The 144179-nt window shown below is 41.5% G+C and overlaps 1 protein-coding gene and 1 pseudogene across 3 annotated transcripts; one reads left to right on the plus strand and one right to left on the minus strand.

The window, feature by feature from the left end:
• Positions 1–16149: 16149 nt before the first annotated feature.
• LOC147883464 (uncharacterized) lies at positions 16150–91745 on the minus strand (annotated as a pseudogene). Its single transcript, XR_015543820.1, has 7 exons — positions 91431–91745; positions 17979–18094; positions 17492–17610; positions 17250–17403; positions 16961–17072; positions 16643–16767; positions 16150–16416 (listed from the first exon to the last, which is right to left on the minus strand). The product of XR_015543820.1 is annotated as an uncharacterized LOC147883464 (transcript).
• An 8838-nt stretch (positions 91746–100583) lies between these two features.
• LOC147883465 (putative ADP-ribosylation factor GTPase-activating protein AGD11) lies at positions 100584–133713 on the plus strand. Of its 2 annotated transcripts, none has more exons than XM_087399897.1 (4): positions 100584–100664; positions 100819–100952; positions 114149–114244; positions 133376–133713. In XM_087399897.1, the coding sequence occupies exons 1-4, from the start codon at positions 100589–100591 to the stop codon at positions 133658–133660; spliced, it is 591 nt and encodes a 196-aa protein (XP_087256023.1). In that variant the 5' UTR covers positions 100584–100588; the 3' UTR covers positions 133661–133713. The 2 variants fall into 2 exon arrangements, with proteins under 2 accessions (XP_087256023.1, XP_087256024.1); XM_087399898.1 differs by having other exon boundaries at positions 100615–100700.
• Positions 133714–144179: the final 10466 nt, after the last annotated feature.

Genomic DNA, 144179 nt, shown 5'->3' on the forward strand with positions numbered 1-144179 from the left:
TGGGTGGTGATCAGGCTGCTAATTTATGTCACCAGTCTGACATAAATTGATCACCAATGTGACATAAATTAGATAGAATGTGTCAATCATGTAGCAGTTGGCCACGGAGTGGGCGTCCTTCATGGACCAGGGACTCAAACCTTTTACATCACTGTTCGAGCTCGTCCCTTCTATTGGGCCAACTAGGACGGCACCCTTTCACACCCCCTTTGGAGGATCGCCAGCAAGTGGTGTGAACCCAACCTATGGGTTGTCATTAAGCTCGCCAAAGCTTCCGATTGTTGTAGCTGAGGGTGACTAGCTGTTGGACAAGGGACAAGGGGAGGAGGTTGGCCGGACAACCCTCCCTTCCTGTGCCCAATTCACCAACCAATGGCTTCTTCCCACCTTTATCAGACGCCCCTGTTGCAAGTCAGGCGTCCTAGTAGTGTGTACCCAACCTAAGGGTGTTTACAGACTATCAACAATCTTGCTTGCCCATGGTTCATTGAATGCATCTGGCTATGGACTGGATGTGGGTAGGAATCTTGCCTATCCATGATCCGTTGGCATGCCCACGGAGGCACGGGTTTGTAAACACATAAGCAAGATACTTAAGACAAAGGTTGTGCCAGGGAGGAGAAGACCTTAGGGTGTGCTACATTGTATGCATCTGTGTCATGGGCTAGACGATCTTACTAATTTATCCAGTCTATAAACACCCTTAGCCCAACCAACTCTCACTTGAGACGTTCATGGCCTCATAGTATCTCCTACTGTTACTATGCTATCCTTATCTATCCTTTACTTCACAAATGTGCTAGGCCTTCCATGAGGCAACCTACAAATTGCAACCTTGTGTTGTCTTACCCACAACTCTAAACCACCAATGTAGAAATTAGGTCTACATTAGTGCTTAACAACTACATCCACACCAGGTGGTAAATCCTCACAACCAATGTATTATCTAATATTGGAAAGCTCCAAGAGGCCCTTTTGGAAGATTTTTGAGTGTATGCGAGGAAAGAAAAGCCTCGCAAACTAGTAGGTTAAATATGTTGGTTATTGGGTATGCGGAGAGTCGTCTGTGATGTTGTCAAGTATTTAGGGAGGTGTAATGAAAAAGAAGGTTGAAGATTGAGCTAGAATGTGAACTTAAACTCGAATCAATGTCGATACACATGTGACCCTTCACATTGTGAGGAATGATGGCTCACTAAGGGAGTTACAATGGAGAGTAAATACTAGGGTGAAGCCATGCGGGGTTGTTGAGAAGGCTAAAAGCAAAAGAAACTTAAAGAGATTGTGAGATAACAACAAAACCTTGCTCTATATGAGCAAATATGTGAGCTAAGTAATTTAAAAAACCCAAAATCTGTATAAGGTGTCTCTACATAGAACCTATCTTATGTAAATACTATTTTCTTTGAATGAGTCCAAAACTAACCATAAACATTGCATAACATAGTAAAAGCCCATCTCAAGCAAGTCACACATAAAGCATGTGTATTTTATAGACGCAGGCTAGCCACCAATTGAAATGAACATATCTTCCACAACCAAGACAAACTTGCAACACAAATAAGAAATTGTTTCCATGTCAAGCATTTTGTCATTTTCAATTATGCATTGTGCACAATTGTCAAGAAATTGTTAATCCACATGCTTATACCATACATGTATGTATGGTATGATCATGAAACTCTAAAAAGACCTTGAAATGAGTAAGTCCCTTAAATGGTATGGTATGGTCATGAAACTCTAAAATGACCTTTAAATGAGTAAGTCTCTCATACTCCCAAAGTTTTATAAGGACCTTACGTCATTTTTTTGATGGGACATGCACATTTTCTTATTTTGGACCATGGATGATATAGTACTACCAAAAAACTATGCATCGGTGTGTTTATATCATACCTCTACATATGTAATGGTCACAAAACTTTGTAAAGACCTTTATATACTCACAAGTATTCAGATATCATTTGTATGGTTATCACCCGATGAGTCTCCCATTAATGCCCTACATGACCAAGGAAGGCAAGAACTTGGTCATGTAGACTATATAAATAGTTGACATGACCAAGCAAAGAAAGAAGTTGATTAGCAATCTTGTGACTTTTAGCATGGCCTTGTAATTTGCAAGTAGATTCAATCGTATGTTTTCAATGGCTTGCCAGAGTTGGATATAAACTCATGGGAGTGAGATTGAAGATTCAAGTCGCCAAATGAATTCAATGAGTTCCATCTATCCTACTATTACCATGGAATCAACCAAAAGAAAGACATAGAGGGTTTTCTATAGAGCCACACCCAGACGTAGGAGTAACAGGTTTTACACCACTAGCCGTGGAGATTTTGATCCCAGCAGCCACACCATTTCTATTAGCTGGAAAAGAAATCAAGACAAGTGGCTAGATACTAAGCATGGTGACGCTCAAGGGCCATAGAGGAAAGGAGAATGAGAGGGTGAAACGTTATCATGGGAGGGGAAAAGGGATTAGAATGGGAGGGAATGAAGAGGGAGACTATGGCACAAGGGGAAAGGGAGAGGGGGAAGAGACGCATGTACATGATGGGAGGAAGAATGTAAAGATGGAGACATCAAGGGAAGAGGGCCATGCTTTATTTCAAAGGAAGGGAAGGGGAAATCAAAGTACTAGATAGGTGGCTTTACAAGAATGAGCGTGTCCCATCAAGGAATAGCCCCCTCCTTTTATAGCCAAGAGAGGGGGTTTCTCCCAATAAATGCATCCTCCCACATGCATGGTGTGTGTGGAAAAGTCTCCCATGTGGGCTAGGCGGTTAGCACTCTCAATTGTGTGCGACTACCCTTTGCCTCATTTTTCCACATAAATCAAGCCCCATATCTCAAGTCTATGATACTCCCTTGGTCTCTCCCCAATTTTATAATACGTTCAAACCTCTAGGAGGACAAGTGGAGGGTTGGCACAAGGAATCTTGCCACCTCATCCTACTTTTCCCATTATTTAACTTGCATTCTTGGACCTTCTATACCTCCCCCACATGGGCCTATCCTACATGGAGGGGATAATCCAATATAATATCCATCTCCACCTATTTTATATTACTTCTCCCATGGACTTTGGGCCATATCTCACTAAATGCAACCTAGGTGGAGGGGTGGCACATGGAGGAGTAATTATAGCACTAAAATTCCTTGCATGAGTTTTCTATCAGTGTGTAATTATAGTACTAAAATTCCTCTTAAAATATGATATTTTTCATAGGAAGCCATCACCAAGAGAAATATATCCTCACTATGATGGAAGCAAAAAGCATGATGTGGCAAAGCCATTGATCATATACAAAACATAATCTATAAAATTTAAAAATAAACACTTGTATACATAATAAAAGTCAACAATGCAAAAAGTAACACTCGCACAGAGAATAAAAATTAACACTTGTGTATAGAATAAACGTCAACACTGCAAATAGACCATATTATGGAATTGGGAATATTTCATCATACATTAGACAACCAACCAAAAAGGTTAGTGCACCAAAAATTTCATGAGAACTTTGATACAAAGTAGAAAGTTCACTACTCGTGTGATTCAGAGTATTTTAGGCTTTATTGTTAGAGTTAGCAAACACGTTTGAACCCACATTGTAGAGAGATGGAGGTGGAGATGGAGATTGTGATGGGAATCACTCGCGAAACTTGGAAATCCTTGAAAACAAATACTATACGCAAAATATGCACAAACTTTTAAAACTCAAAACGGAAGAGATTCGACAAGTATGCTAGATGCAATCTCCCCCTATAGGAGTGGTGCTCTCCTTCCACCTCCTATGTATTTGATTTTTTGATTGATTAAATAGCTTCGAGCAAAAATTCCTATATACATCTCCTCTATGCTCGAATTAGGCAAAAGCCCCATAAGCCACTTCTAAAATAGCTTGCTTTTTCTAAAAATAAAACTTGCTTTTCCCACTATAGTTAATATGCTTAGGCTAAGCCTCTAATGGTCAAAAATTTAAATATGTACATGAGAATTTGTAGCGTCAAAAATTAGGCTTAGCCTTGTCCATCCCCGCATCACTAGAGTTGTGCCACGTGCCAAAAATATGGCAAATCATACTCACCAAATGCCATCACCCGGTCAACTATTCTTCCCCTGAATTCACAAAATCAATAATAACCTTGGAATAAACTTGGAATTAATCATTACAATTAATCAACCTTTTAGTATTTCAGCAACATAAAATCAATAAATCATTTTGGATGGTGCACACTTGCCATCAGATGGTGCACCTCATGCCATACATGTGAAGATAGTGGGAGAGAAGGAAGGAGTCTCACTCTCGGCTTTCTCACATACACAATGGGGAAATACACACAAAGGTGCAGGCTGAAAACAGTTTTCCTCTTCTTAGTTGTGAAAGCCAAAAGAACTCTAATACAAAAGAATAGGTGAACCCTATATGTGGGTCTCAAACCAAACTCAGCTAACTAAGGTGGCATACTAACTGAGCCACGAACTACAGTACACAAGGATAGCTGTCATGCAGCTATTATTCATGGGCAGTGTACCAACCGCATCTGCAGCTACTAACAAGTCGGTGACATAAATGCACAACGGTCACCCTGGCATATCACGAGTGGTGCTCAATATCTCAACACTCCCCTTGAGCTCAATCCCAATTCTTGCACAAACCAAGCAGGTCTCTGAACTTGCGCAGCTTCTCTGCGCCCAATGCGTTCGTGAATATGTCAACTACCTGATTCTCTGTGTTAACATAAACTAGATCAATAAGACCTAGTAAAACCTTCTCCTGCACATAGTGATAATGCACCTCAATGTGCTTTGTTCTAGCATGATAGACTGGGTTATTTGCCAAGTGTATACTGCTCATGTTGTCACAATAAATGACAACTGGCCCATCTATAGATTGATGCATATCATAAAGTAGCTTATGCAACCAAGCTACCTCACATGCAGCCATTGCTGCACCCCTGTACTTAGCCTTTGTGCTCGACAAGGCAATTGTAGGCTGTTTCTTGCTGCTCCAAGTGACTGCACCACTCCCAAAATAGAACACGTATCCACTGGTAGATTAGAAATACTACCAGCCCAATCAGCATCAGCGTATCCATGCAACTGTATCTGAACCCCAGCCTCATAAAATAGTCCATACTGCAATGTGGACTTCACACACCTGAGTATGCGTCTAGCTGCATCCAAATGCGGTTTCCTTGGAGCCTGCATAAACTGACTTACCAACCCAACAGCATAGCTCAAATCTGGCTTGGTAATAGTCATATAAATCAAACTTTCTACTATGCGTCTGTACATAGTAGGGTCTTCCAAAAGCTCACCTGCATCTGCGCTCAGCTTCACATTTTGCTCCAAAGGAACTGAAATAGGCTTACAGCCTGTCATCCCATATTTGGATAGCATGTCCAATCCGTACTGCCTCTGTAAGAGCTGTATCCCACTTGGTGATCTAATCACCTCAATGCCCAAAAATAACGCAGCTTTCCCACATCCTTCATCTCAAACTTCTGCTTCAATAGCATTTTCACATGAAGGATATCTTCATCACTATCACTTGTGATGATCAAGTCATCAACATAATTGACAAGCAGCATAATACCTTTCTCTGTTTTTCTCACATAAAGTGAGAAATCTGCCTTGGAAATCTAAAAGCCAATAGTGACAAGATATTGTCCTTCTTGTCAGACCATGCTCTAGGTGCTTGCTTCAAGCCATACAAGGCTTTCTTCAACCTGCAAACAAACTCAGGATGAGCAGCATGAACATAACCTGGTGGCTGCTCCATAAAGACCTCTTCTTGCAAATCACCATGCAAGAAGGCATTCTTTACATCCATCTGATGTAAAGACCATCCCTTTGATGCAGCCATAGCAATGACTGCTCTTACGGTTGCCATCCTTGCAACCGGACTGAATGTTTCTTCATAATCAATGCCATATGTCTGTGCATACCCCTTGATAACTAATCTTGCCTTGTATCTGTTCACAGAACCATCTGCATTGTGCTTCACCTTATAAACCCACTTACAGCCAATTGCATTCTTGTCTTTAGGCAAAGGCACCAATTCCCATGTAGCATTTGCTTCCAAGGCATCCATTTCTTCATCCATGGCTTTCTCCCATTTTTCTTTTCCCATGGCTTGCTCAAAAGAAGTGGGTACTGGTTCCTGTATCACTTTGACCATATAGGCATAGTGAGTGGTTCCTGTATCACTTTGACCACAGGATACCTAGCTCTGGTAGACCTGCGCAAAATAGGCTCACTTCCAGGTGCTCTCAAAACATCCCTGGTCTTCCTTACTCCAGGTGTAACAACAGAAGGAATACCCAACTCATCATCAATGCTCTGTTCTGAGCCACTGGATTCACCATCCACATAAGAGTGACCTGCGTTCACATCAAACATGGGCTGATCTACCTTCTCTTTTCCTTTTCGTGATACCTGCATACCACTATCTGCATTGCTTTGAGGAGATTCTCCTGACCTCAATCTACCTGTCCATGGCGAAGTATGTGAACCACTGCTAGAGGACATTGTAGGTCATTTATATTTTGTGATTGCTGCTATAAATTCTGTGCATGCAGCATTACCATTTTGTGCATCTACATCATCAATTACATTTACTAGTTTATACCAGTTACTCATCTCATCAAAAAGGACATCTCTGCTCACTGTAAACTTACGTGTAGAAGGGTTATAGCATCTATACCCTTTCTGCTGCAGAGAATAACCAATAAAGATGCACTTCTCAGCTTTTGGATCCAACTGGTTGTGAATTCTCACCTATGATTAGATAAGATAAAAGGTTATGTCAAGAAAAATTAAACCATAAGCTCTAAATAAAACATATGCTTCCCAATATACTAAGAAAGAAATTCCCACAATCATTTGTGAACTCTTGTTCTTTATTTTCTCTCTTTCTCAACACACACATGTGCACAAGGATGGATGCATAGCCTACGAAACACCTTTAGCTAGGGCATCCCGTATGGGAATTTGAACTCTTACACTTACTTAGCTAGCAAATGCCCTATTCATCTGTGTTGCAACTCACCTATGGACCTATGGATAACCTCAAGGACCCTTTCAAGGGGGCAAGGGTAAGCCCACAAGAGATGTATGCTTGCCCTCTCTCAAGGGGCCTACACTCACAATTAAATGTGGGTGGGTTGGATTCAAACAAACCATGTGAATAAGTTAAGAGGAGAGAAAAATTTTATTTGTTATTTTCTACTTTGCTCCTAGCAAGCACGGTTTAGGGGATGATCATGCATGACCCAATTAATCAACTTTGCTAGAGCAAAGGTAGTAGTGAGGTACTCACAAAAAATTTGTATGCCTACAATTATCATTAGCTTTCAAATTCATATCCCAAAAAAGTATTTCCATCAAGGGACATAGGGGAAAAAAATCTCATGGACCTCAACTCATCTGGCACATGAACATAGGCAATGCAATTTTTCAAATGAGAAATATCTGGTTTCCTACCAGTATACATCTCCTCTAGCGTCATGCCATGTATTGCTGCAATGGGAGTCCTGTTCATTATGTAAACTGCTGTAGCAACTGCTTCAGCCCAATAATAATCTAGTAGGTCTTTTTCATTTAGCATGGCTCGAGATACCTCTCCAATATGCCTGTTTTTCCTTCCTGCAAGTCCATTTTGCTGTGGGGTATGACTGCATGAATATTGTTGCTTTATGCCATGCTCCTGCAGGAACCTTGCAAACTCATTTGAGAGGTACTCTCCCCCTCCATCTGACCTTAGGCATTTTATTAGCAGGCCTGTTTCTTTTTCAACCATAGCTTTAAAAGCTTTGAAATTCCCAAACACTTCACTTTTCTTTTTCATAAAATGCACCCAAACTTTTCTGCTGTAGTCATCAATAAAAGTGACAAAGTAATTACATCCTCCAATAGATGCAGCTTTAGTAGTCCACACATCAGAGTGGATTAATTCCAATGGCTTCTTTCTCTCTTGAACATGTCTAGGAAATGGTTTCCTTGCCTGTTTTCCAAATTGACAGGCTTCACATACCTTATGCATTTCTGCAACCTTGAATTTAGGCAATCCTGCAACAATGTTTTGGGCCTGCATTGATTTAAGTCGCTGTACATTAACATGACCAATGCATTTATGCCAGATATCAATATCTGCAACTACACCGGTCCCATGTGCAAACATTGCTGCACTCAATTCAGGCATGTCCGCATCCAACATAAACATCCTGCCCTTCTTCTTTCCTTTTGCTTTCAAGCGATCTTTATCTTTCATATCCTCAACAAAGTATCCATGAGGATTAAATCTGACCTGCAAGCCCTGCTCAACCATTTGACCAACAGAAACCAGGTTCTTGGTGATATTCGGGACATGAAATACATCAGACAAGTATTTCTTTTACACATCCTGCATAGACAAAGGAATTTTACCAATATGCACAATAGGATGTGCAGTATCATCATAGTCTCCACAAATCCTGGTCTTTCCATTTTCCTTGCATCCTTCATCCATTCTGCATGACCTGTCATGTGGTTTGACGCACCTGAGTCAACATACCACACATCATTACTTTCTTCTGCACTTGTCACAGAATTGGTCATGTGCTGCACCATAAACAAATGCTCATTTTTGTCATCACCCTGTCTACTAGAGGATGCATAATTGCCTTGCTGCAATTTTCCATTCATAATGTCATTCTGCTTTTTGTAGTAGTCTTTAGCCATATGACCCATTTTACCACAATAGTAGCATTCAACATTGCTGTTTGCATTTTGGCCTCTCTGCCATCCACCATGACCTCTTTGGCTCCCCCTGCCTCTAGAGTTACCATATCCTCCTCCAAAGGACTGGTTTTCTTGAGTTTGCTGCATATCATGATTTCTACCACAGCCTCCAGATCGGCCTGCTCTACCTCTGCCTCTACCTCTTCCAGCATTTGAGTAGAAGACGGTTTCTTTTGAACATCCTCCTGAAGAAGATGCACCACTATTTCTCTGCTCTTTAGAAATTAGAAGAGCAAACAACTCCTCAAAATCAGGAAATTTTTCACGGATGGCAATGGATGTCCGGAATTGTGCATAATCCTTTCCTATACCATTCAAGGTCACAGAAACTAGATCATCATCTTCCACTGGTGACCCAATGGAAGCAAGTGCATCTGCAATTTTCTTCACCTTCATGTGGTAGTCATTGATGCTCATATTTTCTCTCTGCACATTGTGCAACTCCTGCTTGAGCTACATTTTCTTGGCTTGCGCATTTGTGCTGTACATTTTTGCCAAAGTATCCCATGCCTTCTTTGGCGTACTTGCTTCCTGAATATGCACAATCATAGAATCTGAAATACTGATAGACAGCCAGTACATAACTTTTCTGGCTCTCTCATGCCATCCTTTAAATGCCTGCATTTCCTGTTGATTGGGAACATTAGGAAGAACTGGTTCTTCTTCATTTCCTGTAATGAACTCCCAATAGCCTATTCCCATAACGAAATTCGTCATTCTAAACTTCCATGCTTGGAAGTTGTTCTTGTCAAGCCTTTCAGTGATAATCTATGAAAGAGAATCAGATGCCATTACAAAACACTGTAAAATATTTTGTCACTGCAAAAAACACAGCTTCTGCCTCACACGGGCAAATCTGCAAAACTGACGAAAGTGGTATTTGACCACACAATCACTTCCTAGTGACGATTTTGCATCAACAGGCAATAAGGATGATTCTGTAACTCCCAGTATCTCTGCGCACAGGCATACGATGCAATTTCTGCGGCAACTTTTCATCGACGTGCAGAGCAGTGGTCGCACAGCAAAAATAGGGTCTTTTTCTCAGTGCTTGCGGAGAACTTCCGCCTCCAAAACGGGCCCCAAAATGGCCTCGAATCAAAAAAATAAAGTCACCAAGGGCTTTGCCCTTGCCCGCTGCATATATTGCCCTCTTGCCACACCGGGAAGGGCGTCTCAATCTGAGACAATGCACTCTTGTACTTTCCGGCTGTGCTACCTGCAGAGATTTGCTCCCAAACTCGAAAAAGGAAAGGAACACTGGTCCTCTTACCAGGACACCGCGAACTTGGTTTGCTTTCTTGAGCTCCTTACCATGAACCAGGCTCTGATACCATGTGAAGATAGTAGGAGAGAAGGAAGGAGTCTCACTCTCGGCTTTCTCACATACACAATGGGGGAATACACACAAAGGTGGAGGCTGAAAACAGTTTTCCTCTTCTTAGTTGTGAAAGCCAAAAGAACTCTAGTACAAAGAAATAGAAGAACCCTATATGTGGGTCTCAAACCAAACTCAGCTAACTAAGGTGGCATACTAACTGAGCCACGAACTAGAGTACATAAGGATAGCTGTCATCCATCTATTATTCATGGGTGGTGTACCAACCGCATCTGCAGCTAACAAGTTGGTGACATAAATGCACAACGGTCACGCTGGCATATCACAAGTGGAGCTTGATATCTCAACAGATACGTGCATAAAATGTAATAAGGTAAATGGGATAGAAATTTCCACATCTCATCTAAGTGATTTGTACATCAATGATACGTTCTGGCTCTAATAGCTGGCTCTCCTTGGAGCAAAGGTGCATCCTCTACAACATGTCAAGTCGGTGGATCGCCATGGAAAGGTCTCAAGCAAGGCACATGAAAAGAATTGTGGATGGTCCAATGTGGGGATAATTCTTGCCGGTAGGCATTGTCATTAATACGCTTCAAAATCTCAAAGGGACCATAGGATTTAGGGGAAAGATTAATAACAAGATGGGTCTCAATACTCTTAGGTCGGTGCTACTCAATATGTAGCATGACTAGGTTACCTTCAGAGAATAAAAGCTCGCTTTCTACCCTTGTTTGCTCGTGCAGTGTAGACAGCTTGAGCGTGCTCGATGTTCTTATAGATAGTAATCAAAATGCTAGAGATATCCTCAATGAGTAAGTCAGTGGCCTCTACTCATTGCCTAATGCGGGTCAATGGATGGTCTTGCCATAGACAATTTGAAATGGAGATTTGCCTACGAAGTCCTTAGTATTGTTGTAGGCAAATTGTAAAATGTGTAAATATTTGTCCCATTTGCTCGGCGGACCAGACACGTAAGCATGTAATATGTCACAAATAGTATTTTGTGTGACCTTCGTTTGACCATTGGACTTGAGATGAAAAGCGGTGGAGAATTCTTAACTTTGTACCAAGATTGTTAAAGAGTGCAATGCAGAACTTGCTACTATCCTAGTCTAACATGACTACTTTCAAATGGCCATGGTGTACAAAGATGTGCTTGATGAACAAAATGAGAAGCCTAAATCTATCAATGATAGTCCAAATCATATCAAAACTTGAGCTAGTCGTAGGAAATCCAGTAATGAATATATACACATATACCTTTGTAAGACTAGAATAAGTCCAATAATACAAGTTTAGATTTTGTAATGAAGTCCATAGCACTAGTTTGGTAACAGGACATTAAAGCGTCCTAAGACATAAAAATGTCCTTCTAAGTGGCCATGTTCGAAGGAATTTTCACAAGCTACATGCAATGATTTTTCATATCCTATCTTCATCATGTCCTTTCTTATGATCCAAATTTTATTTAAAAAACATTTTAAGTTATAATTACATGTCCTAGGATTAAATTTTATAGAATTTTCTCCAACCTAAATTCTTGGTGGTCAAAACAGCACCCAAAAATAACAGCTTCAGGTTTTGTGAAAAGTGGCTCTTACAAGGTCCTAATGCATAATCTCTTGGATCTATAAAATTATATTCATTGCTATATTGTCAAAATCATCTTCTTTGAATTAAAAAGTTCAAAATTTATGGATGTATCTAGGATTTGATTGCTATTTTCTCTTATTTTTTATGTCAAACAGGCTAAAATGGCTCGAAAATCAATTTTTTTTCTCAAGATAGGTGTTTATGTTTTGATGTTTCTATATATGGATGGAAAATTCTTTGTATGTTAAAGGTAATGTTACATTTTTCAAGTCCTTAAATTGGTTGAATGTGAGGGCTTTATTATCTCTGTTTTCGGTCTATGCAAATGACGAATTATCTCACAAGTGCACCTAGAGAGTAATATAGTGTAAAATTAAAGGTAATATATTCCTTAAGAAAAGTTTGATGTCATGCATGGTTATACATAGTAATATGGGTTATATAAGAAAATATTCACACACTTTTATAATAATTTAAGGCATAGAAGATTTCAATGGTGCATAAGCTCCATTGTATCGGACTATGAGCTTTTGAAACCTAAGTGAATGGTCAAAAAATGATTACTCATGAATTGATGTTATATTATATCATGTAAAACAAAACTTCAAGGTTTAAACTTTGTTAATGTGTATAAGATGTCGGTTTCATATGTATATAACTTCGAGTACATTCTAGCAAACGTTGACATACACATATTTATTCAAATTTAAAGACCATAATATAGATTTTAGTATTCAAACTTACACCCAGATTTATTCTCTAAATGAAAACTATGTTTTAAAAAAATAATGCCACTAAAAGTAGGTTTCTTTTATGAGCTATATGCTTGAAATTTGTTCATCCAATAGTTTGTACGAGTCAAAATAGCAACCACGCAAGTTTTGCAAAGAAAATGGAGGCTTTGTCATTTCTCTATGGATGTATTTTTACTGTGTTATTGAAAAAGTAAAAAATATATGCCTTGAAGGGTACTTACATTGGATAGAGATTCAAACAACTTTATAACCCTAAAAAGGACACTTTTATGTCCTATTGAGCTACCAAACTAGTGATAGAGATCTGTTCCCATGGACCATCAAGGATCAATAAAGGCATAAGCAAACCTTGATATTTTATCATGTAGCTCTTGACTTTCTATCCTTCGAGCTGAACGAGCTACTTAAGCTCCTCCTCCCTTGCTACCCCTTTTTGCCCCTCCGACCTTAATTCGCCCCTCCTTCTTTGCCTTCTCCTCCTTGCCTCCTGGTTGTGATCCGTCTCCGTTTGTTGTGCAGCTCTAGGGTTGCACCTAGATCCCGCACTTTAGCTTGCATGATGAGGTGCGCTTAGCATGTGAGGCTATGGGCCAGGTGCCAAAAGGGCACCTTGGCCTCTTCTTTTTTGCCGTGCCTCCCTAACCATCCCATATCGGTAGGGTTTTTTTCAAGCAAAGGGTGCCCAGCGGTGGAGGCTACCCCTTAGGTTGCAATTTAGCCCCTAGGCTACTTGTTACCCCTAGAGGTTCCTTGGTCCTCCGCTCTCGGTGCTCCAAGGTGGCCTCTAGCTTTCCAGCTTTCTAGCCCTTTTGGCCTTCTCTCTTCCATCACTCCTTCCTCCTTTCCCTCTCATACCCTTCCACGTCATAGCGGTGGTTCTTGCTTTTTCTTGGAGAAAAGCTTTTTAGTGGAGACTCTGATCTAGCCAAAGGGGCTCTCATGACAGCACCCTCGAATCCCGCTACCATCATGGTCCTTTTCTCTCCGGAAGATAAGCAGTCGGTCAAACAACCAATTCAATCACTGCAAGAGAGTAGTGGTAGGCAAGATCCTGGACCTTAATCCCACAAGGCGATAGGTGCGTGAGTGGATCCTTGTGAGCTTAGCATTGGAAGGTGACCATATTCAGGATGTCACCATCTATGGTAGGGGAGTCTTTCTCCTTCAGCTGCGCTCATCGGAGACCACCCTAACCCTTGTGAAGCTTTCTCGGCCCACATTTGTATATCTTTTCCCTTGGTACCAATGATTTACAGTAGATGACATGGACATGACACACCATGTACCCCCCTTTTTTGGTGATGCTCCTCTTCTCGAGGATCCCGAGAGAGTATACATCCATTCTTCCATCATTGGTCCATCTTTTGGCACGGTGCTGGAGTCCCCATTGGGCACAATAGCTTTGGTTGTAGGGATGGTAGCGCTCCCAAAGTGGAGTGCCTAGAGGCTCTCCCTGACTAGATCTACCTCGAGGCACTAGATGGGGGGTAGTTACGCTAAAGGCTAGAGATCTCAGGCCCCTTGGGCCAATGCCTTCGATGCTGATTGTTGAGGCACATGGCACGGGACTCTACCCTAGAGGTTAGAGACGTGCCCCCCTTCCCCCTTACACTAGTAGATGCACTAGGACCACAAAGTGCTCCATCGGTAGTGAGACCTCAGCGGGCCTATAGCTAGCAACATTAGCACCAATAGCGTTCAACAAAGTCCTAGACGACCCCTTGGGTGGAGCCATCCGAAGGGAAGTGGGCCAAAATTGGGAAGAAAAAGAAAAGCAAAGAAAGTAAGGTGAACAAAACTGTAGAAGAAAGGCAAACGCGAAGGAGAAGTTGTGAGCAGAGAGTGAGGCTTCTTCCCGAGCATAGGATTTGCACCCAGGGAGCGCCCCCTCTTCACACCCTTAAAGACCAAAGGATGAGACTTTCTTTGACCTTTCACAGGACCGGGGCCCAAGGCACATGTACATAGGTACAATAGCAGGATGCGGGATCCTCTAAGGTTTCGATGTCAGCTGTCCCATCTACCTACCATGGCCCCCCTCACTGGTTGAGGTAGAGATCCTGGGACCACAGTTGCTAGAGTTGCAGTAGGTTCAGTGTACAGCCGCTTCTTTAGAGCGCATTCCCGCGCCAACGGGAATGCTAGAAAATGCTATGAAAGGCCAGGGCAAGGTCTGTTCCCACTCGCCGCCCCGTAAGTGTCGGGGGAGACGTAGAAAAGACCTCTCCAAATGAACAGGTACTCTGTCACCGTTGTCAGGGAAGCCCCAAGAGCGCAAACTCCTACGACCCGTTACCCCCACACTGCCAACTTCCGCTCACCTCACAGGATTTACGCTCACCTAGCGTTCAGCGGGAACGCTCTCTTAGCAAGCCATCCTCCCCCTCCTGTTCTTTCCCCTCTGCCCACCCCCCCCCCCCCCCCCCTCCCTCACACCCCTCATCCCCTCTGCCCCCACCTCTCGCTGTAGCATTTGTCATCCCCTCTGCCCCCACCTTCACAAAAAAGGGATAGCTTTTAAAATGTAATGGGAAGCTGGAGAAAGGATGACCTACAAGATCCATTTCTGAGGTTTCCACAATTTGTCGAAGGAGATGATGATAGACGTACTTCAGCAATAAGTACAGAAAGTTTGAACTGTGACTGCAGCATAAGGCCCTTTAAACTCAGCTGCAGCATTAAGGCCCTTTAAACATGTGTCAACTACCAAACAAGATAAATTAAGAGGAATAGCAACGAGATCAAAAGAATTCTCTTGAACAATGATTGAAAACGTATGAACAGTACAGCATGAATTCACTCACTAATTTGTATATAAATATCTACATAAGCTACACACACACGTTACAGAACGTATGTATGCACTGAAGCAAATGATCTATAAGAAAAAGGAAAACATATAGTCAATATATGAAGACTGTACAGCACGGAATTGATGATGTTCTTCACTAGTAGCTCACGATCGTACTCACTCAAAACTGGACCAGCAAATTGGTGAATTGATACAAGGATGATAAAGGTTATTACAGAAGTATAGTTGAGGTGTGACAAGACGATTTGATGCAATCCAAGAACAAGGAATCAATCTCCAAAACAGATGTCATTAACCTATTATAACAAGATGAACATCGATGTGACAAGGAGTCCTGTTGTGGAAAACCCTTCGAGGTTCAATCTTGCTTCCTTTAGTGCTCACGATCGTACTCACTTAAAACTGGACCAGCAAATTGGTGAATTGATACAAGGATGATAAAGGTTATTACAACAGTATATTTGAGGTGTGACAAGACGATTTGATGCAATCCAAGAACAAGGAATCAATCTCCAAAACAGATGTCATTAACCTATTATAACAAGATGAACATTGATGTGACAAGGAGTCATGTTGTGGAAAACCCTTTGAGGTTCAATCTTGCTTCCTTTGGTTTACATTTTCAATTGAATAAGTGAAGTTATGGAGCTCAAAATGTCCAGAGACCATGAGGACCACGGTCAGGATAACAAAAATGCTTTTGAAGCTCCTGATCATTGGAAGAGACAACATCCTGCTTGTGCTTCCGTACTCATTTCATAAATAGTTAGAATCCAAGCAGGAGCAATCAAATTGATGGTCATTTACCTGTTAACTAGCAAAGTTGAACATAAGGAATTTATGGTTCAAATGAATATTCTATGGGGCACTCTAGGTGACCATGATTAACGTGATTATAAAAGATGCTTATGAAGGTCCTGAGCATCTGAAAAGACATCATTCTGCTTGTGCTTCACCACAATGAGTGGACAAGGACTCTGATGGGCAAGGTAATCACTTACACTTCCTAGAAAAGTCCTGACATTGAAAACAAGAAAGTCTTGTAAATAAAGCTTTTAGGCGGGAGAGTCCCTCACCAACTTTGGTTTCCGTTTGACCAGTCACAACCATGCCCTCACAGGAAATCTGGCAGGGTGACAACACATACAAAATTTAAAATGAAGATGCAGCAAAGTGTGGATTAGATTTAGGGAAATGCATGATAGGATTGTATTACTGATATTAGAGACTGAATGCGTCATGAGATGTACTTCAGAAGTTCCTCAAGGGGATGGTAGTTCATAAAGGAGTAGCACAATATAGGGCTATTTTTGTCAAACAGGTCATAGTCACTATAAAGCTTGTAGCACACCTTGGTCTCTCGGGAAACATATGCCATATATCTCTCAACAAGTTTCTCACTATCCACTAGCGCTTGGACCTCTATCCCATCAGTTTTGTCAGGGGGCAAGTAGACCTCCTCCATTCCAAATGCACCTACAAAAAATTTGAAAATTAAATACGATGAAGCAACAGCCATCAGAACATTTATCATGGGCACCTTCCAAACAATAAAACAGAAGATAGCTTGGGATTACTTGACAGAACTGACATGAATATATGTGCGCTCAGGGGCATTGTATAACTCTCCACCTACCCACCCACTAATCTGAAATAAAAAATAATGTACCTGTTCCCACTGATGTAACTGAGGGTGCAGTGGCATGGTGAATGTGGTAGATTATCACTTTGTCGGCCTCAGTGCAGAAATTTTGCAGGCACCACACAAAAGCATGGATAGCCTGTTTACAAGAAGATTTTACTCAATACAACCAAGTGAGGGTTCCTAGGAATGAATGACCTCCTCAACATGAAACGAAATAAAAGCAAACATACCAAACAAGATGCCTCACAAACGTATTTACGACTTGTCCCAACCATGAAGAAAAAATCAAAGTGAGACAACTTGGAAATGCTACCTCCTTAGAGTCGTCAACTGCTATCACAATCGTCCTGGACACGCCAAATGATTTAGATAGTAGATCTGCGTGAAGTGCTTCAGGTTGCCTCACAATGACAACGAGACAATGCACATTGTGCAACACATAGTCACTCACGCTTCCCAATAGTACTCTGCAGTAACCTCACGTATTAGATCTAACGAAAGTCTAATTCGCAATGAGAAACAGCATGATCATTATTGTGTCGAGAAAGCAAAAACCTTTTGAGCACTCCAGAGTCGCTGCTACCTACAGCCACCACATCAGCACACTAACGGTTGGCCTCATCCACAATCCAGCTGCCTGGTTCACCTTTCAAAACTTCACCTTCGCAAGAAATCTACAGATGACAGTACGGCGGCGTCAAAAATGACAACTTGGAAACACGATATGTTTGCGGTGCTAGTTACGAGAGGAAAAGAACAGCGAAATGCGTGTTGTATTCGTGACAAGTTTCATCAAGACAAACGAAAGGACCTTTTCATTACAGATTGCCTCACCACCGCTTCTTTACCTTTACATTCTGCCATATAATAGCTGTTAACTTAGTCTAGAGCCTCGCATTGTTTTGTGACAGTTTTCTCAGCATTTTGTGCAGATTCCAGGTGGTGCTAGATACGAGAGGAAAAGAAGAGCGAAAGGCGTGTGTACTCGTGATAAGTTTTATACAGACGAACGAAAAGACCTTTTCATTATAGATTGCCTCACCCCGGCTTCTTTACATTCTGTCATATAGTTGTTAACTAGAGCCTCGCATTGTTCTGTGACAGCTTTTTCGGTATTTTCTGCAGATTCCACAGATGTAACAGGAGCTGCGATGTATTCTGCGTCCAGGAAGACAAACTCATACAAGTTAAGTATTATAGCACATTACGAAATCAGACACAAAAGCTTTTTGTGGAACCAAAAAAGAACAAGTTAGAACTCCCCCTAGAGATGACATATATTCACGGAAGAGAACGACCTAAACTAGCACAAACAGATTGCTCTGAGAGGCGTCCAAACTTTGCCTTATAATGATGCCAAGCATCTATGCAATGCTTGCCTACGAATTTCTACCATGATGAGCGAACCTGGAAATATTTTCCGCTGGTAATGGCTTCTTCACAAAATTCAAAACCAGAAACGAAACTTCTACGCGAGATCAGACTCAACGGAATATGTTCACTCAAGCTGCATAACGGTTGCAAGGTCGGGGTTGGGAAACTCGAAGCCGACGTAGGGAGCGCAGTTGAGGACGACAACGTGGTCAGATGGTGTGGCAAGGTTGCGCAAGGTCCAACGGAAAGAGATGTGGGAAGGTTGGGATTGGTCGACAGCCACGATGATTTTGCGAGGGGAATCCATAGCGAGGAGATGAGGAGGGAGCAGGAGATCAATGAAGAGAGTGTGACTCTTGGTGGATTAGTTATTGGCCAAAGCCTCTCCTAGCAAGACAAGTGTATCATCCACGTGGCTCCCTCACATTCCTCTCTCTCTCTCTCTCCTCAAACACACACACACACACACACACACTTTTTTGTGTGTGGAATTTACACACACACACATACACAGTTCACATGACAAGGCCTAGACGCTCCTCTCTTGGTGCTAGATCCCATTTGTGCTTGACAAAAATTGCTCACCCATCCGCTCGATTTCTTCTCGCCACCCAACGTTATACAACGCTTCCCCAGGTGCGGACAAGGAGCGAATTCTGTGAAACGGTTAGAGTCCCATCTCGGTTTCATCCATCCCAAAACTTCACATTCTCATATTCATCATCTGATGGCCGAACCACAACAAAACAATCGACCTCTATATCTACTTGTGGCGTAAAGTCTCTCTTCTTCGGTCCACAATATGGACGTGGGAGTAATGATACAAATTCATTTTCAAAGACTGGAGCTGGGCGCAAATCGTTATGAACATTTGGCCAAAACATATTGCATTCTTCCTTGACATCCTTTGAGCCTCGCATTCTCTCAAGGTCCTCTATTAAATTTCGTGTCTTGTTAATTACAGTGTGTTCTCTCCAAGTAGGCTTCGAATTAGGATATCTCTGGAGCATTTCCTCTTTGTATGTAATAAATGCTTTTAATCCTTCTATTTCACAGTTAGACCTCTCATTGAATTCTTGTATAGGAGCCCATATTGGATACCTTTCCTTGCTGGGAATTGAAGTTAAGAGACTGTAAGGTTCTTCAGGTTCCCATTTTGTATCATGAGAATACTGTTGCCATTGCATTATGGGTTTTTCATCTTTAAAAAAAAAACGAAAGTAGTATGGATTGGTATGACCTGTCAATGCATCACCACCCGTTTGTATGAAAGGTAGAATGAAGCTCTTCCAATCATACATTCTTTCGAGCCTCTCACATATTGTACTTTCCTTACGACCACCAACTTGCCTGCCACATCTTCTTACGAAGTCATCTATTGTCTCCATATCCTTGCATTTAACCTCCCTTGAGACTGTGCTAAAAACCTGATCGATATCCTCATGTGTATGCCCAACATACAAAAATCCACATTTGACCTCATTGAAGATTCGATGAGCAACTAGCATGGAGCAGAATGCAAACATGAGTACATTCTTATTTTCTCGCTAGCAATTATCAGCTTGTATTCTCAAAGTCGGTGGTAGGCGACCTTTTTCTGCATGTACATTGCGAATTGCCTTCATAATAGATGTTACAACTTGATTGCTATCATGTAGATGCAAGGAATCAATCCATATATATGCAAAGAACTTAATTCCATGCACTAACACTCCACATAGATGTGTCTTTGAAAAGTGCTTTCCTTGTAATTTAGGTGGAGTGGCAACAAAATGAGGCAATGTTGTTGTATTCTGATCCATGCCATCTACAATAAGGCACATGTAGTCATCGGGATGCGAAATAACTTGCTCCTTCCAAAATGCATATTTTTGTCTGGAATGTCGAATAAGGTCATGATGAGATTTTCGATTTTTTTAAATAATTCCCTTTTATTTGGACATGTTGCACTCTCAATCGCTCGCTTTAAATCATCACAGACATTGTACTTTGACATTTTTTGCCTCCTTGGGATTTTAACATATCCAAAGTTCTTCTTCCAAAGAGTATACAAAGTATGAGAAGAAGCTATGGCATCCCCTCTTTGCCTTTGCTTTTCTGCAATAGAGTCAAATACTTCGAGCTTTGTCAAGCCCATTGGAAGGTGCATTTCAGTGATCACGTCACCATTAGGGAGTATGGTGGATATATGGGGTTGAGGTAAAGCATTTTCATGTATGAAGTCTTGCAAAATTGCTACTGCCCTAACAGTTGAGATTCTTGATTTGGACCTTCCTCTATTACCATGAATGCTAAATTTGTTACCGCCCTTTGCCTTGGTGACTAAATCCCAATATGTACCATGGGATAATCCAGTAATATTGCGATATGCCTTATTGCAAATCTTTTTTCCATTTACGAGAGGTTTTACCTTTTGTCTTGAACTTAGCCTTTTATTGCCATTCTGAAGGAAGCAAGAGAGACTTGTGAGAAGGTATTCATTTCTTTCGCTTCCTCTTCTTTGCCACACGTGTCCTCTACATTCCCTGATGTCTGCAAGATCAATGAAGCGCATACATCTTCACTTGCAACATAGATATCCCAATGCATTTAACATGTTCTCCTCCTTCATTACTCTCTTCCTCTTTGGTTGTTTTGTGGATCTGCCTGGATTCGCTTTCTCTTCATGCATATGTATGGCTGTTTTCGTTCCTCGTGCACGTTGTTATCTGTATTTATGCACTTCTTCTCCTCACATTTGTTTTTAACCAAGCATCCATGATTGGTCGTTGCATCCTTGGCCATATCACAATCAAAGTTAAATATTGAATAATCCTCTGTTGATCTCATCCTCGTTTTTAACATACTCTTAGGACCATTCAATGAATTCAATATTCTACGAGAGTATCGAGAACCTTGAAACTCTTCCACTCCTGAGAGAACATCACTCATTGGGACATCTTGCATGGCTTTCACAAATCCACAAGCTTGATTGACACCAGGTTTGTTAATATGCATGAACTCATCCACACTTGACAAGACATTGCTATTGAAACCTTTGCCCTTCTCACTATGCAAGAATTCATCCACCCCAGATAAGGCTTCGCTTCTAAAATCATTTTGTTTCTCGGAACCAATAAACTCATCCACTCCAGATAAGATGTCACTTCTATAATTGAGTACATTGAAATCATCCACATTTGAAGTGATAGAGCTTGGCACATGGGCATGCTTTTTAGGTCCTTTGATATTGTAGTATACCTTGTCTTTATCATTGAAAACCACGTGCCTCTTTCTCATGTTTAAAAATTGCATGCTCCATCTCATATTCTTGCCTAACTCATAGTAGGGATCACATAAGGATGTTATGTTATCAACCATACCATCATCAGTGACTTTTAGAATCCTCATCTGTGCAAATGACCATTGCTCCACTTGTTCAAATCCCAATACTTCACCTTCTGCTACAGTCTTATTTGCAAATGATCTCATTTGTAAAATGTCCCCTATAGTAAAATCCAAGGTGGTGCACTTTGTATTCTTGATAATGTCTGTTGCGTAAGTCTCATCTTTGTCCCATGCTATAAATGATTTGTTGGATGTATTGTAGGGCATAACATCTCCAAGTGTTTCCATATCTCCACATTTATACTTTAGCTCAATATGTGCGCTAAGAATCTTTGATACAGTAACTGCCACCTTATCTTCGCCAAGTCTTCGAAAGTGGCAAACTGAACTGGGATCACTATCATGGATTGTAGCAAATGCAACTACTTCTCTTTTGCTACATAAAATCACATCCATCCCTGGAACAAAATCTATAGCCATCTCCTTTGTGAGAGTCCTTCGCAAGCATTCGCAAGCAAGCTGCAGTAGCAACAATTACATAAATATTAGTCTCTTTTTAATAACCTACTCATTATTATAATTTTTAATTAGTACTTAATTTATTGGTGGGAGAAGTTATCCGATCAAGTACTCATCAGATGGACACGCCAAGTTATCCTTTGCATGGTTGATCGAGCATTAAATACTATTTTTGCTCTAGTGTCATGCACATCCATAAAAAAACACGATGCTAGGTATGTTATCCAATCAAGTACTTATGGGATGGGCATGCCACTTTGCATGTAAGTCAATTCCACCTAGTTGAAGGTGCTTTGCATGGTCGATCGAGCATTAAATACCATTTTTGCCTTAGTGTCATGCACATCTGTAAAAAAACATGCTGCTAGGTGTGTTATCCGATCAAGTACTTATGCGATGGGAATGCCACTTTGCATATAAGTCAATTCCACCTAGTTGAAGGTGTGTGCAAAGTATTATGCCCATCGGATATGCTTTTCATTGTCGATCAAGCATAAAACACCATTTTTGCCTTAGTGTCATGCACAATCATAAAAGAACACAGTCCTAGGGGTGTTATTCAAACAAGTACTTATCGGATGGGGGCTCCACTTTCCACGCAAGTCCGTTTTAACTAGGTTTAGATTCATGCAAAGTATTATCACCATCAGATATGCTTTGCAAGGTCAATCACGCATTATACAACGTTTTCTCGGTAGTGATATGCACATCCGTAAAAAAACACGCCTTTAGGTATGTTATCTGACCAAGTACTTATCGGATGGGTATGCCTTTTTGAGAACATTTCAATACCACCTAGGTTGAGGTGTAGGAAAAGTCTTGTGCCCATCGGATATCCGTTGCATGGTCGATCGAGCATTAAATACTATTTTTGCTCTAGTGTCATGCACATCCGTAAAAAAACACGCTGCTAGGTATGTTATCCGATCAAGCACTTATGGGATGGGTGTGCCACTTTGCATATAAGTCAATTCCACCTAGTTGAAGGTGTGTGCAAAGTATTGTGCCCATCAGATATGATTTGCATTGTCGATCAAGCATAAAACACCATTTTTGCCTTAGTGTCATGCACAACCATGAAAAAACACGGTCCTAGGTGTGTTAATCAAACAAGTACTGATCCGATGGGGGCTCCAGTTTGCATGCGAGTATGTTTCAACTAGGTTGAGATGCGTGCAAAGTATTGTCACCATTGGATATGCTTTGCATGGTCGATTACGCATTATACAACGTTTTTCCGGTAGTGATATGCACATTGGCAAAAAAACACGCCCTTAGGTATGTTATCTGACCAAGTACTTATCGGATGGGTGTGCCTCTTTGAAAACATTTCAATACCACCTAGGTTAAGGTGTAGGAAAAGTATTGTGCCCATCGGATATGCTTTGCATGGTCGATGGAGCATTAAATACCATTTTTGCCTTAGTGTCATGCACATCCGTAAAAAAAACACGCTGCTAGGTGTGTTATCCGATCAAGTACTTATGTGATGGGAATGAAACTTTGCATGTAAGTCAATTCCACCTAGTTGAAGGTGTGTGCAAAGTATTGTGCCCATCGGATATGCTTTGCATTGTCGATCAAGCATAAAACATTGTTTTTGCCTTAGTGTCATGCACAACCATAAAAAAACACGGTCCTAGGTGTGTTATTCAAACAAGTACTTATCGGATGGGGGCTCCACTTTGCACGCAAGTCTGTTTCAACTAGGTTGAGATGCGTGCAAAGTATTTTCACTATCAGATATGCTTTACATGGTCGATCATGCATTATACAACGTTTTTTCGGTAGTGATATGCACATCCACAAAAAAACACAACCTTACATATGTTATCTAACCAAGTACTTATTGGATGGGTGTGCCTCTTTGAGAACATTTCAATACCACCTAGGTTAAGGTGTAGGTAAAGTATTGTGCCCATCGGATATGTTTTGCATGGTCGATCGAGCGTTAAATACCATTTTTGCTTTAGTGTCATGCACATCCATAAAAAAACACGCCGCTAGGTGTGTTATCCAATCAAGTATTTATGCGATGGGAATGCCACTTTTCATATAAGTCAATTCCACTTAGTTGAAGGTGTGTGCAAAGTATTGTGCCCATCAGATATTCTTGCATTGTCAATCAAGCATAAAACACCGTTTTTGCCTTTGTGTCATGCACAACCATAAAAAAACACGGTCCTAGGTGTGTTATTCAAACAAGTACTTATCGGATGGGGGTTCCACTTTGTATGTAAGTCCTTTTCAGCTAGGTTGGAGTGTGCGCAAAGTATTGTCACCATCGAATATGATTTGCATCGTCGATCACACATTATACAACGTTTTTCCTGTAGTGATATGCACATCCGCAAAAAAACATGATGCTAGGTTTGTTATTTGACCAAGTACTTATCCGATGGGTGTGCCCCTTTGAGAACATTTCAATACCACCTAGGTTAAGGTGTAGGAAAAGTATTGTGCCCATAGGATATGCTTTGCATGGTCGATCAAGCATTAAATACCATTTTTACCTTAATGTCATGCACATCCATAAAAAAACACACTGCTAGGTGTGTTATCTGAACAAGTACTTATGGGATGGGCGTGCCACTTTGCATGTAATTCAATTCCACCTAGTTGAAGGTGTGTGCAAAGTATTGTGCCCATCGGATATGCTTTGCATTGTCAATCAAGCATAAAACACCGTTTTTGCCTTACTGTCATGCACAACCATAAAAAAACATGGTCCTAGGTGTGTTATTCAAACAAGTACTTATCGGATGCGGGCTTCACTTTGTACACAAGTCTCATTCAACTAGGTTGAGATGCATGCAAAGTATTGTCACCATCGGATATGCTTTGCATGGCCGATCACGCATTATACAACGTTTTTCCCGTAGTGATATGCACATCCGCAAAAAAACACACCCTTAGGTATGTTATCTGACCAAGTACTTATCGGATGGGTGTGCCTCTTTGAGAACATTTCAATACCACCTAGGTTAAGGCATAGGGAAAGTATTGTGCCCATCAGATATGCTTTGCATGGTCGATCGAGCATTAAATACCATTTTTGCCTTAGTGTCATGCACATCCGAAAAAAACACACTGCTAGGTGTGTGATCCGATCAAGTACTTATGCGATGGGAATGCCACTTTGCATGTAAGTAAATTCCACCTATTTGAAGGTGTGTGCAAAGTATTGTGCCCATCGGATATGCTTTGCATTGTGGATCAAGCATAAAACACCGTTTTTGCCTTAGTGTAATGCACAACCATAAAAAAACACGGTCCTAGGTGTGTTATTCAAACAAGTACTTATCAGATGGGGGCTCCACTTTGCACGCAAGTATCTTTCAAGTAGGTTGAGGTGCATGCAAAGTATTGTGACCATCGGATATGCTTTGCATGGCCGATCACGCATTATACATCATTCTTCCCCTAGTGATATGTACATCCGCAAAAAAACATGCCCTTAGGAGTGTTATCTGACCAAGTACTTATCGGATGGCTGTGCGTCTTTGAGAACATCTCAATACCAGCTAGTTTGAGGCATAGGAAAAGTGTTGTGCCCATCGGATATCCTTTGCATGGTCGATCGAGCATTAACTTCTATTTTTACTCTAGTGTCATGCACATCCGTAAAAAAACACGCTGCTAGGTATGTTATCCGATCAAGCACTTATGGGATGGGCGTGCCACTTTGCATGTAAGTCAATTCCACCTAGTTAAAGGTGTGTGAAAAGTATTGTGCCCATCGGATATTCTTTGCATTGTCGATCAAGCATAAAACACCGTTTTTGCCTTAGTGTCATGCACAACCATGAAGAAACACGGTCCTAGGTGTGTTAATCAAACAAGTACTTATCGGATGGGGGTTCTAGATTGCACGTGAGTATGTTTCAACTAGGTTGAGATGCATGCAAAGTATTTTCACCATCGGATATGCTCTGCATGGTTGATTATGGATTATACAACGTTTTTCCGGTAGTGATATGCACATTGGCAAAAAAACACGCCCTTAGGTATGTTATCTGACCAAGTACTTATCGGATGTGTGTGCCTCTTTGAGAACATTTCAATACCACCTAGGTTAAGGTGTAGGAAAAGTATTGTGCCCATCGGATATGCTTTGCATGGTCGATCGAGCATTAAATACCATTTTTGCCTTAGTGTCATGCACATCCGTAAAAAAACACGCTGCTAGGTGTGTTATCCGATCAAGTACTTATGCGATGGGAATGCCACTGTGCATGTAAGTCAATTACACATAGTTGAAGGTGTGTGCAAAGTATTGTGCCCATCGGATATGCTTTGCATTGTCGATCAAGCATAAAACGCCGTTTTTGCCTTAGTGTCATGCACAACCATATAAAAACATGGTCTTAGGTGTGTTATTCAAACAAGTACTTATCGGATGGGGGGCTCCACTTTGCACGTAAGTCCTTTTCAACTACTTTGAGGTGCATGCAAAGTATTGTCACCATCGGATATGCTTTGCATGGTCGATCACGCATTATACACCGTTTTTTCCCTAGTGATATGCACATCCGCATAAAAACACGCCCTTAGGAGTGTTATTTGACCAAGTACTTATTGGATGGGTGTGCCTCTTTGAGAACATTTCAATACCACCTAGGTTGAGGCGTAGGAAAAGTGTTGTACCCATCGGATATCCTTTGCATGGTCGATCGAGCATTAAATACTATTTTTGCTCTAGTGTCATGCACATCCGTAAAAAACACGCTACTAGGTATGTTATCCAATCAAGCACTTATGGGATGGGCGTGCCACTTTGCATGTAAGTCAATTCCACCTAGTTGAAGGTGTGTGCAAAGTATTGTGCCCATCGGATATGCTTTGCATTGTCGATCAAGCATAAAACACCGTTTTTGCCTTAGTATCAAGCACATTTGTAAAAAAAACATGGTCCTAGGTGTGTTATGGGATCAAGTACTTATCTAACCGACATGCCACTTTTCATGCAACTCAATAACACCCAGGTTGAGGTGGGTGCAAAGTATTGTGCACATTGGATGTACTTTTCATGGTATATCACGTATTAAACTCCGTTTGTGCCTCAATGTTATGCACAACCATAAAAAAACACGCTTTTAGGTGTGTTATCCGACCAATTGCTTATCAGATGGGTGTACCACTTTGCATGCAATGCAATACCTTAATTTTTGAGACTCAATCAAAGTATGGTGCCCATCGGATATGCTTTGCATTGTCGAATAAGCATTAAACACTGTTTTGGCCTTAGTGTCATGCACAACTGTCAAAAAACGCGGTCCTAGATGTGTTATTTGACTAAGTACTTATGGGATGGGCACGCCACTTTGCATGTAAGTCAATAATACCTAAGTTGAGATGTGTGCAAAGTATTATGATGATCGGATATGCGTTGCATTGTTGATTAGGTATAAAACAACGTTTTTGCCTTAGTGTCATGGACAACAACCAATAAAAAACATGGTCCTAGGTGTGATATTCTAAAAAGTACTTGTCAGATGGGGGAGCCACTTTGCAAGAAAGTCAATTAAACTAGGTTGATGTGCATGCACAGTATTATGTCTATCGGTTATGCTTTGCATGGGGGATCACACATTATACACCGTTTTCCCCCTAGTGTTATGCACATCCGTCAAAGAACACGCTCTTAGGTGTATTATCATACCAAGTACTTATTGAATGGGCGTTCCACTTTGCATGGAACACCATACCATCGCTTTTGAGGCACGTGCAAAGTATTGTGCCCATCGGATATGCTTTACATGGTAGATTGAGTATTAAATACCGGTTTTGCCTTGGTGTCATGTAGAACCGTCAAAAAACACGATCCTAGGTGTATTTTTCAAACAAGTACTTATCAGATGGGGATGCCACTTTGCACACAAGTCGATACTGCCTAGGTTGAGGAACTGCAAAGTCTTGTGTCCATTGGATATGCTTTTCATAGTCGATCGCACATTATACACCATTTTGTTCCTAGTGTTATGCACAATCGTCGTAAAATACGTTTGCAGGTGTGTTATCCGAACAAGTACTTATGGGATGGGTGCACCACTTTGTATGCAAGTCAATACGACCTAGGTTGAGGCGTGTACAAAGTTTTGTGCCCATCAGAGAAATGTAGATGTGATAATATTTGAAAATTCTCGGTATGTGTATATGTGTGTGTGTGTGGCAAACAATTTTGATACAACAAAGTAAACACCTAGTGCACAAATTATGCACTTCATACCTTGAGTATTGTGTCAAAATAAAAGCTGAAATAAGCTTGTTGATGAGGATAAATACGCCCTTGAATAAAAGCACAGTTGTTGTATGATCACAATAGGATCACTTTGACACTTGTGATTTTGCCCACATGTAAGTTTGCAAATACTATAAAAAATCATATAATAATATATTAATAGTTTGCAAATGTGTATAGCAAGTGAGTAATGGGAAGTGGAAGTGGGAGTGAGGAGGGAGGAGTGGAATGGGAGAGGGGAAGTAATAGGGGTGTATGATAATAAGTATAAAAAATAGTATAATAATATATTAATAGTTTTCAAATGGCAAGTGAGTAATGGGAAGTGGAAGTGAGAGTGGGGAGGGAAGAATGGAATGGGAGAGGGAGAGGTAATAGGGGAGTAGGATAATAAGGGAGTGAAATGAGTGAGAGGAGTTAATAGGGGATGAAAAAGAGGAGGGTGAGATGGGGAAATATGGGATTTTGGGAAATGGGAGGAGTATAGGACCTGGTGGAAATGTGGGATGGGAGTGGTGGCAATGGGGGAGGAAGAAGAAATGGATGGGGGGAGGGCCAATGGAAGATTGGGATGAGGGATGGGGGTCCAATGGGAGAGGGGGAGTAATGGGAGCCAATGGGAGAGGGGAGAAATGAAAAGCCAATAGGAGAGAGGGGAGGAATGGAAAGCCAATAGGAGAGGAAGAGGAAAACCTAATTTTTCTTATATATAATCTTCCTTCTTCATTCATTCTCCCCTCATTTCATTCATTGAAGCAAGAAAACAAGAAAGCAAGGACGAGCAAGAAAGCAAGGAAGGAAGAGTAAGAAAGCAAGAAAGAGCAAACTTACAAACTTTTTCCAGGTACTTGTAAATTTTTTTGATTAATTCTTTATCTAGATTTTTTCTTAAAAATTTGAAGAGAGAGAAAGAAAGAAAGAGAGAGAGGAACTAGAGAGAGAGAAAGTTTAGAGAGAAAGAAAGAAGCCTTGGAGGCCGCGGCCTCCAGGAGGAAGAGGGAAGTGGAGGGGGATGAGAGGGAGGAAAGGAGGGAGGGAGGAGCGACGGAAGAGGGGAGGGAGGGAGGGAGAGAGGGAGGGAGGAGCAGAGGTAGGGGGAGAGAGGGAGGGAGGTAGGAGGAGGGAGGAAGAGGGAGGGAGGAGCGGGGGAGTAGGGGGGGATTGCCGCTAGGGGGAGGGAGGGGAGGGAGGAGGGAGGGGAGGGAGCGGGGGGTAGCGAGGTAGGGGGAGCAGGGGCAGCGGGGTCGTGAGGAGGGGGCGGTGTCGATAGAAGGGAGGTGGTGTCGAGAGGCGGGGGCGACGGGGTCGAGAGGAGGGGGGGCGGCATCGAGAGGAGGGGGTGGGCGTCGAGAGGGGGGGCGGCGGGGTCGAGAGGAGGGGGCGGGGTCGAGAGGAGAGGGCGGCGGGGTCGAGAGGGAGGGGCAACGGGGAGGGATGAGAGGGAGGGAGAGGGGGGTCCTGGCGGCCGCGGCTGCCAAGATGGTTCCCCCCTCCCATCCTGGCGGCGGCGCCATGGCCACCAGGACGGGAGGGAGGGGGGGAGGGAGCAAGGGCGGCAGGGTCAAGAGAAGGGGGGGCGGGGAGGGGGGGCGGCGGGGTCGAGAGGAGGGGGGTAGGGTCAAGAGGGGGGCGGTGGGGAGGGACGGGAGGGAGGAGGAGGAGGGTGCGGGGGCAGCGGGGTCGAGAGGAGGGGGCAGCATCAAGAGGAGGGGGCAGGGTCGAGAGGGGGGGCGGCGGGGTCGAGAGGGGAGGGAGGGGAGAGGGGGGGTCCTGGCGGCCGCGGCCATCAGGACAGGAGGGGGGGTTCTGGCAGCCGCGACCGCCAAGACGGGAGGGAGGGAAGGGAGGCGGGAGGGAGGGAGAGAGAGAGAGGAGGGAGGGAAGGGAGGGGAGGGAGAAGGGAGGGGAGGGAGGGGGGGTCTTGGCAGCTGCAGCCGCCAGGGTGAGAGGGAGGGGAGAGGAGGGAGGGGAGGGAGAGAGAGGGGAGAGGAGGGAGGAGAGGGAGAGAGAGAGAGAGAGAGGGGGGGTTCCTGGTGGCCGCGGCCGCCGAGTGAGAGGGAGGGGAGGTGCGAGGGAGGGGAGGGAGAGAGAGGGAGAGGGGGGGGTCCTTGGCGGCCGTGGCTGCCAGGGTGAGAGAGAGGGGAGGGAGAGACAGGGAGAGAGGGGGTCCTAGCGGCCATGGCCCCAAGGTGAGAGGAGTGAGGAAAAGGGAGGGGAGAGAGAGAGAGGAGTGAGGGGAGGGAGGGGAGGGAGAGAGAGAGAGAGAGAGAGGGGGGAGGGGAGGAGAGAGAGAGAGAGAGGACTCCTGGGGGCCACGGCCCCCAGGGATGAGAGGAGAGTTAGAAGAGTAATGGAAGGAGAGGAGTGAGGAAGGGAGAGGGGTGAGAAGATGTGATGGAGAGGGAAACACTAGTAGAGAGAGAAGAGAGATGAGAAGACTTTAGGGAGAGGGGAAGGTAAGCGACTAGAGAGAGAGGAGAGATGAGAAGACTTGAGGGAGAGAGGAAGGTACGCGACTAGAGGAAGGTTGGGAAGGTATGGGACTAGAGAGAGAGATATGCGACTAGAGAGGGAGCTCCATCACATAGAGAGGGAGCTCCAAGAGAGAGAGAGAGAGAGCCCACTACATAGAGAAGAGGAGAGGAGTAGAGGGAGAGAGGTCGAATTCTTACAAGAGCAACAAATAAGATTTGACTTAGGAAAAGAATGAAAGGGACTTACGAGAAGAAAGTATCAAGAAGAATGTTGAACACAAATTTGAATTCTTACAACTAAGAGTAGAACTATCATGAGCAAGAGCGACAAATAAGATTTGACTTACGAGAAGAATGAAAGGGACTTACGAGAAGAAAGTATCAAGAAGAATGTTGAACACAAATTTGAATTCAAAAGGGATGTACGAGAAGAAAGTATCAAGAAGAATGTTGAACACAAATTTGAATTCAAATTTATAATGAATTCAAATTTCCCTCTTTTAAAAATTCAAATTTATGCGTGGGAGGAGTGGGCTAGTTTTTCTTATATATACTCTTCTTTCCATTCATTCATTCTCATTCTCTCCTCATTTCATTGAAGCAACCAAGAGCGGAAGAGAAAGGATAAGCGGAGCCTTACTTTTTTCACTTTTTCCAGGTACTTGCATTCTTTTTCATTCGTCTTGTAATTCTTTTTCTTTACTTACAATTCTTTTTCAATTAGTTTCTTGTTAAAGTTTTTGAGTTCTATTTCTTAAAATTGGTCTTGTAATTCTTTTTCTTTACAATTCTTTTTCAATTAGTTTCTTGTTAAAGTTTTTGAGTTCTATTTCAATTAATTTCTTATTGAAATTGTGTTCTAAATTTGAAAAGAGAGATAGAGAGAAAGAGAGAGCTAGAGAGAGAGAGTGTGAGAGAGATAGCACGAGATTAAGAGAGAAAAGAAAGGAGGGAGAGAAAGTAGGAGAGAGAGAGAGAGAGAGAGAGAGAGAGAGAAAGAGAGAAAGAGAGAGAGAGAGATTAAGAGAGAGAAGAGGGGCGGAGGGAGAGAGAGAAAAATCTTGGCGGCCGTGGCAGCTAGAGGAGGGGGTTTTTTTAGAAGGCATTACAATTCTTTTTAAATTAGTTTCTTATTTGAGATTTTGAGTTCTATTTTAATTAGTTTCTTATTTATATTTGAGTTTGTAAATTTGAGAAATGAGAGAGAATAGGGAGGGAGAGAAAGAGAGAGGAGAGAGGGAAAGAGAGAAATTAAGAGAGAGAAGAGGGGCTCTTGGTGGCCGTGGCCACCAAAGGGAGAGAGAGAATAGAAATGAGAGAGAGAATGAGAAATGAGAGAGGAGTAGGGAGGGAGAGAAAGAGAGAGAGGAGAGAGGAAGAGATAGAGAGAGGGATTCAGAGAGAGAAGAGGGGCTCCTTAAATGAGAGAGAAGAGTAGGGAGGGAAAGAAAGAGAGAGACGAGAGAGAGGGAGAGAGATTAAGAGAGAGAAGAGGGTCTCCTGGCGGCCGTGGCTGCTAGAGGGAGGGAGAGAGTAGGGAGAGAGAGGGAGAGAGAGAGAAAGAGAGAGAGGGAGAGAGAGGGAGAGAGAGAAGTTTAAGAGAATGAAAGGTGGCAGAGAGGAGAGAGAGAAAGAGAGAAATTAAGAGAGAGAAGAGGGGCTCTTCACGGTCGTGGTCGCCAAAGGGAGAGAGAGAATGAGAAATGAGAGAGAAGAGTACGGAGGGAGAGAAAGAGAGAGAGGGAGAGAGACAAGAGATTCAGAGAGAAAAGAGGGGCTCCTTAAATGAGAGAGAAGAGTAGGGAGGGAAAGAAAGAGAGAGCTGAGAGAGGGAGAGAGAGAGAAGAGAGTCTCCTGGCAGCAATGAGAGAGAAGAGTAGGGAGGGAAAGAAAGAGAGAGCTGAGAGAGGGAGAGAGAGATTAAGAGAGAGAAAAGAGTCTCCTGGCGGCCGTGGCTGCTAGAGGGAGGGAGAGAGTAGGGAGGGAGAGGGAGAGAGAGAGAGAGAGAGAGAAGAGAGGAGGGAGACTTAAGGAGAGAGGGAGAGAGAGAGGGAGAGAGAGGGAGAGAGAGAGAGGGAGAGAGAGAGAGGGAGAGAGAGGGAATGAAACTTCTGTGCTAGAGGGAGGGAGAGAGTAGGGAGGGAGAGGGAGAGAGAGAGAGAAGAGAGGAGGGAGACTTAGGGAGAGAGAAAGAGAGAGAGGGAGAGAGAGGGAGAGAGAGAAAAAGAGAGAGAGGGAGAGAGAGGGAATGAAACTTCTAGCAGCCATGGCCACCAGAGGGAGGGAGAGGGTAGGGAGGGAGGGAGAGAGAGAGAGAGAGAGAGAGAGAGAGAAGAGAGGAGGGAGACTTAGGGAGAGAGAGAGATAAAGAGAGAGGGAGAGAGAATGAAACTTCTAGCGGCCGTGGCTACCAAGAGAGGGAGGTAGAGAGAGAGAGAGAGAGAGAGAGAGAGAGAGAGAGTGAGACTTCTCGTGGCCGTGGCCGCCAAGGGAGGGAGAGAGGGAGGGAGAGAGAGAGAGAGAGAGTGAGAAATGAGAGAGAAGAGGGGAGGGAGAGAAAGAGAGATTAAGAGTGAGAAGAGGGACAGAGGAGAGAGAGAAAGGGAGAGAGGGAGGGAGGGAGGGAGGGAGGAAGGCTGGGAGAGATTAAGAGAGAGAATTCAGAGAGAGAGAGAGAGACATAGAGAGGGAAAGAATGACAAATCCTAGCGGCCAAGAGGATAGAGGTAGGGAGGAAGAGAGGCTAAGAGAGAGAGAGAGAGAGAGAGAGAGAGAGGGAGAGAGAGAGAAGAGGAGAGAGAGAGAGGAGAGAGGTGGTGAGAGAGAGAGAAATAATTACAAATCCTAGGGAGAGAGAGAGAGATGAAGAGAGAGAATGATAAATCATAGCCGCCATGGGAGGGAGAGAAAGAGAGACTTGAGATAAACTAAGAGAGAGAATGAGTGGGATGAGGACAGAGAGGGAAACACATAAGAGTTGTTAGAGAGAGAGAGAGAGATTAAGAGTGAGGTGTCTTGACTATGGCTACATAGAGAATTAGGAGTCGAGAGAGAGAGAGAGAGAGAGAGAGAGAGAAAGTTCAAAGGAAAGAGAGAGTGTTATATATATACATGTTTTATATTATACTTTTAAAAAATTATAAAAGAGTGAATTTATGGTTTGTTTTGAAGGTGAGATAATATTTTTATATATATTCATCTTTTAAATTGAAAAATGTTAACTTTTCTTTAGATACTTGTTCTTCATTTCTCTCACATGTAGGTTTAGCCTCTACATCAAAACCCCTTCTTTTGCATATTTAAGCCTCTTAAACCCCAGCACATTAAAATGAACACAGAAAAAGACATTATTTATTGCTTTTCTTCACTTCGATGGTTAGTTTAGCATAGTTTAGCATAGATTAGATTGCCTTAGAGGAGAGATAATCCTCCAAGTTGCCAATCGAAGCCATGCTCAAATTTTTCTAACTAGTTCCTAATTGTTGTCATTCCCTTCGCTCACATGCAGTTTAACACTCATAACATGCTATTAAATAAGACCTTTTACCATTTACCAAGAAGTTTATCAGTGGGGATATTGAGATAGTAGATATCAGTGGACAGATTACATATATCAGTGGATAGATTACATGTCATGGGACATATTGGAGGTTGATGATTATTGGATATTTTTATTGCATTTGTATAAATATTTAAGCTTATTTATTGTCATAAAAAACCTTGTAAAGCCTTCTAGGCTATTTTTTACATTTATTGCAATATGAAGCGCCTTGTAATAAACCCAAGGTCATCCCGACCATTCACTATTTAACGAGTATCAGTGGGCTGCATAAGTGGATATTAGTGGAATAGTTTTTAGTGGGTCGATTGCATCAGTTGGGTATTAGTGCACAGATATCAATGGATGGACAGATTACATGTCATCACGAAGATTGAAGCTTTATCACTAGAGGGCAAATCAATAGATGGATAGATTACATGTCTTCACGAAGATTGAAGCTTTATGACTAGAGGACATTTTATTTCATTGTAAAGCTTTATTATCTAATTTTTTTGCAGTTGTACAAATATTTAAGCCTTGTAAAGCCTTCTAGGCTATTTCCTACATTTATTGCTATAAAATACTTGGTAAAGCCCTCTCTGTTATTGGTCACATTTATTGCCATATGAAGCCTTGTAAAGCCTTTTGGGCCATTTCCCACATTTATTGTATCAAGCATTGTATATTGTACTTTACTTGTATGTATCTAAATTCTTCATTACCTTTTCTTGTAGGATTATGAAGCAATCAACTAATGTGTGGGTTATCCTTAATGACTCTGAGATTAGAGCATGGGTCTCTGATGTCACTTTGAATTTGAAAGGAAAGGAATATAGCCCCAATGGTTTTGGTAGGTGGACTCGATATCACATGGGCAGAAGATCTTGGTTTCTTCATCAAAAGGAAAAGAGACTCTTTCTACTTATGTCAAAAAGGGAGTTCAATGATGTTGAAGATCCATGGGATGCTACTTTCTTCAAAAAAGATATCATTTCAAGCCTTGTAGTAGGCATAATGATAGAGCCAAAAGAGACTTTTATGGATATTTTCACAAAGAGTTCAGATCTTGAAGTTGGCAGTCTTCATTTTGGTGTGTCAAGGAGAGACTCAAAGACCTTTGTGATGCCTCCTCCTCAACCATCAAAGTTTCTAGAGCTGCAAAGTGCATTGGAGGTTCTTGCATATACTTGGGAGTAATTTCCTAGTGTGGTGGCAAAAAGGATGCATGCAAAGATAATGTTTGAGTACTTTTAGGATGCACAATATGCTCCTCATATTCAAGGATCTTCACATGGAGGAGATCAAGCTCAGACTTCGATGCAGGGACAAGAAGAACATGCACACTGTCACAAATGTGTAGAACATGAGCACAACTTCTAGAGCAAGAAATGGTGGATGTAACTAAGAATGATGAAACACAAGCCTTGAGTGCATGGGAATTAAAAAAAATTGAAGAAGATCAAGGTCGATCCACTGTAGTTATACTAGAAGCTCTTGCTAGCAAACCATGACATGAAATGCAAAAGGCTAGTACTGCAAGAGCCACGGTTCCAAGTAGTAAAAAAAGGCATCGTCCCACTGTAGAGAAAGATCATGTGGATGAAAAACGGTTAAAAGAAGAGAAAGATGAAGAAGACTCAGAACCCGAGGCTGAAGATGATCAGGATGAACTCACATCAATCAAAAATCTTAATCTGCGTCTTAATGAAGCAGTAACAGGTGATGATGTGGGATATATCTGGGGTCAAAGGATGTGGTTTGTGAATGCCAAAGATGTGGAAGCTGCAGCTATCTTTACTAATAGCCGAAGCCTTGATCTATCCTATGCACTGCAAATATACGAGGCTTTGAGAGATGGAAAGAAACCTGTGGCAAGCAATGTGGTCCTGTGCCCAATAATATTTTGTCCAATCAAAAATAGCTTTCTGGATCAAATAACATTTACAGGGCCTACACATTTTGAGGAAACCTTCAGTCGATTCTTTAAAGACACTCTTAAAAATATTCCACATGAACAAGGCGAAGAGGCACAAGGTGAGAATATGCTAAAGGAAGCAAAGAAGGAATTCCTCCTTCATTGTAGATTCCAGCCCATTGATGGTCAACATTGGGCTTATGCTTGTAATCAGATCGCAAAAGAAGCAAAGGAGGTCAAAAGACTCACTTCAGAACAATTTGCAAAGATAAGTTCATTCCATTATTATCCTGCAACAATCTGTATATTCAAGCATGAGATCAAGTATTTGATTGAGTCCGAAAGACTTAATCATTATGTCCATGGAAAGCGTAAGATATCCTTAACATCAGAGGTCTTACAGAAGGCAAGGGTTATATGGACAACATTTGGTTCTCCAAATCCTGATTTGAAGCGAAAGGTCACAAAAGCAGATGCCGACACACTCACAAACTTCTATACTTCTTTGAGTGTAGTTGTGCCTAGGGGAACTCAAGATCGAGAAGAAAATATGACAAGCCTCAAGGTGGTGAGGGACAGATATGCCGACTACACTTCTATCATATTTCATCCTGTTGAAGTGTTCAATGAGATGCTTGAAACGTGCATTGCTTGTGAGCGTGGATAGTTGACCTATGAAGCTCCTTTGTTTATCTCCGGAAAGTCAAAGGTAATGGATAAGAAGGAGTTGATGGCAAGGATGTGGAGGTCTATAAAGTACTTACCTAACGAGTATGCATCCATGGCAGCACAAAAACTTTTAAAGAAAGAATGGTTTTTTGGAAAGAAAGACAAAGACCACTGCATGGAAGAATGCATCAATGTACAAGAGAGGCATGATGTAGTGCATAGTGCCATTAAGTATTTGCTGTCAGAGAAACAAATTCCACTTACTCATTGTAACATTAACTATAATGTGGTCAAGCATATAGCTTCTTTGTCAACACCCAAGGTAAAGCTATGGGCAAACAGGTGGATTAAAAAGGATGAAGATGGGTCAGAAATAGTAACCTCTTACATGAGAAAAGAAATCCCACAACAGGTGGTTGCATATGTGGAAAGATAATCAGCGAGATAAGGATGCCGAGAGATATGCACCAAAGCTTTCAATTCAATGTAGAGGTTACGACAGAGTCTAGAAAGCTTGTGAACTTCAGGGGAGTTTCAAAAGATGACTTCATCAAGAATGAGTCAGTATGGAATAAGCCACAACTATTCTTTATCAATGAAGTTTCTAGTGATGATATCCATAACTTCATTGATAGAATAGTATATACCACCATTAGCAAAGTGGCAATTTGCAACATTGTTATTTTTGTTGATAAAAAAGACAAAGAAGCCATGTAGGTTACTCTAGAGCAAGCATATTCATCAGATTTGAAGATCTATAGTGGTGTTTATGCAGCAAAGAGAGGCAAGAGAGAATGTGGCATAGCGATTCAATCTCTTGAATCATTCTTCTTGTGTATGCAGAGTCCCAACCCTGATTACTCCTTATAAAAGAACATAAGAGGGAATTCAAATAATTTGAGATTGATGCTAGAATGTCTAGTTTATCTGCAGAGTTGCTTACCACTTCAGATGATGCATATTCTCAGGATTGGATTTTGGATTCTGGTGCTTCATTTCATGTTACTCCCCATAGGGAATGGTTCTCCACGTATGACAGTGGAAAGGCAGGTTGTGTGCATCTTGGAAATGACTATCCATGTGACATAGTGGGAGTAGGTGACATAAACTTTTCTTTTGCAAATGGATCTGCATTTGTTTTGAAACATGTGAGACATGTGCCTAAGCTGACCAAGAGTCTTATTTTAGTGGGTCAGCTAGATGATGCTGGCTTTCACACCACTTTTGGCTTTCAAAGTTGAAAAATTCAGAAGGGCTCTATGCTTTTGGCTAGGGGTGCCAAGTGTGGGACTTTGTATCCCTTACACGTATTAGGGGTATTTGATCATGTTGTTGCAATAACCGAGCAGCCAAGCACTTCTTTGTGGCATTGCAGGTTGGGGCACATGAGCCAGAATGGAATGAAACTCTTATGCCATTTGGGTTATGTACCGCATTTGAGTTTCTCTAATTTTGAATTTTGTGAGCATTGTCTCTATGGGAAGCAAACTAAATTAGCCCATAAAAGAAGGGGAAAGAAAGAGTTTGAAATGCTTGATTTGGTGCATTTAGACGTATGTGGTCCCATGTCTACACAGTCATTAGGTCATTAGGTAGGGCTGATTACTATGTGACATTCATTGATGATGCAACTAGGAAAGTGTGGGCTTATGCTATAGCTCAAAAGAGTGATGTGTTCCAGGTATTTCAGAAATGGCTGGCCTTGGTTGAGAATCAATCAGGTAGAACGCTTAAATGCCTACGGACTGACAATGGTGGAGAGTATCTCTCTCATGACTTTCAGCATTTCTGTGATACACGTGGGATTAAGAGGGAGCTCACATCCCCTCATACTCCAGAGCAAAATCCAGTTGCAGAAAAGATGAACCGTACCATTCAAGAAAGGTTGCAATGCATGCTTTCCAATGCAAGTCTTTCTGGTGGTTTTTTGGGCTGAGGCAATGAAGACTGCAGTGCATGTGATCAATAGATCACCTAGTAAGAGTTTGGATGGTGGTATTCCTAAAGAGGCATGGAGTGGCAAGAAGCCCTCTTACTCTCACTGCGTATATTTGGGTGTGAGGCATATGCACATGTGCCAAAAGAGCTTCGAAAGAAGCTAGATCCTAAGTCTAGGAAATGCATCTTTCTAGGTTATGGTGAAAGTGGAGAGATGGGCTATCGTCTTTGGGATCCAGAAGCAAAGAAGATCATACGTAGCCATGATGTGGTCTTCAATGAGAAGAAGATGCATAAGGCACCCATGAGGGATGTGGAAATGAGGAGAATCACTTTCCAGGATGTGAATCCACCTACATATGTTGATAGACAACAAGCTGTCCATGCACCAAATGTGCAAGAAATGGTACCACCAAGTACTCCCACAGGTATACAATCAAGGGTAGATGATGGATCATCTATTGATGGAAATGATGAGCCAAATGTGGCTAATATGCAGGTGGGACAGCAAGCTAAAATGCCCTTGAGAAGATCTTCTAGAGTGTCTAGACCGCCTGATAAGTTTGTTCCAGGGATAGACTATGTGATGCTTACTGATTGCGGGGAGCCTTCTTGCTACAAAGAGGCTATGATGCATGAGGATCAACGCAAGTGGGGGTATGCTATGCAATCAGAGATGAGTTCACTTATGAAGAATAAGACTTGGGACTTGGTTTCTTTGCCACATGGAAACAAAGCATTGCCATGTAAGGTGATGATGTGCCTAGGTACAAGGCCCGTTTGGTCGCTAAAGGGTTCAAGCAAGAGAAGGGTGTGGACTTTGATGAGATATTCTCTCCGGTTGTGAAGATGACCACACTTAGATGCATGCTTGGACTAGTGGTAGTAGAGGATATGGAGCTTATACAGATGGATGTCAAGACAGCTTTCTTGCATGGGGATTTGCATGAGGAAATTTACATGGTGCAGCCGGAAGGCTTTGAAGAAAAGGGCAAAGAGCATTTAGTTTGCAAGCTGAAGAAGAGTCTCTATGGTCTTAAGCAAGCACCTAGAGAATGGTATCAGAAGTTTGATGCTTTCATTCGGTCCCAGGGTTTTAGAAGGAGTGAAATTGATCACTGCCTCTACACTAAAAGGGCTAAGGATAATAGCCTGATAATCTTGGCACTATATGTGGATGATATGCTATTGGCTAGCAAGAATACTTATGAGCTAGATGCATTAAAGGCCAAGTTGCATGAGGCCTTTGATATGAAGGATTTGGGACTTGCAGGTCATATTCTTGGTATGCGCATCACGCGTGATCGGAGTAGGAAACTCCTTTGGCTTTCACAAAAAGAGTATGTTACAAAAGTATTGCAGCGTTTCAATATGGAGGGGGGAAAGGCAGTGAGTACTCCATTGCCTCCATATGTGAAACTGAGTCACACAGATAGTCCCAAATCAGATGAGGAAAGGGCCATTATGGCCAAGGTTCCTTATGCATCAGCAGTTGGGAGTCTTATGTATGCTATGATAGCTACTAGACCAGACATTGCATTTGCAGTGGGAGTTGTTAGCCGGTATATGGCTAATCAAGGAAAGAGGCATTGGGAGGCAGTTAAGTGCATCATGAGGTACATGAAGGGTATCAAGGAGATGTGCATCTGCTTTGGTAGAGGAGACATGCGTGTAAGTTTGGGTACACAGATTCAGACTATGCAGGGCATGTGGATAGTAGGAGATCCACTTCTGGTTATGTGTTCACCTTTGCAGGTGGTGCAGTGTCGTGGATGTCTCGTGCACAGAAGTGCGTTGCTTTGTCTACCACAAAGGTGGAGTATGTTGCAGCCACAGAGGGTTGCAAGGAGGCTATATGGCTTGATCGGCTAGTGGGAGATTTGGGGATTCATACAGGTGTACCGACATTGCATAGTGATTCCATGAGTGCTATTCAGCTAGCACGGAATCCGGTCTTTCATGCAAAGACCAAACACATTGAGGTCAGGTACCATTTCATTAGGGAGGCACTTGAGGACAAGCGCATAGAGCTTGTCAAGGTTCATATAGATGATAACCCTGCAGATATGCTGACGAAGAGTCTACCTAGTCAGTGGTTTGAGTATTGTCGTGTATTGATGGGCATTGGATAGTATGCTCACTGGTTGTTCTCCCTTAAAGGCACATTGTCCTTTAAGTGGGAGGTTGTGGGGGTTAAAGGTCACCGTGCCTTTACCCCGGTTATGTACAATACTCAAAGACATATATAAATGAATGAAAAAGAAGATTAGGGTGGTTCTGCACCCACCAAAACTTGTGGCTCTCTGTCTCTGTCTCTCTCTCTCTCTCTCCTTCTTCTATTCTTGCTTCCATTGAGAGCACTCTCAGTAGTTGTGGACTTCTTTGCCAACTCAATGACATCCGTCCATGGCACTGTGTTAGAGTAAGTATAGACTACACTTGTTGTCACTTCTTGACATGTAGATTGATATGCAATGCACATATGGGAAGTAGCAAGCTAAGGGTGTCCACTTTTTGTTCACTCCCCAATCCTTAGGAGGTGGAAAAACAAGCTTTTTAGCACACAAAAATGCAAATCTCACCTATTTCCCTATGGATCTAGTCTTTGAAGTCTTCTGACACAACATCACACTTGCTATTATGCACACAATTGTATAGTCTGATAAAAAATTCGATGCACACACAAAAAATTTCTTTGTGTCACACGGCATGGTTCCAGGGTGGTCACACGTTTGTCACGAACAGAGAGTGTCATATTAAATTCTAAATTTCTCACTCATTTTAGATTAAATGTTATTGAAACTTTGTAAGTGGTCTCTTTGCATTATGTAGAGCTTAACTTGATTTATTGGTAAATTTTTGAATGATTTATCTGATTATAAATAATTATTTATAATAAATAAAGTCATAAAATACATGCATTTTAGTAGCACACCACATTTTTTTAGTATTTTGAATAATTAAGCAAATCCAATTCAGTGGAAGGTTAGTAGGCACATAAGGGTGTGTGGTTGAATCATCAAATCCCAAATCCAACGGTTAGATTTAGGAAGATTGAAGTTTAATTTTTACTTTTACTCCTCAGAGGATCAACAAAGAATATTAAAAATAAATCTAGTAATTCTCAAACATAACCAAACATTTCAAAAATGTCAATATTTTTAGTCATCTGCATGATGAATAAGGGGAAAAAATTTTGGTTAAATTTGAGTAAGGGAAACGTACGATATGGCCTCCAACAGTTAAATCTCCCTTTTGTGGGGGAAAAAGGGCCACCCAAGCCTAATACCAACACAAGGTAGGCTTGGTATTAGGCTTGGTGAGGTAGGCTAGGAGCATCACCGACCCTAGTGGCAAGCCTTTGGAGTCTGCATGTTGCCCATGTGGAAGGCTGAGTCATCAAAACCATGCCACATTGTTAGACCACGTGGTGCCATCTCATCAAGCAGATGTGACATCACTCCTTGCCATGTCACCTTACATTGCCACACGTGCTGCCACATTTGCCACCTCATCATTCCACATCATCAGCCATGTGATCACACAATGCCACCTTGGCATACCTCCTCAACCTTGCCACGTCACCAATCCCTCCACCTCAATTTGCCATGTCAATCTACCACCTCATGAATGCCAACTCATCATGCCACATCACCTTTCAATGTCATCGAAGAGGCCCAGTACCACATCATGACCATGCAGGAAGAGACTATATTACCACATCATGACCATGCATGGTGCCACATCAGCCAGATGTATACACATGACGATGTGCGAGGCATACAATACCTCGATCGAGGTATATAACCTGGGTGAGGCATACAATACCTCGATTGAGGTATGTGACCGAGTACACCTAGGGATACCTCGACCGAGGTTCATACATACATGCGTAATGCACTGAATACCTCGATCGAGGTATAAGGTCTGATCAAGGTATATGATCGGGGCTCTGGGCATAGTAGACCTCTCCACCAAAACTTAGCCAATTAGTATCAATCTTAGCACCAAAACTTAGCCAATTAGTTTCAATCTTAGCACCTCTCCACCAATAATAATGAAGAGCAATCTAAGAGCAATCTAGTGGATGAGTTGAGGCTCTCTATAAGACACCACGTTTTGGTTCATTTCACCCATTCTTAGCCATTCTTGCCTCCTCATCACTTTGTCACACCTTCCATCCTACTTTCATTGAGAATGGGTTCTCAAAGCCGTAGAGCTAGTAGACGTGAAAGATGTAGGAACCCCCCCCCCAAATCTCATTGACGAGGAGCGCAAGCGGAAGGCTCGTGAGCGCAAGAGAGCCTCTAGAGCTTGAGCTCGCGCTGCCACCACTGATCCACCTCCAGCTCTACCTCTACATCCCACCTCCACCCCCACCCCTACCTCCATTGTCCCCCCATCCTCATCCGCTCCCCTACCTCTAGCCTCCGCCCTTCCCCTAGCCACCTACATTTTGGCTTCCACCTCTACCTCTTCCCCCTCCACCCTCCCCCCTCCCCCTCCCCCTCCCCCTCCCCCCGCTCCGCTTGGTGCCTCCCTTCCCCCGTCCACCGTACCATCTCCCATTGATCCCCTTGCCCCACCTTGCAGCAGCAGTGTTGCTTCACGACGTGACTTGCCGAAGTCCACTATCCGTCGTCATACTAGCAAGATTGTGCAGTCTTTTTTTTGTGACCTCACGCCAGCTTTGCAGTCTTCTCTTCTCACGTCCCTGATTGATCACCCTGACTTGGTAGAGTGTAGGAGGCTTGTTGGTCTTGGTGCACGTAGAGATAGGGTTGTATCTAGCGAGGTCCTTAGCAGTGTTCGACGTTCCTATGCTTCTATTAAGCATAGGAACTCCAGTGATGCCTTGGCAGCACGTCGTGCTATTGTGGCTGCCATTAGTAGACCTCATATGATAGGCCATGTGCGTACCGCTTCATGTCTTCTTCAGATTGCACCGCACACATTTTGCGAGCAGGCATCATTAGGAGGCAGAGTCTAGAGGATAGTGAGACTAATGCTCTTTGGGCTTCGAGTGGTCGTGCACCTCGCAGCGATCGATTGTTGGATGATTCCACTAGGTTCTTCATACAACAGTTTTGGGAGGAGCATTGCAGAGCATCCCCGGTGTTCAAGAAGGCATTGCGGAAGAGGGTGTCACGCGGTGTGTACATTGAGCATGGTGCATGTTTTTTGGAGTGTACCCAGACTGAGTTGTACACTCAGTTTGTAGAGGCGCACCCGGAGTTCAAGATTGGGCAGAGGTCATTTGAGCGATGCAGTGCGATGCTCTCAGGAGTGTGACACATGCTGTTGTCGCTACCATGTGGATTTTGGATTGATGTATGACGTATTCCGTTCCCTTGATGGTCATAGGGGAGTGGTTCCTACTAGCCCTCGCGACTTCATTCATTCCATATTGTGTACACGAGATGGTGATGCTTTATTCCACTCCCTTGATTGTGTGGAAGGCACGTGTACTTTGTGTGGTGACTTTGCTAGAGTGCCACGAGTTGCACTAGATACTTGTGATGTGCAGATGGTTCGTTGGCAGCAGTATGAGTACTGTACCTTGACATTAGATGGTGGTGCACAATCGAGGAGGTTGCAGCTTGTGGGAAAGGAGACACCACGTGTTGTATTCATTGACTATTTTTGAGGGAAGCTGTACCGCTACATACGCCACTCGCACACTGCGAAATGGGAGGATCGTCAGTTTCATGCATGTTTGAGGACATTTCCTACAGGGGTTGTTGTCTCAGTGGTGGACTTTGCAGAGAATTACACCTTTGCACCACAGCATGAGATCCAATCGGAGTATTATTTCTCCGAATAGGTGACGTGTGATTGAGTATTGATTTTTGCCCCGCCTCATTATATTGAATTATTTCAATAGTCATATTTTTTTTCAATGCCATATTGCAGGTTGCTATATTTGTGCACATTAGCTATCGTCATGCACAGGCTCATGTGGATGGCATTGATAGCACCATGGACTCACGCATCATTGTGCGAGAGTATCACTTCTACATTAGTGATGATCGATCGCATGATGCCCATTTTGTGCAGCATTGCTTCACTTTGCATGATAGTTTCTTGAGGGATCATGGTGTCACATGGCAGCGGCGTTGGATCTGGTCAGACGGTTGCGGTGGTCAGTTCAAATCCGCTAGACAGTTTTATTGGTTCTGCAGATGGCACCGTGAGACATGCATTCCGATTACATGGAGCTACTTCGAGACAGGGCACGGTAAGGGAGAGCACGATGGTGCAGGTGCTTGCATGAAGCGTGCTTTGCGTCGATACCAGTTGCGTCACAGTGCCGATCGCTTCAAGGATGCACATGATGTGGTGCGGTGGTGCAGCCAGCACTACTAGTGCTACCTCCTCGTTTCAGTCGCATGACGATAGGGTGGTGAGCCAGTATTTTTGGTTCGTGGACATTGGGAGTCTTGATCGGTCTAGGCCTTTTGATTGTCGTTCTGTGCCTGGCACTCTTGATTTCCATTCCATCAGGAGCGTAGGTGAGTCTCACCCCGCGATCTTTTCTCGACGGTTTGCATGTTTTTGCTCTGCATGTATTGATGATGATTGGGGAGGGTGCTCCATGATACCATGGGCCGATCCATGGGTACGGCGAGTGCTTTCTCCCTTCCAGCCTTGGGAGGAGATACATGATGATCAGGATGCGGGATTCAGTTCCTCTAGAGATTATGACTTGCTTACAGATATTTTGCGTATTGGTGATATCTTCGCGGTTATTGCTTCGGAGGGCAATGAGGAGGGTGTGGATTATTACTTGTTGCGATGCTCTATGCTGAAGAGTGTGCTGAATGAGGATACAGTGGATGGGCATGGGATGCACTTCAATGCTCATAGCATGATCGTAGGTGGCCACTATTTTCAGTAGATATAGAGGCGTGGTCGCTATATTGAGTTCCAGGAGTACATGGCGGATCAAGAGGCATACATGTATTCTCATCTTGTTGTTGGGATCAAGATTACTTTGAGTCGTGTTCGCACTCGCAAGGCGACATCCACTCCACGATGGCGCCTTGCAGTGGCGGATCACGAGAGCATACTTGCAACTATTGGCATGAGAGCTGATCCTGAGGAGTAGCACATTACATATCATATTTTTTGGGATCATCAGTTGATCAGATTGATTTTTATTGGGTATCACTAGTTGATTACACTTTTTTGTATTCGATATGTATAGGCTCACTGTGTGACCGTACCATTGTAATTTTCATGGACTCATATTTTGTATTTCACTATGATGGCTGTATACATGTTCATACACATCATTGTATTAGATTCTATTTTTTACATGATGTTCGATGTCTTCTCAATGGGATTTGTTGTGTTTGTAATACAAAAAATTGTTTATTAGTAGTAATGTTGTAATTTGTTTTGTGCTTTAGGACATTTTAAAAACGTGACTAAGAAAATTCGCGCACGTACTAACGAAATACGCGTGTGGACTTACTTGTTGGGGATGAAACTTCGCACGACTCTTAGGCCACCCTAGACATACATCCACGCGAGATTTGGTCTGAATTGATTTGGTATGCGCCACGTGGAAGGTACAATGCGTACATTTTTACAATCCCTACTAGCACGACTACGTATGAGCTATGGCACATGTACTAACGAAATACGCGTGTGGACTTATCTGTTGGGAATGAAACTTCGCATGACTCTTAGGCCACCCTAGACATACGTCCATGCAAGATTTGGTCTCCAACTTATTTGGTATGCGCCACGTGGAAGGTATAATGCGTACATTTTCACAATCCCTACTAGCACGACTACGTGTGAAAAATGGTGCACGTACTAACCAAATATGCATGTGGACTTATCTGTTGGAGATTAAACTTTGCACGGCTCTTAGGCTATCGTAGACGTACATCCACGCAAGATTTGGTGCCCAATTGATTTGGTATGCGCCACATGGAAGGACAGCTGCGTACATTTTTACAATCCCTACTAGCACGACTACGTATGAGCTATGGCGCATGTACTAACGAAATATGTGTGTGGACTTATCTGTTGGGAATGAAACTTTGCACGACTCTTAGGCCACCCTAGACATACATCCACGCAAGATTTGGTCTCCAACTTATTTGGTATGCGCCATGTGGAAGGTATAATGTGTACATTTTTACAATCCCTACTAGCACGACTACGTGTGAAAAATGGCGCACGTACTGACCAAATATGCATGTGGACTTATCTGTTGGAGATTAAACTTTGCACGGCTCTTAGGCTACCATAGACGTACATCCACGCGAGATTTGGTCTGAATTGATTTGGGATGCGCCACGTGGAAGGTACAATGCGTACATTTTTACAATCCCTACTAGCACGACTACATATGAGCTATGGCGCATGTACTAACGAAATACACGTGTGGACTTATCTGTTGGGAATGAAACTTCGCACGACTCTTAGGCCACCCTAGACATACATCCACGCAAGATTTGGTCTCCAACTTATTTGGTATGCGCCACGTGGAAGGTATAATGCGTACATTTTTACAATCCCTACTAGCACGACTACGTGTGAAAAATGGCACACGTACTAACCAAATATGCATGTGGACTTATCTGTTGGAGATTAAACTTTGCACGGCTCTTAGGCTACCATAGATGTACATCCACGCAAGATTTGGTGCCCAACTGATTTGGTATGCACCACATGGAAGGACAACTGCGTACATTTTTACAATCCCTACTAGCACGACTACGTATGAAAAATGGCGCACGTACTAATGAAATACACACGTGGACTTATCTGTTGGGGACGAAACTTCACACGCCTCTTAGGCTACCCTAGACGTACATCCACACAAGATTTGGTCTCCAACTTATTTGGTTTGCGCCACGTGGAAGGTATAATGCGTACATTTTTACAATCCCTACTAGCACGACTACGTGTGAAAAATGGCGCACGTACTAACCAAATATGCATGTGGACTTATCTGTTGGAGATTAAACTTTGCACGGCTCTTAGGCTACCATAGACGTACATCCACGCAAGATTTGGTGCCCAAGTGATTTGGTATGCGCCACATGGAAGGACAGCTGCGTACATTTTTACAATCCCTACTAGCACGACTACGTATGAAAAATGGCACACGTACTAATGAAATACGCACGTGGACTTATCTGTTGGGGACGAAACTTCACATGCCTCTTAGGCTACCCTAGACGTACATCCACGTAAGATTTGGCCTCCAACTGATTTGGTATGCGCCACGTGGAAGGACAAATGCATACATTTTTACAATCCCTACTAGCACGACTAAACCCTAAACCCTAAACCCTGAACCCTAAATCCTAAACCCTGTTGGGGACGAAACTTCACACACCTCTTAGGCTACCCTAGACGTACATCCACGCAAGATTTGGTCTCCAACTGATTTGGTTTGCGCCACGTAGAAGCAATCCCTGCTAGCACGACTAAACCCTAAACCCTAAACCCTGAACCCTAAATCCTAAACACTGTTGGGGACGAAACTTCACACGCCTCTTAGGCTACCCTAGATGTACATCCATGGAAGATTTGGTCTCCAACTGATTTGGTTTGCGCCACGTAGAAGCAATCCCTACTAGCACGACTAAACCCTAAACCCTAAACCCTAAACCCTGAACCCTAAATCCTAAACCCTGTTGGGGACAAAACTTCACACGCCTCTTAGGCTACCCTAGACATACATCCACGCAAGATTTGGTCTCCAACTGATTTGGTTTGCACCATGTAGAAGCAATCCCTACTAGCACGACTAAACCCTAAACCCTAAACCCTAAACCCTGAACCCTAAATCCTAAACCCTGTTGGAGACGAAACTTCACACGCCTCTTAGGCTACCCTAGATGTACATCCATGCAAGATTTGGTCTCCAACTGATTTGGTTTGCGCCATGTAGAAGGAATCCCTACTAGCACGACTAAACCCTAAACCCTGCACCCTAAATCCTAAACCCTGTTGGAAACGAAACTTCACACGCCTCTTAGGCTACCCTAGACGTACATCCACGCAAGATTTGGTCTCCAACTGATTTGGTTTGCGCCACGTAGAAGCAATCCCTACTAGCACGACTAAACCCTAAACCCTAAACCCTGAACCCTAAATCCTAAACCCTGTTGGGGACGAAACTTCACACGCCTCTTAGGCTACCCTAGACGTACATCCACGCAAGATTTGGTCTCCAACTGATTTGGTTTGCGCTATGTAGAAGCAATCCCTACTAGCACGACTAAACCCTACCAGCTCAAATGCTGAGTGGGCTTTTCATCACCACATCTTAATTACTAGAGCATTTGCTTCAAACTTCATCAGCAACTAGCTCATAAGGTTGCCTAACTTCAGCTTAGAGCATTTGATGAATGGTGGCTCCAGCAAGCACAATTATGTGAAACTTCGATGCACTGTATTCGTGTTGGCACCGGCATGACTCAAGCACTTTCCTCCTAGCCAAGGATTTGCCCCATCACAAGGAATCTTGGGCTCAGAGGTTGTGTGAAATGGCTAAGAGATGGAGGAGAACAAGCTTAAAGATAAAACGTGGGAAGAGAGGGGAGAAATCCTTCATTGTGAAGAAGATGATGACATGGCACTCAAAGAGGGCTCAAGGAGGGTGAACATAGCTCTAATGCCACCTGTTGGAGTAGCAAGAAGTATTCAAAAGATGAAGCAAAATGGAGGATTTTATTCATGAGAGATATCCTGCATATATAGGCACAAGTTACATCCAAGAGTGACATCACATGTGAGCTCAATAGAGCATCTAGATCCATAAATCACTCCACTGATTTCTCAATCAAGCCCATGAATCTATCAATCACACCTAATGGAACCTTCTACAACCAAACCTAGTCACACTAACCACCATGTGGTGAGACACACACCCATACAAACCTTGTACCCCTAGGTACACCCCATTACATCAATTTGTCCATCATGTGATTGACGCGGATTGTGGAATAAAGGAGAGTGGATGCATTAAAGTTTCCTAGAATTATCTTTTTAGGAATATAATTCTTGTGCGATATATATGACTTGTTAAATAGAAGTGAATGTGAATGTAGCTTGTTTGTACCATGAATTCTTTAACATATCTTGAATGAGTGCCCTGATATGATTTGTAATGTGTGTTTTATATGTGTGTATTTGGTTCTTTTTTTTCAAATAGATTCTAAATGGAATCCCTCCTCCATGATGGTCTTTCAAAAATCCCAACCCAGTTCCCCATGTTGCTATCATTTGAGACATCCAAAATCTCACATGTAGTAAAGAAGATTGTGCATGATACGGATTGGGTGAAGTATAACATCGAAGTGCATGCATGTGGGTGGGGTCCAGACCGATCGCGCATGGATCGGCATCATGTGAGGGTCGCACAAAAAAACCTATGGGAAAGTTTGTAAGCTTTGGAGAGATCGCTATGATCGAGTATATAGCAACTAGATTACTATAAAAAACTGTTGGGGACGAAACTTCACACGCCTCTTAGGCTACCCTAGATGTACATCCACGCAAGATTTGGTCTCCAACTGATCTGGTTTGCACCACGTGGAAGGTATAATGCATACATTTTTGCAAGTACCTTTTAAATGCTTAATGTTTACAATTATGACACACGGCATTATTTTTAAAATACATTATGTATTAGATGTGTGAATTGAGATATTTGAAATTCAAAATCATACTCTTAATTTTAAATACGCACATGGGGATGAAACTTCGCACGGCACTTAGGTTTAGTGTAATAATTGCAAGCATTGATATGTATGAAATTCAATATGATATTCAAAATGATAAAGTTGGAACTTGAACACTTTTTCAATGCTTAATGTTTACAATTACTTCACATGGCATTCTTTTTTAAATACCTTATGTATTAAACAAACTATAAACTGAGATAAACAAAGTGTGAAGAACATCATGAAAGTACGAAAATGCTCATACATCATAAAAGTGGGAACAATATCATGAAATTACCAAAATTAATCTGTACATCATCATCATCATGCTGCAAAAGTGCATCCCTATACAAGAAACGTGTGAAGCCTAAACAATCAATCTGAATCCGAATCTGATAACTCTACATATGATCCTCTAGTGGAACGCTGACGTGGCTCCTGTATGACCCGTTGCCCAACCGTCCGTTGTGTGCTCTCAGGCAAAGCCGGCTCAGATGGGCCAGCCTCATCACCTGCATGAGATGGGCCAGCCTCATCCTGATGAAGAGGAGGGCATGCTGCACGCGCCACCGCTGCCATCTCTGCCTCCCTCGCCTCCTCTATGTACGTGCGTCTCAGCTCCCATAGCTGTGCATCTGCGAATACTCGTGCCTCAAATCCAACGCGAGTAATCGTCTCTACATGTGAAAGACGCTGGTCTCGGCCCCGCCCTAGCTGCTGCTCCACCCATTGCTGCAATGATATCTGCAGCTCAGCCTCTCGCTCAATCCGGCGTGCCTCCTCCGCTCGTGCCTCGTCACCTGGCATGAAATCACCATACGAAAAGTGTTGTGGAATGCATGATGCAACCACCGATGTATCAGCACCCTCCTGCATCAACAACGCTCTCTGTGCCTCCTCCCTGTAGTGCTCTGTCAAGACTACGCGGGCGAATGGATCAACAGCCTGACGATGACCAGGATATAGATCATCCATGCCTAGTCCTCTGTATGTCGCCACATCAATGTCAGCAAAGCATACAGGGCACACTGATCGTGCCACCATGTGGCGGGTCATGCAATGGAGATGTGTGATGTGGTCGCACCCTAGTCCAAACCACCCTACGGTGTCAAACTCCTCGTGGCAAAGGACACAAGTGGCAGTAGGAAGCCTGGCTATGACTGCTGCATCTATGGGTGTCCTTGTCGGCACATCTACAGGAGGAGCAGGGTATAGGGCCACGCTGGGGTCGATCCTATGGCGAGATGGATCACAACTAATATGCCTCAACTGCAAAACATAGTGCTCTGCGCGATGGTATGCTATGCATGTCCGAATCCTCTGCTCCTCCAAATCTGTCTGCAACAGTCGTACGCGAGACTCCATCTCCTGACGCAATAGATGTGCCTGCAATGCAAACATGTCGCGTACATGGTGAGAATTAACAAAAAACTTCAGTTCAAAACACGCTACAAAAAAATAAACTAACATAATCAAAATAACTAACCTCATCCCTAGACTCGGCCAACAATGCCTCCAACTCTGCAATCCGTGTGTCTCGAGCCTCCAACTCGTGCTGAGGTGGCGTAGATGTGGGAGGTGGCGTAGATGTGGGAGGCTCCATCGATGATCGAGGTGGGGGAGGTGGAATCGCAATAGATCTCGATAGGGCAGAGACCATGTGCTGCAAGGATGATGCCACTGCATCCCCCCTAATCTGTCCTCCCACTGCTCACAATGCCGGTGCAGGGATAGTGTGCAACTCTTGTGCCTCGTGTCGACGCCGAACACCTGCAATCTGACGCTCCTGACGCCCCATCCTACCATGTACCGCTCCTGATCCTGGACGGGTACTAAGGTAGTCCACCTGATGACCAAGCACAAACTCAGCGTATAGCTGCATGGCAAACCACCTGGCTATCTGACGGTTGTGAGGCAATCAACCACCATTCGTAGCGAGATATCTCGGATAAATGTGTGCTGCTATGATGGGGTGCCTACAACGTAACATATGCAAGGGGAGCCCTGATCGTGGTCGCATCGCCTCGGTGTGACCATCCCAAAACATATCCTCCAAGGCCTGCCTGTGATGTGACTCACGCTCAAACAACTGTCGAATGGCTCTCCAATCCAAGCCACCACCAGTGATCTCCGCCTCAGCCTGTGCCTGAAACCTATCCACAACGTCCTCAACTGTGTCCAATCGACCCAGAGCCTCAATAACTGAATCCAGACTCGCAACCAAGTGAGGGGGTGCCCTAGCATCCTGCAGTGCCCTCATCTCAGCTCTCAGCATCTCTATCTGCATACGAATAGTGGTGCTAGAACCTGTGCGCTGGCTGGCGCATGCACAAAAAAAACACATGGAAATTAACATTCTATTTGGGTAATGAAAATAATATTCTATTCAATATGACTTATAATCTATTTACGTAATGAAAACTATTTGTACGTACTCCTTGATGAGGTACGATGTCGTCGGGATCATCCTATGCACCTACCAGTAGATGGGCCAAATGTGTGGCTCAATATTAATCAATATTATTAATAATTCTTAATTTTGATTAGAATTTTTTCACTCTAGTTGTTGCATTTTTAAACTTAGATGTCTCAAATATTTTTTCCTTATATGTTTCCCTTTTTTCACTTTTTATCCAATACGAAACTTTTCCACATGTGGTGTAAGGACCACATTGTCCACTTATGGCCCCTATACTAAGGACAGATAGTGAAGAGGTTTGGTTAATAAGACCTTCTTTGAATGCTTTACTGCCTTGGGTTTGCAATAGATATGGAGGAGATAGAAGGATACCTAATACATTACTTTGAACGATACACAAGCAAGGCGCATCTAGTATTTCTCGGACTACACATTAAAAAAGAGAGCGGGTTTACACTATAGACCTTTTAAAGCGAGAACTTTGAGAAAATAATTAAGCCTTTTCAATATTATCTATTTTGGTTGGGCAATCCACCTCAACTAGTGGCCATTCCTATAGATCATCACTTGGTTCCCATGCTTGGGGAGAGAGGAGACCTTTGGACAATCATAAATTACGTATGTGTTTTCGATGCGCTGGTGCATTTACAAGATCCAATTAGCCATATGCTTATGCATCTAACCACTCTAGTGTTGGGGTCTTTGCCCATGTGGTGTGGTGTTTTAGGGATAATGCCCATGTGGTGTTTTATACAGCCTACTTACTCTACCTAAATTATGAAACAACTCTTAACCAACTATATAATCTATAATATTCCACATAAATGATGATTTTTTAAAAGATGGTTTTGAAGACTAAAAATAATTCCAAAAATAATTAAAAAAACTTTAAAATGCATTTCAGATTTAGAAATATTTTATAATTATTCCTATAAACTAAAATTTAAACGTTTCTTTATATTAATAAAAATAGCACTAATTTAAACTTTAATCTGTTTTTTTTAAAAGATGATTTTACAAACAAAATATTTACATTTTCTCATTTTAAATAAATAATTACGTAATTCCAAAAATCATTTAAAAAAACTTTCAAATGCATTTCAATTTTAAAAATATTTTTTAATTATTCCTATAAACTAAGATTTAAACGTTTTTTATTTCAATAAAAATAGCTCTAATTTAAAAAAATAACTTTAATCTCTTTTTTTCCAAAGATGATTTTTAAAAACCTAATTTTTACATTTTCACATTTTGAATAAAAAATGCCTCATTAAATGTTTTTTAAATTTAAAATTTTCACATTTTAAATTATAAATGTCGTAATTCAAAAATAAAAAAAAAATTTACAAATGCATTTCAAATTTATAAATACTTTATAATTATTCCTACGAATGTTTTTTTATTTAATAAAAATAGCTCTATTAAAAAAAAAAAATTCATTTTCACATTTTAAATAAAAATGTCATAATTCATAAATTTCAAAAAAACATTAAAATGCATTTGAAATTTAGAAAATTTTTATAATTTTTCTTATAAACTAAAATTTAATTAAATTCTACCAAAAAGAAAATGCTACATAAAAAAAACAGAAATATAGAACATTTTCACATTTTGAATAAAAAATGCCTCATTAAACGTTTTTTAAATTTTAAATTTTCACATTTTAAATTATAAATGTCATAATTCAAAAATTTTAAAAAAATTTACAAATGCATTTCAAATTTATAAATATTTTATAATTATTAATATGAACGTTTTTTTATTTACTAAAAATAGCTCTATTTAAAAAAAAAATTTTCATTTTCACATTTGAAATAAAAAATGTCGTAATTCATAAATTTCAAAAAAACATTAAAATGCATTTGAAATTTAGAAAATTTTTATAATTTTTCTTATAACCTGAAATTTAATTAAATTCTACCAAAAAGAAAATGCTACATAAAAAAAACAGAAATATAGAACATTTTCACATTTTGAATAAAAAATGCCTCATTAAACGTTTTTTAAATTTAAAATTTTCACATTTTAAATTATAAATGTCGTAATTCAAAAATTTAAAAAAAATTTACAAATGCATTTCAAATTTATAAATATTTTATAATTATTAATATGAACGTTTTTTTATTTACTAAAAATAGCTCTATTTTAATAAAAAATTTTCATTTTCACATTTTAAATAAAAAATGTCGTAATTCATAAATTTCAGAAAAACATTAAAATGCATTTGAAATTTAGAAATTTTTTATAATTTTTCTTATAAACTAAAATTTAATCAAATTTTACCAAAAAGAAAATGCTACATAAAAAAACCCTACCTGGACTCTCCCGCTTCGGCTCCGTCCATCTCCATCGATGTCCGTTGGTGGCTCTCCGTCGCTCGCGCAATTCCATCGAAGTCTCACAAATCCGAAATCGGTGGATGAGAAGGAGCTTGATCGAGGTATGCGGAATGAGGGGGGTCGCTCTCCTTTTATAAGAAAAATTAGGGTTTAGCTACCTCGATCGAGGTATTCTGCATGTATGCCACGACACCTCGATCGAGGTATCATGACATGCCCATACATCTCGGCACATCTACCTCGATCCTCGGGGGGGGTCACTATGTATAAACCCTCTATATCACGTGCGTTCAAGGCCTAATTTTGAAATCCCTTATCTGTAAATTTTTCATTAATAAAATGTACCCCTTTTCTATACAAATCTGTAAAATTTTTCCAAAAGTCTTTTAAATAGTCCCTTATGTATATTTATTTCTGTAAATTTTAGAAAGAAAAAATATCCTTTTGTTGAACTCACGTGATAGGGTTACATATGATGAGTAACCCCCCCGAGCCTCGATCGAGGTATCGGCATGCCACGATACCTCGATCGAGGTATTGTCACATGCCCATACATCTCAGTACATCTACCTCGATCGAGGTATCGGCATGCCACGATACCTCGATCGAGGTATTGTGACATGCCCATACATCTCGGTACATCCATGTCGATGGAGGTTTTGACATGCCACGATACCTCGATCGTGGTATGTCGGCAAAAGCGGGATGCCAAGTCATGGGTCCAGCATACCTCGATTGAGGTATGTCATCTGCCCTGTCGGATGGCACATACCTCGATCGAGGTATGCTGGACATGCCACCTGACCTCGATCGAGGTTGAGTTGGATTGCCACGATACCTCGAACGAGGTAGATGTGGCATGTATAGGTGGCTTGCTAGCAAGCCTCGATCAAGGTAGAGGCTCGGTCCAGTGAAAAAGCCCAGTACCTCGATTGAGGTATTGGCTTGGCTCGGTTGTCCTCGTGTGTGATTTTCATTGGAGCTAATACCTCGATCGAGGTATTGGAGACCGAAGCAAAACCTTTGTATTTTCACTCGAGCGGGTGTCACACTCACCCGAAAGTGGTCCGGAAGTGGACACCCTTAGCTTGCTACCACCCATATTCACTGTTATATGTTTTGATGTGCAGATCAGCTCGAAAGTTAGTAGGTGCTATCGACACAATAATGCGGCAATGTGACTTGGCACAACAAATAGAGTATATAACATGTCAAGTATCACATCAAGAGGATAGCCACATCTATAATTGTGGATGGAGGGTGGGCTACAATTGCTTTTTGGTACTTGGTCAAATTTTTGAGATACAAAATGACACCACACTGTCAACATATACGGATTTGCATCTCTATGCATTTATAACATGTACCATTCGAGCAATCATTAAGGGCGACATTATGGACCCTCCCACAAGGCAAATATATAATGGCTTAGAGGAGTGCGAAATGAATGCCTTCAAAGAGTTAAAGGGGATAGAAGACCTCAACTCTACAAACATGGCTTCATTGGAAGAATTGGGAAGCTCTTTTAATGTTAGGGTTATGATTCAACATAGACCTCAGTATCTTGAATTTGGGGGAGAGGAGATTTCAATCCTCTCTAGAGCTTCAAATGAGGTCAATAACAACATTATGATGGCCATTCTCAGATTTGATACAAACTTTTTCTCTGCTTGATAATTCAATATCTAATAAGCTAATATTCATTTATTTGTTGGTGCAGTATAGTTATCTCACGATTTTGTAGAGCCGTACAAAACCGTGTGTATATGTTGGATTCCCTCCTTTCTCCTATACTTAGCGATAGCAGAAAGATGATAGCTGATGTTTATAAATGGTTATAGCCTTTACATTTACATGGCATGCGAGTCCTATTTATGGCATATCACGAGATGTAAGTATCATGGCAACCTTTATTTTCATCTTATACTGGCAACATTGTGTTAAATAATAATGGTTCTTAATTATTCGTGTAGGGAACATTGGATCTGGTGGTTTGGGACCTTGAAGACAACTATTGTTGGTTTGTCAACTCGATTGTAGGCTTTCATGGCTTAGTGCAAACGTAAGCATTCTATTAATCTGTTGTTACTTCTATATTATGTACCTTATGTAATAGACACACTAAGTTTTTTTAATATGTCATGATGAGCAGGTCGATTGAGAAGTTGATATCTGCTATCAGAGAAACAAGACAGTACAAAGACTTGCTAGACTTCCAAAAGCGTTTAGTAGTAGAGCAGGAAGATGGGCATAGTTGTGGGTGGAGAGTTGCCTATAACTGCATGTTGATTTTCAAAGAAATTTTCTCACTTAAGCCACAGGTCTCATCAGAAGACTCTTTGGAGCTCAAATATTCAGAGGAGGATATACAATTGTTTAGGGCTGAAATCATTTGAGACCTAATTGCTGCCATTAGAATACAATGTGCAACTGAAGCAATATCAGAGCTTGCATTTAAGGAAGAGGAGACTGAGTCTACTATGAAAGCACTGCACACTACAGAAGAAGTAGAGACTTAGTGTATACCTACAGCACCACGGCCTCTACTGGAAGCATCAAAAGAGTTGCCACAGCCTCCGCTTGCATTTAAGGAAGAGGATACTAGCTCTACTCCAAAAGCACTACATACTACAGAAGAAGAAGTAGAGACTGAATGTACATCTAGAGCAGCATAGCCTCCATTGGAAGCATAAGAAGAGTTGCCACAGTCTCCACTAGAAGCATCAGAAGAGTTGTGATGCATGTATGATGTGTTTGTATATATGCATGAGGAGCATATTCTCATGATGTTGTTTATTCCATGAATATTATGGTTGACATTTATTTGTTGCAATGTATGAATCATGATGTAGTTTTTGTTGATTATACACCAATTTGTGACTTTTTACTTAAGTGGCATTTAGTCATGATATTTATATATTTATTTCATGCACACAGTTTTATGATATGAATGTGTGATGATGTGATTATTTGAAAATATACCTTCTGTGATGAGAATTTTGATATGAATATGTGATGATGTAATATTTGTAATATATTTCACTTCAAAGTATCAATTCCCAATGCTCCACTCACTTAAAGTACAGCATTCCCAATGCTCTGCAAAATTTTATTCAGTTGGACAATCTCCACTTACTTAAAGTAGAGCATTTCCAATGCTTCTCTCACTTTATTCCAACCCTTATCCTTATCATAGCGAAGACATCGTGCCTTAGTGCACTTGTATTCTTCCATCGTAGTCCTTCCACAAATACTCTCTTGCTTCTTACATCCTAGTCCTTCTGATTAACTTGTATTCGTCTTTCACTTTACATCTTCCCTCACTTTCTATCACTCTTGAAGGAGGGGCAGCTCACTGTGCATTCCTCACTATCGCTCCCTCACTCTCCTTCTCCCACTTTCCCTCTAAGACAATGACTAGTTACTACCCGACTTCATTTACTGAACTCAAATTCTGTCTTAGATCTCTTTTGTATGGACCAATGAAGGGAAAATAATTCGAGGAGGATATGTTATGCACATGGCTGCTTGATTTGAACTCAGCAGAAGAGGTGAATATCCCTAGCTTTATTTTTTGCTTCTTTTAATCACGTACTTCTTATGCTAACGAGTTAAATTTTCGTATAAGATATGGCGGTGGCTAGAAGCTGTATTGAAAAATGGTGAAGATGAGGAAAGCCAAGAGAGAAAAGAAGAGTTGTTGAATGCTTACAAGTCGGCGGAAGATTTAAAACAAGTTGTGAGGAGAACCTGTGAGGAGGTTTACGATGCCAGCCTTGGTTACGCATGGCCTACAAGTTTAAAGTCTGCTTGTTTTCATGAAGCCAATGCCATAGTAGGCACTTTCAGGGACATATGCTCTCTCTAATGACTTAATAGTCAAGTGATGGAAATTTAATTCCATAGAGACTTATGTGTTTTCTAAAGTAACTGTAATAGACAAGAAATGAAACCACAGTTCCACAAAGACTTTTTAGTTCTCTAATGTAAAGTTGTAATAGACAAGAGAGACAAAGATGAGATCTTCTAGGCTGAGCTAATGGAAGGTGTTTTTTAACACCATATGGCTTTGAGTTATATGATCTACTTCTTGTAGAAATGTGTCATGCTTTTTTTTAAATGTACTCTAGTTTTAATAACATGTCACAACATTTTTTCTAATTTGATTTTTTAAAATCTTACTTTTTTTCTCTTTTAACAACATGAAGTCCTCTTTTTTTAATGTACTCTAGTTTTAATAACATGTCACGTCATTTTTTCTAATTTGATTTTTTAAAATCTTACTTTTTGACTCAAAGTTTTGTTTTATAAGAGCCTCTTTTTTTTAAATGCTTTATCCAAAATTATCTCACAAAACGAATTTGGACAGTGCACCAGTCCAAAATTAATAAAATAGGTGTTAGTAACAACAAGGAGGTATAGTGTTGACTATGGAGTATTTACCCTTGTCACATGGCAAGTGAAGAGTATGACTAATGTTGACATATTGATTGCATGGAGTATTTACCCTTGTCACATGGCAAGTGAACTAATGGTGAGATATTGGTTGGATAGGGTAGTACTTTGTCCCTCATCCCACCTCCAGGTAGCTCGAGGCATAAGGAAAAAGCCACACTGCTCATATTGCTAGAGGACTGCTCACAAGGCTGGAGGACTTAGTTTTGAAGTGTTTGGATTTGGTCAAAGTTCAAGGGAGCCTTCCTACCTGCCTTCCCTTGCACATAGCCCAAGCGATTAAAAGAAGCATAGCAGGAAGCTTCCTACAGGGAGGTCGATGGATGCTCAAAGTCAAGTTCAAACTATGTTGCCTTGGAGATTATGAGAAAACAGAACATCGAATGAAGGATTAGTGTATACTCTACTCCTACTTGTTTTCATTTGGCGACAACAGCTCAATGTGATGAGGACGTGAGCTGTGAAGCTGCCTAAGGTAAGTCACCATTTTTCCACTTGGAAGCAGTGTAAAACTTGTGGCACGCCACAGGGTAAATGCTTGAAGCTAATCGTGGATTCATGCCTATCGTGGATTAAATGTTAAGGTATCTCACATTATTCGGAATACGTAACATTCCAATCTACCATTTGAATTTGTCCCTGAACTCGAACTTCGTCTTTCTATCGGTCGCAATGGGAGAGATGAAGCAAAGAGAAACAGAGATAAAGAGAGAGGCTGAGAAGATATGAGGATTGAGACTGCCAAAAAAAGGCTGAGATAAAGAGAGGCGATGGTTAGAGAGGTCGAAAAGCCACTACGATGGAAACTGTAACTGATTTCAATCGAACGATCCAGATTAATTGGAGTAAATCCAAAGGCTAACATTTCTCCAATCGTCCTCCCCAAACCTCCACAAGGAACTCTAAACCTTTGTCTATATAGTAAAAAAAAGGTATTTTGCTAGATACAAATGAACGTATCTAGCCAAATTCCGGAATAGTAAATTCTGAACATTTACTAGATTGTCTATATAGTAAGTAATTTATTATATAGCAAATGATTAACATTAATTTGCTAGATATACTATATCTAGTAAATTTGTATATAGGAAAACCAAGGAGTATCTATGTAGATAAGATTTTACTATATAGCGAATCTATATTATAAGTTTACTAGTAAGACTAATTCTAGTAAATTTAGCAATATAGTAAAACCAAGCATTTTCCATATAGACAAGAATTTACTATATAGTTAAGTTTTTACTATATAGCAAATCTATATTCTAAGTTTACTAGTAAGACTAATTCTAGTAAATTTAGCAATATAGTAAAACCAAGCATTTTTCATATAGACTAGCAAATTTACTTTAGAATGTTACTATATAATAGATTCACTATAGTAACTCTATCTATGTAGTAAAAGCTGAGATTGATAAATTTTATATATTACAAAATCAATTTTTACTCACACAATTAAATTTCCATATACATCGTATTAAAAAATGTAAAGTGACATTTAGAATGAATTAAAGATAACTGCATAATCAAGATGTAGAATGCAAACTCATCTTCAAAGAAAGAAAGAAACAACTAGTTACTAAGAAACTTTATAAAAATATTAAACAACATGAATACTTGCATACTTATTGGACATCAAGAAACAAAAATAGAGTTCATCCAATTGTTCAAAATGCACATGTATCATTCCGATACATGTACATCATTAAGACTGAATTATTCATCCAATTGTTCAAAATGCATCCAATTGTTCATCCAAAAATAGAGTTCATCCAATTGTTCTAAATGCACACATGTCATTCCGATACATGTACATCATCAAGACTCAAAATGTGGTCTTCATGCTTCTTTACAATAACTTTTTTTTCTAAAACTAGCCAATCCACTATAGCTTTCCTCATTGCAGGCAAGCTATGCTCAGTTTTGTGTCCATGGAAAGTAGGGTCTCTTTTGATAATGTTGTAGTTAGTCTTTAGAGACGCATACATTTCATTAATAGTATGTATCTCTAAAAACTTCAAGAGAATTGTCTCTTGATCCTCTTCACAAAATTCATCAACCTGAAAGAAGCAATAAAAATATATTATAATCCTTGTTTACTAATTTATAAAAAGAAGAATGCATCATATTTAAAAAAAGAGCTTACTTGAGAAGACATATCAACACAAAAATCGAGGTCCTTCTCGACATGGATGGCATTAAGCTCCTATGAAAGGAAAACAAGTAGTAAAGAGTAATCTTTTATATAACGTAAAATGGAAACCAACTACCAAATATGTATGCATGATTTTACATGTAAGATATATGATTTAAAGTAGAAAAACTAAAATAATAAATACCTTCAGTCTTTGTTGCTTTTTAGCAACTTTACTTGCCTTCACTTTTTGCATGTTTTTTTTCATCTTCTCACTCCACTTTAAAGAAGAATAAATATTAAGTTCTAGATTCCCATGTGAGACAAACGAAAAAAAAACGATGCATAAGAATTAACATTAAACCCGTTATAAAGAGGTATAATGTATACCTTTGGTGTGCGCTTGCTCTTTCTTGCAATTGACATATCCTCAGGATTTAACAAAGTCTCATGAACGCAAGTTTGATTCAAATCCTCAACCTAAATCATTAAAAAATACTAATTAGATATCCATATTAAACTCAACTGATATAATATAAAATGGCAACGATAATCAATTTTCCAACCTGTTCTGTCTCTTGCAATAACTCCATGAAAGATTTAGATGCTGAAAAATGATGATCTTCAGTCGTTGCTAACTCTTGTGGCATTTCTGGGCAATAAACACCTTCTCCTACCTAACAAAGTTTACATAATTCTTATAAACAAATTCACAAGAAAATAAGTATAAATTACAATGTATATGAAATATGTGATACAAACCTGAACCAACATTTCACTACCATGTTCCAAGTCATATTGACATGGAGCATGATCCTCTATAGATGCAGCTACTATAAGTTGTTCTTCCTCCTATCATCATTATAATAAAATGCTCAAGAATTAACACATGTATAATGACTTAAACGTATAGAAGGGAAATACAAATTTGAAAATAAATCATCAAACTTACATATCCCTGCAAAACTTGTTCTTCTTTCTCAAATAATGCACCAATTGTTTCCTGCAATAATTATAATATAGTGAATTTATTTAAATATAAAAGAAGAACATAATAGACAATTTGCATTATGAAGAAAGATATTACCATAGAAGATCCCACTGAAGAGCCCGCAGAAGAGGTGATGCTTTTTCTTTTTTTGTACTTTCGGCTTGCTTGCATTGTTCGAACATAGTACATATAAACATCTTCTTGCTTCCAAAAGTATGTAGCTCCGGGAAACTTAAGTGGCAAAATTTGATCATAGTTATCTTGAATAAAATCCTTGATTTTTTGTTGTTCATCTTTATTGTACCGTAAATCCATAATAATCTCATTATTTTTGACCCACAACTGCACTGTACGATGGTTTTTATAGTAAGTCACATTTTGGTTATCCCTGCAATGGCGTAGTAAAAAATCCCTTCCATAGAGCATGCCACACTCACGATCTGCCAACTTTGGGGGTCGAAAAATTTGATCATAAGTAGGAAACTCTAACAAAGATACATCACCACTATTTGTTTGCATTGTGCATCGTTGAGGCATTTTGGACATCTCTTTACTCATGGAGCTTACCACATGCAATCTTTTTGAAGAGCTAGTATTATTTCCCTTTAGTTGCTCTACTGTCTTTTGTAGTTGAGAGATAGTTTCCAATAAGGATTCCAAATTCGGTACATCGGGAGAAGACATAATAAACTCTAGCCTGAACAACAATTCAATAAAACCATAAGGCTTAGCAAAAAAATTTAAAAAAATAGCTAGTATTTGTTTTTACAATAAGAATATTTCTTCTATTTAAGAAAAGAGCATTATAAGTAATAAACGAAAAAGAATAATTATTCTTACTTGTTCTCGCTTGCATGAAAATGCATCATGCATACCCAATGATATCATGGTATTATTATGATATCCAAACCATAGGTAAATAAGAAGATTCACCATTAGATGACACTACTCTCCTCTTACTGATAACCGCCCATCCTGGTACTATTATGATGCAACAATTCCAGTCCCTCCAAAAGCTCTCTTCATTATCAACCTTCCATGTGTTCTCATGCGTGTGATCTTGTTTCAGCCATGCTAGCATGATTTGCTTCCTTTCATAATCAACTGCTCTTATTACAGCATGTAGGAATTGACTATTCAAATCACTAACATCAATGCGTGCTAGCACAACATCATCATGTTCCAACCAAGGAGGCACACAACCAACTTCACCTATTTTCAATAGCCGCGTTCTTTGAGCCAAGTCTTTTGTTTCATATGCAATAAGTTTACTACTAATAGGCAAAGGCATAAACTTATGCAACAAAGAACTTATGGATCTTATACAATCCCAATAGTATGGAAGACGTTGAGCTTGTAATACACTCATTCCTATTACTGGGTCTATCAACAAATGCTCCTTGTCATTTATCATTGTAATGCATTGCTTATAGTACTCTGCACTAAAAAAAACCATATACTCTCCATCCCATTGTATAGAGAAGAACTCCCTAATGTGTGCCTTCCAATGACCTACACTTTCCGTTGCATCGTTTCCATCCACTCTTACCACTACATCATCTCCAACCTTATAAATATCACCATTATAAAAGACCTTTTGATATATTGTGACATGACGTCCTTGAAGAAAACCCACTTCAGTACATCAAAGTTGTTCAAGATACTTTTGTTCTTCTTGAGAGAGCAATCGATGTACTCTTCTCTTCCTTGTTATTGGAATGCCTTTTAGTTTCATCATTTTGCAGCAAGGAAGATTTCCATTATGCATGACAAGAACTCTCCAAAAATCCTTAGCTTTCATGATTGAAGAAACCTCTAAAAGTCCAAACTCATGTATTGAATGACATGATGGACTTTCTTGATTGGTTGTTTCATAACCATCAGGGAGATAAATAGATCCATGTACCTCCATTAACAACCTTTCATGTGGCATGAGACCATCCATTTCTTCTTGCATGGTACTAAAAACCTTAGTAAAATGGGTTCTCATATAGAAGTGAGCATATGTTACTTCATTATTTCGATTATTGGTATTGACACCCACATAAGATGAAACCAGGCGTTCAAATAGATAGCACCAAAATACATCATGCATCCCATGTCTATAAACATCATCTAATATTTCCGCATTGCCTGTAAACATAAGAGAATTTGGTTAGACTACACCAAAGATACAAAAGGAACACTAGTCATCAAATGTTCAACAAGTTTACATCTAGTAAGATGGTATACGAACCTGCAACATGCTCTAATGGTGAAGAATTTGCTCCCAATGACTCTTCTTTTTTTACTCTCCAAGCAAGGAGTAAAGCACGTACTGTTTTCATAGTTTCCTTTGACCAACCATTGTCACGGCTATAATTATAGAAACTATGTGCAATATCAATCAACAAAATACCCAAGTCATGTAAGTGCTTTGGAATACCTTCTATTTTGTTTAAGATATATGGTAGGCACCATTGCATAAACTTTTGGTTCTCCTCAGCCTTAAAGCTTTCATGATGCTTACTTGGAACATGTGGCCATCGCCCATACCGAATAGATGAAGGCGCAATCTTACTTACTACCTCAACACAAGAGTCTATCGCTCTTTTGGTCTCATTGGTTGATGCTCTCATGAGTGAAGTCATATATTTGCTAAAAACATTCAAGGAAAAAACATGCATTGCATCATATACTAAGTCCAATGATAAATTAAAACCATAGAGATCATATAACCTCCATAGTATGGACTCTCCAGATAATCCAGCAGTATTTAGTATTCCTTCTCGTTCTACTTGTGTGAAGGCTTTTCTTGATTGTGACAAGGCCTCGACCATTTCAGTCAAAGAGCGTTTGGGAGGTGGGTACCTAGCTTGAAACCTGTTACCATCATACACATATCCCCCTTGAAATGAAGGATTAGTAACATCTAGAGTGGCTTGAGCTTTATCCCTTCGACAAAATGATTGTCCACCATCTTTGAATAAACCTATCTTGCACTGGGCTGGATGATCTCCAGTGACCATCATCAACATTGCACGAAGATTGCATAGTTTAGTCTTACCAAAGGAAACATCAAATATTTGTTCCACGGGATAGTTGTAAAACACATCAATCCCCTTGATGAAAAGTTGTTCTAGTTCATCAATAAGAGGCCGCAAGAATGTGCTAAAGGTATCACTTGAGTTTCGAATTATTTTCTTGCAACTAAATGGTATAAACAATACTGGTAGAACTCCAATTATGGAGCTCTTTCCACCATTTAAAACCATAATTTCAACAGCACCACAATCCTTTTGGGTGGTTCGAGAAGCTTGAAAACCATCCCAATGGAGAAGAAGTGCAAAGTTTCGAGGATCACCCTGTGATTAAAATACTTGTTAATATAATATCTTTTAATACATATGACAAAGAGAGCACAGTTATAAACCAAAGAGAAGAAGTTATATTCGTTTTATAAAGAAATGTATACCTTGCATGATTTCTTTTTGCACTTGTTGGAAAAGTGGCACTGCTTACATACAAGCTCGTACTCTTGTGTCCCTTCATTCCATCCTCTTTTTAAAACCTCTGAGAAACATGATGTTGGATATGTGGTATACACTTTGTTGCATTTGGGGTTTCCACAAACCATTGGCAGCTCATATTCAGCATTCGGATTCCAAAAGTCTTGCACCTCACGACATTTTGATCCGTCCCAAAATTCACATATACTATCTGGTTGTGCATTTATTTCCTCTCCCAACCACCTTTCCTTTCTACGCCACATATTTAGTAAATCATGACAATTTGTTTTACTCTTGACTAGGAGCTCTAGTTGCTTACCGATAGGCAAGTAGTCAAATGCTAGCAAATCCTTCCTTGGCTTATTACATTTTTTACACTTCTCACAACATGTAGAACAATCACGTTTAAAGATTCTCTTCCTTGCATTCTCGTGACAAGTACATAGTATTGCATTTCCAGCATACACATCCTCTTCACTAGGTTGAAGAAGCTCAATATCATGTCGATTATCATCTGGACCGATACATAGTCTGTAGCGTTGAGATTGAATCATACCAAGTCCATTGAACATAGAGTTTAGTTGCTCCCAACAAGCAGGAACTCTTATTCCATCAAGGGTGCCATCCCATGATTTTGGTAGTTGTACCAAGAGTTTACTCAAGCTTGGTTTCTTGCATTTTCCACTTCTACCTACTCTTCTTCCACCCATGTCTCCAAACAAGAGCTCAAGCATTTTATCTTGGGCCTTGATTGGTATTTGATGCTCATCCCATAAAGCGTGGAACTCAATTATCTTCTCTAGTATTTGATTGCATAGCGAGGGTCCTTGCAATTCATCAACACTAGCAAAGACTATAGGGGGGTCAATCGGCTCATCATTGAGGTCATGCAATTCATTTTCATTAGTCTCATCATGAAGATCTTGTGATACATTTTCATTTGTATCACCTTGTTCGAGGAACCCCAAGTGCGTACCCAAGCCTTCGTATCTATGCCTCAATTGTTGGTGTAAAACATAAGTTGACGAAGCCACATGTCGTCCACCCTGACAATATGCGAGACACCTACAAAAAACCCTTCTTCGTTCCATCACCCTAGAAGACGTATTCATCTCCCTTGCTTGTTCTACATGAGATGGCATCCGCTCTTCACTCTCAATTTGAACTTCTCTTTGCTGAATCGGATGCACATTTCCAGATAAGTCATGGTTGCAATGCTCATAGTAGGTGCTTCTACTAATAAGCTGCCACCCTTGAGGGGTATGGGCACACCTATAGTTGCAAGTACACCTTCTCAAATTGCTTGAGGAACTTGCCATCTGAAACTCAATCAAAGGATGTAACACCATTAGAGGATGAAACACCATGACATATAAAGTGCATGACATTGAAGAATAGAGCATGGATATGTAAGCATTGAAGCATAGAGTAGAAGTGCATGAGCCATGCAAGCATCTATAACCTATTAACAACCGACAACTCTTGCTTATGTGGCACAAGGTGTATGATGGAGCTAACTTAGATAGAGTAGAGACCAAGATATATAACTTAGCTAACATACATAGGGCTAACATACGGATGAAACACCATTAGAGGAAGAAACACAGCTAACACATAGATAATGTGTTTAGACATGATACAATATGTAAGACATAATACAAGCATAAAGCAAATCCTAAACCCCACTTGCATTTGACCTACATAGCAAAAACTTATAGATAAGTAACATAGCATGGCATAATATAACACAAGTATATAAGCGTAATATAAGAACACAATTATAACATAATCATAGCATAATGCGAAGAACTTAAGAATAGTACATCATAGCATAATATAAGAACCAACTCATACTCCCTAATTTGTTTCTTTCTTCAAGAAGGTAACAAAAAAATACAAGATCTATACATATTTATTTTAGAGATAATCAAGAAACAAATTAAATCTTTACAAGATAATCAAGAAATAAATTAAATCTACATTGCAACGCAAGTAAGGAGATAAAGCATTTGTCCAACCTGGAGGATTAGTAGATCAAACGAGATAGAGTGGTCCTCGTAGCGCAACCACTAATCAATAGAATGAGGATATACCCTGCAATACAAGCACAAAAGAATGAGGATATACCACTAATCAATAGAATGAGGATATTCTACGTCTTACGTCAGTGACTTTCTTTCTATTCTGCTGCGTCTCCTACATATACGTGGTGATGCTACTGCAGCACGGGAGGGTCGTTTATTCTGGAGCAGGGGGGGCAGAAAGAGGAGGGTGCATGGTGGAAGGATGGCGAGGGCAATAGGACCAGGGGGCCGGTGCACGGAGAGAAGGAGGGGGGCGAGAGCTTGAACATGGCTGGAGGTGGCCAGGATTGCATAGAGAAAGGGAGGTCAAGAATATACGAAGGCGCAGAGGCCTTTGGCTAGGAAGTACGCGACGGAGGGGAATGTTCATGGGAGAAGAAGCTTGGAGAGCAGGTGGAGCACGCATTGCTACTGGAGGGGAGAGGTCCGTCAAGGGGACCATTGCTTTGGAGAGCCTCTTGGGTTGAGAGGTCGCTACTAAGCGATCGTGGGCTCACACACAAGAGGAGGTGTGCTCTGAGGCAGCGAGGAGATAGCGAGGGTGATCTCCGCGAGCTCATGGGGGAGAGAATGTGGAGGGATCTTGGTTGGCTAAGGGTGTCTCTACTATGGGAGAGCGGGGAGCTTTGGGATAATGGGACCTTGGAGAGGAGAAGGAGTCTTGAGGCTTGGGTGGACATGTGGTGACAGGCTGTGCTTCAGTAGGGAGCCTCTGGAATCGAAGGAGCAATTCCCTGCCTACGAGCTTGAAAAGCTTCGCAACAAGTGGTGAAGATCGAACTACAAAGGAAACCTCCGTGATGCTTCAGATTTTTGCAGGAAAGGAAGCGTGGAGGGGCGGTTTGCAAGGATTTTCAAAGAGGGGAAGGAAGGAGGATACCTTGGTGGTGAGCTGCTTACGGGGAGCCTTTCCTCCTGTAGATTTACGAGTGGTCTGCTTGGTACGAGCCATGGCAGAAGCAACAACAATGGCTGAACTCGTATCTTCTCCACGTCTCTAGTTAGTTTGAGGCTAGAGCTTACAGGAATCGAAGGACATGAGGGTTGCAGGAGAGTGCACCAGATCAGGGAGCAAGGGGAAGGTATACGTAGGGAGGATCGAGTGAAGAGTAGGAAGTTGCAGGGGAGAGCAAAGACCAAAGATAGCAGCTAGAGGACGTGATGAGAGAGCCGTTGGGCGGGAGTTTTGCCGCCACCCAATTTTGTTACTTCGAGTTTTACCTTCGAGATAACCATTTCCTTTCATGACTAACCGACAACCCAAGACCATTTGCATCCTTTCTAGTTGCTTGCATGGATTATCCATCAACCTTATCTCCACCCCTCTTGACCCCCGCCCCTCCTCTCGCTCTCATAAAGGTGTAAATGTTTGAGATCTTCTATCTTTGTAAGGTATAGTCTAGAATTGTTTTGTTATACTCAAACTATGTTTTTCCTTTAAAAATGGATACTCCTTTATTTGCTCCAACACTTTTCTTAAAACCTTCGGTGGTAGCTAGCTAAAATATTCATGCTTACATGCAAAATGGTTCCTACTATGGCCCAAATGGACAAATAACATGCTAGCTATGGCATGGGTGGCTTCCAAATCTCTCTTACATCCAAAATGATGATGGATTTACCCCTTGCATCTTCATGTGGCCAATAGTACTAGGAATGGTATCAAAACATATAACTAATTGCACAACATGCTACATGTCAATGCAATTAGTTATATGAGCTTCCCGACCAGACATACAATGTCTGATGAACTTCATACTTGTCAAGATCATCGAAAACACTTGCCTTAAGACCCTTGTCAAGTTTGGTACAAATCGGATGTGACCTTCCCGACCAGACATACAATGTCTGATGAACTTCATACTTGTCAAGATCATCGAAAACACTTGCCTTAAGACCCTTGTCAAGTTTGGTACAAATCGGATAAAGTCACATATGAATGTCCTTGACTTACGTATATTTTTCCTTCATGTGCATACCATGCACATGGAGGCAAGTTTTGTACCCATCGGACAAGTTCACATATCAATGTCATAGGCCAATCCATATTTTTCCTCCACGTATGTACTATGTGCATGAAATTTGGGACATTTGACCTTACTGACTAGACATACGATTTTGGATGAACTTTATACTTGAAAATATCAAGGAAACCGATTGCCTTAAGACCCCTATCATTTTTGGTACCCATCGGACAAGTTCACATACCAATATCCTTGGCTGATCCATATTTTTCCTACACGTACGTACCATGCACATAGAAATTTGGGCATTTGACCTTACCGATCGGACATACACTATCAGATGAACTTCATACTTTGCAAGATCATCAAAACCACTTGCCTTAAGACCCCTGTCAATTTTGGTACCCATTGGAAAAGTTCACATACCAATGTCCTTGGCCCATCCGTAATTTTCCTTCACATACGTACCATGCAAATGGAATTTGGACATTTGACCTTCTCCACCAGACATACAGTGTCAGATGCACTTCATACTTGGAAGGATCATGGAAACCACTTGCCTTAAGACCCCAGTCATGTTTGGTACCCATTCGACAAGTTCACATACCAATGTCCTTGGCCGATCCACATTTTTCCTTCACGTACATACGATGCACATGGAAATTTGGGCATTTGACCTTCTCAACCGGACATACGGCATTGGATGCACTTCATACTTGTCAAGATCATGGAAACCACTTAACTTAAGACCCTTGTCAAGTTTGGTACAAATCAGACAAGTTCACATATCAATACCCTAGGCCGATCCATATTTTTCCTTCAGGTATGTACCATGCACATGGAATTTGGGGCATTTGACCTTCCCAATCGGACATACGATGTATACTATGAACATGGAATTTGGGGCATTTGACCTTCCCGACTAGACATACGGTGCCGGATGAACTTCATACTTGGAAAGATCGTGGAAACCACTTGCCTTAAGACCCCTGTCATTTTTGGTACCCATCAAATAAGTTCACATACCAATGTCTTAGGCCGATCCGTATTTTTCCTTCACGTACGTACCATGCACATGGAAATTTGGGCATTTGACCTTCCCGACCAGACATACGATTTTGGATGAACTTCATACTTGTCAAGATCATGGACACCACTTGCCTTAAGACCCTTGTCAAGTTTGGTACCAATCGGACAAGTTCACATATCAATGTCGTAGGCCAATTCGTATTTCTCCTTCACGTGCATACCATGCACACGGAATTTGGGGCATTTGACCTTCTCGACCGGACATACGATGTCGGATGCACTTCATACTTGGTAAGATCATGGAACCCACTTGCCTTAAGACCCTTGTCAATTTTGGTAACCATCGGATAAGGTCACATATCAATGTCCTTGCTTTGATTGGATTCAATTTGATTAAATTGAGTGGATGTAGAGATTTGAATAGAATGAGTGGCTCCTCTTATTTGAAGGCATTCTGTTTTAGACTAATTTTTGTAGTTCCCTTGAATTTACATCAAATTATATACTATGGAATCCAATGTTAATATGATTTGGTTCAATAATGTTTGCATCACCTAATGTGGTTACATATTCTTATGTATAATTTCACTTTTGTTTTGCCATAACAATATACCATATATCGTATCCTAATGCTATTATTTCGTTTTAATTATGGTGGCAACTCGTGGCTAATGTGACACCAAGCATGCTAATGATGTGGCATCAATGGGGATGATGATGTCTCATGCTCTAGCCTCATGTGACAGCATGAGGTGGCAGTGATAAGTGAGGTGGCAAGGTGATGTGGCAGCATGAGGTGGTGGTGATGAGTTGGCAATGATGAGGTGGTGGTATGAGGTGGCACTTGAGTGATGATGTGGCACCTAGGGTGTCTCTGATGTGGCTTCATGAGGTGGCAGACGTGGTTGATGTGGCACCATGAGTGGGGGTGAGTGGGAGGTGGCACAGGGTGAGGTGGCAAGTCAAACATGGTCAAGATGGCTCACATGGCATGGTGATGAGGCAAAATTAATGAGTTGTTCAATCCACATGAGCAAGATGCCCACGCCCTAATGGCTACCACCACTAGGCTTGGTGATGCCACAAACCTACCCTTCCAAGCCTAATACCAAGCCTATCTAGCCTTGGTATTTGGCTAGGGTGCCACTTTATTTCCAAAACATGGGGATTTCACCTAGGGAGGCCATAATTGATGCTTTCCTCACTCAAATTTGACCAAAATTTTGTCCTCTTATTCATCACGTGGAGGACTACAAAATATGTGATTTTTGGCATGTTTACTTATGTGGACAAATTACCAAGATTAATTCTTATTTTCTTTACTACTCCTCTAACAAGTAAAAGTAAAAGTAAATCTGACAGCTCACAAAATCTAACCGTTGGATTTGGGATTTGATGCTTGCGCCACGTATCCTTATGTGTGTACTAACCCTCTACCAAATTGGATTTGACCAATTTTTTGACAATACTCAAAAAATACAGTGTGCACCAAAATGTGCCTTTTTTAGGTCTTTAAATTTTATAAATAATTAATAATAATTATATAATGCATTCAAATAATTACCAATAAATCAATTTAAGTTTCACACTATGTGAGGAGAATACATATTAAGTTTCACTATCATCTGATGCATAATGAGTGAGATATTAAGAAATTAATATGATGGTGTTTGTTTGTGACAAAGTGTGACGGCCCCTATGAACCTGCACTGCACCACAATAAAATTATCATTGTGAATCTCCAATTTTCGATCAGACCATACCATTGTGTGCAAAAAGCCATGTGTGATGTATTGACTAAATCCCTAGAGAAGTAGGTTAGATTTCCAAATTTGTGTGCAAAAAGGCCTGTTCCCCCCCCCCCCCCCCCCCAAAGTTCAGGCACTGAACCAAAAGTGGACACCCTTGGCTTGCAACCACCCTATTAAACACATTGCTTTACAAAAATGATAGTTTTGACAAATGAAGCAACCATTTTAAAATATTATAGGATGTTCCATTAGCATTGAGGTAATTTCCATGATGCCAATAGCATGTTAAAAACCTCCAAGAATAAACCCAAAATTCCTAGATAGAGAGCTCTTGAACGCTTTTTGAAATTTCTTACATTGAATCCAAAATTTTTAGATTGAGAACAAAGACCATATAGATAATGTGATTCACAATATATTACAAGATTGATATAAAGCAAAAACATGAATTTAGTAGATATGAGTGGAACATTGGCTAATATACATGCGATTTCCAAGATTAAAAATTTTGGACTACATAGCAAAAGGATGTATTTGCTAAAGTCATAAAATTACTATATAGAAAAAAAATAATCTCCTAGATGCAAAAGATTGCAAAAGGACTACTATATAGCAAAAAGAAATTTTCTTAAACCCTCTTCCAAAAGAAAAATTACTATATAGCGAAAAACATAATTTTCTAGGTGCAAAAGTTTGAAACTTGACCACTATATAGCAAAAAGAAGAATTTCCTAGATCTAAAAACTTGGAAGGGGATTGTTATATAGGAAAACTTAGAATTTCCTAGATTCGCAACAATTACTATGTAGAAAAACCATGGATTTTGCTAGTTAGACAAACAAGTTTCTATATAGAAGCCTTATGGTACGTAGGAAAATGAATTAGCTAGTTAGAGAGCCAAATTTTGCTATTTCTAAGTAGCAAATCATGCAAACTTTACTAGTTATAGTGTGCTTTCCTATATAGTAATAGGTTTAGAGTTCCTTGTGCTCTCCTTAAGAGAGAGAAGAGATTTTTGTCCCCCGAAGCGCTGGTGATATCCTTGTTGTCTAGTCTGCAAATGACCCGATCGACAGGGAATCACGTAGCCTATATTGATCACAACGGCCTACTCTGTCGATATAACCAATTTCTGTAAGTCTGAGGTTTGGGAGATTGGGACAGCTTCCACAAATCGTAATCAAGCCACTCGGGTGCTTTTCCTTACGTGCTGCTTTGTTTGTGTGAGCTTGGTTAGTTTCTTGAAACTCCTGCGACTTAAACCGAAAACACCACTGGCTATTACAGGACGCTCTGAGCTTGGCAAATAGCTCCCTTACCTTCTGCATGATTTCTATTTACTTGGCCTATTTCCTTCTCTGTTTGTCCATTTCTATGACAAAATCTTCTACCTTCGTCCGTATTGAACGGGTCTCCGTGGCAATGGATCTGAAGTAAAAAAAGAACAACGAGATAGCAAGGAAAAGCAAAGACACTCACGCTTCCATTTCTTTAAAACAAGAAAGCATACGAGTCCTTATATCCTGATCGCATTGTAGGACTCAAGAATCTGGCACCTTCTCACAACCGAGGGCGCCAAGCATTATTCTTGCCTATTACAAAGCCAGCCGATGGCTTGGTTATTATTCTTCTAAACACACGCACTCTTCCTAGAGGATGCCCATGGATTATGCTGATGTAATCTGTGACAACACTCCACCCAGCAGATAATCCATGGGCTAGTTTGATGAAAAACTATTCATGAGGGATAATGCTCCCACCCAGCAGACAACTCATATGATGACAGAGAAGATGATGTCGATCTTTTGGAAGGGGTTTAGTGAAGATGTCGGCTAACATATCATCAGTGGAGCAGTAGAGCGAAGAAGAAGATGCCCATCTTGTAAAACCTGACAGATGTTGTGATATCGGACCTGAATGTGTTTAGTGCGTTTATGAAAAGATCCGTCTCCGGAGAGGCATATGGCTCCTTGATTATCAGAGAAAAGATAGAGAGGCTCACGAGGCAATCCTGAATAGCAGCAAGAAATCTACGAAGCCAAATAGCTTCACGAGCGGCGTTAGTCAAGGCGATATACTCAGCTTCGGTGCTTGATAAGGCAACATATTCTTGGCATTTCTAAGACCAATTGATAGGACCTCCAGCGAGCAGAAAAATATATCCAAAAGTAGATTTGCGGGTGGAGGAGTCACCGGCCCAATCAGCATCAGAATATCGGACAAGAGAAGGGCTCCCACTCGAATAAAGGATATGGGAAGTGAGAGTACCTCGAAGGTAACGAAGGAGACGTTTGAGGGCCGCAACGTGGAGAGGATGGGGAGCAGAACAATTTCGGCTGAGATAGGATACTGTGAAGGCAATGTCAGGACGACTGGTAACGGTGATGTACGTGAGACCTCCAAGGATGTCACGAAATGGAAAGGTCATAGGAGATAAAACAGGATTACAATCATAGAAGCCCCACTATGAAGAAAGCGAGAGAGGTAGCGGGATTGGGAGATGCGGACAGCAGACTGGAAATCCGCAGGCCAATGAAATTGCATGCGAAGGAACACAAGGGACTTTGGACCTATCTCTATATAGGAAATTGCTAGGTAACTAGAAAATTCAAGCATATTTCCTAGATAGGAAGAGCGATTTTCTCCCCTTTATGTAGGAAATTCTTTTTCCTAAATAGACAAAGTAGTGCTATCTAGGAAATTTGACTTTAATGTCGAGAACCAAGTGGATTCTATGTTATCTATATAGGAAATGAGGTCTTTTGTATTTCCTATTTCCTATATAGACCATGCAATGCTATGTAGGAAATGTGACTTTCTATATGGTGAATGAAGTGGATTTTATGTTTCCAATATAAGAAGTGGGGTCTTTTCTAAGAAATGTGACTTTTTATATGGAGAATAAGTGGATTCTAAGTTTCTATATAGTTATTTAGCAAAAATATATCTTTTCTATGTGGTGATTTCAATTACCTACATAGAAATGAGTTGTTTATGCAACCAAGAACATTGTATTATCCATGTGAATTTTTATATTAAAAATGAGGATATATATAAGAATCTTGCATAATTTAATTTTAATATGATACACTGTAGGCTAATAATAATTTTAAAAATTTTTAAAACTCTCATATTTCTTCTATATATCCAAAAATTTATAAGTGCAACATATAATAATATATCTATTTATCAAATAATGTCAATGTGAATTGTCAAATGTGTAAATAATAAAAATATGATATGTAATTTCAAATTGATGTTTCAAGTAAAACTGTCAATTAAAAGTAAACGCACAATGTGCAAATGATATTCAAATGAAAGTCTCAATTGTCTAAGGTATGAACTTTTTGATACCCTTCATCCATGTACATTTGAAAATAAATCCAAAATAAAACTCTATGTTGCTTGCAATATTGTCAATCCAAAAGGAAGCCATCTAGCAATAACATAATTTTCTTAGGTCCATCCAAGCACGCTGATGAACTGAGTAGTGCATGCCTGCCACCCATTCCTATGCGGTGCTAGGGAGAAGAGGCTCCCTAAAAAGATGGAGAAGCGACTTAGAAGCCATTAAGTGTCTGAAAACAATGAGTGTGGTGCATGGTGAGGATGGAAGTACCTCAAAATATGTGGAGAGAAGTGATGAGAGTAGTGCCTCGAAAGAGGTGGTCACTACAAGTGAGGCTTTGGGTGAGCAACACAAAGAGGATGGAGAATCAATGTCTTACATGGAAGCACTAAAAAATCTCCAACCGGCTTCACTCCATTGGAGTTCGAAGAAGCCAAATAGTTCTTGCAAGATGAGATTTCTCAACATGCGAGGGAAGTTGCCACCAAAGGGTGATACGAAGTGGGTTAGAAGCATGTTGCAAACTTTGAGCTCCAGGTTGAAGATATGAGGCCGAGAGCTCAAGCGGTTGGCAAGAGGAAGTTCCTACTTCTTCTTTACAGGTAGGGTACCAACTTTGGAGGAGCTCAAACAAGTCCTAGCTAGTTTTTGAATGCGATATTCCAGCCTTGGCCTATATGGCAAAATTCATCGATAAATGATTTTTTTTTGTGCGCTTTATTTTGAAAGCTCTTTGCTACGATGATTTGAGTAGGTCCTTCATGTTTCCCAGTGCTTTAGTGCTTGTTATCCCTTGGAGTGTGACCTTCTTCACCATCGGATTTGTTATCCCTTGGAGTGTGACCTTCTTCACCAATCCAATTTGCTTCTAATCAAGTGATCCCATCATCGTATCTAACCACGAGCAAATGCAATCCCGTCATCGTATCCAACCATGAGAAAATGCGATCATGGATCAATGGGGGGCCAACACACATTCAGTTTGCTTCTAATCAAGTGGTCTTGTCATCGTATCCGACCATGAGCAAATGCGATCATGGATCAATGGGGGCCAACACACATTCAGGTGAAAAATGGAGGGTGGTGGGTAAAAAAGGTAAGTCCAAGGTGGTCTACTCTAGTGAGAAGCCCATGCAAAGTGTTGACCCATTGCATGAAGACCTCATAGTTCATGATAAGGAGCTATTGGTGTTGGATTCAGTAGTTGTGGTCTCTCAACTTCCAGACACTCCATAGATCGTCCTGCATGGTGGTTAAGATATTCCCAATGCCAATCATAAAAAATGCCTCCTCAAAAGAAAAATCTCAACCAGGCCCATAGGAAGATCATCATGAAATAATTAGTATAGAAGGCAAGGCCCTCCTTGCCAGCCCATCAGCTAAAAACTTCACGAAGAGAATAAAAGAAGTTGCCAGGTCTGCTGGGTCAAGGAAAGAGAAAAGATTTAATTTCTTAAGAGATGCCTACAAAGTCTTTGCTTAGTAATCTGGGTGCTGAGAGGAGCAAGGGTTTGGGTATTGTTGTAATGTCTTAGAATATTAGAGGATGGTGTGATAAAGGAAAACAAAAAGGTTGTCTCACTGTAGTGAAGAAGTGGAGACCTTGAGTTCTCCTACTTCAAGAATTGAAGTACAGCTCGGATGAAGTCTTTGCTAATTGTCTACATCGAGGTAAGGGTGGCACAACAGGCTTGTTACAGAGTAGCCTCAGCCCTAAGGAATCTACAAAGATGACAAATGCTCAATTGTTCTCCAATTGTTATAGTTGCTGCATGTAGGAATGGCTTTGTGTTTAGGGTTGCTTCAATATATGGACCCCATTCTCCACAAGATAGGATCAATTGTTGGGAATCTTGGAAAAATGAATGGTGTATGATCACTGAATAGTCGGGCAGGATTGGAACTTGACCACCAATGAGCTAGATTGGTCTCACCTAGCTCCATCAATCTCAAGTCTAGAAAAGGATGCATGGTAGCATTTGGTGATGAGTAAAGGCTTAGTGTATTGTGCAGAGCTAGATCCTATGAATTTGAAGGACTTCTCATGGCCAAACCGCAGAAAGGGTGAAGAGTATAGGGCTCCTAAGACTAGTTTGATTTTATGCTTTGGAAGAGGGGTGGTGGCAGGGAGATCCTTGGATATCCCCTCCACCTTTAAGAAGCATCTTTTAGAATCCAAAAAATTATGCAGAGAGATTAGGGAGTTATGGGTTGAGCACGTAGCTGCCTTTTCTAAACTGTGTATGAAATGGGACCACGCCATCTGCAAAGTAGTTATTATTAGAGCTAGGGAGATTGATTGCAGGCTACACGAGTGTCAAAAGATTGAGGGGGATCGCCATATCAAATGATCCCACATTTTTGTGGGTTTGCACACAAAACACTAACAAGTACTTATCAAATGATGCCCCCTTTGCATTGCACACAAACCTCTAACATGAATCCAGCAAATGATCCAACTCTTTGGTTTGCACACAAACCACTATCATAAACCATGTCATGAATCATTGATGAATAATTAATAAAGAAGACTCAAATTGTTTAATAGGTTCAAGAGAACTATATGATTCTATATATGTATCATATATATCTTTTGTGTATCTCATATATACATATATGGTTGTTTCTATATATGATTCTACATTTGCTCTTCGTTGTAACTCTAAATTTGGGACATATATATATAGCTTATGCACACAACCAACAACCCACTCCATCATCTCTTTTTTATCTATATATGCCTATGTCTATGTATGCCTATCTGTGCTTTATGTAAATGCTTTTTCTTGTAACTCAAGAGCACACCGAAGGATGTATATCTTTTGCATCTCTCATCTATAAAGCTTAGATTATACTCTTTTGCATCTTTATGTTTCTTATGAACTAGAAGTAGTTCTTAGTTAGCCACCTCATTGTTTTAGTAATTGTAAGCGCAATTTTGTGGATGATGATGCATGGCAAAGTATTGATAGCTTTGAAAACCATTTCATACCTCAGATTTCGAAGGACAGAAATGTCTTTAAAGGGAAAAATGCCACTTCATACCTCTAATTTCAAAAGACATAAGTGCCTATGGAGGAAAAAATTGGCTTGGCTAAAATATTTAGAGTCATAAAGAAACATAAGCAAGGCCATACCCACATCACAATTTGGGGCATCACACCTTTAAGGTGAGCTAATCTAGGGCTTATTAATTGAGAACTAGGCTCAAGGGATGATATTGGCAAGGGAGGGGAGGAGGGATCAAGGCTGGGAAATGAATTAAATAAGGAAAGGGAGGGGATGCGTGGAATGTATTTTAAAAAAAAAACAACCCCTAAAGCTTCCTCTACTCTCATCTGCAGCGACACCTCCAAGACATAAATAAATGAGCTCTAACATAAGATAAATATTTTTTACCAATAGATATATGAAGTTGATTAAACAAATGTTGTCCAACCTATGACTTCCTATGAGCAACACACATACAACCAATGGCTCTCCTTTGAGCAAAACACATACAACCAATTGGTAACAAAATTTGTAGAGGTCTCAAGTTATGTGGTTTCCATGTCCTTCAAAGTCCCATGTGCATCGAACACTAGATGTGTGGTAGTGAAGGTGAAATGTCCCAAATTCACATGTGCATCATGCCTATGTGAAGGACACAGGATGTGTGGCCATGAAGATGGAATGTCTCAAATTTGTATGTGCATCCTACGTTCATGTATATGGAACATTCACGAATATGGATATGTATTAATATTAAGGTTAATTAAGTATTGAAAGTTAATATTAAGGTTAATATTAAGGTTAATTAAGTATTGAAAGTTAATATTAAGGTAATTAAGTTTTAAGGTTAATATTAAGGCTAATATTAAGGTTAATTAAGTGTTTAAGTTATAGGGACATTGGTTTTACTATGTTAGTTAGTTAGTATGGAAGGGGAAGGGTTCAAGGGGTAAAGGGCAAAGGGGGGAAGGCGCCAAAATGCATTTTAGGGAGAGAAATCCCCCCAAAATTTTTCCTCTGCTACCCTAGCCTCGAACGGCTCTACTTAACGGAACTCTTGACTTGCCTCCAGCTTCTCGACTCTAGTCTCTGCTCTCATGCATTAGCTTGCTCACGTTACTTTAGCTTGTCCCATAGCCTGGAACTCGAGTTTTGCAGTGCCCTGTAGCCATTCGTGATAGGATATTGATACATTTCATGAGATTCTGCGCCAATTCAAACTCGTGCACAGCTAGACAGTGCCTCGTAGCTCGGGTCATGCGTGTACTCGAAGGTACTGGCACTCGGGTCGTGCGTGTACTCGAAGCTTCTGTTGACGTCGTTGTCCTGCGCATTGTCCCGCAGTTCAAGATTGATCATATACGAAGGTGATCTGCACTAGCTTGCAAGTGACGCGCGACCTGGGTCCTACAGCAGATCAGAGGTTTTGCTGCTACCTGCAGTACTGCATCCAGTGCCGGCCCGACGACGACGATGTACGATGTATATCGTATATAGCTAGCGCAATATACTTATTCTGCTAGTAAGTGATCGATCGTCTGACCCCTTTCAATATTCGACTGCTACTGTACTACTATCGAGCCTGCCATACTCTTGCATCCCATACGACATGTAGCAGCGCAACTACAGGCTACAACTACAGCTACGATGTCCTCTCTGCTACAGCTAAATCTAATGCAATATACCATACCTCCCTTTCCGTTAGGCTAATTGTGCCCTTAATTTCCCAGGCAACTGCTCGAGGCAATACGTGCGGTACCAGACGTTGGAGCTCCCAGCTCGTTGCGCTATTCTAAAACTTTCTATTGCAAGATTGGGAACGTATGCTCGAGGGCCAATAGGATTGAGACACGTGGTAGCAATTTAATTTCCAAATTGAGGTGTTTCTATAACTCTATATGCATTATGCACGTTATTTCAACAATTCTATATGCATTATGCTCTCTCTCTCTCTCTCTCTCTCTCTCTCTCTCTCTCTCTCTCTCTCTTCCTATATTTGTATAAATGTAAATTCAAAAATTTAGTTTTAAAATATATATAAATATAAAGCTCGTGTTTATTCTTACGTTTGTTAGAATGCTTTAGTTTTTAAATGTATAATATAAAGCTCATGTTTAAAATCTTTATGCTTCTACTTAATGAATGTATGTCCTTCTGTATGCCTATGTGAATGCCTATGTTTCTATATGTCTATGTATGCATATCCCTATGTATGCCTATGCCTATGCCTATGTCTATGTACATGCATATCCGTACGTATGCCTATATCTTTATGCTTCCATATCTATATGCTTCTATGAGGTAACATATGCCTATTCTTTAAGTTTGAGTATGCTTATGTCTATGCTTCTATATGCATCTTTAGTCTATTCTTTAAGTTAATGTATGCCTATGCCTTTAGTCTATGCTTCTATATGCAATATGCCTATTCTTTAAGTTTATGTCTAGACTGTTTATGAATGCCTGTTTCTATATGTCTATATGCCTATGTAAATTCCTAAATGGCTCTATATGCCTATATGTTTCTATATGTCCTTCTATATGCTTCTATACATTTCTGTATGCCTACACTTCTTTATGCTTCTATATAAATAATATGTTTATGTTTGCGCATGTTTCTATATGCTTCCATATATGCATATGCTTCTTTAGTCTATGTTTCTATATGTCTATGCTTCTCTAGTCTATATACCTACGCAAATGCCTATTAGTCTATGCTTCTATGCCTATTAGTCTATTCTTATTTAGTCTATGCTTCTATGTCTATATGCCTATTAGTCTATGCTTGTTTAGTCTATGCCTATGTGAATGCCTATATGCCTAATTCTATATGCAATTTTATGCTTTATGCTTTATGGATCTACTCTTTAAATGTTTATGGATGCCTTCATGTCCATTGATGAATGCCTATGTTTATGCTCGCCTATGTTTCTACATGCTTCTATGCTATTTATGCTATAGTCTATGCCTATGTTTCTATTGGTGTTTCTATAGTCTATGCCTATGTTTCCATTGGTGTTTCTATATGTCTATGTTATTGTTTGTGCCTATGTGAATGCCATTGTTTGTGCTTCTATGTTTCAGTGGGTAATATTTCTTTTATTTGCTTATGGTATGGCAGTTCCATTTTTATGTTATGATATGCTATGCACTTATGCTATGCTAGACACATATCTATGGTCCTATGTGTGGGAGCTAAGTACTAGAAGTGACAAAATCTCACAGGTATAGTCCTTCTTTATCCATGGAATCGTTGCTAGGGTATGCATTTGCATGGCCTACAACGGCTTACCTATGGTTTAACCATGGGTGAGGTTGCTTTGATGATATCTATTGGGAGGCCATCTATACGACTGGCACTAGTTGCCCATACTTAGGACCCTACTATGTGTGTTTATTTTAAATGTGTTTATACATGTTTATAAATGCTATGTCTCTATGCTTGTGATGGACTTTGTTGAGCTTATGTAAGTGTTTGTTCTCTAGGGTGTTTTATTTATGATTTCATGTGCCTTATTCTAGACGGTAACAGATAATAGCCTACCGAGATGTAGATGCAATTATAGGTGTAGGCATTTGCCTCTTGGCTATCAAGATGTGAGCCGGAAGATGTATTGTGTGCATTTGCAACAAGACTCCATTGGAAACTTACACGCATCAATTTTGAGGAACGTGAATGAGGAGAACTCTATTGACAATGATACTGTAGTGAATGAAGAACTCATTGAATCATCTAATCAAAGGAGGTAGGTATGGTGTAGATGTGAAACTTATTGCCATGGTGGCCGCTTGGTTGCTCCATCAACTTATGCAAGGCATATGCAAGTTGATGAGCGATTTGAAACTATTACAAAAAATCTTGGTTTGCATGCTCCACACTTTAGCTCATGTGGACCTGAAGAAGAGGAGAACAATGAGCCTATGCATCAGATGGAAGGGAAAGATGAATTTACTGATATGCATGAACAGGATAGGTTGGATGATGAAGAGGATAACATGGATGCTTTAGGATAGGATAGCCATTTATCTCTCGCTGATAAAATCATACAAAGATTGATTGAGTTGCAAGCTCTTTGGGATGGACATCAAGCTTCAGTGGAGTTTCAAGATAGTATGCTTAAAATTCTATTTGGAGATATGGGTGGTCCTAGGTCTACAACACATGAAGGCGCAAAAAGATCGAGTTTGAGTAAACTATTGGTCCAACTTCTAGAAACATGGGATGGAAGTCTAAATGGAATAACTGTTCCCACATGTTGGGAGCAATTAACTACTATGTTGACAAGGCTTGGAATGGTTGAATCAAAGAGATATAGAATATGTCAAGGAAAAGAGGATTCCATACATGCTCCAATACTCTATCTACCAAGCAAAGAGGATGCTTATAGTGGTAGCACTATTGAATGCCAATGCAATAGAAATGTCACTGGAAAGAGAAAATTAAAGCACGATTGTTTAAAATGTTGTGAGAAGTGTGAGAAATGTGCAGTGCCTAGAAAGGAAATGTTATGTTTTGACTACATTTCGATCGGTGAACAATTGAAACTACTTATGAAAAGTAGATCTTTATGCCACGAATTATTGGAAATGTGGCAAAATAAAGACAAATGGTTGGTATCGAACATTTCAAATGAAACTATTAGAATTGATGAGTTCTGGGATGGCTGTAAATGTAAAAGTGTTAAAGAGTTTTGGGATCAGAATCGGAGTTTGAGTTGCCATTGGTATGTGAGAAGGGGTATTGCAAACAAGCTTACACAGCATGGCCATCTTCACTTAAATCAGAAGCACTTTTGGAGGGTTGGAAAGAATGTGAGAAAATTTACAAATTTGTTTGCAAGTCTTGTCGAGCTTTGATACAAGGTCCACAAAGACTCTGTAAGGTAAATTTTGTACATATATACTATGTGTGGTCTCTAATTAATTTATGTTTGAGAATTCCACGTAATGTTGTACTCTAAATGTGTCTTTGTTTACATATACAGGGAGATCCACACAATTTTGCTCTTCTATTGCACTGGGATGGGTTCCAGACATCAAGAACAACCCAGAAGAATTGTGGCGTCGTCGAGATAAAGGTTCTCAATTGTGGAAAGAAGTCCATGATTGGAGCAATACCAGTCTTGTTCATTCCATTTAGTCGCAAAAAAATTATAGGAAGCTCAAGCAAACTCTTTCATGTTTTTATGAAACCTTTGATAGATGAATTAGAAAGTTTGTTCATAGATGGAATTGATATAGATTTCAATTATCCATTGCCTTTAATTTTTGGGCGTGATAGCTCTTTTTCCCAAACCTTCAAAGCACGTGCTATGCTTATGATGGTGACTGGTGACCATCCAGCTCAATGTAAGATTGGAGCTTTTAAAGATGGTGGCCAAGCTTTTTGTTGTAGAGACAAACCTATAGCTACTTTAGAATGTGAAGAATCGAGTCGATACCTTTATGACCAAAATAGATTCCAATTCAGATATGCTCCAACCAAGAGATCCACAAAAGATATGTTGAGAGACTTGCTTCTTGCAGAGCGAGCAAGCACTCAAACGCAACGTGAAGACATTCTTAAAGAGGTTGGTCTTTCAGGTAGATCATGTCTATGGAGATTATATGATCTTTATGGGTTCGACTTATCTCTTGATCTTGTGTACGATTGTATGCACATACTAGCATTGAATATGTTTTCAAAGTACATGAGCTCTTTAATGAGAGATATTGATAATAGAGTGAAGAAAGAAATCGATGAAGCAACTCATAGAATGACATTGGCCACACCTTATTCCATCCGATATGGTCGATGGCCAAGGTTTCCAAGCAAGTATTTTGAGAGTTACAAGGTAGAGGAAACACAAACGTTCATACAATGGTGTCTTCCTTATGTCCTAAGTGAAGTCCAAGGTATTCCTAAGAAATTCTATGATTTGGGTCTCTTGATCATAGATATTGCTCATGCCTTTTATAACTATACTAGAAGTAATGGCTAGTCTCAAGAAGACATAAACACTCTAAGGGTATTGCTTGCTTCTTGGAGAGTAAGATCAGAAGAGTGGATTGGAAGAAACTCAGCTCCATTAGAGCATGTTGCAGGTTTCGGAGAATTTCTTGATGATATTTTGCGACATGGTAGCCACGATGGGTTTTGGTGCTACATATATGAGCGTATGGTCTCAACATATGCTAGCATCAAAACAAACAATAAGGACAATAAGATCTCATATGCAAACTATCATCGAAGGAGATTTTTCACATGGGTCTTTCTACATATTCAAGAAGATGCTGATAGGTTGTTTCCTCATCAAAGGATGTTGAAAGAGTTTCATGGAGTTCTTTTAGTCCCAGATGGATATTTAGTGGACAAACATGGATGTTATGACTGTCCTCAATGGTATTCATTAGGATTGATACATGTATCATCCATTGAAAAAGCGAAACATTTATGGAGTTTAGCTACATTGCATGCGAAAGACTAGCCTTGCCAAAGAGTCATTGACCAAAAGGGTATTGTAATAGCAAGAAAGAAGCCAAAAGTTAGATATGCAACAAGTGAGGAAAGAAGGTATGTAGAGCAAAATCTTCAATTTGGGATTGAGAGAGTAACATAATATAAGAAAATTATGTTTAAGGGTGAGGTTTATAAGATTGAAGATAAGGTTATCGTAAAGTCTGAAGAGGATGCAACATTATCTCTAGTGTGGGACACTGGAAAGCATGCATAGCATCGTTTTTTTCCTTTCAGCATAATGGTGACATGCAACTATTCTTTGGAGCACACTACTATAGGCAACGCATTGTTGTTGAAAGAGGATATGAAAGATTAGATGTCGATGGCACCACTGGCATGAGTGTCCTACAAAATGCATATTTGCCATACACTTGGAATTGTATAAGGCCAATTAGTTCTTTATTGCATAAGTTTATTCCTCTACAGCATGGAGGTGGCATCATTGCATATGAGACAAAAGATTTAGGATTGAGAACACGTTTAATCCAGCCTGGTTGCATTGATTTCCTTTTACATCTATTTCTATTTTGTGTGTTTTTATTTCATACTAACAATAACTAAACTCTTTTATGCTTATGTTGTGCATGATCAAGATGGCTAGCAATAACATGGACATGGTGGCGCTACTAAAGAAAATGATGAGTGAAGATGCAAGTTTCCTTGGACTCTTGGATTCCATGGTTAGTTCAATTAAAGGTATGTCATTTTTTTGTTGGATTTATGTTATGCATTTGGAGAAAGAAGGGGCTGAACATATAGAGAAGGTGCTACGTGGTTGATGAATGCATGGCATGTATTCACTGCATTTAGAGAAAGAACGGGCTGATTTTGTAAGCCTGTATGTTATGCATTTGGAGAAAAAAGGTGGCTAAATTTATAGCATGTATGTCTTTGCCTTTGGATGTAAGGGAAGGGGTTGAATATATGGGAGAAGGGGGCTGAATATATGGGAGAAGGAGGCTGAATTTACAGCATGTATGTTTATGCTTTTGGATGTAAGGGAGGGGGTTGAATTTATGCATTTGGATTTAAGGGAGAAGGTTGAATTTACGCATTTGGCTTTAAGGGAGAAGGCTGAATTTTTGGGTGAAGAGAACTGTTTTATGAATTTATGGGTTGTATTCATTGCATTTACAGAAAGAAAGGGCTGATTTATAAGCATGTATGTTATGCACTTGGAGAATCTAGGTGGCTGAATTTATATCATCTATGTTTTTGCCTTTGGATGTAAGGGAAGGGGTTGAATTTATGGGAGCAAGAGGCTGAGGCATGTATCTTTATGCATTTGGATGTAAGGGAGGGTGCTAAATTTATGGGAGAAGGGGGTTTAATTTATGGCATGTGTGTAGATCCATTTGGTGAATGCATGTGGCTGACTTTATGGCACGTATGTTATCTACTTAGAGAAAGAAGGTGGCTGAATTTCTAGCATGTATGTTTTTTATATAGGGAAAATGCCTATGGGAGATGAATCAAAGGATGTGTCCTTGAAAGAGAACAAGGAGCATCTCTCTTTGCAAGATAAATCTCAAGTTTCTGTTCCTCTAATCTCAGGGATAAGTTTTACACCTACATATGATGATGTGTTTAAACCACCCAAAATGATCTGTAGGGATAAGAACAAGCTGTATGGGAAAGAGCTCCTAGAAAAGTACTTTAGAGACCAGCATTCTCTATTGTTAGAAAACTACCATCGTGTACGAAGGTGGTTCGAGGGAATAGAGACTGTTAAAGATCTACGGCATAAAAAGGAAGAACAACAAGATATTAAAGGCATCATCCATGAGCGTCATCATGAGATAGTGCCTCTAAAGTTTAGTGGAGTTGAATATAGCTGGAGAGAGGAAGATATATACAGGTGGTGGATCTCCTCAAAGCAGTCTAGCAGGAAATACTTGAAGAAGAGGACCCTTGTAAATAATGTGAGTTGGCCTTTCAATTATATGATATTTTATAAAACTGTATATTTGCAATATAGATATGATCCAGTCAATGTATTCTATTGTGTTTCAAAGGACGAAACGAGCAAAGTTCAAAGAAATCTGGAGCTTGAAGCAACTAGTCCTTGTATTGACAAGTCTCTACATAATTCAATTTCAAAGAAGGTATGTTCAATACATTTAATGGTTCTCTAGCGTGAAGTAAAAATTTGTATTTATTTGCATAATCAGTCTATTGGAGATTCTATTTCTATTAGAGAGGAATTTCATGGACAAGGATATTCAACATCTCAGGTTGTTGACACATTTGAAAGATATGTTTTTTCAAGAAAAATTAAGAATATCATATACCAATTGAACTAAGTTCTCATTCCTTTGGATTTCAAAATGATCTATAAGAGTTTAAGGAGAATTTTGTATGTCTATTTGAAACTTTTTAGAGATATATGGAGCCTCAATCAACTACTTGTATTGATGAGTCTCCACGTAATCCAATTTTAGAGAAGGTATGCATATATTAATACCTTGAATGGTTCTCTACTTTTAGTAAAAAATTATACTTTTTCGTGTAATTTATGTGACATCTTACTTGGATTATTTAATTCATTGGAAGTATATTGGAGATTCTATTTTTATTGGAGGAGAATTTTGTGAACAAGGATATTCAACATCTCAGGTTGTCTATGCATTTGAAGGATATGTTTTTTCAAGAAAAATTAAGAATATCGTATACCAATTGAACTAAGTTCTCATTCCTTTGGATTTGAAAATGATCTATAAGAGTTTAATAAAATATTGTATGTCTATTTGAAACTTTTTAGGGATATATGGAGCCTCAAGCAACTACTCCTTGTATTGATGAGTCTCCACGTAATCCAATTTCAAAGAAGGTATGTTTATATTAATACCTTGAATGGTTCTCTACTTTTACTAAAAAATTATACTTTTTCGAGTAATTTATGTGACATCTTACTTGGATTATTTAATTCATTGGCAGTCTATTGGAAATTCAATTTCTATTGGAGGAGAATTTTATGGACAAGGATGTCCAACATCTGAGGTTGTTGAAGCATTTCCAATAAAAGATATGTTTTTAATTTTATAAAGAATATAAAATGTTTTCTTTAATAAAATCATATGTTCTTTTGTGTAGATAGATAAGTTCATGGCGAAGAGATTTGAAAAGTTTGAGTATTATCACTCTGATCAGGTTGTAAGTTTCAATCATGAGTTGTCTTCTATTTTGAAAAAGTATTATTAACCATTCAGTTAGTCACAATTCATCTATCTTGAATATTTTATGTCAGGATTCTTATGGTGAAGCGAATGCTGATATGAATGAGATGACATTTTCTAAGATGCTTCATTATGACATCACTACAAATGAAGATAAGGTATGAATTGCCTTTATCTTTTAGATATGCTTATGATTGAAGTTATTTTCTGGCATTCAATAGTGATCAGCCTCTTCTTTTTAGACAAGTTTTAATTTAATTTTGTCATATTTTTAGGATCCAATATCAAATGTGATTGATTCTATGAATGAAATGTCTAGAAAAAGTGAACGAAAGAGAAAGGTAAAAGTTTTCATTTATGCAATACCCTTTAAAAGTAAAGCAAGTACTTTGTATGCTTGTATTCTTTACATAATTCTTTCCAATGGCATTAACACTACTTGTTGTTTATCATTCATAGGTGAGTGAAAAAATGAGAGATCACTTAGAACAGAAGACCGTGCAAAGAAGTGATAAATCCCAAGGAAAGAGATGCAAGGTATTCTTATATTTAGAATTTATTTTCTATGATTTGAAGTCTTTATACCTTGATTTTAATCTCAATTTTTTATTTGAATTAGAACTTAAAAGATATTCAAGGTACAGACATGGAGGTGACTACGATTTCAAGCGAGTATAAAAGAGTATGTGACAGCCTTTTACATTAGGCTTCATTATTTAAATCATTTGCTTCGAATTTGTTAATATATTGTCACGTGTTTTGTTATTATGCCCTCAGGTGGATGACATTTCAAAGGAAAATATGGAGACGATACTTTTGAAATACATGGGAGTCCACACAATTCATGATATGTACTTTTCCTTAAAAAGTACATATGTGAAGCTTAAAAAGATGGAGAGTAGCTTCAAACAGTACTCTACAGACATCAAGAAACCAGCCAGTAACATTATGATAAGGGACATTGTGCATTGGCTTATTGAAAGTCAAAAAGTTAGATTCATGGAAAAATCTGATGTGCTTAGTTTAGAATAAGATATAGAGATTTTGATATGACATTTAGCTTGATTCAAATAAGTCTTCAAAGATGTTATGTAGAGCTCTTTTAGCTCTCTTTGGTTGTCTTATATTTCTTATAGTAGAAGTTTTTTGCTTTTTCTTTTGAATATTGTAATAACGAATGGACTTTTTACCACCTTATTATTTGTAGAAATAATAAAGAGAACTCCATTATCTTTTTGATGGTTTTGTTGAATGTTAGTGTAGATAATGTGAGTTAATGTAATTTTAGTAACAATTGCTTATTGCTCTAGGTACTTTAAAAGTTCAAATTGCTACATATGAAAATGTGAACCATGAGTGCTTCATTTCTTAAATGATATAACTTAAACAAAATCACTTATTTTGCGTTCTTCCTATATAGGGAAATAGAAGATTCTCAGTATTGTTTACTAGTTCATAACCAGGAAGTTTGCAAACTATGAAAAATGGGGCATTTCCTAGTTTGTCTTACAAAGAAAAAGAGGATTCTCTATATCATTTACTAGACTATAACTAGGAAGTGTGCAAACTAGGGAAAATGGAACATTTCCTAGTTAGACTATGTAGGGAATTGCTAATGAATTTCACCATCTAGGAAAATTTTCCTATATGGTGAAATTCTCTAATGATTCCCTGCATTGACTTGCATAGGGAATTTTTTTATTGATTCCCTAGATAAGGTAACTAGGAAGTGTTTCATTTTCTCTAGTTTGCACTCTTACTAGTTATGTTCATTTCAAACTAGTAAATGATATAGAGAATCCTCTTTTTTTCCTATACAGAGAACGTCTCAAAGTTCCTTGTGGAAATAGGTAGCAATTCCAAGATCTTTCATGCGGAAAGTTGCTTGAAGACTTCATTTGATTTCAAGGATAAGATCATCGCATACGCTAGCAAGAAGAAGATCATCAACATAAACAACTTCAGAAGAAGATCATGTCCGATTCTTCGTTTGATTTCAAGGATGAGATCATCACATAGGCTAGCAAGAAGAAGATCATCTACATAAACAATCCCCAGAATCTAGCTGTCTTCAGAGACACGGTATGTCCAAAGGGGCACCTATTGCAGCTAATTCATCAATCAACGCTCTCACGTTTCAATGTGTTTGAGTGCTGTGTCATTGTTCTTCATCTTCATGCTCATGAGTTGCATCTTTAGCTGCCTACGACCAATTGGAGAGCGCCTCTCATAAATGTTGATGAGCATAGGATGTCTTGCATTGTTGTATTTGTTGAGTAGGTCCATCGTCGAGTGCACGGCAGATAGTAGACATAGCTCTACTGTCTTTTTCTCGTTGGTTCTTTCCTTCCAGAGTGAGTTCTTCCTCACTACCTTCCTCTTGGTTTGCCTTGAGGTTTTCTTGCATGCTCACCTTAGGCTTTCCACTTACGACTTTGCAGAGTCCACATTCCCTCGTAGAGTCCACATTCCCTAAGATGCATCTCGACACGCCATTTCCACATCTGAAAACCCGTCCCATCAAAAGCCTTGACCCCCTTTCTCTTGATGATAGTGGTAGCTGTGGGAATTGACCCTACGTTATTCACCCCTACACTAGTCGGGCTGTAGGCGCAGAGAGGTTTTCCTTATTTGAGTTCGCTACTGCTGCCATCACGAACAACATAGTCTTGAATTGGGGACTATCTCTCTCCTTCTTCTACCGATGTGAACTCTCAACATAAGGGCTATAATACCATGAAGTAAACAGAGAACAATGAGATAGCAACAAGGAAAAGCAAAGGCACTCACGCTTCTATTTTCTTCTTTAAAACAAGAAAGCATACAGATCGCACTTACAGATCGCACTGTAGGACTCAGGAATCTAGCACCTTCTCACAACCGAGGTCGCCAAGCATTATTATTGCCTATTATAAAGCCAACCCATGGCTTGGCTATTATTCTTCTAAACACACACACTCTTCCAAAGGATGCCCATGGATTGTGCTGATGTAATCGGTATGCACACGTGTGGGAGAATGATGCATAAATTGAGAAGCATTGGCCCTCCAAATGGGGTGGAAGGAGTGCCCACGTGAGTGTACTTTTGCTATTTACAAATCTACCATGCTCATGCACATATGAATGTCTAATGCCTCATGCACACACTCAATGCATACTAGAGGTCACAACCTCTCATGCCTCTTGGGATCCATCCCTTGGGCATACCCCATTATTCTACCCTTAGCCTATGACACTTTATGCCTATCATTTATTAATGCACCCATGCATTCCTACCCATTCCTATCCTAGGACCTACATGTGTGAGTGCACCATTTATATTAATCAATTAACATATCCAATACATTATCCAAATGGCACTTAGCCTTTTAAACCTACCTAGCCTACCTTCTAATTATTACATTTGATCATGCTAGCCTAATATATTCTAGACTATAAAATCGTGTCGTGACAATCTCGGTGGCACTGTGTATCCCACCTTTGCTTGCATTGTAGACTTGGCCTTAAAGCAATTCTGATGACTTGGATTGAGTCATAGAATTCTAGAGTTGTGCTTGTAGTTGAGAATTTGTGCTCATCAACATCTCACCATTGCAATCACTCCTACCATGCGTTGCCAATTATAGCAAAATACGGTGCCCTCAAATGAATATCCATCCTCCCAGCAATAATGCAACAACAAAGGATCCAATGAAGACCTATGAAGCACTGCAAATGGGAAAATTTCACACTAGTGCACAAGGAATGATATTCATTGACAACACTCCAATAACAATGCCCTTTGCATGATCTAGGGGTTTGGATTGAGAACAAAAAGAGGGGAATGTTAACTACATTTATTGGTGGCAATGTCATTTGATGGAAACTGGCAAGTGCATATAACTAGGAGTGTGCCTTGGAGAAAATGTACCAAGATGATGTAAAGAATGAGGAAAAAGAGTGCTATAAAGGGAATAGTGGCAGGTGTATAGAGCTAGGAGTGTGCCTTGGCAAGTGCATAGAGCTTGGAGTGTGCGTTGGAGGCAAATGTATCCAAGATGATGTAAAGAATGAGGAAAAGGAGTGGTATAAAGGGAATAGGGTTGGCCCTCCCTTCAAAAGGTGGCATGTATAAAAATCCAAATGGTTGGCTTTGATCTTCACTAGTTGGTGTAAGTTAGTAGGAAGAAGGGTTGATGTAAGATCCTAGTAATGTTAGTGTTAGCAAAGTTGGTACAACATTTTCTCATGCTCCTCCTTAAGTCCCATATTTTCTTTGAGTGAGACTTTTATTGGATTCTCTTTAGAATATGTCTTTGACATGCCATGTTTAAATGTCTAGAGTTGTGCATGAGATTTTGTCTTGCTTTTGTGCTTTGAAGTTCTTTTAAAATCCATTCTATGGATTATATTTCATTGAGGGATTTTCTGATGTTTTTTGGACCAATAATGTGTGTGACCATCTCGATTACTTTGAGCAAAATACTCTTAGCTTTCCTAAAATGAGGATGGAGCTTTGTAAGTATTTTGCCCAAAGTAATCTCTTACCAATTATCAACTATGACCATCTTTCCTAAAATGAGGACTATGGCCGAAGTGGTTTATAGCATCTTGGGTTCTAGGAAAGTCTTCTAAGCTAAAATTGATATTACATTGGGATGCTCAAATGGTTAAGTGGGTACTAGTGTTAAGCATAAAAAAGAAGAAGAATAAGAAAAAATAAAAGAGGAGGGAGAGTTGAAGTTAACTAATGAAGGGTGACGTTAGTAAATGAAAGCAAAAACAAATCTTTGAGGATCACAAGATACTAATCTAGTTCCATTTTGATGTCATCAGATTTACCTTGCAATCAAACTCATCCTTTAGAGCTATAGGAAAAATCCTCTAAATTAAAATTGATATTACATTGGGAGGCTCAAATGGTTAAGTGGGTACTATTGTTAAGCATATAAAAGAAGAAGAATAAGAGAAATAAAAAGAGGAGGGAGACTTGAAGTTAGCTAATGAATGGTGACGTTAGTAAATGAAAATGAAAACAAATCTTTGAGGATCACAAGATACTAATCTAGTCCCATTTTGATGTCATTAAATTTACCTTGCAATCAAACTCATCCTTTAGAGCTGTTGGTATAGAGCTACTTGTTGTTCCGTATGTGGAGGAGTGCCTTGGAATATGGGGGGTTGATGTAAATAGCCCTAAACCTAAACCTTGATAAAGTTATTAAGGTTGCACACCCTTTGTTGATGAAGATTTTCTTTCCATGTTAGAAAGAAGATTTGTTTTTTATTATTTTACGATTTTCTTGTCCCTATCGAGAGATTTGGGCCCAAAATTGAAACAAAGCTCCATTTTGAAACCTTCTTGCTTGGTGACCCAAAACAACCATTCACTTTCTCTTGTTCTTAGGCGCCATCCTCTCTTCAACAAGCATTCCTCTACTTTTGCCATGAGCCATTCCATTCTCTCTTTGACAAGCATTCCTGCTTGCATTACTGTTGTTGTGATGCTCTTAAACTTTCAAGACAATAAGCTCCATTCACCTTTCATTCGCTTGTTTTGAGTTTCATTTTGTTTGTTTTTAAAACATCGATTACTTTGGGCAAAATACTTTAGAGTGATAAAGTATAAAGTCTGACTATTTTGCTATGTGTTTCTTTGACTTCATAGGTATTAGAGTGAGGATTTTAGATGGCAACCAAAAATTATGGTCGTGCCACTAGGAAACGGTTTGTCGCTCTACTTGGCAAAGATGTGGATGCACAAAGTATCTCTTTGTCACCACGAAGACCTGCCTCATTGATCTCATGTATAGAAGTTTCCAATACTGTGATCATGGATGTTAGCTGGAAAAGGATAGCAGTGGAAAAAGGGAAATAATTTCTTTGGGAAACAATTTCACTATGTTTTTTGCACTAGTATGAAGAAAAGAAACACAGGTACATGCGAAAAAACCATGTAATCAAGCTACTAGATAGCAACAAAAGAATCTCACTATCATAAAACAAAAATTCAACCATCAGGTCTGTTTAGAATAATCACAGAATTGGTGTCGAGATTTACCAGCTCGATGTTCCGACCACCAAGCTGGTTTAGGACAATCACACTACTAATTACACTAATCAAGCTACTAGAAAACAAAATAACAAAACAACTAAATGATAATCACATTAACCAAATGAATAATATATTGCTATTCCAACCAGCAGATTGGTTTTGGATGATCACAGTTCAAGCATACCCAAAATAGCCCAAAAATTTAACTAAACAAATTTAACTACTAGTAAAATTAACTAATTTAACTACTGGGAAACACATCAATTTCAACCATTGGGCTGGTCATCAATTGTTTTGGTTGCGAAATATGTTTTTGTTTATTTTTTATTCAACCATGCTAAACCATGACAATCACATAACTCCTATTTGACTTGAACCATCTCGCTGATATATTGGATGATGTTCCAAACATTGGGTTGGTTTAGGACAATCACATAAGTCCAATCCAGTCCAGTTTGGAAATTGACTGGTATATGATCTAAACTAGCTCAGGAATTAAACTGAATTAATTTAACTACCAGGAAACACACTAATTTCAACCAACCATCGGGTTGGTCATCAATTATTTTTGTTTGTGAAATATATTTTTGTTTCAACCATGTTGGTTTAGAACAATCACATAACTCTTGTTTGACCTGAGCTAGATCAGTGATATATTGCATTATGTGTTTCAACCATAGTCCAAGCTAGCTCGGATTGGAAATTGACTAGAATATGACCTTAACTAGCCGGAAAATCAAACTTAAAATTTTTTACTACTCAGAAACACAACAATTTCAACCAACCATGAGGTTGGTCATGAATTAGTTCTATTTGTGAAATATATTTTTGTTTCAACCACATTGGTTTAGGACAATCACATGACTCTTGTTTGATCGGACCCAACTTGGTGATATATTGCATGATGTTCCAACCACCAGGCTGGTTTAGGATATTTACATTAAGTCCAAACTAGCTCAGTTTAAAAATTAATTGGTATATGAAACCAAAAGGTATTCTTTTCAACACACAAATTCCCCACTTAATTAATTGGAGAAGAAGATGCATAATCACACCACGAGAATGACAGCAGACTGGGTACAATCTCCCCCCCCTAGATGAGTGGCTCATGCTTCCTCATCTAGAGTATTTATGATATTTCATAAAAGTACGAAGGAGCCAAAATTATCCCTTTCATCCAAAAATGAGGGATTTGCTTTACATAGCCTTCTTAGGGCCCAAAAATGAATTATGTCCACTGTAAAATATATTGCTCAAACTTGCAATAATAAAGCAAATACAAAATTGGCCCATGGCCATATATAATGCACTGTGTGACACCTCGATCTATACCCTTGCACTAACTCCAATCCTTGCGCTGAGTTCCATCACTTGTACTCAAGCCGCCAATTACATTAGTTATTAACAATCAATTGAATAAATCACCGAATCAACCGATCCCAACATAACCGTGCTCAAAGCACAATAATCAAGCACAACACCAATAACACTAGCGGCATTGGTATTAACATGGAATTACCCACAATACCAACCATCTGGCATGGCAAAACACAAGCTAGTTAGGCGTCCCCAACAAATCACACAAAGTATCCACTAGGACCCCCGTCGCATTTGGTGCGCTCCTATGGAGTACTTTGCCATAGTCACACTTGAGTAAAATAATAATCTCCAAAGCAAGATATATTAGAAAATATAATTTCCGTAACGGTATATGACCTAAATTAGCCGAAAAACTAAGCTTAACTAAATATTTACTTAGGAGGCACAACAATATTAACCATCGGGCTGGTCATCAATTAGACAATAACAATACATTATTGTTTCAAAAAATATATTGCTATTCAACCATGCTAGTTTAGAACAATCACATAACTAGTGCTTGACCTAAACCAACATGGTAATATATTACATGATGTTCCACCCATTGGTCTAGTTTAGGATGATAGCGGAAGTGAGAGAGGGAGAGAGAGAGAGGACTGCACATGATATAGCTACCTGTACACTAAGTGTATTGAACATGAACATGAAGATATACATGTGGACCCCTTAGGGTTAGGGTTAGGGTTTGCCCCTATGCCCTAGAGGTATGGTGCAATTTACACCATCCTTAACACTCCCTCTTAAATTGCACTGGGTAAGTAGAGGATGCATGTACAAGACCTGTTTGTGGATTTTGTTGGGTGCAGACGATAGCATCCAAAACTAAAAAGATAACTGAAAGAAATCAGAGTAGTATGTGCACATGTGAGCATAGTGACTACATAGTGGAAGCATGTACAATGAGTACAACTTAAGATCCTGTACATAATGTGGATTTCCCCCTCTTAAGTTGTGGGTCATCCTTCACCTTTGGGAATAAAACCCATAAGATAGGCCAAAAGGAAGAGGAAGGAAATATGTAGAAAGTCAAGTCCTCCTGGATCAAAGATTGGTCAATCGAAAGATGACTACGTGTTGAATATGTCAAGGCTGAACATGTCATGACAAAGATATTTTAGGCCCTAGGGCACAGGTTCACTACCCAACAAGACACGTAGGACATTTCTAGGCCCCCCCTTTCCCTTGCATCTCTAGATGATTGCACATAGTTCACTCTAGTCATCAAAGCTTTTTGCCTCTTGACTCCTTTCATTAAAATGAACATTAGCTACGTAGATTCAAGGCTGTCATTGAAGTGTCAAGACATCATGAGAGTGTTTGTGTCTAACCTTAGAATGGCCATCATGACTTTGTCATCGACCTCTTTACTAGGATTAAAGAGGATCAGGGTCTCCTCTATACCATATGGAAAATACCAAGGGTTTTTTCCAAGGACAAACAACACATCAAATGAGCTCCCCATTCTCTCCAATGCAACCATGTTTGCAAAATTTATCTTTGTGCTCGCTTCTTTCCTATCTTTGTCTCTCCTTCTCTCTTTCTCCTCAAGTCCTACTAAATCGTCATCCTTGGTCTCTTGTACAACATAATCATCCATATGTTCTAGACTAGCCAAAATTTGAGCATTCAAAAGAGATAGAGTAGGGAATGAAGAAGAAACAAGTGCTCCTAGAAGAGTGTCCTTCAATATTTTTGGGATAGGAAGAGCTAATTTTGGAGCACTTCTAACATCCACCACTTCATTGATACTCTCACGAAGAATTAATAAATATTTTTAAAGTTGTGAGTTTACAAACATAGGTTGCTCCTCCTCCTCTTCCACTTATAAATGAACAAGAAAGTTCATTAAATTCATCTTTATATATTAATATCCTTAAATAAAAGGATTTTAAATTCTCTTTAAAGAGTATTTATAACAATATAAAAAACAAAGATAAGATTAAGTTTTCACGCATGTAGGAGTTTTTGTGGTCTTTTTACATAACATTGTGATGCATCATCATCCTATGAGGCATCATTGCTATCCTCTCTGTCACTTGCTACATCCTCATCATCACTCTCTAGATCCTCATCGTTGCACTCGTCATTAGGGCCAAAATTAAGGTTCTTGTCGTCATTATCTATCTCCTCATAATTTATGTTAGCTTCACTTCATTCTTGATGAAGTCATCTTTTGAAACTCCCGTGTAGTTCACAAGCTTTCCAAACTCTGACGTAGCCTCTACACTGAACTGAAAGATGTGGTGCATATTTATCGGCATCCTTATCTTATTGATCAGTCTTTCTACATATGTAACCACTTGTTGTGGGATTTCTTTTCTCATGTAAGATGTTACTACTTCTGATCCATCTTCATCCTTTTTTATTCACTTGTTTGCCCATAGCTTTACCTTCGGTGTTGAGAAAGATGCTATATTCCTAACAACATTATAGTCAATGTTACAATGACTAAGTGGGATGCCTTTCTTTGTCAACAAATATTGAATGGCACTATTCATTGCATCATGCCTCACCTGTACATTGACACATTCCTCCAAGTAGTGGTCTTTGTCTTTCTTTCCGAAAAACCGTTCTTTTTTTAAAATTTAATGTGCTGCCATGGATGCATACTTGTCAGGTAGGTACTTTACATAGGATGCATCAAGGTTCCTACTATTAGTAAAGACTCATGCAACTTCTACATCTTTGGCATTCACAAATTGGGACCACTGACCCCAGATATATCCACATCATCATTTGTTACTGCTTCATTAAGACATAGATTAAGGATTTTGATTGATGTGAGTTCAACTTGATCATCTTCAGCTTCATGTTATGCGTCTTCTTCATCTTTGTCTTCTTTTAACCGTTTCCCATTCAGATGATCTTTCTTTACAGAGGGACGATGCCTTTTTCTAATGCTTGAAACCATGGCTCTTGCAGTTTTGCATCACGTCGTGGTTTGCCTTCAAGAGCTTCTACCATAACGGCCATTGATCGACCTTGATCTTCTTCTCTTTTTTTAATTCCCGTGTACTCAAGGCTTGTGTTTCATTGTTGCTTTCATTCTTAGTGGCATCCACCATTTCTTGCTCTAAAAGTTGGCGCTCATGTTTTGCACGTCCGTGATGGTGTGCATGTTCTTCTTACCCCTACATCGAAGTCTGTGCATGATCTCTTTCATGTAAAGATCCCTGAATCTAAGGTGCATATTGTGCATCCTGAAAGTACTCAAACATAATCTTTGCATGCATCATTTTTGCCTTCAGACTCGGACATCGCTTCTAAGTATATGCAAGAGCCTCCAATGCACTTTGCAGCTCTGGAAACTTTGATGGTTTAGAAGGGGGCATCACAAAGGTCTTTGCGTCTCTCCTTGACACAACAAAATGAAGACTACTAACTTTAGGATCAGAAGTGTTCATGAAAATGTCCATCAAAGTCCGTTTTAGCTTTATCATTATGCCTACTACAAGGCTCGAAGTCATATTTTTCTTAGAGAATGTAGCATCCCATGGATTCTCACCATCGTTGAACTCCCTTTTTGACATAAGTAGGAAGAGTCTCTTTTCCTTTTGATTAAGAAACTAAGCTCTTTTGCCCATGTGATATCGAGTTCATTTACAAAAGTCGTTGGGGTTATATTCAATTCTTTTCAAATTCAATGTGACATCAGAGACCCATGCTCTAATTTTAGAGTTATTTAGACTAGCCCTGAGATTATTTGATAGCTCCATAATTCTACAAGAAAAGATAATGAAAAATTTAGATACATATAAGTAAAGTGCAATCAATATATAAGGCTTTACAATAAATGTGAAAAATAGCCCAAAAGGCTTTACAAGACTTCTTCACGCCACCTTTTGTCGACTGTTGGTTCACACAATGCCTTGTGAACCATGCCTTATTTCTCTGCTTTTCGAGGTGGTGAAGGGAAGGCAGGAGGCTATGCTTTGGCTAACGGAAGGGTCAAATGTTTGTTATTTCTCATTTCATGAGTCAAAGGCTTACGTGGAGTAGCGTTGACGTTTTCTCGATTCTGCATATTAATTGTGTATATCTTTAATTGCGTCGATCCATTGACTCGTCCAGCGTCTTTCATTAACAACTTCATTTTGGCACTCGACAGATTCTTCTCTTTTGCCTTTAAGGATGGTCGAGATCAAGGGCGTTTTGAAGGTCCGAGTGATCAAAGGAAGAAATTTGGCAATCCGAGACATTTTCAGTAGCGATCCCTACGTCAAACTCAGCATTGGAGAACATGTACGTGCCTTCTCCTCCTCCTTATGCTCTCTTCTTTCGACACAAAGGTACATCGAATCAGGCGAAGTGCTGCATTGCAGCTCCCGGAAGCTTTTCATATTCGTGAATATTTGTGCTTGGCGTCAGAGACCTTGGAAGAAGAGTCACCTGCAGAGGCTCCAGTTAGGAGGCTCTACAATCCTTTTATGGTGATTCTCAGTGTTAATCACATAACGGCAACGTTCACTGGATTTAGCTGTTGTGATCCTTTGGCGATATTGTTCGTTGGCGGGAACAATCTGGCCGTGACTGTATTATTTACTATGAATTAAGGGCAATGTTTAGTCAGAAAAAATTAAGTCATGATCAGCCACTCCTGAAGCTATCTATGAGGCCTTAGCTTGTCTTTATAATGCTGACTGAGATGGGAGAGTTTGTGGTAGGAAATGGCTTGTTCTATTGTTAAATATAGATTGTTTGTCTTCGAGCATTCCATTTGAGCTCTAGAGCCTTGGCGATAGACCGGCTTCTGTATATGATCAAGGAGAAATTTGTACGTGCAAATAATTTTACATCGTCTTAGGGGTCAAAAGTATCCCGCTTGAGCTGGAGAGACTTAAAGAGTGAACTGGAGTGCGTATATGGTCCAGGCTCCCATCCATCTGTGGTGGCTGCCCGAAGAGGCTGCGTTGGTTGCCAAGTGATAAAGTCTATAGCGTGTCTCTTGTTGATATTTAAGATTCGTCTTTGTTTAATCGACTTGTCTTGTGAACTCTTTCTTCTCTTGGAACTTTCTCTGATGTGCTCGTCTCCACCTCTGGTTCACGAGAGCTGGATCATCATTTGCATATTAGTTCATTTACATTCTTTTGGTTTAACGGCTCTAATCTTTTTGTAGAGGAGGTCTGATGCATCTATACCCTTGGAATTCATCCATTCAATTCCTAGTGTGTACCAAGCCTCTGTGCTTGGTTGATTCCATTGCCTCACTGTCTGTGCAGTAACAACCTGCTGTGTACTGGCTTAAAGCTTCCCTTCCAAAGGCAGCATGCCAAGGAGAATGGAATAGGCAGTTTGGACCTCTTGTAGAGCGTCAACTTCTGCAAGAGTGCGATGTATATATTCTTTCTCCATTCTGAGATGTGCCTTTTGTCATTCATCCTCCTAACCCTCACATGGTTATAATTTCTAGGTCCAAGTATTGTAAAATTGCCTAACCTTGTCATTGCAATGTCGACCTGGCTTAGGGGATCCATTGTCTCTGTAAGCCTATCTCATCTCTTGTGAAGGGTAGGAGATCATCTGCATATAGCAACTATATGAGGGTGATTTCCTTCTTCAAGGTTGTGCAATATTGTTTGCTATCAGGTCCCACACTTGATTTTTTTGTAAATATTTGCATCCTTGTTATCTCCTCCTTGAAGACTGCCTTGTAGTTTGCCACTCCTTCAGAATTATGTCTTTTACTGCCTCATCCACTGTGAAAACCTCTTATGTTTTGGGCCTTTTAGTCTTTTTGCAAGAAGACCCTGAAGGTAAGATGATTTTTGTTGGCTAGCATCTTCATCCTTTTTCCAACAGTGCCTACCGTTATGATTTCTTTTCTGGTTAGATTGGGAGAGTGCTGCTTCCCATTAGTCTCTATCCCATCTTTTCTTTTCTTTTCTGGTTAGATTGGGAGAGTGCTGCATCTTTTTCTTGGAACAAATGCCTTCAGATATGCCCAACTTGCTTCCCTTTCCCTGAAATTTCATTGCATGGAAATCTTAAGAATTTTTGTGGATCTTTCATCAGCTGTGTATGTTGCTCCACCTACCTTTTTTACCTTTTTTGGACGAGTCTTATTCCTTCTTGTTGACCATTATTCCTTCTTTTTTGGATGATTCTTATTCTTTCTTGTTGACCATTATTAATAAAGCTTTTTTTTTTTTTGCTGATCTGAATTTGTACGATTGGATATATTCTAGTCTTACAAAGGTATATTTCTTTGCTGATCTTCCTGTGCCATCTCTGGTTTTCAAGGATCCTTGGCTTCTTGCGATTTATCTCCTAGCAGCAGTTGCATAGCATGTCCCTGTTTCTGCCTTTGTATCATCAAGTGCTTAGTACATCCCTTTATAGATGATTTTATTGCTTGCCGTGACCCCTTTGTGAGCCTTAGTCCAAGGATAGTCAGGCATGAGCTAAGGAGGTCAGTCTCTACAGCCAGCAAGGGTTGAGGTTTTGGTGTTCTGTTTTAGCAGCGCTTTTCCAGTTTATTCCTCAGCTCTTTCAGTTTATCTTTCAGCTGTCACTCAGCTCTTATCTCAAATTCTCAGCTCCATCTCTTAGCTCTCTCAGTTCATCTCTCTCACCCACGCAGTAACCTTGCATGCCCACACCAGCCTCATCACTAGCCTTGTAGAGTGGTCTACAACATCATTGTGGGCAGCATTGAGACCTTGGTTGTTGGCTGGAGCGGTCTCTCAGGTCTTTGGGCCAGCTCTATGTGCTTGCAGGTGTTCTCTTTAGAGTTGCATTCTGTGAGCCCTAGAAGATTGTCTTTTGTATTTAAAGTTCTCCAAGTTTAAAGCAAATTCTCCCCTATATTGGGGGAGAGGGCTCTCAGGGTGTACATGAACCCAATATGTTGTCAACACTATATCTCTAATCCTTATCTCTCTCTGTGGTGCATATGCAAAGGCTACTTGCATTAAGGTTTAATAAAGGTCTCGATGTGATTACATCATTAACCATTCCATGTTACATCGTTATCAGAGCTTCGGTTTGTAATCCAGCTTGACTACCGCTAGTGCATGGTTGTATTGAGATCAGGAAAGATCACACATCCAGTCTGAGTCCTAGAAGACAAAGACAGCCAGAAAGCTACGCTTCCACTAAGCACTCCAGAGATGATGGAGAAGCGTATGGAGCAAAGTCAAGTTCTCTTGTCCCAATTGGCAAAAAACTCATGGCAGCTAGAAGAAAAAAGGCGAGAATTGGATGACACCACAGCTTGCAGAAAAGGAGGGAGGAAGTTCTGATGCGGTGAAAGCAGTCTTAGATTTCGAAACACTACTCTTATTGATGCAAAGGGATCGCAAGCATTAGAGAGGCAATGCGACACACAGAGATGCAACACACAGAGGACTATGTAGGCCATCTTGAGTGCGTCAGTGCTGCTTCAGCACCATCAGATGTTGGCCACTATGAAAGCTAGCTTGAGTGCATTAGTTCCCACAGCCACAGCAGCGTCTACAACATCTAAGGTCACTTCCCTCACCCAGTCCACTCTGAAACTGCATCAAATATGACGGTAAGTGTGACCAAGCAACTATTTTGCAGCTAATTCATCAGTTCATCGTTCATTTTTCGTTAGCACAAATCAGCACGAACAAGACAAAGTCCATCTTGCAGCTCCTCATCTCACCAGTGAGGCGGTTACATGGTGGCAGCATTGGGCTAGTAGCCATACTGACCCTGCCGTACATGTCACAAATTTTGTTTGGGATATGTTTGTGTCCGACCCTAAAGCTTGTTTTGTGCCACCCTAGTACATGCTTAATGTGGAAGATGAGTTCTCTCATCTATCCTAGAACAGTTTGCTTGTGTTGTCCTACAGTAAGAGGGTCATCATGCTGGCACATCAATTAGACATGTCAGAAGACAACAAGCTGAAGCAGTTCATCAGAGGATTAGACTCTAATATTCATTTCCCACCACAGATATGAGCTCGTGCTGACCCTCGCTAAAAAAGAGGAGATGATGCTAAATGGGGAAAAGCCCAAGTAGGTCCAAACTAGTGCCAAAGCCCCGTAGTAGCCCTCCAACCACAGCAGAAGGACAATCAGTATGAGAAGAAGAATAACCAATAGTCGTCTGGTCAGAAGAACTAGTCTAAGCCCAAAATGACTCTGGAAGAAAAAGCTAAGGTGGGCATCACAGGAGCTTACCATAGCCTGATGAATAGAAATGGTTCCACACAGAACATTGATGTTTCCATTGCCATCATATTACAGGGGACATGAAGAAGGATTGGCTAAAGTGTTTGGCCGAGAAGGCTGCAAAAGTGCTAGTGTTTACCATTGTCTCTACGGCAACTCTTACAAGTCCTACTAACGTCAGCTAGTAATTTAGTATTGCCTACTTTGAACGCCATCCCATTAGTGGTTTTTGAAAGTAAGAAGGAGGGCAACCTTAAAGAACATAACAAGGCTCTTATCAGAGTGTATGGCTCAGCTAAAGGGCAGCAATTTGTTGTCTTGTTTGATATAGGGAGCTCCAAAGGTGTTATCTCCTTGCAGTTGGTCAAGAAGATGGGGTGCACTCTGGTATCTCATCAGCTGGTTGTGGACAAATTCATGCGCACATAGATCATACTTAAGGCCACTCAATTTCTTACTCATTTCAGAAGGCCTCATTCAAGTAGGATTTCATCATTACACCTTTGTTGAATGCGACATGATATTTTGGATCTAGTGGTTCAGTGAGCATTCACCAGTTCTCGATTGGTGGCAAGATTCTTTTACCATTAGTTGAAGGCCTTCCTGAGCCTGCCAGCATCCACGAGGATAAGAGTATTCCAAGGATACCATTGATTTCTCACATTCAGGCAAGTCGTGCTATCCATAAGGGCACAGTTTGTGTTCTTATCTAAGCGTTCAGCTAGCAGAATGTACTTCAGCCCACTTCTCCATTGGGACAAGCCATGGTCGAGCTACTCCATGAGTTTCAAGATATAGTGCCTCCAGATGATTTGCCACCTCTGCTTCCACCCAATAGATCAGAGGACCATCGTATTGACTTGATTCTAGACTCGACGCCTCCAAGTAAGTTTCCTTATCAACTTTCCAAGTCTATCGAGCGGAAGTTAGCAGCAGTTGTCTTAGTTACTGCGCAGAGGTTGATTAGACCATCTTCATCACCATTCTTGGCTCCCATACTTTTTGTATAGAAAAAGGATAAGTCAACACGCTTGTGTGTTGAGGTATATTGCACTCAACAAACTCACAATGAGCCATAAGTTTCCTATGCCCTGCATTGAGTATATTTTAGAGAGACTCAACAGTGCCAATTAGTTTTCCCAGATAGTCGTCAAAAGTGGCTATTACTAGATTCGTATTTTTGAAGCTGACATACAAAAGACAACGTTCAAGACAGAGCGAGCTCATTACGAGTTCATGGTTATGCCATTTGGTCTCAAGAATGCACTGCCAACGTTCAACAAAATGAAGTCGTGGGTATTTGCTCAGTATTGGAGTGTGTTATTGTACATGCAACGGTAATCTGATCGTGTACTCACAGCAAGACCTTCTTTAAACCTTTAGCGAGGAATTAGCGTTATGCACCATAGAGATAGAACGGAGATAATGGTAGAGAGAGCTGATTGGGTCCGTGTACACACGGAGGCTCCCTCCCCAATCAGGGGAGAATTTGCTTTTTACTTGGAGAGATGAAAGATATAGATAACACTCTTCGAGAGAGCACGAAAACACGTTTCTGAAGAGTACACTGTTTACACGTATTGCAGACCCAAAGACCTGAGAGGCAACACTGACCAATATCGAGACCTTGATGCTGTCCATACTGACAATGTAGGCACTTCTGCAAGGCAAGGAGGCTTGTGCTGTCCACCGGGATGCAGGGTTTCTGTATGAGTGAGAGAGTGAAAGCTAGGAGTAATAGATTCTAAAAGAGAGCTGAGAGATGACTGGAATATAGAGCTGAGAAGTGAGGTGCAAAACTGTAAAGATAACTGTAAAGAGCTGCTGAAACAGTACTGTCCTAACGTTACTCCGTTTGCTGGTCCGAATCCTCAATTGTGTTGCCGTGTATGCAGCTTCTGACAGGCTGAACTGAAGGCCAAAAGCTGAGGCTGATCAGGGCCAACTCCGGAGGTGTTTAGGGCTGCACACAAGAGGCTGGATGGGAGCTATTGGTCCTTGGAGTGCTGAAGGATCAGAGTAGGTGCCAACCTGTGATAGGAGCCCTAAAGGCCCCCCCAAGGGCAGCACAATTGTTCGAAAGAGGGGCTGGTAGATGCACCTTGTATAAGCAGCCTCAGCCCCCTCTAGGTCAGCCAGTAGGGCTGGCATTTGCTGGTCCTACCTGCCAGCCGACTAGGTTGTCCAACCGACCTGGTAGATGGCCCATATGGCTGACCAAGTTGGGCTGGCTGGAGTCCTATATAAGGGGCTCTTGGCCCCTTTCAGCACCATTCAGTTCCCTCCAGATTCAGCTTAGTTCCAGCCTCGTGTAGTGCAGATCCTGCTCAAGAGATTGCCGTAGAGCAGCTTTACTGGATCACAAATCCAGGAGAAGATTCCATGCAGCCTACAGATGGATTTCGACAGCCTGCAAGGTCAAGGTTTGGGTGTTCAGTTTCAGCAGCTGTTTTCCAGTTTATTCCTCAGCTCTTTCAGTTTATCTTTCAGCTCGCATCTCTCAGCTTTCACTCAGCTCTTCTCTCAGATTCTCAGCTCCATCTCTCAGCCCTCTTAGTCCCTCACATCTTGCTGTTCGTCTCTCTCACTCATGCAGTAACCCTGCATACCCATGGATAGGACTAGCCTCATCACTAGCCTCATAGAATGGTCTCCAATGTCAGTGTGGGCAGCATTGGGGCCTTGGTTGTTGGCTGGAGCTGTCTCACAGGTCTTTGGGTCAGCTTTATGTTTTCATAGGTGTTCTCTTCAGAGTTGCATTTCGTGCTCTCTAGAGGAATGCCTTTTGTATTTCAAGTTCTCGAAGTTTAAAGCAAATTCTCTCCTATATTGGGGGATCCCTCAGTGGGTACAGGGAACCAATGGGTTATTGATTGTATATCTCTAACCCTTCTCTCTCTCTCTCTCTCTCTCTCTCTCTCCCCCCCCCCCCCCCGTCCCCGTCCCCTTGTGGTGCATATGCAAAGGTTTCTTGCATTAAGGTCTAACGTATGTCTCGTTGTGATTACATGATCATTAATTGTTGCATGTTACAATTATGTGTGGATATGGGCTCATACAAGGTAAAAATTGTCCTAGAAGAAGTCCACATAGGCACCCTAGAGCTGACCTACCTATAGTTCTATGGCAGCATCAAAACTAGATTTTGGATCCTCATATGATTTCTACTCTTCTTCTTCTTTGCCGTGTGCCCTAGAGGGGAGCTTTAGTAGTTGGGAATGGATGGAGAGTGAGGCCCAAAAGGTGCATCATATAGAGAGTGGGCTAACCCCCCTCCCCTCCCTTCTCCGCCATCCCCTTTTGATTTGGCTGATGTAGGGTTAGGAACATGCCTACTAATGACTGTAGATGGCTGGCCATTTGGATCTAGGCCAATCTGACAAAGAGGGCCGACCCTTCGGCCTACTACTGACCAAGCCATCTTGATCTTCATTTCACCTGACTGTTAGTTGGCCATTGTTTGCCTTGGTTGGGTCTATGTTGAAGGCCTAAGAGCCCTATGAAGCCTCCATTGGCTAGGCCTTCTAGCCCATGTGATTGGGCTTCAAAATTTGCATGTGGTAGAATCATATGATTATGCCCACATGACAGCCATTGTGCTGCCTAGTGCCCACATGGTAGGCAACACATGCCTCTAGATATGCCCATGTGGCAGCTAGAGGTGCTGCCACATGGGAGCCTTTGTGGTGCCTATGAGCCAATCCATGTGGCAAACATGTGCTTACATGTGGCAGTCCATTGTCTACTCCACAACATGTATGCGTCGTGTGCAAGGCCACCATGGCTCATGCATCAAACCTCTATCTAACCCTAAGATGTGAAGCCGCGTTGTCCTCTTTATATGGGGCTGATATTATTAGAGTTTGACATGTCCTGATGTATAGTAGGAGTGAGGACTTATTTGTGGGTGTGCCTGCCCAACGAGAGGGTAGATCAGTGTAGGACAAGGATGGACTGTACACTAGGGCAATTACCTCGCCAGGATACCATGTAGTAGCTTGGCTAGTAGACAGCTAGGCATGGTCTGTTTTGCGGTGCCTGAGGCATCCATCTGACCCGCGATCGGCTGCCCCAGGAGCTGGCCAACATGGGGCTGGGTTAGGGGTCAACCAAAGTCCCCAACTTGGTTGGGATAGCCGACTAGACTGGTCAGGTTAACTCGTCTAGACCCGATCCTCTTGGGTCGGGTTAGACTGACTTGTGGGTCAACCTAGGGGAGGGGCCTATTTGCCCTCTTTTATCATCTTATACCAGTGGGCTTTCTTAGCTTTAGTGCAGATTTTTTTCCTGATTTTAGGTGTTGAATTGTCTCTCCCTCCATCACATTTTTTTAGTTTGCCATTTTGCCTCTCAGTATGCTGTGCAGCGGATTCCCGAGTAATAGATCGAGGTTAGCCATTGGTAGGATTTCGGCCTTTGATGCACGTTTGATTCGACGAATCCGTAGATACCGCGGATGTCTGCAGCTTGGGACTAGGAGAGTTGCAAAAGCAAGCAACAAGATCAAAGGAAATTCACTGGTGTTTGGAGGCATTCGAGGGATGATTGGAGCGTGCTACCTCAGGGGATGGACTATTTGGGAACATAGAAGCAAGCAAGGGAGCTGAATGCGACTTTGTGACAAGGAACAAGAGGTAGGGACAATAAGCCTTTGGATTGACAGAGTTGAAGGTAGAAGCAACGAAGCAGCCCCTTTCTCTTTTCCATTCTCTCCTTCTTCTATCCCAGTTTTTCCCATCTCCTCTTCTTTTCCGACCCTCCCTCCCCTCTAAGATGGTAGGCCTATGCGAGATGGCAGAGAAGTAGGTTAGGATCCCTGTCTTACCCACCTTTCGTGTGGACCGACATGGATGGCAACAACTACAGCATGTGGAGAGTGATGATGGAGTGAGTTATGCAGTCCTATGACCTGGTAGACTTTGTCCTTGTGGGCATTTCAAAGCTAGATTTACTCGATAAAAACCTTTCCATTCTAGAGTAGAGAGATGCCGAGATTTTGGCTCAGCTTTGGGAAAGGGTAAATGCACGTGTACGTTCTTTTATTTTCTTGAATTGCACTCCTCAGGTGATCGATCACATCAAGCATATGATGTTGGCGAAAGGCATATGGGAGCATTTGGTGTCACTCTACAATCATGTTTCCTCGATGAAGAGGGTATCTTGAGGTGCGGATGAGAGTGTTGCATCCCGCCAAGTGTGCTACGATGTGGGAACACATCAACGAGCTTCAAAGCACTTCAATAGGAGGTCGTTTAGGATGGGAAGGAGATTTTGTTCGAGGACATGGCCATGACATTATTGTCTCATCTTTCATTCCAGTATTCAGCTTTCTATTCTTCCTTATCACTTATGGGAGGTTGAACACTCTCACGTGGGAAGAACTCATGCCAATGGTGCGTGATTGAGATAACATTTTCAGAGTCATCCATAAGGAGGAGATGTGGAGGCTTTGGCTGCCCCGCAGAACCAAAGAGAGAGCAACGGTGAAGGGAGTGTAACTCTTCTTCCTTCTCAAAGAAGAAGTCTGATGTAGAGAAGGAAGAATTGAAAGCAGGATGTACTTGCAACAATTGTGGCTAGAAAGGTCACTATTGGAGGAAGTGTACTCATAGATTACAAGGAAAGAGTACCCATTCCTCTGCTGCAGCAATCATTGCAATCTTTCCATCTGCAGATTTTGGATTCCTTGACTTCTTCGGTAGGAGAGGGGTTGCCTTGAAGGTTGGTGATTCCCGGGAATGGATTCTTGATAGTGGTGCCTCTTGGCACATCTCTTCATTCTCGGTAGGGTTCAAGACTTCAATAGGCAATGCATACATCGGTGCCGATTTCACAATCAAAGTCCATGGAGAGGAAACACTCTAGATCATCCTGGATGGCAGAGGGCGGAAGCACTCCTTTAAGGCATTATTTGTTCCATCCTTGGGATTTCATTTGCGTGGCCATCAGGGATAAATCTACTGGCCAAATTCTGTGTAATTGCTCGGTGGAAAATGGTCTCTACAAGCTCATGGATCTCTCTTTTATTACTGAAACCTCTCTCGGTGACCTTTGGCATTTCAGGTACCTGAACATGGATCATTACGGTGAGCTGCCCAGGAGCATATGATTGATGGTTTGCTTGGTGTGGGCAGCAAGCACGTGCATTGCAGCTCATGTATTCAAGGGAAGCAGCTCTGAGAAGCCTTTCCGAAGTAGCCTGATAGACAGGCTTTGAACCTGCTAGAGATGATGTCTTATGCAGATCCCGACTCTAGGTGGAGCTCTTTACTTCATGTTGCTGATAGATGATTTCAACATGTTCACATGGTTATTTCTTGACTGAGAAGGATTTGGCCTGTCCCCAGTTTTGCAAGTGCTGTGTTCTCATTGAGAATGACTCCGGGCTGCCTGTGCACGCGCTCCAGGCTGATTAGGGAGGCAAATTTTGCTCACATGTGATCTTTGATGAGTAGGTACCAACTTTCATGGTTAAAGAGCCACCAATTCTTGGAGAGCGAGGTGACAATGAAGGCCGACCTATTGTTCCTATTCCTGAGCTAGAGCAGGTTCCAAAAGATGATCTAGAAGAAAAACCAAATGTTGATGAGGATCCCTTGCAGGATGAGTAGGGTGCGAGTTTTCGCTGTGTACCTAGATGGTTGATAGAGACCTTGTGAGATTCTGAAGTGACAGACATCCCTCCCAAGTGGATCAAGGGAGAGGAAGGTCCACAAAGATCACATCATGGTAAGGAGAAAGTACTAGAGGCCACACCCCTGTAGGTGAATTATGCCTTGATGTCTCGGAGACAAGGAATGACCTTAGTAAGGGACTAGTTCCACGGCCTTTGTGATGGGCTGCCAAAGGTGTCAAGTGCTCTGTATGACTCTATGAGACCAAGTACACATCCAATGAAGCTGTGGACAAACATAAAGCCTTGTGGCCAAAGAGTATGCACAACGACCAAGAATCGATTATATAGATACCTTTGCTCCCACCGCACGGATGGCTATGATTCGAACAATTTTGGCAGTCACTTCTCATCAGTAGTGGACGATCTATCAGATGGGACGTCATTCCACTTTTTTGAATGGCAACCTACACGAGGAGGTATATGTGGAATAGCCGACTTGAAGCTCCAAAGGGATCATCTACAAGTTGAAGAAGGACCTATATGGTCTCAAGCAGGTAGCGCAAGCATGGAATCAGAAGATTGATGCATTCTTTCTTCTAAAGGGATTTTGGAGGTCATGAGTAGATCCAAGCTTGTTGGTTACCCTAATTATCGTCTACGTTGATGGTCTCATCTTGACCGGGAATCACGTGGCACACATTGCCGAGACCAAGGCTGCTCTAACAAAGGAGTTGAGATGACGGATCTAGGATTGCTCCATTTCTTCTTGGGTTTGGAGATTTGGCAGACTAAAAGGGGATTTTTGTCTCCCAGTAGCGATACATTACTGAGCTGTTGGAAGTAGGCAAGATGGAGAACTGTAAGCCTATGTCCTCTCCGATGTATCTTAACACAAAGTTATCCTGGCATGATCCCAGTGAGTGGGTGGAGGCAGCATTATATAGAAAGCTGGTTGGTTCCTTGATCTGGTTTCTCAACACAAGAGTGGATCTTAGTTTTCCGCTGGGGTTGTTTAGCTTGTTTATGCAGACACCTTTGAAGACCCATTGGGAGGTAGGTATCCAGATTCTCAAGTATCTATAGGGTACGAGAGATTGAGGATTGTTCTGTGTGGTAGGTGTGAGAGTCAAACCCATGATCTAGTTACAGGGGTGGAGTGACTTTGATTGGGGAGGAGATCGGGATACACGTAGATCAATAATTGAGACCAACAGCCATCACGTTGAGTAGTAAGAAGCAACCCACCGTGGCCTTGTCCTCCATGGAGGTCGGGTATCAGGCTGCGTGTTTAGCAACTTGTGAAGTGGGTGTGGCTTGGAGAAGTTGGGTTCACATAGAGCGCTCTGATGGTCATCAAGTGCAACAACATGAGTTGTATGGCAATTGCAAAGAATATAGTGTTCCATGCTCGGACTAAGGACATTCAAATATATATGTGCCTACCCAGCCTATTATGAGATCAGGGTACGATATTATTGCCTCTTTTAGGAGGGGAGCGGCTTCGGTCCACTCTCACGATTGATCCACTTTAGGACGAGGTCTGCATTGGCCTATATCTACCTGAGATGCGCCGACACAGGGAGACCCTACTACGACAGATTAGAGAGCAGCAGGAGGGAGATGATCAGATCGTAGGACAGAGAGGCTGATAGAGCAAGGGACACATCATAGACTTCTATGCATTTGAGTCAGCCCCAGGGCACATCGGGATGGAGGTGGAGGAGATAGCTGACATGCAGGCATCCTAAATTACTGAGAGAGGGACGCAGAGACCACTTGCAGCACGGAGAGTGACCAGAGCGCACTCTATTGAGGTCCGTCCTATCACAACTTTCCTTAGGGGAGACTGCCCGAGGCGAGGGGTCACTCTGAACATAGCCCATCGGGTTCAGAGATCAAGAAGATCATGTCCCCCTCTGCCATCATAGCATGATACAGCCCGACAGACATAGATCCAAGACATTTTTTCCACTCACAGACGAGCCACCATGGTAATGGGCTTTGTCTTCTGAGCCAGAGTCTCATCTCATGGCATGCTACAGCTCTCAGATAGTTGCTAGTCTTGGGTTATATCTGATTTTGATTTTGCTCCAGGCATTGAGCTTTGCGGAGTTATCAGTGTATCCATTTTTCAGTTTATCAGTTTAGCAGTCTTAGCACTCAGCAAGGGCCTTAGCGCGCAGTTTGCTCTAGCTCATGGGGCTTGTATGAGATCATCCTTTTGGGTATACTTTGTACCTTGTCCCATAGGCCCGCGAGGCCTTCCACGTATGTTAATACATCTTTCTTTCTTTCTTTGTGTGTGTGTGTGTGTGTGTAAAATCTTGGTTAGAGTTTAGATGAAGTCTAGGGACTTAACTAGGATTTGGATTCCATGTTCAAACTCTCTTTTGCCCTTTTCTTTTACCTTTTTTCCCCCCAACAATTGCAATTTTATGAGATTGGATGTATTCTAGTCTCTAATGTGGAAAAAAGAAATTTGACATATTTTTATGTATATGATTAATGCCCATATGTCCTCCGGAATCAGAGGGATTCGATGTTGGGTCAGATTCAGTGGTACCCCAGCTGAAAAAGAATGTTTTTAAAAAGCAAAATATTGGTGTCATCCTTTGATCTATAGAGCAAAGAAGGTTTGTATAACATTACATGTGCATGTTTATTCGCTGACATTACAGGAAATGAAGACACGGGTGATTAGAAGTGATCTAAATCCAGAATGGAATGAGGAGCTTACGCTTGCTATACCAGATCCTCTCCTACCTTTGAAGTTGGTAAGTGTATTTTCTGTATTGCAACTGCCAATCCCTTTTTCTACAAAAGCAGCCTCCTGAATCAGCATATGGAGGAATGCCAAATTATTTTTTTGGTCTTCCTGAAAACAACGGCAGTTGTGTACTTGATTGGGAAAATTTCTTGCAGCAGAATGGTCCATTTGAACATAATAAAATCTTGTAGCACAAAATGTCTGTCTGTGGAATGTTAATGTTGAGATTCATGATGATCAAGTCTGTCTTTCCAGCTTTGAAAGATTTTTTTTTTTCAAAGAAAGGAATCTTCTATTAATGCTTGAAAGACTTCATACAAAACAGCAGCCCCGAAGGTGCTGAGTATGGAAAAAAACCAGGAAAAGGCTGAAAGGAAAACCGGCCTATTCCAGAGAAACCCAAGGGAATCTCTGGTACTGGGGCTAACAGCCAAGTGGGGGGACTATACAACCAGCGAATCCCTCGCGGAGTGAAGATGTAGAAGACTCCTATAGGCCAAGCCTTGTAGAATCGAGCACGCTGCTCAATAGTTGCTTTAGAGCCTGGAGTCCCACGCTTCGAGATGGAGCGTAGAGTATAGATGATATCCTGCCATATGGCGACCATGGTAGCCACGGGTGGAACCTGATGCTCACCTATCCCAAATGTTCCACGCAGTGATACTAGCTACCACCTCCCAAATGCTGTCCTTCGGAGGAGAAAGGGGAGCTAGGCTATTAGGAGGGATTGCCTCATGGAGCGCCATCCTTTGTATGCTTTGACCCTGTATCCGGTAGGCTGGGGAGATCTCATCAATCTGGAACGCGTGTCCTCCCTCCATCAACCAGGCCACCATCCCCCAGGTGTAGTCCCTCTATAAACTCTGCATGTGGGTCATGATCCTGAGGGCTCCCATCCAGATCCTCACTGCTTTGAGACATCTCCCATACACCAGAAGTCCCGCAGTAAGGGGCGCCCAGGTTGGAGGTGGGGGGCGGCTGACCTAGAGGGCGAGCCCCGTCCCTCTGGCTCCCTCCCTGGATGGGCCTGATGCTGCGGTAAGGGAGCAAGAGGGGATGCCATCTTATTCTTGCCTGAGGCTGAGGAACGTGCTACGGAGGTGGAGAGGGGGGCAGTGGGGGCGGGAGGAGGTGGGGGGACGGAGGGAAGGGGGCGGGTGGTGAGAGTGATCACAACAGGGGGGTGTGGGGGAGGAGGGGGCGGGGGGAACTAGGGGGGGGAGTGGAGGGGAAAGGGGGGAGGGATTTGGAGGGGGAGGGGGAGGGGGGGAAAGGGGGCGATCATAGGCTCCCCCTATTGATTAGGCTTGCCGGGCTTTGGATCCGCTCCTCCTCAACTGCTGCTGTTTGACTATCGTCCACCATCGCCACATCAGGAACTCCTAGGGTTCACTGTTGATGTGAGGGTGGATGCGACATTGAACCTCTGCCACATGAGGAACATCTGGCTGGGCAGTGGCCCCTTGCGCTGAGGGAGGTGGATCCCCACGCAAGGGCTTCTGCTGCTGATGCGGCTCCTCCTCAGGTGCCTTGTGGACAACCTTCTCTCTCTCTCTCTCTCTCTCTCTCTCTCTCTCTCTCTGCGTTTGGCCCTCTGTGTGTGGCGCTTGCGAGCCTGTTTGCTTGGTTTCTTTTTCTTTTTAACCTAGGTCGAGTCAACTAGATGTGGGCCAAGGAGGATGGGGCTTTGCTCCACGAGTGTCGAGGTAGTGTCGGGGGAGCTCAACTGGATGAGGAAAATGCCTCTTCCATAGATGGTGACCTCCTGGATGTGGTCGCCCTCTAATGTCAAGCTCACCTGGATCCACTCTTGGACCTGTCTCCGTGTAGGCGTGAGGCCCACAATTTTGTCCACGAGCGCCTTGTCCTGAAGGGACTGAACCGCCTGCTGTACTTGTTGCTTGTCAGCTGGGGAAAGAAGAACCTTAACGGCTGTGGGAGTCGAGGGTGCTGCCATAGAGCCCCTTTGGCCAAACCAAGGGTCACCACCAAGATTTTCTGTCTCCTTAACAAGCACAAATGCTCTCGCTCTGCAAGGAGGCAGATGAGCAAAAGGGGGGGGAGAGGAAGAAGGGCGTCCGAGGGGGAGGCGGAGGCGAGGCGAAGAGGCGGAGGAGAGAGCTGGAGAGGACGGAAGGGAATGGTAGAGGAGGGAGTGAAGGAGTGGAAGGAGTGAAGGTGCAGGGGGAGGAAGAGGGGCGGAGAAGAGGGCGGGAGAGGCGGGGGAAGCGGAGGAGAAAGATGAAGGAGGAGGCGGAATGGCGGGTGGATGCCTGTTGGTGGGAGAGGCAGGAGGTCGGGAGGAGGTGCAAGGCGGAAGGGATAGGAGGCGGGGAGGCGAGTAGAAGGAAGGGCAGAGCGGGGGCGGAGGAGCGGGGAGCGGCAGGGGACGAAGCAACAGCGAAATGGCAGGGCGGAGTGGGGATGGAGGAGAAGCGAGGTGGAAGGGCAGGGAGGAGAGGCATCGGAGCAGCCAGAAGCAGCGGGTAGCAGGCCGTCAGGCTGCCGGGCGGAGGGGAGAGCTCACGAAGTAGCCGGGATAAACTTTCTTCTCTTGCAAAGCCATTTTGAGAAAGATTAAGCTTAAAGGTCTTTGTATTTAGTACGATCTTGTGTGTAGAAATGTGTGAGTGTGTGAGCATATGGTTGTCTATTGACCCACACCCACCATTGGCTGTTGATGGAGTCAGCGGTTGGGATGCCATGGTAGGTAGTCAAGGGCTTTGGTGGTTTATAGTCTTGTGGGTAATGCGATGAGGTGGAAAAGTGCACTTTTCCTTATACTATGGTCAACGCTATGTAAGCTCGTCAACTCTATGCAAAAGGGAGTTTGTGGGGGATTAGATGTCATCTCCCAACTTGTTTTGAGCCCCAATATGAGGAGGATGTGGGGGAGGATGACCTTCAGTAGGAAAGAAAGAAAGAAAGAAAGTTTATTAAAGTCTTTGGAAGACTGATGGGTCTATGAGATTGAACATCACTATCATCAACATCATCATCAAGAGCGACTGTCATCATAATACAATGTGAAATATGCTCAAAGGTCAATGTGGTCCCTCCCTCATCTAGGGTGAGGAAGCGGTAGCATGAAATCAGAGATAGATGCTGCCGACTGCCTGTGGATGCAATCTTGCGCTGTCTCGTGGTCACAACTCTACGTCTAACAAGGGCGACAGTGATGCCCGTCGGTTGTGCTCCCACTCTAAACATGGAGTTAGTGTCCCAAGCGTAATTTGTGCATCAACCCTCTACATTAGCTGCCGTGTCACTGCCTGTCGGTCCCGATCATGCCTAGGGCTTGTAGGAGGGGAGTCTGTGTGGTCCAGCTAGAAGAATTTCATGATCATGCTCTGAGTAGAGTCTACCAAGGTATGCTCCTCGTCTCTGAGATCGGAGTAGGCGCTCATGATGTCTAACTGCTTGGTGAATGAACGTAGCCAGGCATCTCTGATCTAGAAAGAGAGAAATCGGGATAACGACCGATCTCTGAATAGACAAAAGAATCGCCCTCTAATCTCATAGTATACTGTGCATTTGAAGATGAAATGTTCCATCTTCTGTAGGCCACACAAAGTGCATATGCTTCTCTTCTTGGGTAGATCCTCTGCCCGGCCACTCTCAATACGGAGTCTATGTGAAGAGACCCGAAATTGCCCAATAGAGATCCTCAGTGAGGGGGGTAAATGAATCCGTGTATATCTTGGTGGGTCATTAAACCCCTCATCCCACATATGTAGGCAATCATCTCTATTGAAGCTGAGCTTCATTGGGAGCTAATTCGGTTCCAACCAGGTTTGGAATGTGTGTAGCTACAGAAGATCCTCACGTATGACTTGGCTGACCTCATGATACGGGAGTGGGGAAAATGGCGCATCAAAAGAGAGCATCCAGCTCCCCTAGTGGCTGCATGACTGACTCCAACTCATCAATGTAGATCCAAACAAGGTGGGCTTATAGAGGACACCCTTGTTTGACCCCAATCGTACTGAAAATCTCATTTGTCCATCCAGATCCTATCCGAACTTTGCTTGATACCCTCTTGTAAAGTGCCATGACAGCCAGATAATCTCCTGATCATCACCCAAGTCTTGCAAACGCCTAATGAGGCGGGCTCTCAGAACTGTATCAAAGGCTTTGCGGAAATCCACAAAGCAACAATAAACCCTCTACCTCAGTGCCCTCACCTCCTCAATTATACATCTGAGTGTGAGAATGTGATCCATGGTCCCATGGTCACGTCAGAATCCGGCCTGTCCATATGCTCTAAGCCTCCGCATCTTTACGAATTGACCGACCTCAGAATCAAGCACTGATGCATAAATCTTGGACATGACATACCCAATCATAATGGTCTTGTAATTCCCTGGGTTCATGGGATCCCCTCCCACATGCACTGATATCTCGTCGACAGTGAGGTCGAGCATGGAGCTACATGCATTCAAATTTGTATGTGTTCTCCCATAGTTTTTTACATGTACTGTGTTGAAGGCTTTCTTGTAGTCTACAAAACCGTAACACATGGTCCCTTTCTTGCTCGTTGCTCCCATAGTTACTGCTCTTATGGCTACTAGATGATCTACTATCAAGTGCTTGGGACGGAACCCTGCCTATGATGGTGCTCTGACCCCTTGTTCCTGTGCCCACTTGCTGATTATAGTTCCATATAGTTTGGCCATTAGGCTGCTCACTGATGGTCCTATAGTTTTTTGCCATCTTGCTATCCCCTCCCTTGTGGAATGTCACAATCCTACGTAGTTGCCATTATGTCGGGAGGCCTTCTCTTAGGGCCTTAATTCATGAGCAAGGTGAGCATCCTCTTTGTCATTGTCCCGCCCCATTCAAGCCTTTCAGCCACCAAGCCTTGGGTGTCTGAAGCGTTTCCATTTGCTAGCTTTTTCAGCTCACCCTGCACATCTTCTCCTGTTATGGCATTGTGTGCTTTTTTATAGAGAAATCATGTCTAACCTTTTCTTCTCCTTCTCTTTCGTATAGTCCTTTAACAAAGTGTATACAGAAAAGAGAAAGGTTCTTAAGAGTCTTGAAGACCAAAGGGCCTATGAGACTAACGAGCCTAATACAATGAGCTGAGGGGTGGCATAAAACCTATGATGGAGCATTAATGGTCGTCGGCATGTGTGGTCCGCTGTGGTCTCCTTGCTATAGCCCGGCGATGAACAAGTGCCACTGTCACTCACGTCGACCGTTCCTCCGATGTAGTAAGCATGGAGAAAAAAGTACCGCCGTCACTCCCATTGGCCGTGTCTCTGATCTAGTAAGAGAGAAAGAAAGAAAGAAAGAAAGATGTATTAACATCCGCGAAAGACCTCGCGGGTCTATGGGACAAGGTACAAAGTACACCAAAGGATAATCTCATACAAGCCTCAGTGGGTTGGAGCAAAGGGGGCACTAAGGCCCTTGCTGAGTGCTAAGACTGCTAAACTGCTAAACTGATAAGCTGATAGACTGATAAACCGATAAGCTGATAAACTGATAACTCTACAGAGCTCAATAGCTCGAGCAAAATCATATATAACCCGGAGACTAGCAACTATCTGAGAGCTGTAGCATGCTGAGATTTGAGACTCAGGCTCAAGAGCCAAAGCCCGGCACCGTGGTGGCTCGTTTGTGAGCGGCAATGTCTAGGATCTGCATTTGTCGGGTTGTGTCATGTGGTGGTGGTGGAGGGGAACGTGGTCTCCTTGATCTCTGAACCCGTTGGGCTATGCTTAGAGTAACTTGAATTAGAGGTTGATATATATGATAAACGTGAACAACGTGAATACAGTGGTTTACACATTATAAAAATGCCTCACTTTGACATTTCTGATTTGGCAAAATATGGAGTCATTTCTTCCCAATTACATAGATTTTCCCGCCTTTGTACAACTAAAGAGTCTTTCATCATCAATTTAGTATTTTGATCACTTTACTAATACACAAGAGGTATAATCCAAGAAAAATAATGTAAAAAGTACGCACAATCTTAGATATGAAGTCTTTTATCTATGGTGTATTGGCCTTCGGCATGTTTAGAATGATTGAACATAAACTGAAAACAAAAAGCAGGGAGCTGAATAGCTAGTTTTTCTTTTAGTTTCAAAAGAGAGTGTGATTGAGTATGCATGTGCTTTCTAAGTTAGGAATGTAGTTTGCGTCTTTGTAGGAAGTGGTACATAAGTATAAGGGGTCCATTTAGTTTTTGATGTTTTAAATAAGAGAGGATGCGTCAATTTTACGAGCAAAAACCTATGAGCAAGTTTATCCGAGCGTGTTTTTCAAGAGATTTTAAAAAATGTTTTTCTTTAGGAAACATGGTTTTTACACTTTTATTTTCACTAGAACTAGATCCCTTTATCATAAAAATATACAGACTAGTCACTCATTCATTTTTACACAACATAATTTTCTTATTTAGAGACATCCCTTTGTACCCCTGTTATTACCTTAAAAAAGTGTTGATTCCTTTAAGAAACATTCCTCATAATCACTCTCAATGTAATAATACTATGCATTTATAATTACTTATTAACACATTTATATCATATGGCAATATCTTTTTAGTGTTTTTATAGCATATTTATGGACATGTTTCTAAAGAAGTTTAAATTACTATAAATAAGTATTAACTTGGGCTTATATATCACTCTCATAAAATACATGTAATATTTAATACTATATATGAAAGATTTTCCAAAATATAACTCCATAGATGTGCTCAAATGGGGTGTTCCGATCAATTTGAGTGGTTGAATGACTATATTTGGACATTGGATATGAAAGTTATGTCACTTTTAAAAGTGCTGTCCAAGGTAGTTTCGCCAGCGAAACTACCTTGGGAGACTTGCTTCAAAGGGGTTTCGCTGGCGAAACTACCTGGATGGCTTGCTTCAATGAGTTTTCTTTGAAGAAAATCTTTCATGAAGATAGGTTGAGAGAGGGTTTTCAATGTCACCCCCTATTAAGTAAAAGTTGTAAGAAGGATCATAAGGGAATTTTCATAGAGAAGTCTACTCTACATGTGGGTTTCTTCAAAAGCCATCCCATTATGCTCTCACCATTCCTACATATTCACCTAAAGATTTTTGTATAAAATAGGCATTGCTATAATACTTTGCCTATTTCTAAGTGAAACTATGTTTTCTTCTGATCGATTTTTGCCATATTTATGCATAGTTGGAAGCTTTTTTTTTCCTTCGCTCGGACGCTCGGAAGATTTCGCTCAGAAAATGCTCGTCCCCAATAAGAGAGAGAGAGAGAGAGAGAGAGAGAGAGAGTTTTTATACCTCTTTTTTGGAAGATTTTGTTCCTTGATTTGCTTGTTTCTTTGGCTTAGTCACCTTCTTCCTTTCTTCATTATTTCTTGTTTTCTTTCTCAAGATTGAAGCACTAATTTTTGCCCAAGAGACTCCGCAGGTCTTTAGAAACCCAGTATAGTTGCTTATGCTTGGGCATTGATGATGACATAAGTGTTGCTTTGCTTGCTAAGTATGTCTTCCTTTTGTTTTTTGTTCCCTCTTTTTTCCTCTCTTTTGTTTTCTCTTTTTATTTTCTGTGTAGATTTTTGGACTTTAGAACAACAAAAAATCTAAATTTGTATGATTGGATATATTCTAGTCTTACAAAGGTATATGTTTAGAGTAACCCCTCGCCTTGGGCGGTCTCCCTTGAGGAAAGCTGTGATAGGATGGATGTCAATACAGTGTGCTCTGGTCACTCTCTGTGTGGTCTCTGCATCCCTCTCTCAGTAATCCGGGCTGCCCGCATGTCAGCTATCTCCTCCACCGCCATCCCAATGTGCCGTGGGCTGACTCAAATGCATAGAAGTCTGTGACGTGGTGCTATGCTTTGTCAGCCTCTCTGTCTTGTGGCCTGATCCTCCTGCTGCTCTCTAATTTGTCGTAGTAGGGTCTCCTTGTGTCGGCGCATCTCAAGTAGATATAGCTCAATGCAGACCTGGTCTTAGAAGTGGATCAATTGTGAGAGTGGATCGAAGCCGCTTCCCTCTTGGTAGAGGCAATGGTATTGCTCCTTGATCTCATAATAGGTTGGGTAGACACATAGGAAATGCTCCTCTGTCTCAGCTACTCCTAGTGTGCAAAGTATACATATCCGCTTCTCCTTGGGTATGCCTGCCGCTCTCCCCGTCTCGATCCTCAACTGATGAGATGAACCACACATTTGTCCAATGGCAATCCTCAGTGCATGCGAGACTCCTCTGTCCTCGAGATACTGGGGTCTGATGATGAATCCCTCCTCCGATACTCTGAGGAAGTGGTCGCGGTAGAACTGGGACTTGGTGGGGAGCTCCTGGTCCCCCCCCCAAGTTCGAGCCGTATGGAGCTGAAGGAGATCTAACCGTATGACACGGTTGATCTCATCTCATGGGATCGACTCAAGGGGTGCGTGAACTGAAAGATGTGGTGCATATTTATCGGCATCCTTATCTTATTGATCAGTCTTTCTACATATGTAACCACTTGTTGTGGGATTTCTTTTCTCATGTAAGATGTTACTACTTCTGATCCATCTTCATCCTTTTTTATCCACTTGTTTGCCCATAGCTTTACCTTCGGTGTTGAGAAAGATGCTATATTCCTAACAACATTATAGTCAATGTTACAATGACTAAGTGGGATGCCTTTCTTTGTCAACAAATATTGAATGGCACTATTCATTGCATCATGCCTCACCTGTACATTGACACATTCCTCCAAGTAGTGGTCTTTGTCTTTCTTTCCGAAAAACCGTTCTTTTTTTAAAATTTAATGTGCTGCCATGGATGCATACTTGTCAGGTAGGTACTTTACATAGGATGCATCAAGGTTCCTACTATTAGTAAAGACTCATGCAACTTCTACATCTTTGGCATTCACAAATTGGGACCACTGACCCCAGATATAAGCTGCGGACTCAGGCAAAGCCCTCGGTGACATTATTTTTTTGATTCGAGGCCATTTCGGGGCCCATTTTGGTGGTGGAAGTTTTTCGTAGGCACTCAAAAAAGCACCTTGTTCTACAGGTCGGTGAAAAGTTGTCACAGAAATTGCATTGTATGCCTGTGCACAGAGATCTTGGGAGTGACAGAATCATTCTTATTGCTTGTTGATGCAAAATCGTCACTATGAAGTGACTGTGTGGTCAAATACCACTTTCCTCAGTTTTGCAAATTTGCCCTTGTGAGGCAGAAGTTGTGTTTTTTGCAGTGATAGAATATTTTTGCATTGTTCTTAATGGCGTCTGATGCTCTTTCACAGATTGTCACTGAAAAGCTTGACAAGAATAACTTCCCAGCATGGAAATTTAGAATGATGAATTTCCTTAAAGGAAAAGGCTATTGGGAGTTCATTACTGGAGCTGAACAAGAACCAGTTATTCCTAATGTTCCCAATCAATAGGAGTTGCATGCATTTAAAGGATGGCATGAGAGAGCCAAAAAAGTTCTGTACTGGCTGTCTATTAGTATTCCAAATTCTATGATTGTGCATATTCAGGATGCAAGCACGCCGAAGGAGGCATTAGAAAAAAAGGGAGCTCATTTTGGGGCCTTTTAGAAGAGAGAGAAAATAGGCTCTCACAACCAATCAGGAGTGGGCCAACGTAACATTGAAAATTCAACAAAAGAAGATGAAAATAAGAAAAAGAAATAGTACTATATGTTTGTAGAAGCATGTCACATTAATGAGGTGATCTAATTTGAATCTTTTAAAATTTATTTTATGTGCAGAATTTGGTGATTCTGACACTGCAGACGCGTCCGGAATGGTCCAAAACCCCGGAATGATCCAAAACCCCAAGAACGGCACTGGAAACGCTGGAATCGGACATCCGGAGGCCCGAAAACGGCCAAAATAGGCCGAAAAGTGAGATTTGTAGCCAAACGCAATTTGGTACCTTTTGGCCAAACGCAATTTGGTACCTTTTGAGATTTCAAAAGGTACCAAATTGCGTTTGGCTACAAATCTCACTTTTCGGCCTATTTTGGCCGTTTCTGGGCAAGAACGGCACTGGAAATGCTGGAATCGGACATCCGGAGGCTCGGAAACGGCAAAAAAAGGTCGAAAAGTGAGATTTGCAGCAAAACGCGATTTGGTACCTTTTGAAATCGCGTTTTGCTGCAAATCTCACCTTTTTTGGCTGTTTTCGGGCCTCCGGATTTCAAAAGGTACCAAATCGCGTTTTGCTGGAAATCTCACTTTTCGACCCTTTTTGGCCATTTTCGGGCCTCCGGATGTCCGATTCTAGTGTTTCCAGTGCCGTTCATAGGGTTTTGGGCCATTCCGGATGCGTTTGCGGTATCAGAATCACCAAATTCTGCACATAAAAGTGTTGCTCTTATATGAACATTGAATGTAAAGCATGTGGAAGAATATATTTATTCCTTTTCACACTGACATTTCTCACGCAAGTATCCATATTTTCTTGCTTTTGTAGAGGAAAAGGGGGGAGCCTGTCCATGTGGATACCGTGCATGGTAAACCATGTGGATATCCGTGCATACCATGTGTCTACTCAATTTTCTGCTAGTCGTCTGGATGACTCCAAGGCCAATCTTGATAATCTCCATCGAGGCAAGTCTTAGAGTGACTGAAAGATGGCATTAGTCTGTTGGGGAGTCATGATAAAATCCGCCTGTACTATCTCATGTGGAATTTAGGGCTTACTTCGAATCATCTTGGACCCCATCGTCACCTGTAGCTGCTCAAATTTCCGCCACTTGGTCTTTGGTAAGTCACATCCCTAGAAGGGTGCTGCATACATGGCTGTCGGTCACACTAGTGTGTCAAAGAGCGAGCTCTTCGTTGGTGGGTCTTGAAAGGGTGCCTGAAAGCACTGTCTCCCTAGGCGGCTCAAAGCCCCTTGTCCTTGTTCGAGTCGTGCCTGGGCTGCGTGGGTCATCGCAAAAAGGGGTCCTTTGAAGACTGCCCCTAGATATGTGTAGGACTGCACTATCTCTCTAGCTCATCACGATAGGTGAAGCTGAGTCGACAAGACACTGCATGTGAGGTGTTGAGGACCATAATCTTGGTCTTCCCAAGGTTAATTGTCAAGTCTCTTTCTCTTTGCAAAACACCTCTAGTGCCTCCAGATGTCTCTGCAGCCCTTCTGCTAAGGATGATATGAGGACTATGCCATCAGCGTATAGCAGTGTTTGTATCATGAGGTCACACAAGAGTGAACCCTCGCCTCCTAGGCAATCTATGAAAGATGTGATCTCATCGATGTAGAGTGCAAAGAGGGTCGTTGAGAGTGGACAGTCCTGCTTCACTCCAATCGTGCTCTTGACCTAGTCCGATAGACCGCTTGGGGCACGTACTTTGCCTTTGACTGACTCATATAAGCTCACCACACCCCAAATCAGCGCCTCTGGCATCTGCATCTCTTGATGATGTGGGAACGCGGGACCATGTCAAAAGCCTTCCGAAAGTCTACAAAGCATGTCTAGACATTCTGGTGTCTAGATCTTGCCTCCTCAATGACAGCTCTCAAAGTGAATATGTGATCTAAGGTAGAATGCTGCCTCTAGAATCCTGCTTGTCCTAGTGCTTGCTATCCTCGAGCCTCTGTATGATTACTGATCTCCTCTCTAGAAATGATCCATAAATCTTGGCCAAGGTGTGACCAATCATGACGGTGTGGTAATTTCGAGTCTCCATAGGGTTGCCAACTTTGTGTATCGGTACAATAGTGGTGGTGCTCCAAGCGAGTGGGAAGCCATGATAGATTAGCCTGATTGAACATGTGTACTAGGACTAGAGCTAGGACATCCTGCCCATGCGCAAAGTGCTTAGTTCGTAGACCCTCATGATCCTATGCTTTGCGGTTGTGTAGTCGAAGAAGTGCAGCCTGCACATTCTTTGTGGTAAACAAGTGACAAGTGGTGGGCCTGGGCATAGAGGACATGTCCGGTGGTGTCTGCATCTGGACATCATAGAGGGAGCATGCATACGTGTGCCAGACATCTGGGTTAGTGATGGGGATAAGTGACTTCCCCTCCGTTAGGAAACCCCATCCAATGGTCGGGTCTCCTCCTCGAAAAGATTTGACAATCTCATCCACCCTATGTGCGTGAAAGGCCCACCTCTTGCGGTGTATCCATCGTCGGAAAATCCTCTGTGTCGTAGATGACATCAGATGCCCTAAGGTCTGCTCTCGTATGAGGTAGGCTCTCGCCTCTCTGCACTCAGTATCAAACCAATGATTTTGCGGTGTAGGTCAAGTCGTGGGAAAGAATGTGGTGCCAACGTCTTGTATCACTAAGATAAGGACGTTTGAGGCGCGTGTGAGGTCTGTGTCATCCTCAAGTAGGGCTGGGAGTACTCTGGCTAAGTGACTCATGTACATTGGGTCGAGGGCACGGTCAAAGTGGATCTGGACACGTGCAGGCGTAATGGGGGCTCTCCTTGTGGGTGGCATAGTGGCAGAGACATTGAAGGCCAAGTATGAGTGGTCGGCTCCGAGTGGGGGCGGGGGTACAATGAAATCGTGTGTGCGTGATACAAGGGCTAGTGGGGCTAGTAAGTAGTCCACTGTACTTGACCCACCGCCATGTGGGAAACAGGTGAGTCCTCCAGACAATGGCCATCTTTGAAGATCATTATAGATAATCAAGTCATGAACTGCCCTCAAATCAAGTAGATGTCGTCCATATCTTGTCACCTGTGGAGCATCTGCAGAGTGTCTGAGTATCCCTAGCTTAGCGCATCTAGCTTCGAGACTATATGGGGATCTCTATCATCTGTGAAGTCAAACAGATCCACCTGTCTGTCTCTTGTCCGCTGTGCATTGAAGTCTCCTAGCAGGAGGATGTCTCCTTGTCTAGAGAATTCCGTGGTGTCATCATGGGTGTCTCATATGGACTATGTCCCTTTGCGGTGACCTCTTATGCATAGGAAGATGTGTCTGGAGGAAAGTAGCATGTCGCCATAAAGATAGGCTGGGCATCCAAGAGATGAACTCGTATCCACATGTGTCGTGCACGCTCCTCTCTCCAAACCACATGGATGTCATCATGGATGTCTCATATGGACTATGTCCCTTTGCGGTGACCTCTCATGCATAGGAAGATGTGTCTGGAGGAAAGTAGCATGTCGCCATAAAGATAGGTTGGGCATCCAGGAGATGAACTCGTATCCACAAGTGTCGTGCATGCTCCTCTCTCCAAACCACAGATATGAGTGGCCTCAGGTTTGATTTGAAGAGGATAGCTACCCCGTAGAGCCTCACACTCCACTATCTCTCCTCTACTCCCTCCTGTGAGCCGACTCCCATGTATATCCTGTCACCATGGGCAGCCCTCTCTTTGGGCTCTCGTGCATCTGAGTGTACAAGAGCGTGTCCCTATCACTGTATGTTTCGAGGAAGCCTCCAAGATTTGACCATAGTGTGCCATTATAATTTCATACTTTTATTTTCAGTCCAGTGTGTGTACTCATCCCGTGGGCCCGACACCATCATAATTCTCCCTCTTCCTTCTTTTCATTATCTTCCTTGTCTCCTCTATTTCTGATGATCACTCTACCATCTCTGTATCCTGCCCATTTCGCTGCTTCTCTTGCTGCCATTACTCTTACCATTCCTTCCCTTTGGTGCTCTTGTTGTAGGAGGGTGAGATCAATATCTAGATAGATTCTGGTCCCTTTCAGAGTCGCTCTTGTGCTCATGAGAGTCTTCCTGTCCATGGCTGTCCTGAACTTCAGCACTAGTGGCCTTGTAGGTGCTTCAGGTTTGCCTACCCTCCAGGCTGTCTCGCATGTGAGATTGATCCCCATTTTTGTGAACAGTACCTGGGCATCTGCCATCGGTGTGTCACCCATTGTGAAACTTCTCACAAGGACAATTAATGCCTTGCTGGCCCTTCTCTTTTCCTCCTCAAGTGCCTTTGATATAAATTCTTTCTTTGGGCTTTTTGACCACATCCTTCCATTCCAGCATCTTGGCTTCCCCTTTGCTGATTTGTTGCTTCAGTTTAGTGTGCATTCCTTGCATTGTTTCTTGAATGGCTGCAATCTCCTTCCTGAGAGTGGCATTCTCTATTCTGAGCTCTTCCATTGCTTTGTAGGTGCCTTTTGGGTCACTTTCATATCCCTCATTTGCTGTACTTCAAACTCCAATGCATTTACTCTGTCTTGGAACTTGTTTTTTTCAAAAATCCATTCAGCCTTTTCCTTTTCCCATTCTTCTTTTTTGTTCTTTTCTTTTCTCCACTCTTGCATTTCCCTCCATGTTTTTTTACCTCAGCTAGTGTCTTGTCCACATGTGTCTTCTCCGCAAGGAGGGCTACATTTGTGGACTCTAAGTTGTCAATTTAAGTGCAAACAACAACCCTCGTCACGAACTCAGCCTAGGCAGGGCTTTGAATAGAAGTGATCGCGGAACATGGAGAGCTGGGTTGCTCACCATGGGAGGTCGAAAAGCTGCATGATGGGCTCACATTTTAAAGAAAATAAATTGATTTGAATTCGACTTCAGAGTTTGCTTGATCGAGGAAAGGAAAAGCAACGTTAGGCAGGTGGGCACAGACAGATATTTTGGTATTGAAGGTAGTTAGCACCGAAATAAATATCTTGTGGTACTGAAGGCAATCTGCACTTTTCTGAAACGAAGCATGAGGCCGCAGGCCCAGGACACATCTGGCCCAAATATCTCAATTGATATCTTTTGGAGGCTGGTGAGGACACTAGATGTAGTATTTGGAGTTGTCCCTGCTGTGTAAGCTGTCATGGCATTTTCAAGTGCTTGTTCCCCCCAAATGTCCTCTACACATGCTCGTGTTTGCTGTTGAGGCCTCTTTTTCTGCACTTTCTTGATTCTGGGGAGAGAGAGAGAGAGAGAGAGAGAGAGAGAGAGTTTATTACAGTCTTCGGAAGACCGATGGGTCTATGAGACTATGAAAATCTTGGTACAAACGAGCTATGAGGGTGGAGGTACTAAACAAGCGTCCACACCAATGTAGAATGCAAAAATGCAAAATGATAGAACTAAGTACAACATAGTCATGTGAGTGGTTGACTACATATCAATCTCATCATCATCATCATCATCATCAGGGTGGATGAGGCAATGGAGGCATGAAATCGGCGATAGAGTGTTGTCGGCTGCTCACAGGTGTGGCCCTGTGATGTCTCCTAGTCATAACTCTGCGCCTAACAAGGGCTACAGTAGCCCCTGTCGGCTGGGCTCCGACTTTGAATAGAGAGGGGATATCCCCAAGTGTAATCTGCGCGTCAACCCTCTGTCGGAGCTGTCGAGTCACCGGCTCTGGGTCACGATCATGTGGAGGCCTCGTATCGTGGGGGTCCGTGTGATCTGGCAAGAAGAACTTCGTGATAGAGCTATGAGAGGGATTTGCCAAGGAAGAACTCCGTGATAGAGCTCTCTGAGAGAGAGAGAGCTCGCACAGCGAGTGGGGCTGCTTAGAAGGGCTGCATAGTGGCAATAAAAGGCCTTGGAATATAGACTAATGTGCTCGCAGCAGTAGGCCATGGAGGAGCAGCACATGTGGCACCCTCTAGGCCCATTTATAAGCTAAGACAGGAGCTAGAGAAGGTACAGGTCGGCAGACTGCTGGCACTGATCGGGTCTGCAATACAAATATGGCGATAGGTCGGGGTTGGGCCAGGGTTGACACGTGTCAGTTGGGCTTACACTCAGCCATACAGGTTTGATAGCTGGCTGTTCTGGGTCAGCCAGTTTGTAGGGCTTCCAAGCCCTATAAAAGGGCCCCCAAGGGGGGCAGGGGGGGACTGGTCTTCAGCCAGTACCTCACACTTTGGCTGAAAATCTTCATTTGGAAGAATAGCAGCAGTAGGGAGGTTTTTTGGAGCAGGACTTTTGCCAACCCACTGAAGCTCATTGTGAGCATGCAGCTGACATCTATTGGAGGCTTTCGATTGAGGTGGAAAGGAGCATCCGGTGCTTAAAGCCAGCACATGGGCTGCTAGACGATGGTAGAGTGAGCACACTGTTCTGTATTAGGGTTTGCCTATTTTGCATCTTTCTACATATTTTTGGCTGCTCCACTCCACGTACATGCTCTAGTTTATGTCCGTGTTTATTCTCTTATACACACAAGATATGGAGTGTGATTAGTTGGGACTAGAGCTGCAAGGAAGACTTACAAGTGCATGCTGCCCAAAGGTCAGAGCCTTTGCTTGAAAGGAACATGACCTTAACTTCGTTTGTGGAATTCAAGATTGACTCCAACAACTGAAGGGATAGGTACCTTGTGACAAAGAAGGGAGCCTAGATTCAGATAAGTGTCCCTTTTCAAGTAGGGATTGCAAGGTTTGTATCAGTTGCATCGTGGCGTAGTGTCATTTTCAGGATCTTAATTTCAATAGCTGCTTGCTTTGGCAGAGTGTTTCCTATGTTTTTTTAAGGTGGTGAGAGAATAGAGGGCAAATGCCTTCCTGCTAGACAAAGAGGGAAGCCTTATTGCAGAGGCCATCAATGCCAGCTGCAAGATGTTTGTCAAGTTTGGCTTTGAAGAGCTTGAAGTGCTGACATGGATAGATGTCTCGGAGGTTTCTTCATGGCCGAGTTGCATGGTGGAGATAGGAACACCATCAGATCGAGATAGTATGCTGTTACCGGTGGGTTACTGAAGAGCAAGCGCACTTAGAGCTTTTTTCAGGAGGTTGCTGGAGAGCGATCCAAGATTCTTGGAGGACATGTGGTAATGGGGATCTACGTGGAGCGGCCATAGGAATTCCATTACTTGTGTGCTGCTTGGTTGTGGATGGTATTGGAATGATGATGCTCATCATGACAATGCAGTTGGAGCTTTTTTATAAGTTTTGGCTGTTCTACTCCATGTACATGCTTTGGTTTATGTATGTGTTTATTTTCTCATACATTTGTGTGCATCAAAGGGAACAGTGCTGCATTTAAGGCCTGGAAACAGATGTTCTTTTCCAAAATGCCGTAGAGAGTTTGGGTGGCATCCATAGAGAACCATTGTTTGTACCAGCACAGTGTATAAGGATTTTCTCATTTTGCAGCTCCATAAGTGTGCTTTCCTGCATTTGTTTGGAAACTTTATAATGCTTTCAGCCCTCCCGCTATTCCCCATTCCACGCACTCATTTCACTTGTAGTTATCCACGAATTCAAGACCTACGTATTTGTATGAAGTAACTACTGCTAGAGGTTGCCCTTGAGTACGAAGGACATCTGCTTGTTTCGTGTCCCAATTACCATGACTTTTGTGTTGGCAATGTTGACTTGCATGCCTGAGTGTTTGCAGAATTTACCCAATGCATTCAAATGCACCTGCATGTCCATTTTGTCTATTACAAAGAGAACCACGTTGTCTGCACAGATGAGTAGGAGTGAGGCATAACACACAAGTTGGACTCCCTCTCTCCGTGTGCTCTCATCCATTCTTATGATTCATCAATGAATAAACTGAAGGAAGTCGGTGAGAGGGGGAAGCCTTGCTTGACTCCTGTGTCGCTGCTTAGGATTATCTTTTCCTTGGGCGGGGGGGGGGGGCAGGAGAGAGAGAGAGAGAGAGAGAGATGTGTTTGTTAGTGCAGTAAAAAGGCCAAGGAAGCATATACCAATAAGAAGTACAGATGCAATCACACTCCCTCGGTAAAGGAACTAGACGTGCTTAGCACACCTGTTAAGGAACTAATAAAACCTGAAACTGAAGCTGAAACACGAATGGGGAAATTATGGACAGCGGACTTGAGTGTCAGTGATGAGAGAGAAAGAAAGTCTATGAATGTCCACTGGAGAGCAGAAGGTCTATGGGACAACAAGAGACCCTCTAGTACATCTGCTTTAGGGAGGGCACATGGGCTCCCAAGGAGTGCAAAAGCAACCCCCATTTATTTAGAGTACTTACATAATAGTCTGAAAGAGTAATCAGCCATACATCAGTTTAAGACTGAGAGTCTTTTGTATTTGATTTAAACTCTCTGATTAGGGCTATGCCTTCATGGTATACTGCCCATTTTCCCTCCTTCCAGGAAACTGTTACTTTAGCTAATTCAGTTGCCTTATGCTTGAGTTGAGCTTGTGTAAGCTCCTTAGCTATCCATACTTTGGTACCCTTCAGCTTGTAAGATTGTCGAAGAAGCTTGATTCGCAAATCTTTTGACTTCAGTGTAAGGATTGCATGACCAATAGAAGCTGGCTTGGAGTTGTCATCATCTTGCTCATCATCATCCGTCCCTTTAATGTTGAGCAAGCTTGCTTTGATCTTTGTCAACCTTTCACTATAAGTGTCCTCCTCTTTGTTCCAATCTTCTAGGAGTCCCCCTATTCTAATCTTTAGTGCATTATCACATCTACCTTCGTGTTCTTTAATCTCTGCTTGAATATCAGATGTACTTGCTTTGGTGTCTACTTCCACAATCACTTCCTTCTTAGCTGTTTGTACTTCAATGTGAACAAGATCTTTGACTGTAGAGACTAGTTGCAGGGTAAGGGGGGAATCCTTACAAGATTTTACAACCTCATCAATTACTGCCTGCTTACCAGGCCCTTCCAGAATGTGAAGTCGAGCCTTTACTTCTGCTAGTTCCAATCGTAGCTCTCTCACTGCTTGCTATAGAATTTGATCCTGTTGCCCAAATATGGGTTGTTTTGAGCCTTCTTGTTGATAATTGCGTGCATACGGAGAGGGTGTCATGGCTACAATTGTAGAGTTCCAAGTCTTGATGGAGGTTGAAGGAGTTGAGGGGGACTTGGAGGAGAGGATAGGCCCGTCCAAAATTGGCTGTCTGTAGAACACCCTAGTTGAACCTAACCTCCGTGTTGGGTTGGGGGTTTAGCCCAACTCGGGGTTAGGGTTAGGGTTAGGGTTAGTTGGTTGTTTGAAGAAAACTAGGGGGGGTTTGTTGTTGACGACAGGATTGAGGGGGTTGGTGGTTGGCGGCTGATGGCGGCTGTTGGGGGTTGCTGGTTGGCTGCTGGCAGCAGCCTTGCTAGCTAGTTGGCTAGGTGCAACTAAAGTTGCTAAAGGATATGTGGCGGTTGAGGTGACGGAGGGGATGGCGACGGGACGGGCGACGGGACAATGATGGGCTTTGAGTGACAGGTGATGACGGGTGAAGAGAGAGAGAGAGAGAGAGAGAGAGAGAGAGAGAGAGAGAGAGAGAGAGAAGGCTAAAGATTTCATACTTCTACAGTTTGTATTCGATAAGGACATGTTCTCAGCAGACGATGAGATGGGAGATGCAGAAATTGACCTTCATCCACTAATAACTGCTGTTAAGCTCAAAGAGGGCTTGCAAAGCTTTCAGGAAGGTATGAACATCCGTCGAGTAGTTGCAAGCAATGCAAATGGCTTTGTCAAGGACAGTATTATCAAGTATAAGGATGGACACATTATTCAAGAAGTATCTATGAAGCTGCAACATGTAGAGCGAGGTCACATAGAACTTGAACTAAAGTGGCAACCTTGTGATTCTTGATAGAGGTGCCGAGCTGTACTCATGTTTTAATGTAAAAGGTATGCAATTAAGTCCCAGGTGCATACATGTGAATCTGCTCTGCTTATGTTTTCAACTCTTTGCAATAGAATCTAGACATTGCTCTTTCCTCTTTTAAGCAAATAAGATCAAGATTCTGTGCTGGATACATAACAGTCTTTGTTTTTACTTCGGTTGAGTACTTACAGATCTTTGTGATATATTTTAGTTATTTCCTTGATCCACTGAAATTTAACGAAAATAGAATTCCATGGAGTATAGAAATGGGAAGATTTGTGCTCTTTAGTGATGACATGTTTGATAACCAGATATAGAGATATTTGTACCATGAAATGTCTACATAGATCATTGATTGGTGCTGCTAACATATCCAAATGAAAAGAAGGAAAAGCAGTTAGCTTGGCAAGCTATCACCAATCAATGTTGGCATCATATAGTAGATTAATAAACGTGACCTTTTACTCCTTATCTTTAATAGAGAGTGAAATTGATGCTTTTAAAACAAGAATTGAAAAGACAATACTGTAGTCAATAGGCCCATCAGAGTCTTTTTGGGCCTTTCTTTGTTAGTCTTTATCCCAGCGTAGGTAGAAAACTACTAATCTAAGAAGTTTTAACCCTTAAACATCTTGTCCTCCAATCAATCTATAAGATTATGACATAAGCAAATATTAAACAAATTCTTTCAATAAGAGATTATGAATTCAAGAATAAAGCTGTCAAAAAGTAAAGATTATATATTTGTTACACTTTGTTCAACCAGTAATTATCCAATGATTTTTAATTCCATTTAAAAATAACACTTAACATTTTCAAGATTGTTTTTTTTTGAAAATTTAGCTTGCTTCACGGAAGCACTATAAGCTATATTGATTTCAAGCTTCATGAAGACAATGTTGACAAATGTGTTGATGCCAGAACAAATGTTGCTTCTTCCTTTTTCCCTTGCCTTCTTGCTTCTTTAAGTCCCTCTATTATTTGCATTTTTCAACTTTATTTCTTTCCCCTTCCATTTCAATAAGAGGAGTTGAAGCGCCTTCTTTGTTCTTTATTTTAATTCTAATCTAATTTACTTTATTTCTGTCTGTTCTTCTCAAAGCAGCATGTGTTTATGATTTTTTGTTCAATAAAAAAGAGGGAGATGCATGTTCATTATATTTATTTGAAGAATGTAAAGCTTATATTGAATTGAAGAATGTAAAGCTTATATTTGTTAGTTCGTAAGGATGACTATGAATGCCATGTAATATATCAAGGGAATTAGGCCCATTATTCATATGTTACATTGTTAGCATTTTTGTTTTGTTTGAAGGCATGATATGAAGGGACATGGTAGCTAGCTAGGAGCAGAATGGAAATATGGAAAGCATAATGAAAGGCAAAATGGAAAGGAAGGAAAGTACAAGTGCAAGGCAATAACCAAAATACTCACAATGTATTGATAGCTTGATGTTGACTGATATATATGGATAATAGACAAGTACAACAATATATAGTGTGCCACTAGACTCTAGAAAGTCACAATGTCTATGGGATGTCTCCCAATATGACACGTGGCATGTCTAGGACTCACTAGACTATAAAACCACTAGTACACTTAATTTTGACTCACTTTGGCTTCATATTCCAACACCCCCCCATGAAGGCAAGGTGGGAGACTATTGGAATGGAACCAAGAATAGAACATGACAATGACGGTCTAAGGTGAGGGACTATTGGAATGGAACCAAGAATAGAACATGACAATGATGGTCATCAAACTGTGTGCCCTATGTAACTCAGAGGCTAAAGTCTGAGCGTGTTCAGAGGTTGATCCAAGCACTCTCATGGCTTGAGACTCAACATGCTCAGAGGCTCACGTTTTAGCATAGCTACATGATTAGCTCATAGGTCTAGGAATACACCAACATCTTGGAACTCGGCCTCAAAGCCCTCAAAGCGAATACATGGCTTCCATAATACATCCCCCTCTAAACCTATCAAAGCCAATACATGGCTCCCACAGTACATCCCCCCTTGGCTACATAACAGGACATGTTAGGAAGCCACATACCAAAATAGGAAAACCAATATATCTTTTTAGGAGGACTATCCAAGGCAGAGGACCTTTAGACTCAATGACAACCAAACACTCAATACATATCATTTTAGGGGAACTACCCAGGGTAGAGGATCCCAAAATACATCAAGCTGTAGGAATAATAAAAATACATCTCTTAGGAGTAAGAGATGTCCTCCAAGTAGCCACTATACATGTGTGTACATCCCTGCAAGTCGGTAACGATGTCGATGAAGCACTAGACATGGATGCCCCAAAATATGTGTTGTGAAGTCCATGGGGTAGCTACATGGAGTGGTCATGGCATGACTCTCAAGATAGAAGATGGAGAGTCACCTAAAAATCAATGTAGAGGCCGGAGGTACCACAAGGACTAGTAGAGTCACTCAATGTGCAAGCCTAGCACCACGGGTAATCAGAGAAGCCGGGAAGTAACCATACCTCACATCAAGATCATTTTTCTTTATCTTCTTGCTGCAAATTAGTGTGGAGTCTACACACCGTTATAGAAGGTGGATGAGGTGTGCAATGTGGTAGCTCGAATGGTGAGAAGATAGATCTTCGTGGGCAATAGGAGAAGCGTGAGCAGCAAGAGCAGTTGCGTGGGCAGCTAGAAGCAGCGTGGGCAGCTAGATGGCGAACAGAGAGGATAGCTACGTGGGCAGCAGGAGAAGCTGCGTGGGCAGCTACAGCTTAGCTTCGTGGGTACCAACTAGAGCAGAAAAAGATGGAGGTGGAGATCAAGATAGTGACAGTAGACTGGAAACTATCATCCCGTGAACTCAAGAACAAAATCCGGACGCAGGAATAATTTTCGCCACTTTTTGCAGGAGCTATATCTTTTCATAGAAAACTCGGATTGCAATGATGTAAAAACGAAAATTGTAGTACTCAAGGTTCTCTACAACTTTCCTGAACACACAAAGTCGTGATTTTGCTTCCAGATCTAGATAGAAGCGTCACATTGTCCGCAGGTCATAGAAAGGGAAACAGAAACAGCACCACTCCAAGACGTCTTTGTAGCTGAAGGAAGGAGAAGAGCTCACCAAGGAAACGAAAGAGAGGTGGCAGAAGCTCTAGTTGGAGAAGACAACGTTGGAGGAGAATCCCAATGTTGATGAAGCCTTCAATGGAGAGTAGGGAACGGGAGCTCCTCCAAGAGAAGGGAGGGCAGCTTCTCTTTCCGGCCACCCTCTACCTCATGGAGAAGCAAGGAGGAAGGGAAGGGCTAGGAAGGAAGGCTCTAATACCATATGAAGAGACATGGTAGCTAGCTAGGAACGGAATGGAAATATGGAAAGCATAATGAAAGGAAAAATGGAAAGGAAGGAAAGTACAAGTGCAAGGCAATAACCAGAATACTCACAATGTATTGATAGCTTGATGTTGACTGATATATATGGATAATAGACAAGTACAACAATATATAGTGTGCCACTAGACTCTAGAAAGTCACAATGTCTATGGGATATCTCCCAATATGACACGTGGCATGTCTAGGACTCACTAGACTATAAAACCTCTAGTATACTCATTTTTGACTTACTTTGGCTTCATATTCCAACATGATATTCAAGCAATTGTGACATGGTATACTAACATACATCTTGCCAATCTTAATGTATAAGGTCTTGCTTGTTACTCAATAAACTTTAGTCAAAGTCACTATCAAGATTTTAAAATATGGCCTTTTCTCATCATTACCACGAAAGAATGTCGAGTCAAACCAAGGCCATGCCGACGCGACTCAAACATCTCTAGTATTAAGGGTAAGTCATCTGCTCCATTGTCTTTTGTCGCACACTACATTCTAGTTGCATGTTCTTTTATGAGAGATTATGCATCAGCATTTCGTTTCCCAAGCGAAATACTTGGTTCTCAGCTAAAGCTTGTGCTGGATGAATGTGAGAGCACAATGCTGTACGAGTTGTTGGATCAAAGCATTAAGATAATTAATTGCACCAACTTGCTTGAAATACTCTTGTTGATGGGGTTTCATGCTTTTCTTATGTTGATGATAGTGACATTACACAATATTTATTGCCTAATCCGATGTAACTCGTGTTAGAAGAGGGTGTACCCTTATGTGAATTTTTGATTGTGTGAAGCTCATATACAAACAATAGCATAATCTCTATGGTGAATGAGATGGTCTTTTAACAATTTAATTTGAAATTTCCATACCCCATTCAAAGTTTAAAGCAATGCATTTTAGTCTAGATTTTAGTTTGCATTTGCTTTCGCTATTAGTAGAAGTTGATATGAAATATCTTATCTTATGTTTGTCGAAGTAAATTAGCGATCGATTATACCTCTCGTTGATAATGATTGTATTTAAGTCTTTGCAACATAGTAGGCAAGGAGTTTTGAAACTGCAAGTTTCAAGGTTTCAGAAAATTTTCAGCGCCACCCTGAAACGTTTGTAAAGTTTGTAAAAATGTTCTGTGCATAATAGAGTATTCAATTTTGTATTTTTTTTCCAAAAAATTAAAAACATTTTAGATTATCACCACCAGAACTCCAATACTTGAAAAACCTGATGAAACGTAGTGCACAAACGTTTGATATGCGGCTTAGAGGTTGAAATTCAACTCTTGAAACATATTATACTTCTAAATCAGAAACTTGACAGCACATCAATGGTCATATTTCAGAATTGAAAAGGATACATGAATCATGATTCATGTCAGTGTTGACAAGAGGTTCAATTTTCAAAGTGATGCTAATAGGTACTGCGATGCTGTTGGAAAATATAGAAAAGAGAACATAGCAAAGTATGAAAGTACTAGAGTAGTAAATACTTACGATGAATCTAAAATGCTGAATAGAATCAAGAGTCAAGACTGAACACAAAGATATGTGTTCATGAGTCATGAGTCAATGGTTATGACTCATGAGTCATCCTCCACATCCTCCTCATCCTTGCTTTCACTAACCGGATAACTCCTCAAATGTGTAGTAATCTGTTGGAGGTGGTGTAACACTAGTATAGCATTTGCTGGAGGTGGTGCAGCACTGGTACTAGACCTCTGAGAAGATCGTGTTGCATGAGATATGAAGCTGTAATCTCCCCATAGATATGTCTTGGCTCTCTTGAGGAATGTCTTGAATGTCCTTAGTTTTGTTGATGCCAATTCTATCTAGATTGACTTGTTGTTGCTCGATGGGATTCCCCTTTTGCTTTAGCAACCACAAATTGCAATGAAAAAAAAAATGTCTCTCAAACTGTGTAGTGGAGAGTCTGTTTCTCTTCTTTTTGTGAAAGAGAGTCCAAGTACTCCAGATTCTCTCACACAGGCTGGAACTACAATCCTACGACAACTCTCCCATGTCAGTGTGTCTCTGTAATTTGCAAAGAAGTACAATTATTCAATGAAACAGACACAAAAAGAGTACAATAGAAGCAACTAAACATTTTACTAAAAAGAGATAAGAACTCTATCAATTTTGGGTAGAAATGCCATACTTTACCCGTCAGGGAAGTGGTTGCAACTGTTTGTCATGAAGCAAAGCAGTTGGTTGTATAAACATGGAGATACTATTGCAAAAGATGAGATGCTGATCCTCGAGCTTCCTCACAAGATTTACATAACCATCCACCAATGTGGTAATGTACTTTGTCCAACCATGCTCAAGCTCCTCACACAATGCCTGGGTTGCACTCCTTCATAGAGGATGCAAAATATGTGCGACCGTGTGGATTGGTCTATGAAACCATTTCTAGTGCTTGTTCCATATCTATTTGATGTCTTGAACCCTATATAAGAGTTCAAAGGTTAAGGATGCAACACGAGCTTAACAAGCATTGCCACTTGCGTAATAAAATTATGCAGGAAGCAAGGCAAAATATTCTTGGTTATTAGTTAGAGAAGTACCACTTGGACTGTAAAACAGTGCAAGCATAGAAGGATTCCCTAGTCTTATGAACTCATATAGAAGTCCAATGGTGCTACCCTCCAAACCTGTGAGTCTCAAGACACTATATATAGGTTTTAGGGCCTTCACACGGGCCTGTACATCTCACCTCCGACGTTCTCGCAAAACTGCCTGAGAAAATGCAATGGACTTGGGGTCATGCCTATCATCCCATGTACACTACTCATGACACACCACAGTGCATGCCAAGCCAAGTTGCACTCTTAGCAACCTCTCCAACACAATAAACATGTATGAAAAGCGCGTGCTGCCCTGAACATGCCCTGACTTGTGTATTGCACAAGATATTGAACCAACTCATGTATTAGACAAGATATTGAACTGACTTGCCAACTTGTCAGTTCATTATCTTCTTCTCCTCTATATAAATACGTGTGCTAGGAAGAGGCCCTTGAGAAAATTTGCAGCAGATCAGAGATTCTATGTAGAATTTTTCTTGGTATGAGAAGTGGTAGCTCATGCCTGTGACTCTACAGCCAGGTCTTTAAGAGTTAGAAAAGGAAGGATGAAAATTTTCATCCCATGTGATCATCCATGTATGAGCCATAGTAGAACCATTAAGTAGTCGAGTGGACCAGGATCTAGATTAACTGGTCTCCTGGAGTCACAGGAGTGAAGAAACACCAGCAGGCTGCAGTATCAACTCAGCAAAACGTGGGTGGATCTTCTGAGGATTTGTGCATCCTGCTAGTAGTGATTTATGATTGCCTAGCAATGGTCTCAGGAGTTGGGAAATCACGGTCACGTCAGCAAAGATATTAGGAGCAATGGGGGTCTGATAAAAAAACCAAAAAATCAGTAGTAGTTGAGCCTTCAAAGCGATGTGATTCTTCATCTTCTGTCATTATACATATAGAAATGGTATTTGCTAATAAGCTTGTTTCGGGCTGCATAATTATTTACAGACGTTCGACAAGGTGTCTGTTCAGATTGGGGCATATGCACATCATGAGAAGGGGTAAAGCAGCCTTTGAATATTTCTACCAGATGTATCAAAAATTCGTGGAACCAAACAAGGGAACACTTGTTTATGTTGCATCTTGGCCTTCAGATTGCTTGGGTATGAAAGTATCTATGGCAAGGAGAAGTTTCTTGTTTGGATAAAATCTTGAGATCACAGACAAAGATGGAATTTGCCATGGGATATCATGCCACTGAAAGATACAGGATCCATTCTTTTGCATCGTGGACCTCCTTTAATGACTTCGGTGATTGAGCCTACCTATTATGGTTCACAGACCATGCAAGCGAGAATCCCTTGCTTCCTCCTTGACTGATAAATCGCTGAAGTAAGGATGAGTAGGAACAGACATGGCCTATTTTTCTTCCAAGAAAACATCACTTGGCATTGGAGACTTTCCAACAGAGGTAAATGACAATACAGGCTCTGGTAGGATTAGAGAGCCAGCCATAATACCACTAGCCTTGCCTTTAGAGCTCAGTCTCTTGCTTTACTTCACCTCTTTGCATTTCATCAAATCACTTTTATCATAAAGTTGCCAAGATGATGTGACAACAACCATTTGATCAGAATTCATTACTGCTGAGACATCAGAGCTGTACTAGCTAAAAAACCTTGCATCTTCTACTATTAACAAGAGCAAACCTGCATGTGCTGCTTCTTGTGCTTTCAGTGCCACCGACAATGTGTACCAGCCTTATAGCCCTTGATGAGAGTGAAACTCTTTTCGATAAAAAACATAGTCCTCGGATTCGATTCTGACGTTGCTGTGGAAACTGCCGTAGTAAACATGTATGGCAAGTGTCGCAGTGTAGGCAAGGCACAAATGGTGTTGCGTTAGAGGTTAGCATCTCCTAATGTACCATGGTCAGGTTAGGGTGTGAGTGAGAGCCTTTGTTGTGGGTGTGCCTGCCAGCAGCCTGTGAGGGTGGAGTAGAGTAGGGTGGAGGGCAGATCTGCCCATTGTGGTGGCCTCACCTGGGGGTCTATCCGGGCCTGCTGGGTTGCCACATGGCAGCCCCTCTTGAGGCACATTGGTGTTGGCCAGGTTTGGGGGCATGTGTGGCCACCCATGGAGATGGAGACCAGCCCCTTGGAGGCTTTCTGCAGGTCGGCCACCTAGGCCTGCTGGTCGGTCTATAGGCAGGGGGGGTCAGCCTCTATATGGCTGTATAGTAGCCCTCTTATAGGGCAGCAGGGGGTTGGCCCCTTGGAGCAATCCAGTCGGCCCTAGAGCCAGGGGTACGACCCCTTGTAGGGTGACGTGGCAGCCCCTACATATAGCAGGAGTTGGCCCACCTAGGGTAGGAGTTGGCCTACCTAGGGTTGTGAGTTGGCCCACAGGTACGATCTGACTGGGGGTGGGGCGGGGTGTGAGTGCCTATATAGAGCCCTCCCTCCCTCACTTGTGCTTCATCTTATTGCAGCATCACTTGAGCATCTATCAGAGGTTTCTTCCAGCAGTTCTTGGGCCTTTCCCTGAGATCCCTTGGAGTCTCTCCTTCTCCTTTTCTCTCTCCTTTCAGTTCGGTGTGTTTGGCTTGCTTTGTTCCCTCCATTCTGTTCAGTTCCTGACTCAAGTCGCAGTATATATACTAGGATGTATTTGGAAGATCCAAAGGCGGTTTCCTTGTGTTTTGCTGTAGCTATTGTCTGATGAGTTGTTGGACATCCTGATGGGTCAGTTAATTGCCAGTGCAGAAATCTAGACATTGGAGATGGATGTTGTGAACTGTTACATGCTCATTGTTTCTAGAGCACAGAGGTTCATGGATTTGGGTTCAGTGTACCAGTTTGGACCTGAGAGGGGGCTTTAGAGGAGGTTGTATAGCTCTAAGATACAAGTGCATGTGCAAGGAAGTAGACCTTGCACCGATGGCAATATCTGTTGGGTTGTTGTACCATCACCAGACCAGAGGAGTATGCCTAGCACCTGTGGCCTGGAAGCATCATTACCAGGTTTCCAGTGATGGTGCTGAGACGGTTTGTGCCAAGAAGGGGTTTTTTCGACAGTCCCTGTGATGGTCTTCAACGATGGAGCATCACACGACGTATTCCTCCAGATGTTCCAATGGCACACCCAGCTCCTTGGCGATTATGTTCCATCCAGGAGCTGAGAGGCGGTGTTGGCGGTTAGCATCTCCTAATGTACCATGGTTAGGTTAGGGCATGAATATAGCATATGCATAGTTGCCAGAATGTATGTGGTTTGCTGGAATGCTATGATTGCTGCTTGTTCCTAGAGGGGAATAGTGATGAGGCCCTACAATTGTACAGTCAAATGTAGGTGTCACCTTCAATTTCCTTGCGGATACATGTGCCTATGTAGCAGCCCTAGGAGAGGGTCAACTGATCCATTCTACTCTTGTTGGCTAGGGGTGGGAGTCAATTGCTGCTGTTGGGAATGCCATTGTCAATATGCATGACAGGTGGGGGTGCATATTTGATGCAAGGGACTCTTTCCAGAGATCCTGCAATAGGATGTTTTTCTCTTGGAAATGTCTTGACCACGATGTGTACCCAAAGTGGGCATCCGTGCAATTTTTTGGTCATATGCAAGCTAAAGGTTTCATGCCAGACAAGATCATGTTCATTGGCAATCTCAGTGTTTGCAGTCATATAGGGCAGCTTGCTGATGGAGACACTAAGCACTTGCATGTGTTGATAACCTCAGTTCGTGAACAATTATTGTCTCCACAGACAAGCCAGATCAAAAAATAAGACTTGCGACAATGGTGAATGAGACGCTGGTTTCTGCATTCAGTTTTGACAAAGCCAGCTAATTTGAGTAGGTTTCCTTAGAATGAAGCACCACAAATAATAGATGACCATGGTCATAATAGTATATATGCTGTCGTAGAAAAATAGAGAGATATTCCTAGGACAAAAAATAGAATGAAGCACCACAAATAATAGATGACCATGGTCATAATAGTATATATGCTGTCGTAGAAAAATAGAGAGATATACCTAGGACAGAAAAGCTCACAACCAAAGAAGCACTTCAGAAATTTTCAACTAAAAAATTCTCAAGCACATACAGTTGCAAAACTATTTTTAGAGGTAAGACATAGTGAACTGTAGGAGACAAGGCCACTAAAGGGTTCCCAGAATTTGGGCTATGACTATCTGTATTGAATGTTGCCTCTTGGTGCTGTTAAGGCAATGGGTGGGGAGGAGATGTGGTTGTGGGCACATCCCTCAATATGTATGGCAAGTGTGGGAGCCTAGATGAGGTGAATTTAGCATATGTAGAGATGCCACAACGTAATGTGGTTTGTAGCAAGGCTATGATTGCTGCTTGTTCCTAGAATGGGCATGGCAACGAGGCCCTAAGACTGTTTGGTCAAATGCAGCCCTACAAGATGGTCAAATAATGTCACCTTTATGTGCCTTATGGATACATTTGCCTACACAGCAGCCCTACAAGATGGTTGACTGATCCATGCTCCTGCAATTGGCTATAAGTGGGTGTCGATTGTTGCTGGTGGAAATGCCTTTTCAACATGCGTTACAGGTTTGGGAGTTTAGTTGATGCAAGTGGG

The sequence above is a fragment of the Dipteris shenzhenensis genome, chromosome 28 (assembly GCF_047967505.1).
Source record: "Dipteris shenzhenensis isolate YYH24624 ecotype China chromosome 28, Dip_SZ_1.0, whole genome shotgun sequence".
Taxonomy (NCBI): domain Eukaryota; kingdom Viridiplantae; phylum Streptophyta; class Polypodiopsida; order Gleicheniales; family Dipteridaceae; genus Dipteris; species Dipteris shenzhenensis.

Coding starts and splice junctions, on each gene's coding strand:
- LOC147883465 (XM_087399897.1), top strand. CDS start 100,589: ATGCCTTATTTCTCTGCTTTTCGAGGTGGTGAAGGGAAGGCAGGAGGC. Junction 100,665..100,818: donor GGCTAACGGAAGGGTCAAAT/GTTTGTTATTTC, acceptor GGCACTCGACAG/ATTCTTCTCTTTTGCCTTTA. Junction 100,953..114,148: donor AACTCAGCATTGGAGAACAT/GTACGTGCCTTC, acceptor CTGACATTACAG/GAAATGAAGACACGGGTGAT.